We start from the raw sequence: 134,415 nt of genomic DNA, 5'->3' as shown, positions 1-134,415 counted from the left end.
CAGAGGGTTGGTGCAGACTCAATGGTTCTCCTTCGGTCCTGTGGCGATTCTATGATTCTTCGAGCCTAAACCTTTAGTTTCCCTTCATGTAAATAAAACCCCAAATCTCTCCCTCTCCCAAAAGTTAGTCAGGATCAGGGGTCACTTTCCTCGCTCGGATTTACGAACATGAAATAGGGGCAGGAGCAGGCCATTCAGCCCATCCAATCTGCTCCACCATTCAGTGAGATCACGGCTAATCTGCCATCTCCTTTTGGTCATTCTTCCTGTAGGAGGGAATGAATGAACTGAGTCTTCTGAGACATGTAAAGCTTCAATAAAAATGGCTTTATTCAACATCCATGAGGGGGAGCAGAACTCGTGCCTATAAATCCAGCTTGCTTCCAGCTACTCTACTGAGCATTAGCTCTTTTGGATTCTTATATCCCTTTCTTTACATTACAAACCATTACATTTATATCAGGTTATCATATTGTTACTTTGAATTGGTTACAGTTCTGTTCTTGATCACATTATACGGTTCCATTGTCTTGGGTGCTTCAGCTTTAATCCCTTTGTGGACATCTCCTCTCCACCTGTTTAAGTTAATTGTCCCATTTCCTGGATACTCTATTAAATCTTCAGAGGCACATTGGTTCCTCCAGACCTTTTGGAGCCTCGATAAGTGATATCAATTCTCATATGTTTATTGTAACCTTGGAATGATATCATTCCTCCGGGTGCTCCGGTTTCCTCCCATACTCCAAAGATGTCCTGGCTAGATACATTGACTCTGCTAAATTGACTGAAGTGTTGGGGGGACTAGCAGGGTAAATGTGTGACAGGGATAGGGCCTGGGTGGGATTGTTGTCGGTGCAGACCCGATGGGCCAAATGGCCTCCTTCTGCACGGTAGGGATTCTATGATTCTATTAAATTCTGCTCTGGCCAGTGATGCCCACATCCTGAGAAAGAATAACTCCTTGGAGGGAATTCTCCCAGCCTGCTGCGCTGCTCTAGAAAATAAATTGTTGGGGCCATTAAAGATTTCCAAACTGGGATTTCGTATTATGAATGAAAGAACCCAAGATTTGATTTGATTTTGATTTGATTTATTATTATTAACATACAGTGAAAAGTATTCTTTCCTGCGCGCTATACAGACAAAGCATACCGTCCATAGAGAAGGAAATGAGAGAGTGCAGAATGTAGTGTTACAGTCATAGCTAGGGTGTAGAGAAAGATCAACTTAATGCAAGGTAAGTCCATTCAAAAGTCTGACAGCTGCAGGGCAGAAGCTGTTCTTGAGTTGGTTGGTACGTGACCTCAGACTTTTTCAGATGGGTAGATGGAGTTCAGAGATCGACCGTGACTTGCTTATATCGGTCGTGGGTATAGAGTATAAGAGCAAGGAGGTATTGTAGGAATTGTACAGGGTGATGGTTAGGCCACAGTTGGAGTAGTGTGTGCAGTTCTGGTCACCTCATCATAGGAAGGATGTGACAGAGGGGATTTAGAGGAGATTCACCAGGATGTTGCCTGAGACGGAGCATTTCAGCTATAAGGAGAGACTGGATAGGCTTGGATTGTCTTCTCTAGAGCAGAGAAGGCTGAGGAGGGACATGATTGAGGTGTATAAGACTATGAGGGGTATGGACAGGGTGAGTAGGAAGAAGCTGTTCCCCTTGGTTGAGGGGTCAATCACGAGGGGGCAGAGTTTTAGGGTGAGGGGCTGGAGATTCAGAGGGGATTTGAGAAAACAGTGTTTCACTCAGAGGGTGGTGGGAATCTGGAATGCGCTGCCTGGGAAGGTAGTGGAGGCTGGAAACCTTACAACCTTTAAAAAATATTTGGATGAGCAACTGAAATATCATTCAAGAATATGGGACAAGTGCAGGAAAATGGGATTAGTGCGACTTTAGTGGTAGTTATTGTCGGTGCAGACTCGATGGGCCGAAGGGCCTTTTCTGCACTTTATGTCTCAATGTGATCTTGCTGAACACTCAAACAGGATGGAATTAGGAAATAATTTTGAATATGTTTAAATCACGGGTAGATAGTTTTCTGATCGATAAGGGAATTAGGGGATATGGGGAGCAGGCGGGTAAGTGGAACTGATTCGCTTCAGATCAGCCATGATCTTGTTGAATGGCGGGGCAGGCTCGAAGGGCCAGATGGCCTACTCCTGCTCCTATTTCTTATGTTCTAATGACATGTGATTCAGTGAGAAGGCAGGAGTTTCAGGTGCTGGGATCTGAAGATTAGTAAGCTAATCAGCACAACAAATGGATATGTGTGAACGAGGTTTGTGTTAGGTGAGCATGGATGGGTTTTAGAATACTTGAAAGATCTACTACTTTTTAAAATTCATTTGTGGGACATGGGCGTCGCTGGCTGGCCAGCATTTATTGTAAGGGGTCTAACAACACCAGGTTAAAGTCCAACAGGTTTATTTGGTAGCAAAATCCACTAGCTTTCGGAGCGCTGCTCCTTCGTCAGGTAAGTGGGAGTTCTGCTCCTTCGTCAGGTAAGAACTCCCACTTACCCGACGAAGGAGCAGCGCTCCGAAAGCTAGTGGATTTTGCTACCAAATAAACCTGTTGGACTTTAACCTGGTGTTGTTAGACTTCTTACTGTGTTCACCCCAGTCCAACGCCGGCATCTTCACATCAGCATTTATTGCCCATCCCTAATTGCCCGACGACAGTTGAGAGTCAACCACGTTGCTGTGGCTTTGGAGTCACATGTAGACCAGACAAGATAAGAATGGCAGATTTCCTTCCCTAAAGGACATTAATGAACCAGATGGGTTTTTCCAACAATTGTTTCATGATTATCAGTAGATTCTTAATTCCAGTTTTTTAAAAATTCAAATTCCACCATCTGCGGGATTCGAACCCGGGCCCCCAGGATATTAGCTGGGGATTAATAATCTCACAATAATACCACTAGGCCATCGCCTCTCTCAGTGGCTCTGTGTGATTGAGCCTTGTGCTGAGATTATCCAGATTTCCAGGAGCAGATACAGCAGCACCCTGACCGTTCTAGTCATTATCCAATGATGGGTAATCTCGCCCTCACTCCTGAGGGGAGGTACAACAAATAACATCTGAGGGCAGTTTAGAGAAGATTCGAGGAAATGAAGCAAGCCGCGGTGACTCGAGTTTTAGGATTCTCCAATGTACCCTCCTTTAATTCAATGCTACATCCCTCAAGAATGCACCGAACTTCCTTATCGAGGTCTTTGGGGAATTTAAACTGACCGCCTGCCTCGGTAATCTGGTGCAGAGGGTGAAGAATGTTTGTGAAAAGAAGCATTGTGCCCTGAGATCCAAACTAATACATCCTTTACAGATGTTCAACACATGTTCTTGGACACACATCACTATCCATCTCAAATGACTAATCCAACTGGTTAAAGTCAATATTGAGGCTCGGGTATATCTATTCTAACCCGACATTTCTTTAACCAAGGAAAAACCTCACCTCCTGTGAATTGAGCTTTTTGTTCTAAGTATTGTCTTCCTTCTCTGTATTTTTCAACAGTTTAAAGTTTATTTATTAGTGTCACAAGTAGGCTCACATTAACACTGCAATGAAGTTACTGTGAAAATCCCCTAGTCGCCACACTCCGGCGCCTGTTCAGGTACACTGAGGGAGAATTTAGCACGGCCAATGCACCCTAACCAGCACGTCTTTCAGACTGTGGGAAGAAACCAGAGCACCCGGAGGAAACCCACGCAGACACGGGGAGAACGTGCAGACTCCACACAGACAGTGACCCAAACCGGGAGTCGAACCCGGGTCCCTGGCTTTGTGAGACCACGGTGCTAACCATTGTGTCACCGTGCCGTCCATAATACAGCAATCTCATCTTAAATTGTGAAACCTTGGCATGTCAATCTTTCAACTAACAACTGGAAATTCAAATTTCTCTTCAATGGTTATCGGTCTCTATGAATCATAGAATCCCTACAGTTCAGAAGGAGGCCATTCGGCCCATCGAGTCTGCACCGACCACAATCCCACCCAGGCCCTACCCCCACATATTTTACCCGCTAATCCCTCTAACCTACGCATCTCAGGACTCTAAGGGGCAATTTTTTTTTTAACCTGGCCAATCAACCTAACCCGCACATCTTTGGACTGTGGGAGGAAACCGGAGCACCCGGAGGAAACCCACGCAGACACGAGGAGAATGTGCAAACTCCACACAGACAGTGACCCGAGCCGGGAATCGAACCCGGGACCCTGGAGCTGTGAAGCAGCAGTGCTAACCACTGTGCTACCGTGAAGGTTGTGACATTTTCTAAATTCCGTTCATAACATAAAACTAGAACCAGAGGGCACCACCTCAGGCTAAAGGGACGATCCTTTAAAACAGAGATGAGGAGGAATTTCTTCAGGCGGAGAGTGGTGAATCTGTGGAACTCTTTGCCACAGAAGGCTGTGGAGGCCAGGTCATTGAGTGTCTTTAAGACAGAGATAGATAGGTTCTTGATTAATAAGGGGATCAGGGGTTATGAGGAAAAGGCAGGAGAATGGGGATGAGAAAAATATCAGCCATGATTGAATGGCGGAGCAGACTCGATGGGCCGAGTGGCCTAATTCTGCTCCTATGTCTTATGGGCTTATGGTCTTATGACAGCACTGCAGCTGTACCTAAACCACATATTCTCCGATAGTTCAAGAAGGCAGCTCACCACCACCTTCTCAAGGGCAGTTAACAGGGAACAGAGAAAAGTACAACACAGGAACAGGCCCTTCAGCACTCCAAGCCTGCGCTGATCATAATGCCCTAACGAAACTAAGAACAAATCTTCTGCCCTTACTCGGACCGTATCCCTCTATTCCCTCCCTATTCATGGACTCATCCAGATGCCTCTTAAATGTTGTTAATGTGCCTGCTTCCACCACCTCCTCTGGCAGCGCGTTCCAGACACCCACCACCGCTCTGCGCATCTCGCTTAAACTTTCCCCCTCTCACCTTGAACCTGCGCTCTCTTGTAATTGACACTTCCATCTGGGGAAAAAGCCTCTGACTATCCATAGAATCCATAGAATCCCTACAGTGCAGAAGGAGGCCATTCGGCCCATCGAGTCTGCACTGACCACAATCCCACCCAGGCCCTATCCCCATAACCGCATGCATTTACTCTAGCTAGTCCCCCTGACACTAAGGGACAATTTAGCATGGACAATCCACCTAACCCACGCATCTTTGGACAGTGGGAGGAAACCGGAGCAGCCGGAGGAAACCCACACAAACATGTGCAGACTCCGCACAGACAGTGACCCAAGCCGGGAATCGAACCTGGGTCCCTGGCGCTGAGAGGCAGCGGTGCTGACCACTGTGCCACCGTGCCGCCCCTGTGCCTATCCAGTTAGGGATGGGCAATAAAATGCTGGCCTAGCCAACACTGCCTAGGACCCCCTGTTCAGCTGTACCACGAGTGTAACGGAGGGACTACATCGGGGAGTCATTTTAGCTCCTTAGCAGACTAGTGTTTTACCACAGCTGCCACCCCCACCCCCGTGCCCTCCACTCCGTTCCCCAACTGGTTCCTGACCCACCACCCAGGGATCAGTCAAAGCTTATCTCCTGCGTCAGACTCTGAGAAGCGGGGCTGACGGCAATGTTTGCTTAAACCCGATTTGATCGTTCAGTGTTATTGGAGCATCTCGTAAAATCCTCTTACCTGCGTTTCGGGAAAGCTGTTTGTTTGGCAAAATATAACACGAGCGATTAATTAGAATCTGCTGTCAATGGGGCCTGCCCCGTATAAACATTGGGCGGATATAATAACAGGGACTCATTATTTAGATAGCTGTTAAAATCTAATGCAGACTTCATAGGATAATGCTTCAATATATTAAAGGGAATTATGAGATTCTAATGGATTATTTTTGGAAAAAATAATTTGGAAGGAATAATTTGCTGTGTTACCGGCTGCCAAACCATAAGATATGCTGATGCATAAAATAATAGTTATTGAAGTCAGGTCTATTAACTGATTTAAAACATTTTTTAAAAATCAGGATGTATTTATACAACATCAAATCCATTCCACAAAAACACAGCTAAATTAAGACAAAATTGATCATATTTAATAATATAATTGACAAGTTGGTCCGAAGGGCCAGCTTCCATGCTGTAAACCTCTATGACTCTGACTCCATGTCAACCTCATTTTAAAATTCACCAATGCTTAAGAAATGAAGGAATGTAGGAAGGGGAGGAGGCCATTCTGCCCCTCTCGGTTCTGTTCTTCCATTCTATGAGATACAAGCATGGAAACAGGCCCTTCGGCCAAACTTGTCCATGCCGCCCAGATTTTACCATTAAGCTAGTCCCATTTGCCCCCGTTTGGCCCATATCCCTCTGTACCAATCTTACCCATGTAACTGTCTAAATGCTTTTAAAAAGATAAAATTGAACCCGTCTCTACTACTACCTCCGGTAGCTCATTCCAAGCACTCACCACCCTCTGTGTGAAAAAATTCCCCCTCTGGACCCTTTTGTATCTCTCCCCTCTCACCTTAAACTTATGCCCTCTAGTTTTAGACTCTGACAAAGGATCACCCAGACTCGAAATGTTGGCTCTATTCTCTCCCCACAGATGCTGTCAGACTTGCTGAAGTTTTCTAGCATTTTCTGTTTTTGTTCTAGATTCCAGCATCCCCCAATATTTTGCTTTTGTTCTTCCCCTGAATCCACTTTTGAAAGCCTCCCACTTACCAGTCGTTCCTTTGCCTTCCCACAGACTCCCCAAACTACTTTTGAAAGTTCCTGCCTAATACCATCAAACTTGGCCTTGCCCCAATTTAGAATTTTTAACTTTTGGACCAGACCTATCATTCTCCATAGCTATCTTAAAACTAATAGAATTATGGTCACTGGTCCCAAAGTGATCCCTCACTAACACTTTTGTCACCTGTCCTTCCTTATTTCCCAAGAGGAGGTCAGGTTTTGCCCCCTCTCTAGTCGGGTTATCCACATACTGAATGAGAAATTCCTCCTGAATACACTCAACAAATTTCTCTCCATCCAATCCTGGCTATCCCAGTCAATGATGGGAAAGTTAAAGTCCCCTACTATTATCACCCTATTGTTCTTGGAGCGATCTGTAATCTCCTTACATATTTGCTCCTCAATTTCCTGCTGACTATTTGGGGGCCTATAGTACAACCCTATCAAAGTGATTTCCCCCTTCTTACTTCTCAGTTCTACCCAAATAGACTCGGTGGCCGAACCCTCGGATATATCCCCTCTTAGCACTGCCGTGATATTCTCCCCAATCAAAAATGCAACTCCCCCTCCTCTCTTACCTCCAGTTTTATATTTCCTATAGCACCCGTACCCTGGAACTGATTAATAAGGGGGTCAGGGGTTATGGGGAAAAAGCAGGAGAATGGGGATGAGAAAAATATCAGCCATGATTGAATGGTGGAGCAGACTCGATGGGTCGAGTGGCCTAATTCTGCTCCTATGTCTTATGGTCTTATGGAATATTGAGCTGTCAGTCCTGTCTCTCCCGTAGCCATGTTTCAGTAATTGCTATAATATCCCAGTCCCATGTCCCCATCCATGCCCTGAGTTCATCTGCCTTGTCCGTCAGGCTTCTTGCATTGAAATAAATGCAGTTTAATCTGGACCTCCCTTGCTCTCTGCCCTCTCTTGCCTGACCTGTCTACCACTAGGATTACTGACACTGCCTCCCATCCATTGACTCTGTCTACACTTCCCGCTGCCTCGGCAAAGCAGCCAGCATAATTAAGGACCCCCACGCACCCCGGACATTCTCTCTTCCGCCTTCTTCCTTCGAGAAAAAGATACAAAAGTCTGAGGTCACGTACCAACCGACTCAAGAACAGCTTCTTCCCTGCTGCTGTCAGACTTTTGAATGGACCTGCCTTGCATTACGTTGATCTTTCTCTAGACCCTAGCTATGACTGTAACACTACATTCTGCACCCTCTCCTTTCCTTCTCTATGAACGGTATGCGTTGTCTGTATAGCGCGCAAGAAACAATACTTTTCACTGTATGTTAATACATGTGACAATGATAAATCAAATCAAACCAAATCAAGAATCAGAACCCTAACCTATCCAATCTCTCCTCATAGCTTAACTATTGGAATACTTTCATAACAAAGTTTAAAGTAAATTTGAGGATGTGCATCATCAACTGTTACCATGACAATTTCACATTTTAACTTGCTTGGTGAACCTTTGCCATCTTGTTTTTGTTGCCTCCAGATTTGCAAATGTGATGTGAGGAAAACCTTTTCCACGCAGCGAGTGGTTGGGGTCTGGAATGCGCTGCCTGGGAGTTGTGGTGGAGGGAGGTGGAATCGAGGCATTCGTGAGGGTATTATTTAAATAGAAGCGGGGGGAGGTTTCCTGTTCCGCCCTCCACGAGAACCGTAGCAGGTGGGGGAGGGCGGACCATGCAAATGTCTGTTCACCTCTGTGATGACTTCAGCCAGGTTAATGAGGTCGGCTTGCCAGAGTATGAACTGCCTGATGAGTCCTAATTGATGGTTAAATCAGGGAGCCTCATGCTCCCTATTTAAAGCAGGTGTGTCAGACTCCCAGCCTGCATTCAGCAGGGAGCAGCTGGCTGTGTACAGATGTATGGTGTAAATACTGTAACTTGGTGATGGGACTTTCGCCTCCGTGGAGCTATTACAACCTTGGGCGGGATTTTCCGGTTTTGGGGTGAGCGCGGCCGGAAAATCCCACCCACAGTGTGCAGGGTTATGGGGAAAAGATAGGAGAATGGCTCTATGTCAAAATGCTCATTTGGTGAGCTGGGTGCAGACATGATGGGCCAAATGGCCTCCTGGGCCATAAAAGCTCTGTGATTGTTGACAATGTCAATGCTCTCCTCTCTGTCTTCCCAACTTGCACCCTGATTTACTTATCTTTATCATCACAAAGTGCAAAGTACACAAGCACAGGATTAAAAGCAGAAACTTCAACAACAACATCAGACAATATATATACAGAAATCAGACTCTGTATCGCGCAACTCTTCTAAAAATCACATTCAGCATTCACAGCAAAGTCAGCTAAAGCATTCCAAGCATCAACAACTCTATGTGAAAAAAAATTGCAAATCATAGAATTTGTACTGTGCAGAAGGAGGCCATCCGGCCCATCGAGTCTGCACCAACTCTCTGACAGAGTGCTTTTCCCAAGTCCTCTCCCCTTCCCTATATTCATAAACCCACACATTTATCATTTACCAATCCACCTAACCGACACATCTTGGGACATTAATGGGCCATTTAGCAAGGCAGATCCACCTAACCGACACATCTTTAGAGTTTGGGAGGAAACCGGAGCACCCAGAGGAAACCTACGCAGACACAGGGAGAATGTGCAAACACGGAGAACGTGCAGACTCCACACAGACACACCCAAGGCCGGAATTGAATCCGGGTCCCTGGTGCATCCTAGCAATGCTTCAAGAGTAGCTTACCAAAGATTCCTTTTTAACATAGGAACAGGATTAGGCCATTCAGTATCCCTCAAGCCAGTCACGGTTGTATCTGTACGAAAAAACATTGGCCAGCAGGATTAAGGAAAATCCCAAGGCATTTTATACATATATAAAGAGTAAGAGGGCAGACAGGGAGAGGGTTGGCCCACTCAAGGACAAGGGAGGGAATCTATGCGTGGAGCCAGAGGAAATGGGCGAGGTATTAAATGAATACTTTGCGTCAGTATTCACCAAAGAGAAGGACTTGGTGGGTGATGAGTCTGGGAAAGGATGTGTAGATAGTTTGAGTCATGTTGAGATCAAAAAGGAGGAGGTATTGGGGGTCTTGAGAAACTTTAAGGTAGACAAGTCCCCAGGGCCTGATGGGATATACCCCAGAATACTGAGAGAGACAAGGGAGGAAATTGCTGGGGCTTTGAGAGAAATCTTTGTATCCTCACTGGCTACAGGGAGGTCCTGGACGATTGGAGAATAGCCAATGCTGTTCCTTTGTTTAAGAAGGGTAACAAGAATAATCCAGGTAATTACAGGTCAGTGATCCTTACATCGGTGGTAGGGAAATTATTGGAGAGGACGTTTCGAGACAGGATTTATTCCCATTTGGAAATAAGTGGACGTATTAGTGAGAGGCAACATGGTTTTGTGAAAGGGAGGTCCTGTCTCACGAATTTGATCGAGTTTTTCGAGGAAGTGACGAAGATGATTGATGAGGGTAGGACAATGGATGTTGTCTACATGGACTTCAGTAAGGCCTTTGACAAGGTCCCTCATGGCCGACTGGTGCAGAAGGTAAAGTCGCATGGGATCAGAGGTGAGCTGGCAAGGTGGATACAAAACTGGCTCGGTCAAAGAAGACAGAGGGTAGCAGTGGAAGGGTCCGTTTCTGAATGGAGGGCTGTGACAAGTGGCATTCCTCAGGGATCAGTGCTGGGACCGTTGCTGTTTGTGATATATATAAATGATTTGGAGGAAAATGTAACTGGTTTGATTAGTAAGTTTGTGGACGACACAAAGGTTGGTGGATGTGCGAATAGCGATGAGGACCATCAAAGGATACAACAGGATGTAGATAGGTTGGAGACTTGGGCGGAGAGTTGGCAGATGAAGTTTAATTCGGACAAATGTGAGGTAATGCATTTTGGAAGATATAATACAGATAGGAAATATACAGTAAATGGCAGAAGAGTATCGATAGGCAAAGGGATCTGGGTGTACAGGTACACAGGTCACTGAAAGTGGCAACGCAGGTGGAGAAGGTAGTCAAGAAGGCATACGGCATGCTTGCCTTCATCGGCCGGGGCATTGATTTTAAAAATTAGCAAGTCATGTTGCAGCTTTATAGAACCTTAGTTAGGCCGCACTTGGAATATAGTGTTCAATTCTGGTTGCCACAAGGATGTGGAGGCTTTGGAGAGGGTACAGAAAAGATTTATCAGGATGTTGCCTGGTATGGAGGACATTAGCTATGAGGAGAGGTTGGAGAAACTTGGTTTGTTCTCACTGGAACGACAGAGGTTGAGGGGCGACCTGATAGAAGTCTACAAGATTATGAGAGGCATGAACAGAGTGAATAGTCAGAAGCTTTTTCCCAGGGTGGAAAAGTCAATTACTAGGAGGCACAGGTTTAAGGTGCGAGGGGCAAGGTTTAAAGGAGATGTACGAGGCAGATTTTTTACACAGAGGGTGGTGGGTGCCTGGAACTAGTTGCTGGGGGAGGTAGTGGAAGCGGATACGGTAGTGACTCTTAAGGGGCATCTTGACAAATACATGAATAGGATGGGAATAGAGGGATACGGTCCCCGGGAGGGTAGGGAGTTTTAGTTAAGTCGGGCAGCACAGTCGGTGCAGGCTTGGAGGGCCGAAGGGCCTGTTCCTGTGCTGTAATTTTCTTTGTTCGTTGTGTGTTAACTGCATCGACCCACCTTGATGCTGTAGTTCTCAACACTCCCCCTACAGCAAAAACCTATCTGGGGTAACCCAGAACATAAATAAGGTAGTCAAATGCATTGTATAAAAGAAGGAACTTCTTCATATGAATAAATAACAAAGTTTAACAATAACAGTAATAACTATGAAAACAGGAGCACTAGTAAAACAGGTCTTGCTGGTGGAAGACTCTCAGAGACTGAAAAGCCCTCCAAAACCCACACATGCTCAGATCCCTCAATAGACTCAGGCAAAACAATAACACAGAAGAAAGGCTTATAAGAACATTCTGTACTCAAAATAACATTCTGTAAAGTTTACTTGTTTATTAGTGTCACAAGTAGGCTTACGTTAACACTGCAATGAAGTTACTGTGAAAATCCCCTAGTCGCCACACTCCGGTGCCTGTTCGGGTACACTGAGGGAGAATTTAGCATGGTCACTGTGTGCAGAGGAACAAAGAACAAATAGTGACAGATTTACACTGTATCCCCCATCTCAGTGCTGGATCGCCCGTACTAAATTCCAAAGTGAATGGGATAAACACTTTGATTTGATTTATTATTGTTACATGTATTGGGATGTAGTGAAAAGTATTGTTTCTTATGCGCTATACAGACAAAGCATACCGTTCATAGAGTACATGAGGGAGAAGGAAAGGAGTGGGTGCAGAATGTAGTGTTACAGTCATAATTAACGTGTAGAGACAGATCATAGAATCTTCATAGAATCACTACAATGCAGAAGGAGGCCATTCAGCCCATCGAGTCTGCATCGACCACAATCCCACCCTATCCCCATAACCCCTTAGCTAGGGTTCCCCTGACACTAAGGGGCAATTTAGCACAGCCATTCAACCTAACCCGAACATCTTTGGACTGTGGGAGCAAACCGGAGCACCCGGAGGAAACCCACGCAGACACGGGGAGAATGTGCAAACTCCACACAGACAGTGACCCGAAGCCAGAATTGAACCCGGGTCCCTGGCACTGTGAGGCAGCAGTGCTAACCACTGTGCCATTGTGCCCAGCGATCATCTTATCAATATTAAGATCAACTTAATATCAGGTAAGTCCATTCAAAGGTCTGATGGCAGCAGGGTAGAGGCTGTTCTTGAGTTGGTTAGTATGTGTCAGGAGTGTAATGGAATACTCCCCACTTGCCTGGATGAGTGCAGCTCCAACAACATCTCAAGAAGTTTCACACCATCTAGGACAAAATAGCCGGCTTGATTGGCACCACATCTACATTCACTCCCTCCACTACTGACACACGGTGGCAGCTCAGTGATCTACAAGATGCACTGCACCAAGCATCCTTCGACAGGATCGCCCAAACACATGATCTTTACCATCTAGAAGGACAAGGGCAGCAGATACCTGGGAACACCACCACCTGGAGGCTCCCCTCCAAGTCTCTCACCATCCTGACTTGGAAATGTATCGCTGTTCCTTTGCAGTTGCTGGTCAAAATTCTGGAACTCCCTCCCTAACAGCACGGTGGGTGTACCTACATCACTCGGACTGCAGCGGCTCAGGAAGGCAGCTCACCACCACCTTCTGAAGGGGCAATTAGGGATGGGTAATAAATGCTGGCCTAGATAGCGACTCCCACATCCTGTGAACAAATAAATTTAAAACCTCTCAGCTCCGAAGAATGGCATTTCATGAATGAACATGATAGACATTCTTTACACAAATGTACTTTAGGTGTCAGTGTTGGCTCAGTTATAGCAAATCCCTGAGTCAGAAGGTTGTAGGTTAATTGCACACTGCAGGGAAGGCAGCATTGTATTCCCGGCTGACATTCTGCAGCACTTTCGGAGGAACAGTTTACTGGCTAAGACATTGAGCTGAGACTGTCTGCCCTCACAGGTCAACATGAAGGGACGGCATGGTGACACAGTGGTTAGCACTGCTGCCTCGCAGCGCCGGGGACCCGGGTTCGAATCCTGGCTTGGGTCACTGTCTGTGTGGAATTTGTACATTCTCCCTGTGTCTGTGTGGGTTTCTTCTGGGTGCTCCGGTTTCCTTCCAAAGACGTGCGAGTTAGGTGGATTGGCCAGGCTAAATTACCCCTTAGTGTCAGGGGGACTAGCTAGGGCAAATGCATGGAGTTATGGGGATAGGACCTGGGCGGGATTTTGGTCGGTGTAGGCTCGATGGGCCAAATGGCCTCCTGCGCTGTAGGATTCTATGGATTCTACAAAAATCCTCACTGGCACCATTTTGAAGAATAGCAGTGGGATTCTTCCAGGCTAACTTTTATCCTTCAACCAATATCACTAAAAACAATGACTTAGATATTGTTCGTCGAATTCCTACGGTGCAGAAGGAGCCTGCACCGACGGCAATACCACCCAGACACTATCCCCATAACCCTGCTGACACATTTACCTTGCTAATCCCCCTAAGGGGCATTTTAGCATAGCTAATCCACCTAACCTGAACATCTATGGACTGCGGGAAGAAACCGGAACACCCGGAGGAAACCCACGCAGACACAGGGAGAACGTGCAAACTCCACACAGACAGTGACCCAAGGCTGGAATTGAACCCAGATCCCTGGTGCTGTGAGTCAGCAGTGCTAACCACTGTGCCACCGTGCCTTCCTTAAATAACAACGAACAACAACTGTTACGATCCCAACCGATGTTCCAATGGAACCCGGCTCGACAAATCCTAAGTTTTATTTTTTGCTTGAAGACATGGATGAATAGACTCACAGGACTGCTGATTCACTTTTAACAAAATAATAAAACTTTATTACTCAAGAAGAGATTAACTAAAATACAATACTCTTTACCCCCAGCTCTACATTCACAGATTCAATTGGCCTCACTGGAACTCTGGCTTCCACACCAGGATTTCCAATCACCACTCTCGAAGAACACGTTTTGAAATCTTCTCTGACATGAGGCTTTCTCTCGGATGTCTTTGCCAAGGATCCACAGCCAGGTTTTCAACCTCTCCTTTCAGATTTCCTCTTCATTTGCATTCAAGCTTCCACACAATTTCTCAGGTACCCAGACACGCCAATAGAATGCCACTGCCTCACACGATGCTTTAAGGTGTTACCAACCTTAGGATTACTTCAGATGTCTGGCTTTTCGCTAGTCCTGTCTTTCATGGACAGCCTCTTCTGCCCTGGTCACCAGAGGCTCCCTTGGTCAAATCCTGGGTATCGAAACCTTAAATTCAGAAGCTGGTACAGATGAAGCTGACACCTGCTTGTTTCTTGGAACTGCCTCTACCTCTTACGCAAGGGGTCAACATGCTTCTTCACTCAAGGGCCCTGTGCCCCCACCACATATGAGACCAGCCCCATCTTCTCCACAACCTTCTCTAGCACTGCGGCAGGTCCGCTACCAAAATTCCTCGCCGCCATGAGGTTGTCAACATTAAACGGTCTGTTCCCTTCCTGAGACTCTCAGTACTCTCAGGGCAGCACAGTGGTACAGTGGTCAGCACTGCTGCCTCACAGCGCCAGGGACCCGGGTTCGATTGCTGGCTTGGGTCACTGTCTGTGTGGAGTCTGCACGTTCTCCCCGTGTCTGCGCATGTTTCCTCCCATAGTCTGAAAGACGTGTTGGTTGGGTGCATTGGCTATGCTAAATTCTCCCTCAGTGTACCTGAACAGGTGCCGGAGTGTGGCGACTAGGGGATTTTCACAGTAACTTCATTGCAGTGTTAATGTAAGCCTACTTGTGACACTAATAAATAAACTTTAAAATTTTACTCTTTCTAAGATGCTTGCCTGGCCTCCACCTTCCCCAACAAATTTGGGAACACTAAGCATTTGCTTAAGATCTTTAAGAGAGGTGGAGAGGAATAGGAGCATGGAACTAAACTATATCGGATAAAGTTCATCATCGTGCCAATCAGCTTATCATCACGGATTTATACACAACTTGATTTCCATTGAAGTCAACTGAAATATCAAAGTGGACGGTTTGGAAAGCTGGATATTGATCTGCTCAGGCCTGAGGCGATCTCCAGCCCCTGATATCCACCCAGCTTGGACATGCTGGTGTAAAACATCCAACAATTAACTTCAAGCGAGGGAAGGATTTATACAATTACATATCTCAGACATTGTCATTACGTTCTTCCCTTTTTGACATGTCACCACACCCATACCCCTAGCTCACTTACAATTTAATCAAATAAGTACTCAAGACTCGAGATGTGTGACAACCACTCAAAGAGCAAAGAAAAGAACAGCACAGGAACAGGCCCTTCGGCCCTCCAAGTCCCTGCCGTTCATGGATACCCGAACTAAAGACAAAACCTTCTGCCTTTACTCGGTCCGTATCCCTCTATTCCGTCCCTATTCATGCACCCATTTAGATACCTCTTAAATGTTGTTAATGTGCCCACTTCCACCACCTCCTCTGGCAGCGCGTTCCAGGCACCCACCACTCTCTGCGTGAAAAACTTCCCCCTGAAAATCTCCCTTAAATTTCCCCCCTCCCACCTTGAACCTGTGCCCCCTTGTGATTGACACTTCCACCCTGGGAAAAAGCCTCTGACTACCCACCTTGTCTGTGCCTCTCATAATTTTGTAGACCTCTATCAGGTCTCCCCTCAGCCTCCGTCGTTCCAGTACTGGGGGAAGCACACACCAGAGTGGTCAGTCTCCGGGTTCCACTCCACATCGGGAACGGTGAATCAGGTCATTGAGGTTGCCACACGGAATGTGGGACTCGCTCCCATGGGGAGCAGGGAGAATTTGGAACTCGCTCCCACGGAGAGAATGTTGGACTTGGTCCCACAGGGAGCGGGGAAAACCCGTGAGACACATAAGACTTATTCCCATTGCTCTGTTCCAGTAGCATTCGTCTCCTGCTGGGATGGCTTCAGTGAATTGCACCTGACAGAAGCAACTGTGGCCAGTTATCAAAATCAAAACTCATTCACATCCTTTAAACAATGGAGACTCTAAGCTCAGCCGGTTTGGAAAATGTCTCTCTCTCTCCCACAGAGGAGAAAAAGAGGCTAACCGCCCCCAAAGCAGAGATACATTAACCAGAATACAGAGACAGCTACTAAACAACCCACATACCAAGCATGTTTCCATCCCAGCAATGCTTCGCCCCCACCCCACCCAGTAAATCTCCGTGCCCACTTCTCCCCAAATAAACAATATTTTGAACCCCGCAGGCCACATTTCCCATCTCAGCTCATGCCCCGGTTACCAGATACTCTGCCTCCACCCACTGGGTGCAGTTGCATCATTCAGACTAATATCTCCTCCACCTCCCCCCCCATGAATAAGGGCGGCGCAGTGCTTAGCACTGCTGCCTCGCAGCACCAGGGTCACAGGTTCAATTCCGGCCTCAGGTCACTGTCTGTGCGGAGTCTGCACATTCTCCCTGTGTCTACGTGGGTTTCCTCCCACATTCCAAAGATGTGTGGGTTAGGTGGATTGGCCATGGTAAATTGTCCATTAGCATCAGGGGAATTAGCAGGGTAAAATGCGTGGGGTTGTGGGAATAGGGCTGGGGTGAGATTGTGGTTGGGGCAGACTTGATGGGCCAAATAGCCTCCTTCTATACTGTCGGGATTCTATGATTTTCTATGAATATCCCCCACCCCATCCACTGAAGTGTTCTGCCTCTGAAATAATCTCCGTGAGTTATATTCTTTTCTCATTGGCTGGTGGTTCAATGCTCAAATCCCCGACACAACCCACCATATTGAATCAATTCCACTTCCCCTCTCCCAGCACTTCCCCTCTCCCAGTGTCCTCCTTTTCCTACTCACTCCTTCCCAAATCTCATTCGCCTCTTCCTTGCTTCTTCATATTGACACATCCTCTAATGCTGCGCAACATGGAATGGGTGGCACTGCCACCTCTCAGCGCCAGGGACCCAGGTTCGATTCCCGGCTTGGGTCACTGTCTGTGTGGACCTCGCATATTCTCATCGACTCAAGAACAGCATCTACCCTACTGCCATCAGACCTTTGAATGGACCTACCTTATATTAAGTTGACCTTAATATTGATAAGTTGATCACTGGGCACAGTGGTTAGCACTGCTGCCTCATAGCACCAGGGACCCAGGTTCGATTCCTAGTTTGGGTCACTGTCTGGGAGTCCACACGTTGTCCCCATGTGTGTGTGTGGGTTTTCTCTGGGTGCTCCGGTTTCCTCCCACAGTCCAAAAGGTGTGCTGGTCAGGTTCGTTGGCCATGCTAAATTCTCCATGTGTACTCGAACAGGCGCCAGAGTGTGGTGACTAGGGGATTTTAACAGTAACTTCACTGCGGTGTTAATGTAAGGCTACTTGTGACACTAATAAATAAACTTTAAGCTTAGAATAGTAATGCCACTGGACTGGTAATCTAGATGCTTGGAGCTCAAATCCCAATTTGGTGGACTTTTAATCAATTTTTAAGGAATTCTGGAATAGTTTCAGTAATGGTGACTGTGAAACTGTCATCAGTTGTTGGAAAAACCCATCTGCTTCACTAATGCCCTTCAGTGAAGGAAATCTACTGTCTTTACCCAGTCTGGCCTACATTATTAGATTCACAGCAACATGGTTAACTTAACCACACTCGAGGGCAATTAGGGATGGGCAAAAATGCCCACAAGCTACGAAACAATTGTTTCGACTGTCTGTGCAGTTTGCACATTCTCCCCGTGTCTGCATGGGTTTCCTCCAGATGCTCCAGCTTCCTCCCACAGTCCAAAGACGTGCAGGTTAGGTTGGACATGCTAAATTGCCCCCTAGTGTCCCGGGATGTATAGGTTAGAGGGATTAGCACGGTAAATATGTGGGGTTGCGAGGATGGGGGCCTGGGTGGGATTGTCGTCGACGAAGGACTTAATGGGCCGAATGGCCTCCTTCTGCACTGTAGGGATTCTATGATTCTAATTGCCGATTGTCGGAAAAACCCATCTGGTTCACTAATGTCCTTTAGGGAAGGAAATCTGCTGTCCTTACCCGGTTTGACCTACATGCGACTCCAGAGCCACAGCAATGCGGTTGACTCTGAACTGCCCTCTAAGGGCAACTAGGGATGGGCAATAAATGCTGGCCAGTCGCACAAATAAAAAAAGCAATGCATGCATATTAATTTGCTAAATTTATTTGAACAAATCAACTTAGAAATTCATTGCATTTTAACAAACTTTAGAACATGTAAACATACTTGCTATGTTTCTGAAACAGGTATAAATACATTTGTTTCACTTTAGTAATCAAGGTAATTACGAAAGCACAACAAATACCACGTCATAACCAATTAAGGCAGGTTACTGGGAGCATAATGACACTCATTATTGAAACTTTGCAAAAACCTTAGCAATCTGGTGTCACCAAACTAAGTAACAGTCATGACACAGTAGATTAGTGGACTAGGTACCATTAATATCTGCTCGCTTAAACTTTATGCTCCGTTTCCCTTCACTGTGCAGCATGAACATTTTACACCCATTCAAAAAACAATAATCATGGCTTACGATGATCAGGCTAACTCAAGTAGGTGGTGTAAAATACCATGGTCCTCATCAATAAGAATGTACATTTGGTAAAGTTATTAAACAATGCACATGGCATAGCATGCACCAGTCATTCCTAACAATACTCAGATGCCAACACCACAGAGTAGAAACTGGAATCGTTTACCTGCAGGGTTACGGTCGAGGTTCTGACCGGGCTATTTCAGTTTTAATGATTTATATTTTTTTCTTTTTAACATTTGTGCTTTAACTCTGACCGCTATTTATAAACCTTTTGCTTCAAGTATAATCCCATTTGTTCTCATCCAATTCAATTTCCTTCCCCCCGCCCCTCTGTTGTTAGCCTTCTTAACTGTGACGAGCTGTGTAAAAGCATACACAATGAGGCTGTCGCGCCAGCAGCAGTTCTGTTTGCTGCCAACTGATTGCTATCCATCAGGTTTTACGCTGCTTGGAAAAGTCTAGTGACTGACTATTGAGCAGTGTCAACTTCTACCCGAGTCTTTTTTTTTGGGGGGGGGGGGTGGTTTTCAGCAGAACCAAACTGCAGGTTAGACGAAACCCGCTTGAACCAGCAGAGGGATGGCATCTGGAGATTGACTTTTTTTTTAAAAAAAAGAAAACATCTGTCTACACAGCTGGATAGTTTGCAGCGTGCTTCCAATGTTAATTGGCGCTAAACATCTTCCCACCATACGTGACTGTTAATTTATCCCAACCGCCCACCCTCCTGATGTTATGAATCTGCATTTAATGATTCTGATCACTTCCCTTTGTTATCTAAACACCTTTCTCTCTATACACTAAAGGTTAAGGCAGTAAAATGTTATTCCTGATAGATATTGTAATTCTGTCCACAAATATTAAAGCTATCTAAATATTTTCTTCCCTCCCCCCTCCCCCCACTTTATGCTCAACTGTTTGAACTCCCATATGATCTACATTTTTAACTGTATATGATTCCGACGCGATGCGCTCGCTGCAGTTTGGAAACCCTCCCACTCTTTCCCAAGGACAATTGCAGCTTCTTAATTACTTTGAAATCAAACTGAAGCTTGGGTGTGGGTGAGGGGTGGGTGTGGGGAGTGGGAGGGTGGAAAACAGAAAAGCATAACGCGCTCCCTAGAAATTACCCTTCGTTTGGCCCAGCTTCCGAATTTAAAAGTCAACTGTGGTCGCAAATCTCTCGTGTGGAGCCAAATGGATATGATTTGGTTCTGCACAGATTTTTTCCCCAAACCCTTTTAAAAAAAAAATTAAAAGAAAAAAATAATCACACGTTTCCTAGTGTCAACAAACTTAGGCCCAGCATGAAACTGGCTGTAGACAGCATCAGTGTGTTTCACTTGAAGTTTGTTACATGGTATCAAATCAAGTTTGCTCATGCACATTGCAATAAGTTTTAATAAAAATTACAGTCAAATTTTCTTCTATAAAATTCTGTACATTTTCACAAATTATTGCATAAACAGATTTTTTTTTCTTCAAGATCATTTTGCATAACAACTGACCACTGAACACAAAAAAAAAGCTCATGTTTCCCTTCTAGCTTTCTTCTTCTTCTTGATCTGTTTCGGAGACTCCCAGTTCTCTTCAGATTTTGCTGGAACAGAGGAAACACAGGGTTGAGGTCTGGAGCACGGCGAGTCGCGATTATACGCGTGCTTGGTCATCAGAAGGGTGAACACATCCACAGAACCCACAGTGCAGGAGGCCATTTGGCCCACTGAGTCGGCACTGACTCTTCGCAAGAGCATCTTACCCACCCCACGACCCCACACATTTCCCATGGCTAGTCCATCCAACCCACACATCTTGGGACATGAAGGGGCAATTTAGCACGGCCAATCCACCCAACCTGCGCATCCTTGGAGTGTGGGAGGAAACCGGAGCACCCGGAGGAAACCCATGCAGACACAGGGAGAACGTGCAGTCACCCAAACCGGGAATCGAACCTGGGTCCCTGGGTTCTAAGGCAGCAATGCTAACCACTGTACTGCTCCATTATGCAGCTTTACCAATGAGAGGTAGAAGGCGAACTAATTTCTACCCTCTCCTCTGAGCTCAAGGACTCAACAGCTCCTCTCCACTCCCTCCACCCCACCCTGGGTTCTTGCTTTGGCCAAAATTAGAGAACTTGACTGTGATAACCCCACAAGGTCCATGGGGAAATCACTAATTGATCACCTTGTGGGGTTCATCGAATACAAGTTCCCCTGGTAACAGGCAGTGGCCTGCCAAGCCAGAAATCATTACCTGAGCCTTTTATCAGGCAGATGCAAGACTAGGCCTGCTGAATGGTAGTCCCAGGCAGGGACTGGTGAATGTACACCACGGGAGTGGCTTTGCTTTGCATTCTGTAAGAAACTATGTTCCTTTCCAGTCAGGCTTCATGAGTCATTACATTAACAAAGACAGCAACCAAAGCCGTAGCTTCCCTGGTGCCCGATTACAACATCACTGCTACAGCCCACCCCATCACCACAGTGGCTATATCCCATGGGCGATCATGTGGAGATTGGGTTGTCAGAAACAGCTGGTTACAATACTCCTGGGTGTTATGTTACACCCCACATTAAGACAAAATTAAAAAATACATCTTTAGACTGGCATGAACAACAGATTATGGAAACTACAGCAAACAAAAAGCTGCAGAACCTTCTAGATTGCCACAAGCGAAACAGTCATCAACTTGACGGTCTATTTCAGCCCCCCAATGCAGAAATAGATCAGCTGATGCACACCGAGGTGAAAGTAATGGCCCAACATTTAGAAAGCATTTCTACGACATTATATTCTGTTTTTAAAAATTCATTCACAAAGACTGCTTCAGTATCTGAGTCGCCGCAAATGGCGCTGAACATTGTGTAGTCGTCAGCGGACATCCCCACTTTTGACCTGATGGGTGGTAGGTCATTGGTGAAGTAGCTGAAGATGGTTGGGCTGAGGACACTCCCTTGAGGGACTCCTGCAGAGATAGATGTCCTGGAGCTGAAATAATTGACCTCCAAACACCACAACGAGGGCGGCACGGTAGCACAGTGGTTAGCACTGCTGCCTCACAGCGCCAGAGGCCTGGGTTCGATTCCCGGCTTGGGTCACTGTGCGTGTGGAGTCTGCATGTTCTCCCCGTGTCTGCGGAGTCTGCATGTTCCCCCCGTGTCTGCGTGGACTTCCTCCGGGTGCCTCCCACAGTCTGAAAGATGTGGGGGTTAGGTGGATTGACCATGCTAAGTTGCCCCTTAGTGTCAGGGACACTAGCTAGGGTAAATGCATGTGGTTATGGGGATAGGGCCTGGGTGGGATTGTTGTCGGTGCAGATTTGATGGGCTGAATGGCCTCCTTCTGCACTGTAGGGTTTCTATGATTCTATGAACTGTCAGGTGTGACTTCAACCAGTGAAGAGCTTCACTGATTTCCATTAACTTTAATTTTGCTAGGGTTCTGTGATGCCTCACGTGGTCAAATGTTGCCTTTGATAACAAGGGTAGTCAGATCCACCTCTGGCATTCATTGGAGCGAAGCTGCAATAGGTTCGCTATGTAGTTGGTGGGGCTATCAGAACCCTTCAGAGTTCAAACCATACCATATATATTTAAATTCCTACATTGCTGAAAGAACTTCGGCGTGGTGGCTTAATGTGCCTTGTGTGCTTTATAATTTGTTTGATCTTCATAAGATCATAAGCACAAACAACCCTGGCCACAATTAGATAGATTTAAAACACTGACCTTGTGAAGGAGGCAGGTTATTCTGTTTAGTGGCAGAGGCAGGTGACTCTGTCTCTGATAGTGTGTCTGGCACTTGGGAAGTGATATCCTGGGAAGAATTTTCCACAATTACAGCCGGCTCTTCAGTAATTTCTACCGGCTGTGCCTCTTCGACCTGCGAGGAAACAACAAAAAAAGATGAGAGATTTAAATCTCCCTTCCCAGTCAGGAAGTATGCGGCACAGGGTCCCAGGTTCAATTCCCGCCTTGGCTCACTGTCTGTATGGAATTTGCATGGGTCTGCGTGGGTTTCCTCCAGATGCTCCGGTTTCCTCCCACAGTCTAAAGATGTGTGGGTTAGGTTGATTGGCCATGCCAAATTGACCCTAGCGTCAGGCAGTTTTGTAGGTTAAATGTGTGCAGTTGCGGAAATAGGGCCTGGGTGGGGTTGTGGCTGGTACAGACTCGATGGGCCGAATGACCTCCTTTTGCACTGTAGGGATTCTATTTTTTTTCCAAGTACGGATGAAGGATCCCACCCAAAAAGTTTACAAAGAATACAGCACAGGAACAGGCCATTCACCCTCCAAGCCTGCGCCGATCATGTTTACCTATCTAAACCAACCGCCTGTATCCCTCTAAACCCCGCCTGTTCACATGCCTATCAAGCCAAGTCTTAAATGTCGCTAACGTATCTGCCACAACCACCTCACTTGGCCGTACATTCCAGGCCCCCACCACCCTCTGTGTAAAAAAACTTGCCCGCACATTTCCACTGAACCCTTACCTTGAACTTGTGCCCCCTTGTAATTGTCATTTCTCCCTGGGAAAAAACTGCCAACTGTTCACCCTATCTATACCCCTCATCATTTTATAAACTTCTATCAGGTCTTTACCCATCCTTCTCTTTCAACAACTTGCATCTGCATGGCAAATTTAATGTAGGGTAGTGTCCCCTGGCTCTTCAGAGGCTTAAAGATGCAGAGTCTAAGAAGAGCACAGATTGGTAAAGGTGGAGGTGCTGAAGCTTGGTGAAATTGATTTATCGTAAGTAGGACAGGGAACGACAGGACACAGGGCCTAGACTGCTGAAGGCATAGTTACAAACATCAGATAAAGGAATGTGGGAGAGGCCAAAGTTTGAATAACTTGCATTTTCAGAAAGTCTCCAACAGAAAAAGTTCTATAAATTTTGCTTGCCGGCAATGAGAGTGCCTGGCCTTTAAATAAAGCTACCACGAGGCACATCTCGCTGCTTTTTCAGGAGTGGACAATGTGAGGCCAATCAAGTTGGCTGCTTGGTGCTGGAACACGTTGAGCTTCTCGAGTTGGAGCTACACTCATCCAGGCAAGTGGAGAGTATATTCCATCACTCTCCTGCCTTGTGCTGTTTTGGTTCTGTGGCAACATATCAGTGATCTAACCAGGGTTTTGCATTGCCGAAACGTGACTTCTACCTCCTTGGAGCTCAGTCCCCCGGATATAAAGGCCAGCATTCCAGTAACCTTCCTGATCATTTTCATCACCTTACCCTTACTCGGTCCGTATCCCTCTATTCCCTCCCTATTCATCTACCCATCCAGATGCCTCTTAAATGTTGCTAATGTGCCTGCTTCCACCACCTCCTCTGGCAGCGCGTTCCAGGCACCCACCACTCTGCGTGAAAAAGTTCCCCCGCACATCTCCCTTAAACATTCCCCCTTTCACCTTGAACCTGTGCCCCCTTGTAATTGACACTTCCACCCTGGGAAAAAGCTTCTGACTATCCACCCTGTCTGTGCCTCTCATAATTTTGTAGATCTCTATCAGGTCTCCCCTCAGCCTCCGTCTTTCCAGCGAAAACAATCCTAGTTTATTCAACCTCTCCTCATAGCCAACACCCTCGAGACCGGGCAACATCCTGGTGAACCTTCTTTGCACTCGCTCCAAAGCTTCCACATCCTTCTGGTAGTGTGGTGACCAGAACTGCACGCAATACTCCAAATGCGGCCTAACCAAGGTTTTATATAGCTGCAACACGATTTCCCAACTCTTGTACTCAATGCTGATGAAGGTAAGCATGCCATTTGCTTTCTTAATCACCTTGGCCACCTGTGTTGCCACTTTTAGGGAACTGTGGACCTGCACGCCCAGATCCCTCTGTATGTTAATGTTCCTCAGGGTTCTGCCATTTACAGTATAATTCACACCGAAATTTGATCCTCCAAAATGCATTGCCTCGCATTTGTTCAGATTAAACTCCATCTGCTATTTCTGTGCCCAAGTCTCCAATCTACCCATATCCTGTTGTATCGTCTGACAATCCCCGACACTATCAACAACTCCGCCAATCGCTGTGTCATCTGCAAATTTACTAATCAGATCCTCACATTTTCCTCCAAATCATTTATATATACTACAAACAACAGAGGTCCCAGCGCTGATCCCTGCGGAACACCACGAGCTACAGATCTCTATTCTGAAAAACACCCTTCTACCGCCACTCTGTCTTCTATCACCAAGCTAGTTCTGTATCCATCTGGCCAGCCCACCCTGAATCTCATGTGATTTTAGTTTTTGCACCAGTTTGCCATGCGGGACCTTGTCAAACGCATTACTAAAGTCCATATAATCTACATCCACAGCCCTTCCCTCATCAATTATCTTTGTCACCTCTTCAAAAAACTCAATCAATTTGGTGAGACATGACCTCCCCCAAACAAAACCATGCTGCCCGTCACTAACCAGCCCATATCCTTCCAAATGTGCATGTATCCTGTCCCTTGGTATCTTTTCCAAAAGCTTCCCCACCCCTGATGCTGGCTCAATAACCTATAATTTCCTGGATTATCCTGGCTTCCTTTCTTAAACAAGAGAATCTATTAATATCTCATTAATAGTCAGCACAGTGGTTAGCACTGCTGCCTCACAGTGCCAGGGACCTGGGTTTAATTTGGCCTTGGGTGACTGTGGAGTTTGCATGTTCTCCCCATGTCTGCGTGGGTTTCCTCCCGGTGCTTTGGCTTCCTCCCACAGTCTAAAGCTATATAGGTTAGGTTGATTGGCCATGCTAAATTGCCCCTTAGGTTCAGGAGGACATGGGGGTAAGTACATGGGGTTACAGGGACAGGGTCTGTGTGGGACTGTCGTCAGTGCAGACTTGAATGGCTGAGGGGCCTCTTTCTGCCCTGTCAGGATTCTATGATCTTTATGCCTCCAATGTTTGTGTCTTCAGCAAATATGGATATGTGGCTTCCAATCCCATCATCCAAGTCCCAGTGAATAGAAGAACAGGTTTGAGGGGCTGATTCACAGAATCCCTACAGTGCAGGAGGCGGCCATTTGGCCCATCGAGTCTGCACTGACCACAATCCCACCCGGCCCTATCCACATAACCCCATGCATTTACCCTCGTTAGTCCCCCTGACACTAAAGGGCAATTTAGCATGGTCAATCCACCTAACCCGCACATCTTTGGAGTGTGGGAGGAAACCGCAGCACCCGGAGGAAACCCATGCAGACACGGGGAGAACGTGCAAACTCCACACAGACACCGACCCAAGCGAGGAATCAAAGCCGGGTCCCTGGCGCTGTGAGGCAGCTGTGCCAACCACTGTGCCACCCCAATGGCCTACCCCTCTTTCAATAATGGTCACTTTTGAGTCAGCCATTTATTAAACATTGACATACTAACTCTTACCTCAGTTGGTTCACTAGTGCATATTGTTTCAATAGGTGGAGCAGTCTCCTTTTCAGGCTGGTCTTGTACAGCAAGCTGCTCCTGGTCTCCACTAATGGATTCTCTCTCTTGCTCCTCAGTCTCCTTTTGTAAAAAGCAGAAAACATTTAAACTAAATGGAGAATTTTCCATCGCACTCCTGCCCTCTGCCTCACAGATGATGGACAGGCTTTGGGGAGTCAGGAGGCGAGTTACCCACCGCAGTGTTAGCTTAAATATGTGCTCAAGTTCTGGAGAAGGGTCTGGCTGCACATGAAGCTTCTGAGGGTTATAAGTGTTAACACAGCTACACTAACATGTATTCAGATAAACTCTCCCATTTAGAAACATCGAAACTAGAAGCAGGAGGATACCAGTCGGCCCTTTGAGTTTGCTCCGCCATTTATTTTGATCATGACTGATCATTGAATTCAATATCCTGATCCCCCCCTTCCTCCCATATCCCTTCATCCCTTTAGCCCCAGGAACTATATCGAATTTCTTCTTGAAATCAGACAACGTTTTGGCCTCAACTACTACTTTCTGTGGGAGTGAATTCCACACATTCACCACCCTCTGGGTGAAGAAATTTCTCCTCACCTCAGTTCTAAAAGGTCTACCCCTTATCCTCAAACTAGTTCTGGACTCGTCCACCATCAGGAACATTCTTTCTGGAAGGAGGAAAAGAGAGGCAAAGACGTTTAGCGAGGAAGTTCCAAAGATTAGAGGCTCAGCGTCCGAAGAGGCAGCCACCAGCAGTGGAGTAACTAAAATCAGGTGAGGGGATTAAGAGGCCAGAATTGGGGAAGCGCAGATGTAGGAGAGGTTATGGAGGAAATCCAACATTCTATTTGTACCAGGCATTTCAAAAGCATGTATAATTATCATATATACTCTTGCCAGAATGGTACAGAAACATTTAGACTATAAAATACAGGAGCAGAATTATACACGGTGGCATAGTGGTTAGCACTGCTGCCTCATAGCACCAGGGACCCAGGGTCGATTCCCGGTTTGGATCACTGTGCGGAGTCTGCACGTTCTTCCCGTGTCTGTGTGGGTTTCCTCCGGGTGCTCCGGTTTCCTCCCACACTCCAAAGACGTGCAGGTTACGGTGATTGGCCATGCTAAATTAACCCCAGTATCAGGGGGATTAGCAGGGTAAATATGTGGGGTTATGGGAGTAGGGCCTGGGTGGGATTGTGGTTGGTGGTGACCCGATGGGCCGAATGGCCTCATTCTGCACTGTAGGGATTCTATGATCTTCCGAGTGCACCCGCACCATATTGCGAAACCACCTCCATTTTCCGGTGTAGGTTAGGGAGCGTTTGTGGATGATCCTTCATCAGCTCGGGAAAATGTCAGAGGCAGCAGAGGCTTTAAGAATATTTAGAGGCAAGAAAAGAGGTCGAGTGGGAAAACGAACAAAACGGGAAGTCTGGGATTATATGGATGGTAGGAAAGGCGTGAATGTTACTCGTCGGCCCAAGCCTGGATACTGTCCAGGCCTTGCTGCATTTGAACATGGACTGCTTCAGTATCTGAGTCGTCGCGAATGGTGCTGAACATTGAGAATCATCAGTGAACATTCCCACTTCTGATGGAAGGAAGGTCATTGATGAAGCAGCTGAAGATTGTTGGGTCTAGGACACTCCCCCGAGGGACTCCTGCAGAGATGTCCTGGAGCTGAGATGACCGACCCCCAACCATCTTCCTTTTTCGTGATGTGGAGCTGCCGGCGTCGGACTGGAGTTGGACACAGCAAGAAGTCTTGCAACAGCAGGTTAAAGTCCAACACCCCCCGGCCCACCCCCCAGGGGAAACTCTTCTCCAACACTTTTAGAATTCTTTTTACACCTGTTTCTTTGCCTGTGTACTGCGTACCTCCCTCCCTGTCTCGATAATAGACGATAGCCCAGGTTTTACACTTGACCAAATAAAGCCGACGTGCTTACTTGTACAGGAGCAGTGGCATCTTCTCCTTTCTTCTTCTTCTTTTTTTTCTTCTTTGATTTGTTTGTAGAACCTTGCAAACCCGACTCCACTTTCTCTTTATCTTCATCCGATAGCTACAAGTGGAACACACCAGTTTTTAGTCTAAAAACATTCCACATCTTTTTTTTAAACCACTGCGACCCAGTCCTCTGCAAAACTGTTGCCTCAGCTCATGGAGGACTATTTTATTTCTAGGTCAGGACTGAAGATAGTGGGCTGCACGGTGGCACAGTAGTTAGCACTGCTGCCTCTCAGCGCCAGGGGACCTGGGTTTGAGCCCAGCCTTGGGTCACTGTCTGTGCGGAGTTTACACGTTCTCCCCATGTCTGCGTGGGTTTCCTCCGGGTGCTGCGGTTTCCTCCCACAGCCCCAAAGCTGTACGGGTTAGGTTGATTGGCCATGCTAAATTGCCTTTGTGTGTCAGAGGTTGGCAGGGTAAATATGTGGGGTTATGAGGTTAGGTCCTGGATGGTACTGTTGTTGGTGGAGGCTCAATGGGCCGAATGGCCTCTTTCTGCACTGTGGGGATTCTATGAAAATAGGAGTGTGAAGAGTCATATTACAGGCTGGAATTTTAAACTTTATTTATTAGTACCACAAGTGTGCTGACATAACACTGCAATGAAGTTACTGTGAAAATCCCCTAGTCGCCACACTCCGGCGTCTGTTCGGGTACACTGAGGGAGAATTTAGCACGGTCAATGCACCTAACCAGCACGTCTTTCAGACTGTGGGAGGAAACCAAAGCACCCGGAGGAAACCCACGCAGACACAGCGAGAATGTGCAGACTCCACACAGACAGTGACCCGAGCCGGGAATCGAACCCGGGTCCCTGGCGCTGTGAGGCAACAGTGCTAACCACTGTACCATCGTGCCAAATTGAAGTTTTCTTTACACTTACAACTTAATAAAATGATTCTAATTTTGCATGCACTCCTTCAAGTGGGTGAATTTGAAGTTATCAACTTATCTTGTATAAAATTATACATATAGGAGGCAGTTCGGCCCATTGTGCCCATGCTAGCTCTTTGAAGGATCAGTTGGTCACATTGCCTCTGATCTTTTCTCACAGCCTTGTAAATTTTTTTTACTTTTAAGTCAAGATTATTTTCCATTTAGAAAGTTACTTTTCAAAACTATGTTTACCATCCTTGGAAGCAACCAAATCACAGCAACAAAAACCTCTCCTTATCCCTGGCTTTTTTTTAAGGCCTAACTTTTTTTTGTAAAGTTAACGTCGATTTTACAGGAGATAGTTAACATTGTTATCTACTCGTGTGTTGAAGTCTGCTATTTTCATATTTCCAGAGTCAGGAGGGAGCTTCCCTCAGCACGTATCACTCAACATCCCAGTGGAAAACAGTGCCGACTGCTCTCCTTTTAGCCTCAGGTGTCTTCTGGGAGGTGGTCTCATAACCAAGGCCGCCACTTGAGAGTCAGGAGTTACTGGAGGTCTCCAAAAACTCAGGTGGCTCCCAAATGGCAGCTGGAACCATTAAGGACACCAGTCCCAAATACTCCTGTGGTGCCAGTCACCAGACGTTGCTGCTTATGACAGCTGAGCAACTCTCCCCTGAATACAAGAACCCAAAATAGCAAATCCCTGTGGCAAAGAGGGATCAAAATACAGTGAATAAATATCAAAACACCTCTATGGTAGTATTAACAGCAAGGTTCTTGGTGGTTGTGAAGAGATGTGCCCATTACTGAGAAAATTATCAATCCCCTTCCTCCATCTTGTTCGTTAATCCTATTTTTCAATCATTTGATTCGTGTTTAATAGCTTCTCATATTCAAGAGGAAGAATCCTGTTGCTAAGAATAATTTAAACACGATTTAATTCTTTTTAACTGCTTAGGGTGCTCGAGATTGCAAAATTTTCAGTTCCAAGATGTTCCTATCATCATAGAATTCCTACAGTACAGCAGGAGGCCATTCGGCCCTTCGAGCCTATACTGACAACAATCCCACCCGTAACCCCACGTATTTACCTCCTAATCCCCCTGACACTAAGGAGCAATTTAGCATGGCCGATCCACCTAACCTGCACGTTTGGAGTGCATAAGGAAACCGGAGCACCTGGAGGAAACCCACGCAGACACGGGGGGACATTCGAATCCGGGTTCCTGGCACTGTGAGGCAGCAGTACTAACCACTGTGCTACCATGCCGCCCTATACATGTTCCGAGCATAATTTGTTTGGTAAATATACTTACATTAGCGCAGATTGGACAAGTATATTCAAATGTCAGTATGTTAAGTATTGTACTCATCAGGATCTGTCACAAGTGTCAGTACATTAAGTATTGTACTCATCGTTATCTCTCAGCCGCCGTGAGTTTATTTCCTTCAGCTTATTTGTTCAAGTGTTCCAACAATTCATTTGAAAACTAAGCCAACTGGCTGGAGTGGCCGGCTCCCACTGCTGGTCACTAAAGTACCGAAAGATGCTGGGTGTGGTTTCTGGGCAGAAGTGATCCCTTGCCCCTCCCCACCCCTCCCGAAAAGTTCAAGTGCTCCAATACGTGACGCAGCTGGGAATTCCACAGTTAACACTTGGCACAGCTGCAAATATCACAGCCTTGCTACTTTGGCTCAACCCTGTGCAGAGAGTTCCTGGTGTTGAAAGGTGGAATGGTGTTATCGGGTTAAAATTCATACAGTAGTTTTCCAACGCGAGTGGAATTTTTCAGCTAAGATTGATTCTGGAGGGGCAGAGAAAGAAGCGGACACCATCAGATCCATCTAATTCAATCTGCCCCTTTTTACTCTCTCACCTTTTCCCTTCAATTTCATTATTTCTGCCTTAGAGCTTGGAATTTTCTGTTTGTTATTTGTCCCTTCACAACATTTCCCATCTGCTTCAAGGATTATTTTTAAACTCTTATCTTCCGCGAAGCAGAATAACTAAGGACTCCACATACCCCGGACATTCTCTCTTCTGCCTTCTTCCGTCAGGAAAAAGATACAAAAGTCGGAGGTCACAGACCAACCAACTCAAGAACAGCTTCTTCCCTGTTGCCATCAGACTTTTGAATGGATCTACCTTGTATTAGGGCAGTAAGGTGGCACAGCGGATAACACTACTGCCTCACAGTGCCAGGGATCCGGGTTCGATTCCCGACTTGGGTCACTGTCTGTGTGGAGTTTGCATGTTCTCCCCGTGTCTGCATGGGTTTCCTCCGGGTGCTCTGGTTTCCTCCCACAATCTGAAAGACGTGCTGGTTAGATGCATTGACCTGAACAGGTGCCGGAGTGTGGCGACTAGGGGAATTTCACAGTAACTTCATTGCAGTATTAATGTAAATCTTATTTGTGACTAATAAATATATAAACTTTTATATTACATTGATCTTTCTCTACACCCTAGCGATGGCTGTAACACTACATTCTGCACTCTCTCCTTTCCTTCTCCCCTATGTACTCGATGAACGGTACATTTTGTCTATATGGCATGCAAGAAACTGGGCCTTGGTGAGGCCATACCTTGAGTATTGTGGGCCGAATGGCCTACTCCTGCACCCATTTTCTATACTTTTCACTGTATCCCAATACATGTGACAATAATAAATCAAATCAAAATAGATTTAAAGCAAGTGGCAGAGGGACTATATGGGAACAGGAGAAAGTTTTAAGAGCATGGTAGTGATGTGGATCTCTGCCTGAGAAAACGGTAGAAACCATTGTTATTATTAAAAGTACTTGGGGTGCATAACTAAATTTAAAGCGGCATGGTAGTACAGTGGTTAACACTGCTGCCTCACAGCTCCAGGGACCCGGGTTCAATTCCGGCCTCGGGTCACTGTGTGGAATTTGCACATTCTCCCCGTGTCTGCGTCGGTTTCCTCCGGGTGCTCCGGTTTCCCCCCCACAGTCCAAAGACATGTGGGTTAGGTTGATTGGCCATGCTAAATTGACCCTAGCATCAGGGGATTAGCAGGGTAAATATGTGGGGTTACTGGAATAGGGCCTGGGTGGGATTGTGGTTGGTGCAGACTCAATGGGCCAAATGGCCTCCTTCTGCACTGTAGGGATTCTAACAAGGAGATGAACAAAGAGCTGGAAAAGGAGATTAGGCTGAACAGCTCATTTTTGGTGATAGAGATAATGGGCCAAGTGGTCACTTTGTGCTGTACATTTTCGAAGCTTCTATGAATTTATCTCCTGTTGCTTTACCGGCACTAAAGCCTCTCAAATTAAAAAATAAAACTTTCGACCAAAATCATTTTACTAAAATTACTCATGGAATTTAAAACCATATTCATGTGTAAATTAGGCACAATATTTTAAAACAAAAATATTCACTTTAACTTTGGTTACAAGGAGTCTCAAACCCAAGTGCAATCCCATTAGCTGGTTAAAAAATAGAAGCCAAGTACATGCAAGTCTTCCGACACTAACAATAGTGCATGCTTCACTGCAAAGTGGAAATGGATGAGAGTTCAAGAGTGATTGATTTCAGAACATGTCTGCAGGAATCACCATTGCAAAGTGCTAAAGGACACGGTTCCTCCTGTAGTCCACCAATGTTTGACCTCAAGTCAGGAGTTGTGCACACACCTGTGTACACAATTGAGTATTTGCCAACAGGCGTTGCCACTGCTGCCCCAAGTGTACAACCTCACGCAGTGTGAAGTGAAGGTCAATGAAGAACAATACTGCAACAACAGCTTGGGCTACTAACCTTCTGAGTTTCTGCAACAACATCTTCAGGCTGCTCAGTTGAAGTAGTTTCCTCCACCAGCCAATTTCCCCACTCTTCTGTCGGAGCGTTCCAGTCAGAGCTCGGGTCAGCTGTCGAGGTGCCATCTATAGAATGGTGGGAAAAGTGTGAAATCAAATCAGAGTAATCGCTAAAGCTTTTGACTTTACTTTTTTTTTTGTTTGTCTCAACTTCTGAGGCAGCATATATATATATATATATATAGAATCCCTACAGTGCAGCAAGATGCCAATCGGCCCATTGAGTCCGCACCGACAGAGCATTCCACTCAAGCCCTATCCCCATAACTGCCACATATTTACTCTAATCCTCCCAACCTACACATCTTTGGACACTAAGGGGCAATTTAGCATGGCCAATGCACCTAACCAGCATGTCTTTTGGACTGTGGGAGGAAACCGGAGCACCCGGAGGAAACCCACGCAGACATGGGGAGAATGTGCAGACTCCACACAGACAGTCACCCAAGGCCAGAATAGAACCCGGACCCCCGGCGCTGTGAGGCAGCAGTGCTAACCACTATGCCAAACGTGCCATGGATATAAATACACTGAAGACTTAAGCACCATAATTGTGAACCTAGGGACGAAGGCTCTCCAAATCAGCGATCACATACATTTAAACTGAGGTAAAATGTACTAGGTAGCAATTATGTTGACTTCAGATGTTCAACACTGAATATTTTAAACTTGGATCTTAAATTTAGCAAGGCAGGCACACAATTCTGGAGTTAACCACCAACTAAGAATCGAACAAATGAATGAGAGCGTTTCTATTTTTGTAGATAGCTATTTGTCTTTATTGCTTCCAGATAATTTGGGGGCCATAGCGAGTAGTAAAATTAGCAGAGTAAACAATAAAGCAACAGATAAGAATCAGATCAGATTAGATCAAGCCAACTGCAGAATAGACAGAAACTAAAAATTCAAGATCTTTGTTAAAGGCCAATTTGATAAACTTCTTATCCTTTCGTTTATGCAGAAGGAATCGGAACATAAAATATAAATTTCGAAAAGTTGGGGACATAAACAGGTGGAATGGAAAAACAAGATACTCGAGGAATACACGTTAAGACGTTTTTAAAACTGAGAGTTAATATTGGTGGAGCAACATAGAACATACCCTGAAAATAAACCCTCAAGGGAATTCCATTACTAGTAAACAACCATTTATAACCACACTGGGGAAAACAACAATTATAACTGCAACATGCCATGGCTGCATAACAGGGTACACTAGCATAAAGTATTTGGTTCTAGATGTTCCTCAGAACAACAGGCTTTAAATGTGCCATTGCCTTTCAACATCATCTACTGTCGAAAGACACCTCTGAAAAGGTAACCGCAGGTTATTCCACTTCAGGGGGTTGAATGCATGCATGCCACCAGGCTACAGGAACCCTAGTATAGCTTTGGATTCTGAAATATAAAGTTGTCAAGAGTGTCATTCGCTGGTGAAATCCCACGTTTGAATGAGTATCCATATTCAAAGATGTGCAGGTTAGGTGGGTTGGCCATGCTAAATTGCCCCTTAAGTGTCCAAAGATGTGTAGGTTAGGTGGATTCGACAGGATAAGCGTGCGGGTTACAGGGATAGGGCCTTGGTAAGATACTCTTTCAGAGTCGGTGTAGACTTGATGGGCCGAATGGCCTCTTCTACACCATAGGGAGTCGATGATTCGAGTATCTAGATATTGGGCACCTAACTTGGCTACGTTCCTGACATAACATCAAAGTTCAGTGCTAGTTGGAAACTCCAGGTTACAGCCAATAATAGAGTGGTGCAGCACAGAGGGTGGCCATTTGACCCATCGAGTCTGTGCCAGCTCTTTCAAAGAGCAAATTAGTTTGTCCCAGTCCCCTGCTCTTGCGCCATATTTCTGCAATATGTTTCCTCCAACAGCGAACTTATTTGAATGTGTTCTATCAGCAAACCACTTCAAGATCAAGGGATCAGCTTTGACGTGTTGGGCAGCCACTGCTTTTCCCAGACTTGTGTCAAGATAATTATTTAGACCAGAAATTTAATTTGCGCATGGCAACAAGAGCCAGCTGAAGGCATGCCCATTGGTTGAACATTTGTGACCTAGACCACAAGGTGCTCTTTTAAAAATAGGCACAAGTGGAACATTTCCATAAAGTTCGAGCTAGACCCATCCTGACATAGGAAGGAAAGGAGGCCATTCAGCCCCTCTGGCCTGTTTCACCATTAAATGAGATCATGGTTGATCTGTATCCCAAATCCATCAAACCACCTTGGCTCCAAATCACCAAATACCCAAGGCTAGCAAAAAATCTACAATCATAAATTTAAATTTATTAGCTTGCTTTTGTGTGGGAGGGTTCCACACCTCTATCACAAATACCGTTCAGTGAAGAACTGCTTCCAAACTTCTCTCCTGAATGACCTGCTCAGAACTGAACGCCATGACCCTTTCTGTTGGACCCTCCTACAAGCAGAATAAGTTTATCTCCATCTATCCTATCAATTCTTTTCAAAATTCTAAAAACGCCAATGAAATCACGGCCTGTGGTTAGCACTGCTGCCTCACAGCGACGGGGAAAGCGGTTCGTTTCCCGGTTTGGGCGACTGTGTGTGGAGTTTGCATGTTCTCCCCGTGTCTGCGTGGGTTTCCTCTGAGCACTCCGGTTTCCTCACACAGTCTGAAAGACGTGCTGGTTAGGTGCATTGGCTGTGCTAAATTCTCCCTCAGTGTACCCCACCAGGCACCAGAGTGTGGCGACTAGGGGATCTTCACAGTAACTTTATTTCAGTGTTGATGTACGCCTACTTGTGACACTGATAAATAAGTAGAAATGACCCCATAATCTTTGATACCCCAGAGAATACAAGCTGGCATTTGCTTTCAACAACTGTCTCTGTTGAGCGATTATGAATCCTGAAGAATTTCAAATGATTTATCTTTTAGATTCTGGGGAACATTTGACGATAGAAAAATTCCTTATAAAGAGAAATTTTGTTCAAACCACTAGCTACCAAGAATTTATAACTTTTTTTCTTCTCCTCCTGGGAATGGTCTACCTTCCTCCTCTTCAGAAGTTGAACTCCTTGAATGGACAATGTCCTCTGATACCTCGCCCAAGTGGTCACTTCTCATTTGGATCCAAGTAGGATGATGCAGCAAGTTATTTAATTGTGGCAAGAGATCACAAGGATGGTTCAGGCACCCACAAACATTTGTTTGTGACCGGGGTTAGTGACCGAAGCACCCAGCCAATTTTTACCATCCTAGACCAGGGGAACCACGTCAAGCTACTCATGTTGTTAGCTTGCTGAACTAATCGGGGAGGAGACAAACTGAAAGGAGTTTCATACAGCCGGAACCCAAGTCTCAGATAACATATCAAACCCAACCTCCAATTTAATGATTTGGCTTTTGAAACTGCACACAGAATCCCTACAGTGCAGGAGGTGGTCATTCGGCCCATTGAGTCTGTATCGACCACAATCCCACACAGGCCCTATTTCCATAACCCCTCATATTTACCCTGCTAATCCCCCTGACACTAAGGTGAATGTAGCATGACCAATCAGCCTAACCTGCTCATCTTTGGAGTATGGGAGGAAACCGGAGCACCCGGAGGAAACCCATGCTGACATGGGGAGAATGTACAAACTCCACACAGACAGTCACCTGAGGCTGGAACTGAACCCGGGTCCCCGGCGCTGTGAGGCAGCAGTGCTAACCATTGTGCCACCGTGCTGCCCAATTTTTGTGGCACAACTGCCAACATTTCTAACTACATGGATTTTGCTGCATTGGCAACAAAATGGGGTCATACGGCTGTTTCTTTGATCAGCTGCTGGCTATGATATAACGCAGGTTGTGAAGATTCATCAACTTCTGTTGGTCATCAACTACCCAGTTTACTTTGCCCAATTTTATCACGTGATTCACTCGCAATTAGAAACACACACGACAGGATCACATACTTATTCCAGACCAGGCATCGTCCACAGGATTGGGAGCGGGGTTGGCATCCCATTGAGGATCAGCGGTGCTCGACTGGGAGGCTGGCTCACTGGAGGTACCTGAAAAAGAGGGAGGGAGGAGGAAATTATACATGTCCAAACTGGCATGAAATTAGAGGTTTCAATCAAAGATAACTGCTCAAACCGGAAGGAAAGATCCATTTGGATTCTTAATTTTGATCGACTGATTGGGTTTCCTGTGAAATGAACCAACTTTGCTGCTTTCAGCATAGAGTCATAGAGGTTTACAGCACGGAAATAGGCCCTTTGGCCCAACTTGTCCATGCCGCTCTTTCTTCTTTAACCATCAAGTTCATCCCAATTGCCCACATTTGGCCCATATACCTCTATACCCATCTTACCCATGTAACTGTCTAAACGCTTTTTAAAAGACAAAATTGTACCCGCCTCTACTACTACCTCTGGCAGCTCGTTCCAGACACTCACCACCTGCTGTGCGAAAAAATTATCCCTCTGGACCCTTTTGTGTCTCTCCCCTCTCGTCTTAAACCTATGCCCTCTAGTTCTAGCCTCCCGTACCTTTGGGAAAGGATGTTGACTATCTAACTGATCTATGCCTCTCATTATTTTATAGACCTCTATAAGATCACCCCTAAGTCTCCTACGCTCCAGGGAAAAAAGTCCCAGCCTATCCAGCCTCTCCTTATAACATTCCTACTGTTTACTTTTTAATAAAATACGGTCACAAGACTAAACCGCAGAATGCTAAACAATAGCAAGTGCTGAGAACGATCTTAGTTAGAAGTGATGTGGAGATGCCGGTGTTGGACTGGGGTAAGCACAGTAAGATGTCTCACAACACCAGGTTAAAGTCCAGCAGGTTTATTTGGAATCACGAGCCTTCATCAGGTGCGTGAGAACAGCGCTCCGAAAGCTCGTGATTCCAAATAAACCTATTGGACTTTCACCTGGTGTTGTGAGACTTCTTCTTAGTTAGAAGTGGTTGTGATGGGGCCTTCTAATCCAACTGTTCCTCCAAAAAGATTAAAGATGGCGCCGGAGTGAGGCGGCTTCTTGCAAGCTCTCTCCAGCATACCCTCTAATTCCAGCTTTTACTCTTGTTCTATGCTTTTAAAACTGTATTCTAACTATTTTACACCCTAGCTATGACTGCAACAATATATATCCTGCACCCTCTCCTTTTCTTCTCCCCGATGTACTCTATGAACAGTATGCTTTGTCTGTATAGTGCGCACGAAACAATACTCTACACTGTATCCCAATGCATGCGACAATAAATCAAATATTTTTTTAAAAATGGGAAATGGAGAAAGATTTAGAAACTCTGACTAGTGACTTCAGATAATAACAGCTGATTACAATTGCAGAAATCAAATGTGGGGAGAAACTGACCTCCAAAATAACCATTTGGGATCAATAATTCTAAACTCAAAAGTATCTTCAACTTAACTATCAGGAATCCAGTGGAATTATCCATCCATTCAAACATAAACATATGGCTTAGAAAGAGGCCATTTGGCCGATCATGTCTTGGTCCATTGTTATGTAGGTTATAAGACCTCAATGAATATCCAAATATTTTAAAAATGTGATGCGTTTCTCTCTCTGCCCCTCTTCCAGCTAATGAGTTCCAGAGTTGCTCTTGGGGAAAGAAATACTGAATTCCCCACTGATCCATTACTGTAAACCTCTGCCCCTTATGCTTTTTTAATTCATTTATGGGATGTAGACATTGCCGGCTGGACCAATGTTTGTTGCCCATCTCTAATTGCCCCTGAACCAAGTGACCTGCTAGGATATTTCAGAGGGTAGTTCAGAGTCAACCATATTTCTGTGGGTCTGGAGTCACCTGTAGGCCAGACGGGGAAAGGACGGCAGATTTCCTTCCCTAAAGGACATTCGTGAACCAAATGGGTTTGTACGATAATTGACAATTGCCTCATGGTCATTATATGATTCAATTCAAATTCCACCATATACTGTAGTGGGATTGAAACCCGGATCCCCACAGTATTACACTGGGTCTCTGGATTACTAGCCCAGTGACAATACAATTACGTCATCACCTCCCCAGGTTATTGACCCCTCTGCTAATGAAAGTCAAGCCCTTCTCATTCACTTCATTTGGGAATGTTATCTCATTAATTTAATTAAGCAAATGAACAGTTGAAGGATTAATTGCTCGAGTCATTCTCAACTGGAGTTTTGTGTTTCTCTTTTTAATCGTAAATAAGAGATTTGTTGTGGACAAAATGTAAAGAGCCTCGGGCACTCAAAGTCACAGGTGTCAGTATTCAAGGGCTCAGCTGTTACTGAAGGGCTGGATGGCATTTTAAAAATATATATATACGCATCTGTAAAGAGCTGTTTGCCAAGATTGATTTGACCAAACTTAGCACTTTGGACTATTGGGAGTGTGAATCCATTTTACAAAAGGAACTAATCCTCAACATAAATATTAGTTTTACAAACTAGTAACTTATTTCAAAACAATATTTAACCTTTTCTCAATTCCTTCTCCATTCCAAAGGAGGTGAGGTACAGGAGTAGGCCATTCAAACCCTCAAGCCTGTGGTGACATTCAATTCAATGATGACTGATCCACGCCCTTCAATGGTATTTAAAGAGCTCTCAGCGCCCAGCCTAACATGAATGCTTCAACCAACACGGCTAACAGTTTATCTGGTTACTTCTCACATTGCTGATTATCAGATCTTGCTATGCACAACTTGGCTGCTGCATTTGCCTATAGTACAATAGTGACTGCAGCTCAAAAGTAATTCTTTGGCTTTGAAGCGCTTGGGACACCCACAAGGACTCAAAAGTTGCTTCATCAATTAAATGACTCCATTTCCTTGCACAGAAAACGGTTGAGAAAAGGAAGGGAAAAGAATAAAAGCAAATTACTGCGGGTGCTGGAATCTGAAACCAAAAGAGAAAATGTTGGAAGATCTCAGCAGGTCTGGCAGCATCTGTAAGGAGAGAAAAGAGCTGACGTTTCGAGTTCAGATGATCCTTTGTCAAAGGGTCGTCTGGACTCGAAATATCAGCTCTTTTCTCTCCTTCCAGATGCTGCCAGACCTGCAGAAATTTTCCAGCATTTTCTCCTCTGAAGGGAAAAGAATTTTGTACTTTAATATTCAAGCAAATTGTTCGGGTTTGGACACCTTCAAATCAATAAGATTTTCCCTGAGCAATTTCTGCAGTCACGATGAGTGAATTTGAAAAGGGAAAGGATCATTTATCCCATGATTCCAGAATTTCACATTCAGGACCTTCCAGAGCAGGTACAACAGAGGCCAGCCACAGAGAGAAAAGTTCCTTTTAGTCTGTCCCAGCAAATCGCATTACTTTCAACATTAGAACATCAATGTGGCAGTTGGGAAATTTTCAATTGGTTACGATAGCCATCGCCCAGCCTCAAAGACAGGTATGGCGGTATGATGGCTGTGCACCGGACTAGGTGGTCTGCAGGCCCAGACTAACCATCTGGAGATACGAATTCAAATCCCGCCACGGCAGCTGGTGGAATTTAAATTCAATTAATTAAATAAACCTTGAACTGAAAGCCAGCGTCCGTAACGTTGACCATGTAACTACAATGTCGTCTGGTTTACCAACACCCTATAGGGAAGGGAATCTGCTGTCCTTATACATTCTGGAGTAGCACAGCACTATGGTTGACTCTGAACTGCTCTCTGAAATGGCCCATCAAACCACACAGTTGCATTCAAGGCGGTGGTTCACCACCAACTTCTCAAGGGTAATAAGGGATGGCCAATAAATGCTGGCCTTGCCCACAACGCCCACAACCTGTGAATTAACTAAAATCGACTGGCAATTTAACTTTCATATGTACAAGTCACAGGGTACTACCAGCAACACACAGAATAAATACAAAGCAAAACCTTATCAGAGCAGTACAAAATGGTTCCCTAACATAACATCTGAACAATCAAGTGAGCAATGGCCAAAAATAACAGCGTACATGAACAGTTTGGTAAGTAATATCATGCAAGAGTCATTTCTGGTCCTATATTAACAAAACAGCTTTCAGGCTGTAAAATAAATATTTACTGGCCACTGCAGTCTTCGTCCCCACAGTAGAGAAAGGAGGTTTCTGCTCTGAGGTATTCATCCTGTCATTGACACCAGCCCAAGCCCCTGAAAGGAAGAACAAGAAATGTATTTACATCAACTGAGATTTTTTTTCCTGCAAAAGACAGAACAACTCGTATTTATGTAAAGCTCTTAACAAAGTAAAACACTCCAAGAGTCTGTTATAAGATCAGCAAAACTTTACACCAAGCAAGAGAGGGTGCCAAAAGTTGGTTAAGGAGGTAGGTTTTGAAGAGTGCCTTAAAAAGGAGGAAGCTGGTTAGGCACTTGAAACATTAGTGGGATAGAGCAGGGTTTTGGGACTGACTGGACTGATCATAGTGAGGTGGCATGGGGCTTGATAGGCTGAATGTGCTCTTTCTGGACCATAATGACTCAGAGAGGGAGGTACAAGTGACAAACAAGAACACAATTAGCTGAGCGCTCACATTCGTACGATAACGGGCAAGTAAAACCAGGATTTACACTCAGAGGTCAGAGCTTCAAGCTATAAAAGGGTGGCACGGGGGCTATCACTGCTGCCTCGCAGCCTGGAACCTGGGTTCAATTCTGGCCTTGAGTGATGGCGTGGAGTTTGCCTGTGTCTGCCTTGGTTTCCTCCGGGTGCTCCAGTTTCCTCCCACAGTCCAAAGGTGTGTAGCTTAGGTGGATTAGCCATGATAAATGTGTGAGGCTATAGGGATAAGGCGAGGGAGATCCTGGACGAGATACTCTGCCAGAGAGTCGGTGCAGACTCGATGGGCCGAATGGCCTCTTCCTGCAAAGAACAAAGAACAGTACAGCACAGGAAACAGGCCCTTCGGCCCTCCAAGCCTGTGCCGCTCCTTGGTCCAACTAGACCAATCGTTTGTATCCCTCCATTCCCAGGCTGCTCATGTGACTATCCAGGTAAGTCTTAAACGATGTCAGCGTGCCTGCCTCCACCACCCTACTTGGCAGCGCATTCCAGGCCCCCACCACCCTCTGTGTAAAAAACGTCCCTCTGATGTCTGAGTTATACTTCGCCCCTCTCAGCTTGAGCCCGTGACCCCTCGTGATCGTCACCTCCGACCTGGGAAAAAGCTTCCCACTGTTCACCCTATCTATACCCTTCATAATCTTGTATACCTCTATTAGATCTCCCCTCATCCTCCGTCTTTCCAAGGAGAACAACCCCAGTCTACCCAATCTCTCCTCATAGCTAAGACCCTCCATACCAGGCAACATCCTGGTAAACCTTCTCTGCACTCTCTCCAATGCCTCCACGTCCTTCTGGTAGTGCGGCGACCACAACTGGACGCAGTACTCCAAATGTGGTCTAACCAGCGTTCTATACAGCTGCATCATCAGACTCTAGCTTTTATACTCTATACCCTGTCCTATAAAGGCAAGCATACCATATGCCTTCTTCACCACCTTCTCCACCTGTGTTGCCACCTTCAAGGATTTGTGGACTTGCACACCTAGGTCCCTCTGTGTTTCTATACTTCTGATGACTCTGCCATTTATTGTATAACTCCTCCCTACATTATTTCTTCCAAAATGCATCACTTCGCATTTATCCGGATTAAACTCCATCTGCCACCTCTCCGCCCAATTTTCCAGCCTATCTATATCCTGCTGTATTGCCCGAGATTGCACTGCAGAGATTCTCTGTAAAATTGTACTGCCAGCCCTAGGAATTTTCTGCCTAGCCACAAAACGCTGAAGGAGTCAGTTTAATTCCACTCCCCACCCCAGTCAGCAAGTTCTCTCCTGGACAACAGAAAATCCTGGGCTATGCAAGCAGCCTGGTCTCTGCTGAAGCTTCTAAAATGGTCCAAATCTGAAGCGAAAGATGATCCAAGTCAATTTGGAGGCACCAAAATAGAAGCCAGACTTGCAAGCGCTACTTTTTTTCTTAAAATAGTTAAAATCTATTAAGCACTCAGTTTCTTTTTCCAACTCCCAAGTTTTTAAATAGCAGATTGCATATTTCCAATTTCAAACATAATAATATCTTTAAAGTCACGAAACGCAAAAATAATTCGTCTTTTAACCAGAAGAGTTTATTTTCTATACAAATAGAAAAATGTGGGATAGGAAACCTCGCCCACTATATGCTATATATCCAAAGTTTCTAACCTTAGCCTGCAGGATAGAACCCAAGTGCAGAGTGTTCTGATGAAAGGTCACAGGACTAACTAACTCTGCTTTTCTCTTCACCGATGCTGCCAGGCCTGCTGAGCATTTCCAACAGTTTCTAATTTATGCAGGGCTTCACTGTCCCTTTACAGAAAAGCAGGTAAAGGACACGTGCTGAAAGGGGAGATGGTGGTGCAGTGGTAATATTACTGGGCTTGTAATCTAAAGGCCCCGTTTAATGGTCTTGGGGCATGGTTCAAACCCCTCCATGTCAGCTGGTGGAATTTAAATTCATTAATAAGTCTAGAATATACAGCTCGTCCCAGTGACAGTGACCACTGATTGTCATTAAAGACCATCTTGTTCACCAGTGCCCTTTGAGAAAGAAGTCTGCCATCCTTCACCCAGTCTGGCCGTGTGATTTCAGACCCACAGCAATGTGATTCACTCTCAACTGCCCTCTGAAAGGGCAATTAAGGATGTACAACAAATTTTTCTGCTTTATTTATGATTTTGTACACATCTTGGGCGGTGAATCAATGGAATTAATTGCCACAGAAGGCTGTGGAGACCCGGTAATTGAGTGCACTTAACCCAGAGATAGATAGGTTCTTGATTGGTATGGGGGTCAAAAGTCACGGGGAAAAGGCAGGAGAATGGGGTTCAGAAACTTATAGTTATGATTGAATGGTGGAGCAGACTCAATGGGCCAAATGGCCTAATTCTGCTCCAATATCTTATGGAATTGGACAATGCACGGTTGCTCTTTAGAAGCATTGAATGGATCAAATGGGATGTTCTTGCAAGTTCCTCTGTTTCTATATTATTGGGCTAAAAATGTGATAGGAGAGTACAAGAATGAACAAACTGACTACAAACACAACTTCAAATAGTTCGCTGCATCTTGTATTTCCTTGGTGTTGACTGGGCTACTGTTATGTACGTGCCAACAGGAGCCAAGATATCTAGAAACAAAGTCAATGTTTAGCAGCCTACTTAAATATGATGGGGATGCTAATAAAATTAATTACTAGATTCACATATCCCAAATTGTACTGGAAGAACTTCAAAGTAATTCCCAAGCTATGTTCAAAAGGCTTGAACCGAAACAGGAACAAAGTTTGAGAGTTTTTGATTTTGAAATCTTCGACCCCCTACAGAGTAACTTGCTCATTCGCGACCCTCCATTCATTATTCAGTTTTTCATGTTTGGTTACATTAATAGTAAAGGATTTCTTTTGGTAATCTAAAGTTTATTTATTAGTCACAAGTGAGGCTTACACTGCACTGAAGTTACTGTGAAATTCCCCTAGTCGCCACACTCCGACGCCTGTTCGGGTAAATGCACCTAACCAGCACGTCTTTCGGACTGTGGGAGGAAACCAGAGCACCCGGAGGAAACCCACGCAGACATGGGGAGAATGTGCAAACTCTGCACAGATAAGCCAGGAATCAAACCCAGATCCCTGGCGCTGTGAGGCAGCAGTGCTAACCACTGTGCCACTGTGCTGCCCAATCTTTTACACAAAACACTAAATTTGTTTTAATCTATGCAGTCAGACTTAAAATTATAGCCAATTTGGGTTAGTCTTTAACATTGCAAACAAGAAGCAGAAATTGAATATTAATGCTTGCGTGTTTTCCAACGTGAGTGTGTAGGGCAGCTCCCAAGTGACTGAGAGCTGTGGCTCTTACTACATTAGGGTCCAAGATAACAAGACAGCCTCAGTGGAGAGCAGCACAGTAAACTTGACCCAATCTCCACATTTCTCAACATTAAACTGTGACTCACATTTCCTCTCTCTAACCCCAGGGTGCTCAATACTCTTCTGCTGCCCAAAGTACTATACTGGCTGAGCTCAAATGATGAGGAACCGAGTCCGGGAACCCTTTGTTCTTTATAACCAGTTGCAACATTTACTGACAAAGCCATCAAGAGGTTACTTTGAGAGACACACAGGCACACCAAAAATCTTCAACTGTATTAAAAGGAAATTATTTCAATTTCTCTCACGTTTAATTTCAGTACTTTCAATTAAGAGACACATGATTCAAGACTCACCAATGCTGGGGAAAAGTGCATGCTCACTCCAAGTCTTATCGACTAAGGGTACTGCCCATTCTTTTCCCCCTGCATTGGTTTCACTGCCATCCTGGCCCCAGGCAGGCTGGTCCGGGCTTCTTTTTGCATTTGCCAATACTGGGATTTGTCGCCATTTTTCATCTTTAGCTGCATTAATCTGAGTGGACAGTTTCGCTGGGACATCACACCAGCCTCCTCCATTCACTGTTAGCTGTTCACCCCACCCGGCAGCAACTTTGAAGAAAAAGGGAAAAAAAAGAATACACATCAACGAGCCTTATTCAGCGTCAGAGATTTGACCTGGTCTGAAGTAGTGGCTGTGTTTACCATCATTTGTTGCGCCAGAAGAGACATTTAAAATGCATTTTACAACTGAAACCAACATCAAGTTGATTGATACCAAAAAATAATTCCAAAATTAGTTGCACATATTAATAGTAAGAATCCAAGTAAATTAATCCTCTTCTGCAGAGGTTTTGAGTTATACGCTGATGGCAATTTTAGGTCTGAATAACAAGCGGTCTAATTGACCAAACTCCTTTTTATTGGCAATGGCTGACTGTTGGTTATGAATATTAAGATAAGTAAATTATCTTCATAAATGGAAACAATTTAAGCTCTTCTTCGCAAATAAGTGTCAGTTGTGGCTTCGTAGCACCCCTGCCCCCAGCTCCAAAGCCTTGAAAACAAAAATCTAAGCTGACTTGCCCAAGTACAGTACGGAGGGAGCCCTGCACTGTCGGAGACACCGTCTTTCAGATGTGATGTTCTACTGTCTCAGGTGCACATAAAATGGCAATATTACAAAGAATGAGCAAGGGAGTTATCCCCAGTGCTCTGGCCAGTGTCTATCCCTTGATCACTAAGCAGATCATCTGTTCTGACTCTTGTCATTTGTGGGGAGCTTGCTACACACAGATTGGCTGCCACATTCCCTACATTGCAAATAACTCGATTTCAAAAGTAATTGATAGGTTATAAAGTGCTGGGGTCATGAAAGGATCTGCAGAAAATCAAGTCTTTTGTCTTTTAAAACTAAATACAACTAGAAATGAAGATTCTCGAGACACTGTTTTCTGGGAGTGTGGCACAGGCTCATAAGAAAATGTTATTACAACACAATATGGCACTGAACTTTGTGCCCAATGCTATTAATTCATCACCAACTAGGAGTGCCGGATAATTTTCCTGCATTGTAGAATTTCCATCCATTGTATTTAAGTCCTCCCTTTACTGACCAACCTGCAGTTTCTGCTCCTTTGGTCTTCCGAGGGCCCAGCCCAGCTGAGGCTACCGTATGTTGCTGCGCAGAAACAGCTTCCGATCCAACTGCGGGCAGACTAGAATCCACAGAGGAAGTTTCATTGATGCCTTTATCGCGTCTGCGCTGTTGTCGTTTTTCCCGGCTACTGATTTTGGTTTCCCATGCCCCTGTAAAAGAACCAAAACGAAACTTTGGATAAATATTTGAGAAAAAAAAGTACTTAAAAAATATAAACAACTCTCTTTTTGATTGATTTATTATTGTCACATGTATTAACATAGAGTGAAAAGTATTGTTTCTTGCGCGTTATACAGACAAAACATACCGTTCATAGAGAAGGAAACGAGAGAGTGAAGAATGTAGTGCTGCAGTTATAGCTAGGAAAGATCAGCTTAATGTGAGGTAGGTCCATTCAAAAGTCTGACAGCAGCAGGGAAGAAGCTATTCTTGTGTCGGGTTGATACGTGACCTCAGACTTTTGTATCTTTTTCCCGACGGAAGGAGGTGGAAGAGAGAATGTCCGGGGTGCGTGGGGTCCTTAATTATGCCGGCTGCTTTTCCGAGGCAGCGGAAAGTGCAGACATATCTCAAAAGAGAATCAGATAAATACTTGAAAGGGAAAAATGGACTTGCCATGGGGAAAGGACAGGGAATGTGGGACTAACTGGACTGCTTATTCGCAGAGTCAACACATACAAAAGGGGCCAAATGATTTCCCTTTCATAGTGTCTCATTGCACGATTGTGTGGAGAAATGGGACTCGGTGAACCACACTGAGGCATTGGTTGCAATGGACCTCCTTACACGTTGTGCAACTCTAATGCTGCTATGATGATACTCTTTAAATTTACAATTTACCTAAAATTTCTCATGTAGTAAGCCTAAATCATTGAATCATAGAATCCCTACAGTGCAAAAGGAGGCCATTCGGCCCATTGGGGCTGCACCATCTTCCGAAAGAACATCCCACCCAGGCTCACTCCCCACACTCTCCCCGTAAACCTGCATATTTACCATAGCTAATCCACCTAACCTATATCTGACAGGATGCTAAGGGGCAATTTACCGTGGCTAGTCCACCTATCTTTGGACACTAAGAGCTAATTTAGCGTGGCCAATCTGTCTAACCTCAAGTTTCAGGTATCAGACTCAATTTCCAAAGCCAAGCTAGCTGAAAGCAGAAAAGTTCTTTTATCATGTGTTTGAATGCAATTATTTAACTGCATTGATCCAATCAGTTAATTCGCTGTCCAGTCTGAAATACTGGATTGAAAAATTGTCAGTTCTGCACTCCCTTGCAGAATATGCACCAAAATAAAAAGAATCAACACGTATTTTTAAACTGATTAATAACTGGTGAATTGATTAATAACTGGCGGACCTTGTGAATTGCTGCTTATGGCAAGGTGGTCAATACAGATTCTTTTTCCAAAGCTAGGGGAGTCTAAAACTGGAGGGCATAGGTTTAAGTTGAGGGGAGCGATACAAAACAGCATTCTTTTCATTCAGAGGGTGGTGAGTGTCTGGAACGAACTGCCAGAGATAATAGCAGAGGCGGGTACAATTTTGTCTTTTGAAAAGCATTTAGACAGTTACATGGGTAAGATCGGTATAGAGGGATATGGGCCAAAAGCGGGCAATTGGGACTGGCTTGATGGTTAAAAGCTAGGCTGTATGGACAAGTTGGGCTGAAGGGCCTGTTTCCATATTATAAAAATCTATGACTCTGTCGTTACTAGAACTTGGACAAGACTTTTGAATGGACCTTCCTCATATTAAGTTGATCTTTCTCTACATCCTAGTTATGACTGCAACACTACGTTCTGCACTCTCTCCTTCTCTATGAACGGTATGCTTCGTCTTTATAGCGTGCAAGAAACAATACTTTTCACTGTATACTAATACATGTGACAATAATAAATCAAATTAAACAACAGTAAGTTGTCAGAGTGTTGCGAAAAATCTTGTACCGGCAGGATGGAGGAAGTGATTGTGTGGTGGTAAGTTTTTAGAGAGATATGGAAGATAAAATGTAAGAACCACTGCCTAGGTTGAGTAATGATGTGGAGATGCCGGCGTTGGACTGGGGTAAACACAGTAAGAAGTTTAACAACACCAGGTTAAAGTCCAACAGGTTTATTTGGTAGCAAAAGCCACACAAGCTTTCGAGGCTCTAAGCCCCTTCTTCAGGTGAGTGGGAATTCTGTTCACAAACAGAACTTATAAAGACACAGACTCAATTTACATGAATAATGGTTGGAATGCGAATACTTACAACTAATCCAGTCTTTAAGAAACAAAACAATGGGAGTGGAGAGAGCATCAAGACAGGCTAAAAAGATGTGTATTGTCTCCAGACAAGACAGCCAGTGAAACTCTGCAGGTCCACGCAACTGTGGGAGTTACAAATAGTGTGACATAAACCCAATATCCCGGTTGAGGCCGTCCTTGTGTGTGCGGAACTTGGCTATCAGTTTCTGCTCAGCGACTCTGCGCTGTCGTGTGTCGCGAAGGCCGCCTTGGAGAACGCTTACCCGAATATCAGAGGCCGAATGCCCGTGACCGCTGAAGTGCTCCCCAACAGGAAGAGAACAGTCTTGCCTGGTGATTGTCGAGCGGTGTTCAGCGGTGATACGCTGCAAGAAAGGATGTCCCGAGGCATGGTACATTGGGGAAACTATGCAGACGCTGTGACAACGGATGAATGAACACCGCTCGACAATCACCAGGCAAGACTGTTCTCTTCCTGTTGGGGAGCACTTCAGCGGTCACGGGCATTCGGCCTCTGATATTCGGGTAAGCGTTCTCCAAGGCGGCCTTCGCGACACACGACAGCGCAGAGTCGCTGAGCAGAAACTGATAGCCAAGTTCCGCACACACAAGGACGGCCTCAACCGGGATATTGGGTTTATGTCACACTATTTGTAACTCCCACAGTTGCGTGGACCTGCAGAGTTTCACTGGCTGTCTTGTCTGGAGACAATACACATCTTTTTAGCCTGTCTTGATGCTCTCTCCACTCCCATTGTTTTGTTTCTTAAAGACTGGATTAGTTGTAAGTATTCGCATTCCAACCATTATTCATGTAAATTGAGTCTGTGTCTTTATAAGTTCTGTTTGTGAACAGAATTCCCACTCACCTGAAGAAGGGGCTTAGAGCCTCGAAAGCTTGTGTGGCTTTTGCTACCAAATAAACCTGTTGGACTTTAACCTGGTGTTGTTAAACTTCTTACTAGGTTGAGTAATACAGCCGAGGGCAAAAAGGAATTACTGAGCTGAACAGCTGACAGGCTTGGCTCAGTGGGTAGCACCATTGCCTCTGAGTCAGCAGGCTGTGAGGTTAAGTCTCATTCCTGAGAGGTGAATACACCATCCTGACTGACATTGCACTGGAATGTCAGAGAAATCACTGCACCCATTGGAGATGCTGAGTATTTTCCAGTCCGTGTACAGTACTATTTCCTCGGGTTCAGTGTTAAAACTAGTGCCTTTTTTGATATGCATTAGTGACCTGGACTGCAGCACTGGGGGTATAATTTCAAACCTGCAGATGATACAAATACCTGGAAATGTAGCGAGTACAGTCGCAGACTTTCGGAGGGCAGGGTCGGTGACAACAACTAACAGATGAAATGTAATGCAGGGACAGTTAAGGGGGGGTTTCAGAGTTACTCAAAATTATGAGGTATTTTGATAGGGAGAAAATCCCCTAATCGCCACACTCCAACGCCTGTTCGGGTCCACTGAGAGAGAAACTGTTTCTAATGCTAGGAGGGTCAATAACTGGAGGACAGAGATTCAAGATATTTTGCAAAAGAATGAGGACAAGTGGAGGGGGAGCAATGGTAATTTAATATATAAAGCTCATCGAGTTATGATGATCTGGAATGCGTTGCCTGAAAGGGTTCCAAAAGCAGATTCAATAGTAACTTTGAAAAGGAAATTAGATACATACCAGAAAAGGAAGGGGAAAGAACATGGGAGTCGGACTAATAGGATACTCTCAAGGAGCTGGCACAGCCACAATGGGCCGAATGGCTTCTATGATACATACAGATCAACCAGAGGGTGGTGAATCTCTGGAATTCTCTGCCCACTGAGGTGGTGGAGGCTACCTCGCTGAATATGTTTAAAGCGCGGATGGATTCCTGATCGGTAAGGGAATTAAGGGTTATGGGGATCAGGCGGGTAAGTGGTACTGATCCACGTCAGATCAGCCATGATCTTATTGAATGGCGGGGCAGGCTCGAGGGGCTAGATGGCCTACTCCTGCTCCTATTTCTTATGTTCTTATGAACCAACCACCCAGGGGCCCTGGGTGATAGATGGGAGGGCTAGTGCTGCCAAGGGCACAATTCTTTTGGAATAGCAAAAGGTGAAGGGAGAGATGTGTGCGCAGATACAGTGGGGTTAGCACTACTGCTTCACAGCGTCAGGGACCTTTGGGTCACTGTTTGTGTGGAGTCTGCACATTCTCCCCATGTCTGCGTGGGTTTCCTCCAGGTGCTCCGGCTTCCTCCCATAGTCCAAAGATGTGTAGGTCAGATGAATTGGCCATGTCCAAAGATGTACAAGTTAAATGGATTAGCCATGGGAAATACGTGGCACTATGGGAATAGGGCAGAGGGGAGGGCCGAGGTGGGATTTTTTTGGCCGAGTCGGTACAGAATCGATGGGCCGGATGGCCTCTTTCTGCACTGTAGGGATGCTACTCTATGGATTGTATCGGAGGGGAAAGAAATAGCGAAGGATGATCTGTTGAATGCAGACAATCTGAAGCAAACCTGTGTAAACGTTTTGAACAACAATCGACTCATACCAGAAAATGCCAACGCTGAGAGTTTTAACAATAGCCATTTCACTCAGATACGGGTTATCACATCTTAGCAAAGAAAGACTTACCTTCACAGGAATATAACTGAGAGCATTGGGAGTATCAAATCCCAAAATAACAAGTACACTTTGTCTTGGGAATTGCAAATTACTCAAATCACTTGTGCATGGATTGCATGAAAACCTTTCGCATCACATACTTAAACAAAATGTTTCTTGGTGTATGCGGCTTGTTCAAGACAGAAACGGATAGATTTCTGGATGTAACGACATCAAGGTAAAAGGGGATAGTGCAGGAAAGTGGCGCTGAGGTAGGTGGTCAGCCATGGTCTAGTTGAATGGCGGAGCAGGTGTGACGGGCTGAATGGCCTACTTCTGCTCTGATGCATAAATCAGAATCAAATTTCATAAACCCAGTAGCTCAAAGTTAACAAAGTTATTTTGACAAATTGTCAGATCTTAAGTTAGAAAGGCTGCTATTTATTTTCCATGCAACATCACCACTACAAGAGGTTTTTTTTTACAAAAAAAGGACTAAAAAACAGTCCACTTTTAAACTCGTCACATGAGTGAGGAAGGAATCCCTCACATTTGAAGCTGGATATCAAAATTAGACTTTTTCATTCATCTTAGTTCTACCACAACTGTGCTACTGAATATAGGATGGGAATCAGGGTTAAGTAGGGGTCAGCAGGCATGTGCAGGCAGAATCATATTGCCTTTCAGATGTCTTGGATATAACTAAGGGTCTTTTTTTTTTAAAAAAGAAAGTTTTTTAAAGAAAGTTTATTTATTGGTGTCACAAGTAGGCTTACATTAACACTGCAATGAAGTTACTGTGATAAACCCTTAGTCGCCACACTCCGGCACCCGTTCGGGTACACTGAGGGAGAATTTAGCACGGCCAATGCACCCTAACCAGCACATCTTTCGGACTGTGGGAGGAAACCGGAGCACCCGGAGGAAACCCACGCGGACACGGGGAGAACGTGCAGACTCCGCACAGTGACCCAAGCCGGGAATCGAACCCGGGTCCCTGGCGCTGTGAGGCAGCAGAGCCATTGTGCCACCCCGAAGGCTGAATTTTAAATTTAGCTTTCAACTGAAACTTCCTGGATGGAAGGGTTAAGCAAGAACCCAGTTGTTGCAGCCCACTGTGGAAGTAATGATGTTGGTTGGAGAAGGAAAGGCCTCTTACACAAAGAACATGAGCCCACAAAATGACTGCAGAGTTAGTTTTCTCAGGAACAATCTTATGCCACATGTTAAGCCTGATAGGCAGCAAAAGATAGAGCAACTTGAATTAGCAATTGGAAAAGTTTTGGTCAAATTTTCAGGTTAGCGGGGGCACCGGGATCATATTTGGAGCTGGCAGTGGAGAAAGACAATACCGGGGAATCTTGGAGGTGAAGTCAAAACTGGTTACCTCAGGTGGGGTGGGATGGAGAAGGCCTAACACAGCAGACTGGAGCGATATCAATAACAGATGAAAGCAGGTGAAAATAGAAGGGGAGATGTACCACAGAAGGGTTCGGGAGAAGGGAAAAGGGTCCTGGGGAAGATGAAAGGAGCAGGCCAACAGCCTTTACATTTAAATTATTAGAATTAAAACCAGGAATCTTGAAGCACCAAGTGGAATAGAGGATCATAGAATCCTACAGTGCGAAAGGAGGCCATCCGGCCCATCGAGTCTACACTGACCACAATCCCACCCAGACACTATACCCATAAACCCATGCATCTATCCTAGCTACTCCCCCTGACCCAAGGGGCAATTTAGCATGGCTAATCCTCCTAACCCTCACATCTTTGGACTGTGGGAGGAAACCGGAGCACCCGGAGGAAACCCACGCAGACACGGGGAGAACGCGCAAACTCCACACAGACAGTGACCCAAGCCGGGAAATTGAACCCTGGTTCCTGGCGCTGTGAGGCAACAGTGTTAACCACTAACAGGAGCTTGGGTGTAGTCAGGGTGGAACTGGAAACTAAATATTCCCGACTAGGAGGGAGGGAACAAAAGAGGAATGACATTAATTAATAACACAATTACTGCCATAATAGAAGGAACATTTCCAAGCTGATGGCAGTGAAGTATTCTATATGAGAATTGTTAAATGGAAGGTGGCTCCCATGAGGAGGAGAGTGCGCTGCATTTGAGACCAGCTGCTCAGCGAATTACTGCCATGGGGGAATGATGTTTCAACGTACACCTGGCTAACCAACCAGATCCTGCAGGCAGCAAATCAGTGGCAGCTCTCTGGGTTCAGACATTGTGCCACTCCTTCTGAATCTGTATATAAATAGTCTGCCGAAAACACCATTGGGAAATTCATCTATGGCAATGACATCGCACCCTCTCCTTTCCTTCTCCTTCTATGAACGGTATGCTTTGTCTCTGTAGCACACAAGAAACAATACTTTTCACTGTATCCTAATACATGCAACAATAATAAATCAGATCAAATGCCTTTGACATTCAAACTAGTGACATTTCCACTCTGGGGAAGGTTCAGTGGACAAGCCAGCCTTTCCCTGCCAGTTAATATTGTTTTCCTACAAACATATATTCACCTGCACAATGCTAATGCCTCTCATGAACACATTAGCAACCTAAATGGTCAACTTCTGAAACGTGGTGATCCCCCTGTTTACTAGGGCTCATGATGTGGAGATGCCGGCGTTGGACTGGGGTAAGCACAGTAAGAAGTCTCACAACACCAGGTTAAAGTCCAACAGGTTTATTTGGTAGCAAATACCATAAGCTTTCGGAGCAATGCTCCTTCGTCAGATGGAGTGGTCTCTGTTCTCAAACAGGGCAGACACAGAAATCAAATTACAGAATACTGATTAGAATGCAAATCTCTACAGCCAGCCAGGTCTTAAATGCACAGACAATGTGGGTGGAGGGAGCATTCAACACAGGTTAAAGAGATGTGTATTGTCTCCAGACAGTACAGCTTGTGAAATTGTGCAAGTCCAGGAGTCAAGCTGTGGGGGTTACTGATAATGTGACATAAATCCAACATCCCGGTTTAGACCGTCCTCATGTGTGCGAAACTTGGCTATCAGTTTCTGCTCAGTGACTCTGCGCTGTCGTGTGTCGTGAAGGCCGCCTTGGAGAACGCTTACCTGAAGATCCAAGGCTGAATGCCCGTGACTGCTGAAGTGCTCCCCCACAGGAAGAGAACAGTCTTGCCTGGTGATTGTCGAGCGGTGTTCATTCATCCGCTGTCGTAGCCAGCGGGATGTTGGATTTATGTCACATTATCAGTAACCCCCACAGCTTGACTCCTGGACTTGCACAATTTCACAAGCTGTACTGTCTGGAGACAATACACATCTCTTTAACCTGTGTTGAATGCTCCCTCCACCCACATTGTCTGTGCATTTAAGACCTGGCTGGCTGTAGAGATTTGCATTCTAATCAGTATTCTGTAATTTGATTTCTGTGTCTGTGCCCTGTTTGAGAACAGAGACCACTCCATCTGACGAAGGAGCATTGCTCCGAAAGCTTATGGTATTTGCTACCAAATAAACCTGTTGGACTTTAACCTGGTGTTGTGAGACTTCTTACTGTACTAGGGCTCAACCATCAACTGGCCGCTTACCGACAAAACGAACCATCTGAAAATGTCCGAGAAAGTCCAAGTAACCCAAACACCAAACTGCCCAGCTCCACCTGGAGAGGAGATACCTCAACTTCAAGCCTTCGTTTGGCTTCATGCACTGTGCATGTCGAAAGGCGCACAGTGGCAGTGGCACGATGTGCCCTTCCTCGATTGTCAGATGTCTGCAGTAGAGTTCTGCCACATAGTCTTTGAGACGCAGTAGCAAAATTGGTGAACTGACTTTCGGACAAAAATCTTGTCAATTCACTAATTTTTCTGCCCACTGATAGTGCAACTCCCCTTCAAGATACCCAAATGTGATCAACCTTTGCCACTTCCTCAGCAAATGGATTGAACATTCGACAACAGGTAGTGCTATAAATCATATTACCTCCCGTATTATTGTCAATCAGGATTTAACTAGCCACGTAAGGAAATTTGGCATGTCAGCTACGACTCTGACCAACTTTTACAGATGCACCATAGAAAGCATTCTTTCTGGTTGCATCACAGCTTGGTATGGCTCCTGCTCTGCCCAAGACCACAAGGAACTACAAAAGGTTATGAATGTAGCCCAATCCATCACGCAAACCAGCCTCCCGTCCATTGACTCTGTCTACACTTCCTGCTGCCTCGGCAAAGCAACCAGCATAATCAAGGACCCCATGTACCCCGGACATTCTCTCTTCCACCTTCTTCCGTCGGGAAAAGGATACAAAAGTCTGAGGTCACGTACCAACCGACTCAAGAACAGCTTCTTCCCTGCTGCTGTCAGACTTTTGAATGGACTTACCTCGCATTAAGTTGATCTTTCTCTCCATCCTAGCTATGACTGTAACATTACGTTCTGCACTGTCTCCTTTTCTATGAATGGTATGCTTTGTTTGCATAGTGTGCAAGAAACAATACTTTTCATGTATGTTTTCATTACATAAATCAAATCAAGTCTTAGCGGAACCATTCTCCACTGCTTTTGAACTGGATTGGGTAGTGTGCCTGGAATCTTCACATATGAAGATACATTTAAAACCTTCACCTTTGTGAAAATGATACCTCTCAATGGACAAATACCACGCTGGCCAATTCTAAACTGTTTGCTCAGAGTATATTTTCAATAAAAGTCAGTTATTTTGAAATGATCAGGAAAACTTTAAGAAATCTTCACAGAGTTCAATTTGAAAACATATTTTGGAAAATGCGGTAATGGGACAGCTAAATTTTCTTCTCAATTGAAAAGAGCTTTGTTTTCTTTCTTGAAAAAGAAAACTACTGTTTTGTATTCACTCTCACTGGGTTTTAATTGCTGCTGAGTTAGCCATGGCTGTGCTACAACTGGCTTCTGGACTGCATCGCAGCCGGTGGCACTCACGCCTCAGGGTCAGAAGATTGTGGGTTCAAGTCTCAGGACTTGAGCACAAACATCTCCGTTGACCCTCAGTGAGGGAGTGCTGCATGTCAGTGGAGCTGTCTTTTTGATGAGATGTTTAGCCAAGGCCCCAATGCCATCGCAGGTGGGGGTAAAAGATCCTGAGTCACTATTGTGAAGAATGGTTGAGAGAGGCGTTGCTTTGTGGGACACGACAGTGCAACAGTTAGCTGCAGAGTTTCCTACATTACAACAGTGATGACACTTACAGAGTAGCACAATGAGTAAAGTGTGCAGGGATGCCCCAAGGTCAGAAAAAGTCCTGCAAGCTTTAAATGCAAGCGATTTTTATACTATGGAGGGGATTAAGTCAGAGAGAGGATTCATGTACTTGATTGTGTGCACAGTGAGGTGAGGCCTTCTGGAATTGGATTCCAGCAGAGAGTCCAGAATTTCAAAAGTTGGGGGGAGGGTGAAAGGGAAGGGAAATTGGCAGAAAGTAAGAAAATATCAATGCAACAAGGACAGATAAAGATTTCCCTAGAGCAAACGTGGTTGTCTTCACTCTTTCAAAAAAAATTGCAACATTCTTTTCCTCTTTGCTAAACTAGTAACAGAAACCAGATGAGCAAATATTGCAGACAGGAAATGTCAGCTTGTGAACCAATTCTCCTCTTGCACTGGTTGCCAGAATACGGCTCAATTATTGTCAGTAGCAAACAGTCCCTTATTGAACAGGCTATCCTTCTCGCACAGTCCAAAACAGGGAGTGCAGGCAGACTCTGAACTGTTCAGTACAAACGGCTAGGAGTTAAATAAATTCTCTCTTTCAGCTTTCCCCTTGTTAAAAAAAAATGCTGAGTAACACTGGTCTTAAAATCGAAGGAAAACGATGATGTATGTACCAGAAAGATCTAAAGGTAAAGTTGCTGTAATCCCAGATGGCAATCATCAGTAACCTCAGAAAGATATGACTTAATAACAGCCTAATAAACCATGGCCGGGTAGGCAGCGGCGTAGCGATATTGCGCTGGACCAATAATCCAGAAACCCAGGGTAATGCCTGGGCACCCGTGTTCAAATCCCACCACAGCAGATGGTGAGATCTGAATTCAATAAAAACTTCTGGAATTAAAAGTCTAACGATGACTATGAAACCATTGTCGATTGTTGTAAAAGCCCATCTGGTTCACTGATGTCCTTTAGGGAAGGAAATCTGCTGTCCTGACCCGGTTTGGCCGACATGTGACTCCAGAGCCACAGCAATGTGGTTGACTCTCAACTGCCCTCAGAAATGGAGGGTCGTTAGGGATGGGACTGGGGCAGCATTTGAATAAATTGAAAAAAATTTGATAAGGGCCGTTGTGATTGCGATTGAATAGGATCCCTACTGGTTCGATTATGAATGCTGTGTTTGTTATTTTCAGTGACATTATTTTCCACCGACCAGTTGTTAGTTGCTTTACTGGAAGATTCCAGAATTTTCATTTATTTATTCGGTGTGGTACCTCAGTCAGAGTTTTAGTTTGTCCTAAGTTTTTGCACCGGTTCACTGGAGTGGAACCTGGCACTACAGTTGTTCAGAGATTCTTTCCACCCACAAGCAAGGAAGCAAAGTTTTTTGGAAAATAAATTCACAGCAAAGTTAACAAAGTTCACCTTCAGTGAATGATTACAAGCATTGGTGGGTTGGCCGTGCTAAATTGCCCCTTTGTGTCAGGGGATTAGCGGGGTAAATACGTGGGGTTGTAGGAATAGGGCCTGGGTGGGATTGCTGTCAGTGCAGGCTCGATGGGCCGAATGGCCTCTTTCTGCACTGTAGGGATTCTATGATGAAGCACGGTTGATTCACAATTCAAATTAACAGATGATTTGAATTAAAACTGTACAAAATAAAGGCTGTTATTTTTATTCAATGTGATCTTTCTACCATTTAGAACCATGCTGACATAAGAACATAAGAACATAAGAAATAGGAGCAGGAGTAGGCCATCTAGCCCCTCGAGCCTGCCCCGCCATTCAATAAGATCATGGCTGATCTGACGTGGATCAGTACCACTTACCCGCCTGATCCCCATAACCCTTAATTCCCTTACCGGTCAGGAATCCATCCATCCGCGCTTTAAACATATTCAGCGAGGTAGCCTCCACCACCTCAGTGGGCAGAGAATTCCAGAGATTCACCACCCTCTGGGAGAAGAAGTTCCTCCTCAACTCTGTCTTAAACCGACCCCCCTTTATTTTGAGGCTGTGTCCTCTAGTTTTAACTTCCTTACTAAGTGGAAAGAATCTCTCCGCCTCCACCCTATCCAGCCCCCGCATTATCTTATAAGTCTCCATAAGATCCCCCCTCATCCTTCTAAACTCCAACGAGTACAAACCCAATCTCCTCAGCCTCTCCTCATAATCCAAACCCCTCATCTCCGGTATCAACCTGGTGAACCTTCTCTGCACTCCCTCCAATGCCAATATATCCTTCCTCATATAAGGGGACCAATACTGCACACAGTATTCCAGCTGCGGCCTCACCAATGCCCTGTACAGGTGCATCAAGACATCCCTGCTTTTATATTCTATCCCCCTCGCAATATAGGCCAACATCCCATTTGCCTTCTTGATCACCTGTTGTACCTGCAGACTGGGCTTTTGCGTCTCATGCACAAGGACCCCCAGGTCCCTTTGCACGGTAGCATGTTTTAATTTGTTTCCATTGAGATAGTAATCCCATTTGTTATTATTTCCTCCAAAGTGTATAACCTCGCATTTATCAACGTTATACTCCATTTGCCATATCCTCGCCCACTCACTCAGCCTGTCCAAATCTCTCTGCAGATCTTCTCCGTCCTCCACACGATTCACTTTTCCACTTATCTTTGTGTCGTCTGCAAACTTCGTTACCCTACACTCCGTCCCCTCCTCCAGATCATCTATATAAATGGTAAACAGTTGCGGCCCGAGTACCGGTCCCTGCGGCACGCCACTAGTTACCTTCCTCCAACCGGAAAAACACCCATTTATTCCGACTCTTTGCTTCCTGTCGGATAGCCAGTCCCCAATCCACTTTAACACACTACCCCCAACTCCGTGTGCCCTAATCTTCTTCAGCAGCCTTTTATGGGGCACCTTATCAAACGCCTTTTGGAAATCCAAAAACACTGCATCCACCGGTTCTCCTCCATCAACCGCCCTAGTCACATCTTCATAAAAATCCAACATGTTCGTCAAGCACGACTTTCCCCTCATGAATCCATGCTGCGTCTGATTGATCAAACCATTTCTATCCAGATGCCCTGCTATCTCCTCTTTAATAATGGATTCCAGCATTTTCCCTACTACAGACGTTAAGCTGACCGGCCTATAGTTACCCGCCTTTTGTCTCCTTCCTTTTTTAAACAGCGGCGTAACATTAGCCGTTTTCCAATCAACCGGCACTACCCCAGAATGCAACGAGTTTTGATAAATAATCACTAACGCATCCACTATTACCTCTGACATTTCTTTCAATACCCTGGGATGCATTCCATCCGGACCCGGGGACTTGTCCACCTTCAGTCCCATTAGTCTACCCAGCACTGCCTCTCTGGTAACATTAATCGTATTAAGTATTTCTCCTGCTGCCAACCCTCTATCGTTAATATTTGGCAAACTATTTGTGTCCTCCACCGTGAAGACCGACACAAAAAACTTATTTAAAGACTCAGCCATATCCTCATTTCCCACTATTAACTCCCCCCTCTCGTCCTCCAAGGGTCCAACATTCACTCTAGCCACTCTATTCCTTTTTATATATTTATAAAAACTTTCACTATCATTTTTTATATTAATTGCTAGCCTAGCTTCATAGTCTATCCTTCCTTTCTTTATCGCTTTCTTAGTCTCTCTTTGTTGTTTCTTAAATTTTTCCCAATCACTTGTTTCTCCACTATTTTTGGCCACTCTGTACGCAGCTGTTTTTATTTTAATACTCTCCTTTATTTCCTTCGTTATCCACGGCTGGTTCTCCCTTTTCTTACAATCCTTGTTTTTTGCTGGAATATATTTTTGCTGAGAACTGAAAAGGATCTCCTTAAAAATCCTCCACTGTTCCTCAGCTATCCTACCTGCCAGCCTGCTCTCCCAGTCTACCTTAGCTCAGACATGGAACTATATCTCTGTTCCTCCACTGTCGCTGGTTCAAAAACCTGGAACTTCCTTCCCACAGCACTGTGGGTGCACCTACACCTTTTGGGCTGCAAATGTTTGAGACAATGGCTTTCACCATCATCTTAACCAGGGCTGGGAAACAAAGTTTAAAGTTTTAAAATTTATTTATTAAAGTTAAAAAGTTTATTTGTTAGTCACAAGTAGGCTTACACTCACACTGCAATGAAGTTACTGTGAAAATCCCCTAGTTGCCACACTCCGGCGCCTGTTCGGGTACACTGAGGGAGAATTTAGCATGGCCAATGCACCTAACCAGCACATCTTTTGGACTGGGAGGAAACCGGAGCACCCGGAGGAAACCCATGCAGACACGGGGAGAACGTGCAAACTCCACACAGACAGCGACTCAAGCTGGGAATCGAGCCCAGGTCTCTGGTGCTGTGAGGCAGCAGTGCTAACCACTGTGGGAATAAATGTTGGCCTAGCCACTGACAATCCCCAAGCAAATAACAAAACTGCTTAATAAGAAATTCAGAATACTTCGAATTCCATGCGTAAAAGCTTAATTTTGCTGAATAGAGGCATGTTGCCAAAGTTTTTCGTTTTGCACTCATCAGGATAAACACAAGAGTGCCAAATTTCAAACAATCACAGCAACTTATATTGCAGGAGAAAAGGGTGCCAGTAGGTTGGCAAGTCTGCTCTGATTGGCTGAGGTGTTACCATGGGGAATTATAAGGCTTCCTAACATCCTGGGCAATTCCAAAAAAGGGACAAAGCTTGACCATATGTTTTAGCATCACCCACCTTCATCAGGTTCTTTACCTTCAGCCCAGCTCTGTGGCTCGTCCTGCAGCTGTTTCAGTTCTGCCTTTGGCTTCTTCTTGGTTTTCTTTGTCTATTAAAAGGATCAAGGGTCAGTTTTTTTAAAAAAAACAGCCAACTCATTGCACAGAGCTGGTGAATATGGAAGGTCTGAATTATATTTATGTCTACAAAGCATAAATATTGAGTGGCCTTTTTAGAAATGTTGCATATTTGTTTGAGTAGCTGTGCTATTCGAAATAAAAAAATCCAGCCCATTGTATATTGAATTAACAGGACAGAAAGAGACCTATGCAGTGGTTACACTCCACACGAGTCTCCTTTAACTATTAACATTCCTTACTGTTCCTTTTGCCCACATATACCCACAGATATTGCGGCTCTATATTGAACCTGGGGAAAAATGTTTTCATGACATGAAATTATTGCAATAGTTTCAGTACTTTTGGTTCAGCAGTGCATCTGAAATAAACAAACAGAAGAAACACTTTAAAAGCTTGACTGCATCTTGTAAATGAAGCAAGTTAGTGAAAGACAACATTGGAGACAATGTGAAATACCCAAGAAAACACAGGGAGATCCCTTCAGTTCGTATCTGCCCACAATGTGCACCTGTAGCTTGGATACTGCAGTGTACTGGTTATGTTACTGGACTAATAATCCGGAGGACAAGGGTTCAAATTCCAACACGGGTGTTTCAGAATTTGAATCCTGGTGAAATGCTGCCCAAAGAAGCTGATATCAGTTCAAAAAAGGTAATACTATCAGGTTACTTTAAAAAGCCAACTGTCTGCTCGTCTGACTCTCAGACACGCAACAGTTACAATTAAACATCGGGAAGACAAAAAACAGCATCTTTGGTCCCCTCCCTACACTATCTGCAACTGAGTTTCTAACCCCACATCATCTTTATCATAGAGCACTTTCTTTAATCCTTTAATCTTCAATCTAGCCTTGCTTCAGATCATTGTGACTAATATCATAAAATCCCTACAGGTCGGAAGAGGCAATTCGGCCCATCAGGTTTGCACCAACTCCTTGACAGACTATCTTACCCAGGCCCTCCCTATCTATAACCCCACACATTTACCAGGGTTAATCTCATCTAACTGCACATCTTGGGACACTAATTGGCAATTTAGCACGGCCAATCCATCTAACCTGCATATCTTTGGACTGTGGAAGGAAACCAGAGCACCCGGAGGAAACCCACGCAGACATGGGGCGAATGTGCAAACTCCACACAGACGGTCACCCAAGGCCTGAAATCGAGCCCTGGTGCTGGGAGGCGCTAGATTGACTCAATTCTGACGCTGCCAGCTGATTGACTTTTAACTGCCCTATCAAATGGCCTCACAAGCCACAAGGTTGTCCAGAAGCCAGCTCCCCACCAATAAAATTCTGATTTTGCCAGTGATGCCCACAGCCTGAGAGCTAAGTAAAAAAAACCCAAAAGCATTGTGGGAGTGCTTTCTTCCCACACACAGCCGCAGTGCGAGAAAGTGACCACGCCCTCCCTCCACTGCCTCCTTGGGATAACCAGGGATGGGCCAGAAATGCTAGGGATAGCAGAGGCAATCAATGATTGCAAAAGGAGATTGGATTGGCAGTTGTATGAAATAAACGTGGAGGACTATGGGAATAGAGCAGGGAATGGGATTAACTGGATTGCTCCATGGGGAGGCAGCATGAACTCGATGGGACAAATGGCCTCCTCCTGTGCTGTAAATGGCTTTCCGACTTTAAGTTGCAACTGATCCCATGGCACATTCCTCCCTCAGCTACCAATGCCAAAACCAGAATAATTGGCCATTCCCTCTCATTTGCTGTTTGTGGGGCTGTTTGATGTATAGAAATTGTTTCCTGTGTTCACTTACATAATAATAGAGTTTACACTGCTGGCTGTGAAGAACGTTTAGAACCCAGAGGCCGCCATAAGGCGCTGTATAATCGGAACTAATTTCTTTCATCTGTTGCCTCACTGCCAAGCCTTAGCCCTCTGCTCTTCACTCACTGGTCCATTCCATTTCTCCGTGAGGCAGCAATTTGCTCCATATCTTCATTTTTGAGGGTGAACCAAGATATACATTTTGCCTCCATTCTCCTTGCTATATAATTAGGGGTGTAATTTTAGCTCTGCAACCTTTGGATACAGTCGTGTACCTCCCGTAACGAAAATTCATTGCAACGGTCAGGAAGGTGATAGATGTTTGATGAATTTGCCTTTATTTCTCATTTGCTTTCCCTTTTCTACATCCATCAGGCAGAATCCACAACACAAACACTGACCATTCAGCCCAAGTGATCTATGCTGGTATTTATACACGCCTTCCCCCACCCTGCCCTCAATTCCATTCTCCCTCATGTAAGCATGAAGCTTGTCCTTCAAAAAAAAAAGGGCAAAGCTTGCATTTCTATAGTGCCTGTCACAACTGCCGGATGTTCCTTAAAGCATCAATGCCATCGGTTTCAAGTATGTATTTTCTCTGTCGGTGCTGCACTAACCTTGAACCTTTCCATTTTTATTACGCTGTTTCTTTACATTTATCTCTGTCTCCCACACATCTCTGTGAGCCACTGATGGCGGGGAAGAGATGACACATAGTTGGGCACGGGCAGCAGCACAAGAAGAGGTAGCGTGTTTGGAGCTACTCCGTGGAGAGAGCTGGAACTATTGCCAGCCTGCAGGAACCACTGTAGCCCTGCCCTCCAAGACCTTTCCAATAAACATAACACACGTTTGCGCTATTTTACAGGGATTTATTTTTCGAAGAACTGCAGTCTTTTTCCAACTAATAGGTTTGTAATCCATTCGCAGTGCAAGGAAGTTCGGTGCATTGGATTCTTGCCCAGTGGCAATTAAAATCTCCCTAATGAGGTTGGGTTTGATATCAGGGAGACTACAGAAGGAAGCAAAGAAATCTGGCTGTCCTCCCAGAGTGCTTGCAGTCTGCTCGCTCCTTCCTTTGGAGGGGAATTTAGCACTCAGCTACAGAGTCCAATATTTCAGGAAGTTGTTCAAGGGAGAAAAAGAGTACCGTAAACTGGGAAAACAGTTAAACGAGCACTGGCTTAAGCTGTGGTAATGTTTGAGACCCAGTTCCTTTGGAAAGGACTGTTTGTTGTTGCAACTTCATTGGGGTAACTGCACAACTGGGTAAGAAATGGTGGTGGTGCAGGAGTAGCAGTTGTTTAGGCATTTGGCACTAGATAGAACTTGGGACTGCATCTTCAACATCTGAAGATGCACCCGAAAAATAGGCTTCCCATATTCCAAAAGCAACAAAAACATCAACAAGTTATCAGGTTTTCGGGGCCCCAACGAAATAAAGACTTACCTCTACACTGAGCAATCATATTAATACAACATATCACCTCAGGGCTTCAGCAATACCATACCACCAGGTTTTGAATAATACCGTTAAGTTTAATTATGCACTTAGAATCGTAAAGTCATTTACTGCACAAAAAGGGGGCCATTCGGCCTATCGAGTTTATGCCAGCTCTCCAAGGAGCAATCCAATCTGTCCCATTCCCCTACCCTGTAACTCTGCAAGTTTATTTCCCTCAATTGTCCATCCAATTTGTTTTGAAATCATTCCCCGTCTCCGCTTCACCACCCTCACAGGCAGCGAGCCCCAGTCCAGTCCAATTACCCATTCGCTGTGTAAAAAGGCTCTTCCTCACACATCCCTTGCCAAAATTGTGCTATCATCTAAAATGTATCTGTGATCTACTCCTGTTCCAATTGTGTCACTGTGAAGATTCGCTCTTGGGCATCAATGGCAAGGTCTGCATTATTGGCCATCCCTAGCTGCCCAAGAGTGTCATGTCCAGATCAATCCCAGCCATCCCATCCCATCCCGTACACCCACCCACACCCCTACCTTCTCCGTTCTCTTCTCAGTATCCAGTTGTTGTTTGACGATTAGTTTTTCAAACGGGTGAAGAATTTCCTCTTCTAATGGTTCAGTTCCTGCTCGCCCATTCGGCTGGGATTTCTGGAAATCAAAGACACACCATAAATATATTGCATTTAGATTCTGCGTGGAAGCTAACAGAAGCTCAGTAATTTTACAATGAGAGAACACACCCTCTAAATTCAAGAATGGCAAAACTAGAGTAACTCCCTGCCCAGGACACAAACTTGCTGTGATTATTCCTGCATTTAGTATTGCTCAACCAAATATTCAAATCAAAATCATTCCACAGAATAATCAGAAACCTTCTGGAAAGACAACAAACACCAATTGTGAAAATAGGTTCTGCAGCTACAACAAAAGATATTTTAAATTCTTTCTTCGGATACAAGTATCACCAACTAGACCAGGATGAGTTGTCTATTTGGAATTGTCCTCAAGGTGATGGTGAGCTGCCTTCTTGAACGACTGCATTCCATGTGGTGTAGGTACGCCCACTGTGCTGTTAGGGAGGGAGCTTTAGGAATTTGACCCGGTGACAATAAAGGAAGAGCCGATATATTTCCAAATCAGGATGGTGAGCAACTTGGAGGGAACTTGCAGATGGTGCTGTTCCGATGCATTTGTTGCCCTTGTCCCATGAGGTAGTAGAGGTCACGTGTTTGGAAAGTGCTATTGAAAGAGGTTTGGGGAGTTGCTGCATCTTATAGATAGTACACAGTGCTGCCACTATGGAGGGAGTGAATGTTTAAGGTGATGGATGGGGTGCCAATCGAGTGGGTTGCTTTCTCTTCGATGGTGTTGAGTTTGTTCGTTTGGATAAGTACAGATCTTTGGTAACCCCAAGATGTTGATGGTAGGGCACTGAGCAGTGGCAATGCCATTGAACGTCATGGGGAGATAAGTAGATATTTTTCAACTGTATCAAGACAAGATATAGCGAGAACAGATCTGGGCATGCCAACTTATTTTCTCATACCCGGTCTGAGGCAGAGAAGTGCTTGGCCAAAATGGGAAGGGCAACATGATCCATCCTATGGTCTGAGCTGTAATGGCAGAACTCAGTGTGGAGCTATCCTGAATGGGCCCGAAGCTCTCGAGTTCAATCCCTGGTCATTGCTAAGTTAGCCAATAAAGGAGCTGGGATGCCAAAACTGCCCTCATTGCTCCTTATCTAGAGAGGGCGTAAACCAAAACTTTTCTCCTCACCTAGAATATTGTGTGCAGCCTTGATCACCTTACTTGAGGGACATACTGTCAAGGTTACCCGCTGAGATTTTTCAGCATTTAGTGTTCTTGTTACTTACAAGGTTCATTCAGCTGATGCCTGGAATGAAGTTGTTGTTTCGTGAGGAAAGGACAAAAAGGCTGGGTCCATATTCAGTGGAGCTTAGAAGAATGGGAGGTGATCTGATTGAAACATAAGATTCTGGGAGGGTTTGGCAAGGTAGATGCTGAGAGGATGTTTCCCCTCATGGAGGAATCTCGGGTGGTGGGGGGCACAGTTTCAAAATAAAGGGTCTCCCATTGAAGACAAAGACGAAGAGGAATTTCTTCTCGAGAGGATTTTTAAAATTCATTTGTGGGACACGGACGTTGCTGGCTGGCCAGCATTATTGCCCATCCCTAGTTGCCCTTGAGAAGATGGTGGTGAGCTGCCTTCTTGAATCGCTGGGTTGACCCACAATGCCGTTAGGGAGGGAATTCCAGAATTTTGACCCAGCGACTGCGAAGGAACGGCGATATATTTCCAAGTCAGGACAGAGTGGCTTGGAGGGAAACTTGGAGGTGGTGGTGATCCCATGTATCTGCTACCTTGTCCTTCTAGATGGATGTGGTCGTGAGTTTGGAAAGCGCTAAGGATCTTTGGTGAGTTGCTACAGTGCATCTTGTAGATAGTACACACTGCTGCTACTAAATGTCGGTGGTGGAGGGAGTGGTTGTTTGTGGATGTCGTGCCAATCAAGCGGGATGCTTTGTCCTGGATGGTGTTGAGTTTCTTGAGTGTTGTTGGAGCTGCACCCATCCAGGCAAGTGGAAAGTATACCGTCACACCGTGTTTGGAATTCTCTTCCCCCAGAGAACATAGAACAGTATCATAGAACCATACAGTGCAGAAGGACACCATTCAGTTCATTGAGTCTGCATCGACCACAATCCCACCCAGACCCTATCCCCATAACCCCATGCATTTACCCTAGCTAGTCACCCTGACACTAAGGAGCAATTTAGCATGGCCAATCTACCTAACCCGTACATCTTTGGACTGTGGGAGGAAACTAGAGCATCCAGAGGAAATCCACACAGACACGGGAAGAACATGCAGACTCCACACAGTCACCCAAGCCGGGAATTGAACCTGGGTCCCTGGCACTGTGAGGCAGCAGTGCTAACCACTGTGCCACCGTGCCACTTGAGGCTGGGTCACTGAATTCAAGGCTGAGTTAGACAGATTTCTGATTAATAAGGGAGTTGAGGGTAAAAGGGGGCAGCAGGAAAGTGGAGGTAAGGCCACAATCAAATCAGCCATGGTCTTGTTGAATGGTGGAGCATGCTCGAGGGGCAGAATAGCCAACTCTTGCACTGATTTCTTATGTTGTCATGTGTATATGCAGAACTCAGATGTTGGCAACAACAGACTCAACCATAAGGTCATTCATGGTTGCATAGCCTGCTGTCCGTCACTGTGGAGTCACTGGGAGAAGCACTGAAGGGCTATTGCCCAAATCCAGCGGCATCAGACAGGCCCAATCAGAAATTACAGGGAATACAAAGAATATTAATGGCATTGATCTTCTGAATCTGTTTTTACAGATTATATTACACATACATTTCAGCTAGCCTGATTAGAACGCAACATCAAAACTCAAATATGGATTACCAAGAATTAGAAAATATCTCAAGTCAATGCAAAATGCCAGGTCGGAAAATGGCCACATCTACAGTGGTTGGCCCATTTTATGGCAAGCCTTACATTTTTAACCAAGTCTACTCAGTTGCCATAAATTTACATTTTCCCAACGTATAGAACTGCAATAAGTCATTATATGGAGCTAGAGAATGAGAGCATGAAGGAATGCTTGGGAAATATTAGGTTCCTTCAAAGGTCAGTTATAGCCAGAAAAGTAGAAAACCAAATCGCCAATAGGCTTATGTTGACTTGCGCAGAAGTTCTAACACACCCGTCCACCCACTTTAAAGTTTTTTTTAAGTTTATTAATTGTGGCGCAAGTAGGCTTACATTAACACTGCGATGAAGCTACTGTGAAAATCTCCTTGGCCGAAGCAAGACATGTTGGTATTTGCCCTCGAGTCATTTACTATACACCCCATAAAAAACGTGGATAAAATACACAAGATATAAGATGACAAGTTTTGGGTCAGAAGTCATAGAGCCAGAGGTTTACAGCATGGAAACAGGCCCTTCGGCCCAACTTGTCCATGCCAACCTTTCTTTTTAACCCCTAAGCTAGTCCCAATTGCCCGTGTTTGGCCCATATCCCCCTATACCCATCTTACCCATGTAACTGTCTAAATGCTTTTTAAAAGACAAAATTGTACCCGCCTCTACTATCATCTCTGGCAGCTTGTTCCAGACACTCACCGCCCTGTGTGTGAAACAATTGCCCCTCTGGACCCTTTTGTATCTCTCCCCTCTCACCTTAAACCAATGCCCTCTAGTTTTAGACTCCCCTACCTTTGGAAAAAGGTTGGGGAGTCTAAAACTAGACCGATGGTTGAAGAGTTTCCAACAGTATTATCCACCTTGGTCCCTGACCTTATTCTGCAGGAAATACACATTACAGGGCAGTTTACTTCAAAAGGATTAATTCATACCACAGCATTTATAGTCACGACTCGTTATCAACAAGGCCTAATCTTAATCTATTACAATGGGCAGTTGATTTAATTATCTAAATCAATAACGCAATACCTCAAAATTTAATGAAATATCAGTGCCCAGATTTCAGTCTGAAACTGCCAAGTAAAACAGTAACAGGAATTCCACCCACTGCCTGGTTACACCATCCATGGGATACACTGTTCTTATGGAATGCACAATTGATTTTTCTGTACAATTGATTTCTCATACAACTGAACAGCCCACCGTGCCTGCACTGACTCTTTGGAAGAGCTCCCAGATTAGCTCCACTCCACTGCTAGTTCCCCATAACCCTGCAATTTCTGTTCCTTTTCAAGCGTATTCTTGATTTCCGTTTGAAAGTTACTATTCTATCTGCTTTCACCACCGTTGCAGGCAACGCATTCCAGTTTATGAACAATCTCCTGATCCAGGGAAAGAGCAGGGGTCGTGGGACTAACTGGTCAGCACCTTACAAGAGTTTGTTCATACACAACGGACTGAGTGGCCTCTCCCTGCTGTGACCACTCCTCAATTATATCTACCCTCTTGTCGCTGGTGGCTGTCCCTCAATTCAAGGATGATGTACACGTGGGACCACGAATACGACACTGGTAAAAGCTTACGTGTGACTTTTCTTGAATGTGGGGATGTAGGTGCAGGTTAATGTACGATAGCAGTTGATTCCCTGTGGTTGCACAGAGGGGATTTAGTGCTGCCTTCAGCTGAAGTAGGGCTAGAGGCAGGGGAAACAAATGAATAAAAACATGCAGTCCCCCATTTTGAGGCAAACATACATTCATAGAATAGAATCACAGAATCTCAACAGTGCAGGCACATCGAGTCTACTCTCTGACAGAGCATCTTTTCCAGGCCCTATTCCCATAGCCCCACATTTACCCTGCTAATTCCCCTAACCTATACACCTTTGGACATAAAGGGACAATTTAGCATGGCCAATCCACCTAACCTGCACATCTTTAGATTCAATTCAATAGTTTTAGATTTTAATTACCAATTCCTACATCCACTTCCAGAATTGACATTCTGATGCTGTAGTGATACCCTCCTCCAACTTGCATGCCATTACTTTCTCATTATTTTCCCCTTTGCTTTGTTTGTATTCTTTCATGGAATGTGGGCAGCATTGGGCAACAAATGTTAGTCTTGCCATCGCTAATTGCCCTTAAACTGAACCTTCTTAGGTTATTTCCAAGGGCAGTGAAGAGTAAAGTACTTTGCTGTGGCTCTGGAGTCACATGTCGGCCAGACCAGGTAAGGACGGCAGATTTCCTTCCCTAAAGGACATTAGTGAACCAGATGGGCTTTTACAACAATCACTGATAATTTGGTGACCACCACTGCTGAGACTGGCTCTAGATTCCACATGTATGAATGGAATTTAAATGTCACCAGATTACGCGGTGGGATTTGAACCCGTGCTCCAAGAGCATTAGCCAGCCATTAGTACCAGCGATATTACCACGACTCCACCATCTCCACTTGTGCCATCATCGCTCTCATCATTCATTCAATCTCACCTGACTGCCACCCTATCACAAACCTGCCCTTCCCACCCGTTATATCTGCAAAAGCTGCTACATTTCACAGTTCTGACGAAAGGTTATCAACGTTAACTCTGTTTCTCTCTTCACAGATGCTGCCTGACCTGCTGAGTATTTCCAACATGTGCAGTATTTAGCTTTTGCAACAGAATTTATTTTTTGTTGGACAAGGGTGAAACTTAGCACGCACCGAACTAAGGCTGTGCACAAAGGTCTTTTGGATGGATCATCAGCCTGCAGAGAATGGGAAAGGTGGAACCAGCAATCCCATCCAACTTTGTACATCCGCAGATTGTCTCAAATCACCTCACAACCACATTCTTCTTTTAAATTATTCATTCCAGAGAGGTCACCAGCATCTGTTGCCCATCAAATTGCCCCTCGAGATGGTGGTGGGTGAGCCACCTTCTTGAACCGCTGCAGTCCATGAGGTGTAGGTGCACCCTCAGTGCTGGTAGCCACAGTGAAGGAACAACAATAGAGTTCCAAACTAGGATGGCACCTAACTTGGGAGGGAAACGTGCTGATGGCTGTAGTCCCATAGGTCAGCTACACATCAGCTTGGAACAGATGGTATGGGGGGAGGAGCAGCGCACAGGATAACGGATAGGGTGCAGATGAGAAAAGAAAAACGTGTACACAGAAAGTGCACCATAGACACAGAATTATTACCACACATGAAGAGGCGATTTTAAAAACAATGCGCTGGAAAACTCAGCAGGTCTCGCAGCGTCTGTGGAGACAGAAACAGAGTTAAATCTTTTGTCTTTATACATGACCCCTCTTCTTTGAGTTTTGAGGAAGAATCATATGGAACTCAAAACGTTAACTTGGTTTCGCTTCACAAATGCTGCCAGGCCCGTTGGGTTTTTGCGGCATTTGTAGATTTCCAGTATTCACAGTATTTTGCTATTATTTAAGAGTTGATTTCTCTGGTTATTTACTGCTGGGCAGCACAGTGGCACAGTGCTTAGCACTGCTGCCTCACAGCGTCAGGACCCGGATTCAATTCCAGCCTTGGGTCACTGTCTGTGTGAAGCTTGCACATTCTCCCCGTGTCTGCATGGGTTTCCTCTGGGTGCCCCGGTTTCCTCCCACAGTCCAAAGATGCACGGGTTGGACTGATTGGCCGTGCAAAGTTAATCCCAGTGTCAGGTGGATTAGCAGGGTAAATACGAGGGAACAGGACCTGGGTGGGATTGCGGTCAGTGCAGACTCGATGGGCCAAATGGCCATCTCCTGCACTGTGAGGATTCTATATTAACAAATTTATTGCTGATTTGAACAGGAAAATTTTTCCCCACGGTATAAATGTCAAGACTTATAAACTTAATTAATAAATCAAATGTGGACATTACTCATGTTTAACACAAAGGTGACAACATGCTTATTATATAAAATGTACACAGTCTGATCTTTATGGCCTAAGGACTAGAGAAGCAAACAGCTTCTAACTGATTTAAAGGAGGTAAACCAGACTTTACAATTTATAGAAACACTGGATTTTTAAAAAAAGTATCGACTAAAAGAAATCCAGTTCAACGTTTGATGATCTGAGAATCTCTGAACACCATCAGGATGCTGAGCAAACAACAATTACAATTTGGCCTTAAAAAGGCACATACTAAGTTACATACTGTTGCACTTCAACAAAATAGTGCATTGTGTCCTACAAGGCAGAAGGATGCTGACCTTATAAATCAGTTTATACGCCAGCCTTCTGAGTAGTTATTTTAAAATAAAAATATTTGAAATGAGAAGAATAGAACATTAAAACACCAGAACAGTAAAATTAATGCAGTTGAGGCAAATATTTCATTTTAACATTGCAATGTTGTCAATCTGTTGGAGAGATTAAAATTGAGGGTTCCCGTGATACATGTGCAGGAACAGCTATGTTTACGTGAGCTCTGGCATTACCCATCTTTTAATCAGTTTTTTTATCCTGACGCACAACCCATAATTATCCAGTCCTAATGTCTATAATCTGTGCTATGATCCTGGTTAAAGGAGAAGGGAAGCAGAGTTAAGAAAATCCTTGGAGACTGCTGGGGATGGGGCTCAGTTCACAGTGGCGGTGTCACTGGCGAGCAGGCCTATCCCGCGGTGATGCTGTTGGCATCGAGATGATGGCCACCATTATGAGTGTAGGCGCGGACGCCGGTTTCGTTTTGATGAACTGCGAGGTATCTGAAAGAGAATGGATGAAGCGGAGAATCTGGTCAATGGAGGGGACAGCTTCCTCTGTGGACGCTCACCTTCAGTTCTTGGAAATCCTGCTGCATGGAGTGTCCTACATTCTGGGTGACTTGGAGAAGGAACATCCGTGGGCCCGATTTCCCGAGGGCTGCCAAGGAAAACTTCTTGGCCGAATGAGAATTGGTGGCCATGCTTTCACAATCTCGATGTGGGGCTGGGTGCTCAATGAAGGACATTGTATCGGTCTTTGAGGCGTGGGGTCAGATGAAGACTCCGACCACTGGTCTTATGATGTCTTGTCCACGGTCTTGGTCGAGAAGGATTGGAGGCGGCCGGAAGTCTCAGGTCCTTGCCACCCGCCAGGGCCTAGACTTTTCTTTACTGGGGCTTTGTGACAAGAGGTGGCGGACGTGCAGAGCCTTTGGTGAAACTCTGGGTGGATCCTGGATGTTGCTCAATGATCCTGCCATGACTTTGGTTTTTCCAAGCTCCGTGGATGATTATATTATCCTGCAGTTCATCATTAATCCTGAACTTTGTTCCATTCAGATCATAATCTCAAAAGGAACACAGCACGGTGGCGCAGTGGTTAGTACTGGTGCCTCACAGCTCCAGGGACCCTGGTTCGATTCCCGGCTTGAGTCACTGTCTGCATGAAGTTTGCATGTTCTCCCCGTGTCTGCATGGGTTTCCTTCGGGTACTTCGGTTTCCTCCCACAGTCCAAAAGACGTGCTGGTTAGGGTGCATTGGCCATGTTAAATTCTCCCTCAGTGTACCCGAACAGGCACTGGAGTGTGGCGACTAGGGCATTTTCACAGTAACTTCATTGCTGTGTTAATGTAAGCCAATTTGTGACACTAATAAATAAACTTTAGTCCTGATTTTGCAATTGTGTCTCTTATCCTGAGCACAGTGGTTAGCACTGCTGCTTCACAGCTCCAGGGATCCGGGTTCGATTCCCGGCTCGGGTCACTGTCTGTGTGGAGTTTGCACATTCTCCTCGTGTCTGCGTGGGTTTCCTCCGGGTGCTCCGGTTTCCTCCCACAGTCCAAAGATGTGCGGGTTAGGTTGATTGGCCATGCTAAAAATTGCCCCTTAGTGTCCTGAGATGTGTAGGTTAGAGGGATTAGTGGGTAAATATATAGGGATATGGGGGTAGGGCCTGGGTGGGATTGTGGTCGGTGCAGACTCGATGGGCCAAATGGCCTCTTTCTGTACTGTAGGGTTTCTATGATTCACAAGAGCTGTTTGTTGCCTGCTATCCTGTTACATTCCGAAAATCAGGATGGTCTATTTTGATTTTGTCCATCAGTGTGCTCAGACAGTGGAACGAGGGAGGCCATAGTTTAATTGTATTACACTGAGGAAGTATTATATTTAGTACCTTCCACTTTACTTTTTAGATGAATACTGCCACAGCAGGGTTGTGGGTGGGTGGTTTGGTGTAGTGATAGTTGGTATGTCCTTATAAATCCTTGTTGTGGGTGAGGAAAGTCCCCCGTTGGAACTATTGAGGTCACATTTCCCTTTTGTATTTTTGTTATCTTGGGATTAGGGAATCCTTGCTTGCTTCCTGAGAAATTACTGACAGATCATATAACCTGGAAAAGGCTGGGCCACTTTTTTGTCGTTGGCGTCCTTGGTGTTGTTGGAGTGGGGGAATTATGTTCTGCACACACGGACATAGATGATTTATCCTTGGATGGCTAGCCTTGTTAGTCTGATCTTCTATTTTGGTTTGGCTGTGGGAGCAGTGGTTGTTTGATTGCTTGGTCCATGAAATAAGGGTGAGCATATTATCCAGTTGTTGGAGTTTCTCTGATGGGGGGGACATGGGTTGAATCTCATTGATAGCGGGGTCTAAGTGGTCCTTTTGGGGTACCTAGAGACAGGGATAGTTTCCTTTGTTCAATACATAGGAGTGATGAGAGTATTCGTGGCTTGTTGGTCCCTATTTTAGGGTGTCGTTAAGCATGCTAGGGCAGTAGTAGCTCCAGTAATTAACCAGGTCAGGTGGAGGGTATGTAGGGCGGGGAGTAGGTTACCATCCCCAAGAACGTTTGTTGCCTTTTAGGAGCTTCTGAACTGATCTCTCTTCGGAGACTTGGTTCTTCTGGGGATGTAGTGTCCTGTTGGTTGCGGGACCCGAGTGTGAGTGTGAGGGTTTCAGGTCAGCATTGGTGGAGTCTTTCTTTGGTTGGCGATCAGGCTGGTTGGAGGAGTAAGTTGTCTCCTATCAGTGTCTTATATGGAGACTTCTGTCCTCGAGGTTTGGGTTCCTCTGTGGGTTAGTGTCCTGTTCCTTGTGAGGTTGTGCTGTTCTGAATATCCTTCCCGCAAAAGTTATCATGGAAAAACGTCTGGCTTCTATTGGATAATCCGGATTCTCCTCCCTTCTGGGGCTTTCTTCCTTCATTCAGGTAGGTTGGCCGTTGATAAAGGCTCTGATCTGTTATGGCTAACCCTGAAGAGTTTCCCATACCTTGTCAGGAGGCGGAGGGTTGTATCTCTCCCCGAGATAATCTGTTGCTGGGTGTCTTGATGATGATTCTTCTTCTTATTCGTGGCGTTTCCTTGGTGGAAAATGGTTTAAGTTTTCCGGTGATTGGTGCCTCTAATATGGTTGGTGAGGAGGGAAGTTTGTTGTGAGCCTAGGTGAGGTGTATGAATCCGTGGCTTACTGATTCCTGTACACGACAGCGTAGATTCACATGCCACATTGTGTATCGAGAAGCTGAGGTTCCCCTTTTTCTGGGTTATCCTTTCATTGCTTGGAGGTCCTGGGATGTTAAAGTAGGCCTTGGTTGTTGTATATTATCTCACAAGGGATCCCGTATATTGTGTAGTTCTGTCTCTGTTATCCTGTGGAGGAGGGTGTGCATCACAGGGCCATGTGCTCATGGTTGCATCCTGTGATCCCCCACTCTGTATCCTTTCTTTATCTGTATGACGGGAGATGCCAATTGCAGTAATCATTGGAATTACTTGTATCAAATTGGGGATTTGTTGCATTTTGTGGAAAATGTAAAACTGAAAACATCTAATGGAAAAGGTTAAAAACAAGTGATAAAGTATTTCTGCTTTCTCTCATCCCTTGCCAGTTTGAGCAAGGGGAATAAAGACTGTTCCCAGACACTGCTGCCCACCTGCTAGATACTGGCCATTTCCCCCTCAGTGTGGGCAATGACAACAAAAGCCAACTGCCTTTTCTGTTGCTTTTATTCAACCTGGAAGCAGACTGGGATGAGATGGGACGAGGCAGATTACAGGATGCATTCAGACATAAACATGTCAAAGCACAATGCTCTCGCTTTGTCGCAGATTTTTGGACACTGAGGAAGCGGAGTGTGGCCATTGCATGCACAGTGCCAAGCGGGCAGGCCCTGTCACCAAGGAGGTGGGCACAGAGGACAACAAAGATCTTCAGGTATACCTGCGGTTATCAACGCTGATGCTAGGCCCCAGAGGAGTTCAGCCTTTTTCAAGGGATGGGAGTCTTTTAAATATTATGGGAAAGGGTTATCCAAATACAAGTTTACCCAGAATGCCTCCATATACATGCAACACTTTCATATTATGTAGGATTACAATTCAATGGGGCGGCATGGTGGCACAGTGGCTAGCACTGCTGCCTCACAGCGCCAGGGACCCGGGTTCAATTCCCGGCTTGGGTCACTGTCTGTGCGGAGTCTGCACATTCTCCTCATGTCTGCGTGGGTTTCCTCCGGGTGCTCTGGTTTCCTCCCACTGTCCGAAAGATGTGCTGGTTAGATGCATTGGCCATGCTAAATTCTTGCTCAGTGTATCCAGAGTGTGGCGTCTAGGGCATTTACACAGTAACTTCATTGCGGTGTTAATGTAAGCCTACTTATGACACTAATAAACTAAAAAACAGTGGGACGGTCCATTCAACCAACTGATTTAAAACCAACTGAGATACAGGGCCACCCATGATCTCATTATAGCCGTACTCCTATTTCTTAAGTTCCTATGCCTGCTGTTTTTTCTTAAATGTAAAATACACTCCTTCATAACTGCCTTATAATTCTCAGCCCTGGATATTCTCTCTTCCACCAGGAAAAAGATGCTAAAGTCTGAGGACACGTACCAACCAACTCAAGAACAGCTTCTCCCCCGCTACTGGCAGACTTTTGAATGGACCTACCTTGCATTAAGTTGATATTTCTCTACACCCTAGCTATGACTGTAACACTACATTCTGCACTCTCTCCTTTCCTTCTCTGTGAATGGTATGCTTTGTCTGTGTAATGCGCAAGAAACAATACTTTTCACTGTATACTAATACATTTGACAATAATAAATCAAATCAAACAACTGCACAGAGTGAAATACTTTCAATCAGACAAAGTTAGCAAAATAAAAAGCTCAGCCACATTTGCCACTTTGTGATGCCAGATCGGTGTTGGGGGGCTGGGGGTGACAAGGCTGCTCTCCTACCTACCTTCCTGCTGAGATTGGACCTGGGACATTTCTGGCGTGTAACACACCAAGATGTGAGTCTGCATAATAAGGCAAATAACCATGCAGCAGAGAGAACCCTAACTGAAGATATTTGATTCAAAATCCTTGCTTTATGAAAGGTGGTAAATTTAAACTTTTCTGCAGCAATGCAGAAAATCTTTAAGGTAATAAGTAGGAAGCAGAGGCCATGCAGCCCCTCAGTCCCGTTCCGCCTGCCATTCAGTAAGATCGTGGTTGATGTTCTGCATCAATTCCACTTTCCCATCTTAGCCCTCGAGGGTTCGTCAGTATCTATCAGTGTGACTGGGACAAAGCTTAACTTCCCTCATCTTTCTTGACCTGCCTGGAGTTTTTGACGGAGTCGCCCATGCCATCCCCCTCCAACACCTCTCCAAAGCTGAACAGGACTGGTCTCGCTTGGTTCCATCCTTAATTATCTAATTTTTTGAGACAGAGAATTACTTTGATTTGATTTATTGTCACATGTATTAACATACAATGAAAAGTATTGTTTCTTGCGCGCTATACAGACAAAGCATACCGTTCATAGAGAAGAAAATAAGAGAGTGCAGAATGTAGTGTTACAGTAATAGCTAGGGTATAGAGAAAGATCAACTTAATGCAGAGTAGGTCCATTCAAAATTGACAGCAGCAGGGAAGCAGCTGTTCTTGAGTCGGTTGGTACGTGACCTCAGACTTTTGTATCTTTTTCCTGAAGAAAGAGGGTGGAAGAGAGAATGTCCGGGCTGCTGGCTGCTTTGCCAAGGCAATGGGAAGTGTAGACGGAGTCAATGGATGGGAGGCTGGTTTGCGTGATGGATTGGGGTACATTCACGCCCTTTTACTTGCTTCTCTTACTGCTCCCCAACCATTATCACTGGTGTTCCCCAAGGATCTACCATTGCCCCCTCCTATTTCTCATCCACTGCCTCTTGGTGACATGATCTGAAAACATAGGATTATTTTTCACACGCAGCACTCAGCTCTACCTCACCACCACCTCTCTTGACTGTATATTAATGACGCAGACCTTGGCGTACAGGGCATAATTTCAAAGTTTGGAGATGATATGAAACTCAAAAGCACTGTAAACTGGGAGGAGTGCAGAACTTCATAAGGACAGGGGCAAGTTGATGGAATGGGAGGAGAGGTGCAAGATGGAGTTCAATTCGGAGAAACGTGAAGTGATAAATTTTGATTGGAAGAAAACTGTGCCACCCAATTTTGGGCAGCACGGTGGCACAGTGGTTAGCGCTGCTGCTTCTCAGCGCCAGGAACCTGGGTTCAATTCCCAGCTTGGGTCACTGTCTGAGCGGAGTCAGCACATTCTCCCCGTGTCTGTGTGGGTTTCCTCCACTTGCTCCAATTTCCTCCCACAATCCAAAGACGTGCACATTAGGTGGATTGGCCATGGTAAATTGCCCCTTTGATGTGTAGGTTAGGGCGATTAGGGGGTAAATGTGTGGGGTTATGGGGTTTGGTGGGATGCACCCACTCTCTCTGTCGGAGAGTGGGTGCAGACTCGATTGGCCTTCTTCTGCACTTTAGATGATTCTACGACTCAACATAGACGGTACAAAATAAAGGGTATAATTCTAAAATGGGTGTATGAGCAGAGGGACCTCATTGTACATGTACACAAGTCATTAAAGCTTGCAGGACAGATTGAGAGCAGTTAATAAATCACACGGTATCCTGAGCTTTATTCATAGGGACATAGAATACAAAAGCAAGGAGGTTATGTTGAACTTGTATAAGTCAATCGTTTGGGCTCAGCTGGAGTATTTTGTCCAGTTCTGGGTGCTGCACTTTAGGAAAGATGTGAAGACATTGGAGAGGGTGCAGAAACGATTCACGAGAACTGTTCCGGGAACTTCTGTTATGAAGGTAGACTGGGTAAGTTAGGACTGTTTTACTTGGAGAAGTGAAGGTTGAAAGGAGATTTGATAAGAGGTTTTCAAAATCACGATGGGTCTGAATAGATTAGATAGGAAGAAATTGTTCCAATTCATGAAAGGATCGAAAATGAGATTTAAAATTAACAAAAGAAGAAAAGGTGACTTGAGGAAAAACATTCTCACACAGCAAGTGATTATGGTTTGGAATGTACTGTCTGAGTTTGCAGGCGAGATTCAATCACCTAACTTCACCCATCTCAGCTCATCTGCTACTGAAACCCTTATTCAGCTCTTTGTTACCTCTGCTCCAATGCACGCCTGGCTGGTTTCCCACATTCCACCATCATTAAACTGGAGGTCATCTGAAACTCTCCTGTCCGTGTCTTAACTCATAGCGAGCCCCATTCCCCTATCACCTCTGCACTCACTGACCTCTACACTAGCTCCCAGTCAAACAATGTCATCTTGTTTTTAAATCCCTTCACAGCCTCACTCCTCCCTATCTCTAATCTCCTCCAGCCCCACAACCCTTGGAGATCTCTGCGCTCCTCTAATTCTGGCCTCCTCAGCAACCCCCCCACCCCCCCCATCTTTAATCGCTCCACCACCACTGGCGGCCGTGTCTTCAGTTGTCTGGGCCTCAGGCTCTGGAAGTCCTTCTCTGAGCCCCTCTACCTCGCTTTCCTTCTTTAAGACACCCCTCAAAACCAAGCACTTTGATCAAGCTTTTGGTCACCTGACCCGACATTGCCTCACCTGACTCCTGTCACACTTTCTTTAATAATGCTCCTTAGGATATTTTAATCAAGCAACTTAGGGTATTTTATGTTGAATATGGCAGAGAAAGTTGTTATCTATCTGTCTGGAACAGCACAAGACAAAGTGACATGTGGCACACAGCAAACATCATTTGCCAGGAATCCTTTCTGCTTTACCCTCAAAATGGTCTTTAGTTCCACTCTCGGAGGAGACTTACTAGTGAATCAACGTGACGGCACAGTGGTTAGCACTGCTGCCTAACAGCGCCAGGGACCCAGGCTCAATTCCGGCCTCGGGGGGGGGTCACTGTCTGTGTGAGGTTTGCACATTCTCCCCGTATCTGCATGGGTTTCCTCTGAGTGCTCCGGTTTCCTCCCATGGTCCAAAGATGTCCAGGTTAGGTGGATTGGCCATGCTAAATTGACCATAGTGTCAGGCAGCTGAGCAGGGTAAATGTGTGGGGTTACGGGAATAGGACCTGGGTGGGATTGTGGTCAATACAGTGTTGATGGGCCAAACATCATCCTCCTGTACTGTAGGGATTATATGATACTATGACAATTTCTAATAATTCTGTGTCGGAGTGAGGCCTCTAATTCAGCTCACTTCACCTTCATCCCCGTCCCTCCAGGAACTAACCATAGGTTGTAGAAATTCATTTCATTTTGGGTCAGCTGGGAATTGAAATAAAAGGCATGGCTGGCATTTCTGTCGTGGCTTCCATGACCTTAGGTGTCCAAAAGTGCTCTGCAGTTTATGAAATACTTTAGAAGTGCAGTCACTGTGGTAAAGTAGGAAATGCCATTCGTAATGAGAAGAGGAAAGAATGTTGTCCATGGGGCAGACTGGTTTTGTTTAAAAAGACGTGTCAAAAATGAGGAAAGCACATTTGGCAAGTCAGCGAGGGGGTCAGTTTACTGGGCCTTACTACAACTCATTAAATATTACTATACACAACTGTAATGGAGGTCTTTAAAATTATAAATGGGTTTGACAGAATAGGCAAAGAGGACTTTTCATTTCTGGGTCAAGCCTGGTAACAGACACCGATATATCACATGCAATTTAGGAGGAATTTCCCTACTTATGGAATGGTTAGAATGCGGAACTCGCTACCACAGGAAGTAGTTTAGGCAAACAGTTTAGATATATTTGTGGGAGGTTGGGCAAGTACAGCAGGGGCATGACATAGAAAGGGTTGGATTGAGATTGCAGGAGGCTCAAATGGAGCAATGGATATTGCTGAGCAGTCTGCTTCTGTGCTGAAACTCGATGGGAGACCTGACTCCAGTGCGGCAAAGCTCTCGAATACCATTAAGACACCCATCCAAAACAGTGCAGCACAAGTCTACAGTTATTACATTTAAACCCCACAGCATCCCAAACCTCTAGAGTACTTTGCTAAGTTATGGCAGTTAGGATGAAGTTTCCTTCAAAAGGATTCAGTCATGCTGGTTAGGCCACAACTGGAGCACTGTATGCAGTTCTGGTCACCACATTATAGGAAGGATGCGAATGCACTGGAGAGTGTGCAGTGATTTACCAAGATGCTGCCTGTGCTGGAAGGTCTAAGCTGGCAGAAGAGATCGGAGGCTGGGGCTGCATTCCTTGGAGGTTGAGAGGATACCCGATTCAGGTGCATAAGATTACGAGGGGCATAGATAGGGTGGACCTGAAGACACTTTTTCCATTAGTTGAGGAGTCAATAACCAGAGGGCATTGATCTAAGTTAAGAGGTTAGAAGGCTAAGAGGGGAATTGAGGAGAAATCTTTTTATCCAGACAGTGGTAGGAATCTGGAACTCACTGTCTGAAAGGGTGTTTGGATCAGAAATTCTCAAAACATTTAGATTCAAAGTTAGAGGCAATGTATAAACATGGATGGAGAATTGGTTAACAGACAGGAAGCAGAGAATTAGGTCATTTTTAGGTTGGCAGACTGTTAACTAGTGGAGTTCTGTAAAGATCTGTGCTCTGTCCCAGCCACTTAGTCTATTTTAATGGTATAGATTAAGACGCCAACTATAATGTACCCAAGCTTGCTGATGATATAAAGCTAGCTGGGGCAGCACGGTGGCACAGTGGTTAGCACTGCTACCTCACAGCGCCAGGGATCCAAATTTAATTCCTGGCTTGGGTCACTGTCTGTGTGGAGTCTGCATGTTCACCATGTGTCTGCGTGGGTTTCCTCCCACAATCTGAAAGATGTGCTGGTTAGGTACATTGGCCATAATGAATTCTCTCTGTGTACCTTAACAGGTGCCGGAGTGTGGCGACTAGGGGATTATCACAGTAACTTCACTGCAATGTTAATTTAAGCCTACCTGTCACAGTAATAAATAAACTTCTCTTACTTCTGGGGTATTATTCTTTTCTAGAAACTGAACTTTAATGGAATGGGAGGACAGCTGATCGCACCACCCTCTCACCACTGCTCAAACAGCATTCTCAGCCTTCCTGGTGGAGAGTCACCGTACGTTTTAACGATAACATTCTCCTTATAGACAGTAAAAGGCTGCGCTGAAGAAACAGGGTCAGTGAAGGAAACTGCAAAACAAAATCCAGCTCTATGTCACACCAGTGAAAAAGATTTCCTCAGTGCGCGCAGAGTGTGCTGGCAGTGTAGTTACAGTGGCCTTTTGTTCGGGTTGTGCAGGGTGAAGGAAAAGCAACAGGTCAGGTGCTGCAGAGTTACCAGCGAGATTCTGCTGCAGCTCAGCAGTATACAATAATGTGTTCGGGAAAGGACGGCATTTGCAAAAAAGAAGAAAAAAAATTGAACCGACCATCCTTCGAATTCTCAAACAGAAACCAGCAGAAGGACTGAACTGCAGATTCTCCCCACTATCATTTGATGAAGGACATAATTCCTCTCAAGGCTGCAGCGATACAATCCTTCAGCAAATCAAGGCATGGGGAGCTTCTGAGCAGCGAACCAAAAAAACAATTTTCTTCTTGAAAATCTTATAACGTGCAAAATGTTACTTTTAAAATTTAACAGTTGAGATACAATTTAACAATGATAAGCAAACGAGAGCGTCCACAATGTACCAGATTGTGGACACGATGTTACAATTTCTGAACTTTACTCTGGAGTATTCCTCTCTCTTCCCCAACCACCCCCCCCCCCCCTTCAAAAAGTACAAGAAAATCATTGTACGCCTGCCACCATCACACCTCTCATTTGATCTTGGTACTGACCGCATCACCAGCTATTGAATAAACATGCCTCGGGATAACAGATGTTTGAGTAAAGTACTTTTCAAAGGGTCTTAAAATATAACTACAATGGAATAACACACCAGGCATCTTAAACTGTCAGCAGTGACATTATCAAGTTATCAAACCCTCTGGGTCAAGTCTGTAACAGAAAACCCAGATAGAGCCATGTATTTTCCGTTGATAACAACGACATAGTATGCATTTTGTTTTAAAAAAGAAAGCAAATTTTTGGATATGTTCTGAAACCAAGGTCATTATTTTGGCTTCGTACCATTAATCCTGCTCCCTTGTTACCAATCTCACTTCCTTCTCCAGACAGATTAAGCCACTATTCAGACAAAGACACAGATGAGAGTTTCAGGAGTAGATGGGCTCCAGGCACGTTACAAAGATGGAAAAGGATAGTTTCAAACCCCTCAAAATTCGCCTCAGCATCACTGTCTACCTTCACTCTCAGCATCTCCATCATTGAACTCACATCTGTTTAAAACCGCCCTTATCCTGTGCTACACCAGGTTCTGTTTGTTCTGTCTCAGCTGAACTACACAGACACTCCAACATATCTCATTGCAGCCTCGTTGCCCAAATCCCTCATTCCCCCCACTTTATCCTACCACCTTTCCTTCGCCGCTGCCCCAGCCTCTGGCCTCTCGTATTCTCCTGACTCTTGGGTCAGTTGTCCTGATCACCCCAACCACCACCCTGGAAATATCCTGCAAAGCATTCTCCATCTTTCCCCCCTCAGCTCCCTGAACAGACTTTACAAAGCCTGTTGTTTCAACCAGGCCCTTGTTGCTAATTTGAGAATGACACCACAAAAATATTAAAGTAAATGTTATAACAGCGTTTTACATTTATATAGCACCTTTAATGTCAAATCCCAAGCTGTTTCGCAGGAACAAAATCAAACAAAATTTGACACCATGATACCTAAGGAGGTATTAGGTCAGATGACCAAAGAAGTAGGTTTTAAGAAGCAACTTAAAGGATGAGGGACAGAAGAAAGGTGTAGAGAGGAGATTGCAGAACTTTGGGCCTTAGCAACTGAAGGCATGACTATTAAAGACAGAGCAATTGAAGGGGGAAGGGGCTACACAAGAGACCAAGACTGCAAGGGCACAGACAGCAAAGGGTTCATAGAATCCTACAGTGCAGAAGGCGGCCATTCGGCCCATCGAGCCTGCACCGACAATGATCCCACCCAGGCCCTATCCCCGTAACCCCACATATTAATCCTGTTAATTCCCCCTGACACTAAGGGACAATTAAGCATGGCCAATCCATCTAAACACGCACATCTTTGGAGTGTGGGAGGAAACCAGAGCACCCAGAGAGAACGTGCAAACTCCACACGGAGTGACCCGAGCCGGGAATCGAACCCAGGTCCCTGGCGCTGTGAAGCTGGAGGGGACCACAGGGACAGGGATGGTGAAGTCACTGAGGAATTTGAACACAAGAGGCAATGTGGGTCAGCGAGCGCTGGACTGGGTGCAAGTGAGGACATGGGCAGCAGAGCTTTGGACGACCTCAAGGTTAAAGAGGGGAGAACGAGGGAGGCCAGCCAAATGTGTCTTGGAATATTCTAAAGCTGACTAAGACATGGATGAGAGTTTTAGGAAGAGATGGGCTCCAGGCAGGAGCAGGAGCCTGACCATGTTACGGAGATGGAAAGGGGCGGTTTCAGTGATGCCATGAGTGAACAAAGTTTATTTATTAGTCACAAGTAAGGCTTACATTAACACTGCAATGAAGTTACTGTGAAATTCCCCTAGTCACCACAGTCCGGCACCTGTTCAGGGCAATGCACCCTAACCAGCACGTCTTTCAGACTGTGGGAGGAAACCGGAGCACCCTGAGGAAACCCACGCAGACACAAGGAGAACATGTAGACTCCACACAGACAGTGACCCGAGCCAGGAATTGAACCCGGGTCCCTGGCGCTGCGAGACAGCAGTGCTAACCACTGTGCCGCCCTATCAGAAGCTCAGCTTGGGGTCAAACATGACAACAAGGTTGCGAACTGCCTCAGTCACCAGGCAGAGGAGTGAAAATCACTGTCAACATCTCAACCCTTCCCGATATCAAACCAAACTTTAAATGAGGAATTCAGATCAAAGCCTCACAGTACACCAAAAGCATCTTGCAGGAAAGAGAAATCTGGTTGACGTTTAAGAAAATACACGGTTTTTCAGTCTTTCACGGAGATCCTTCTGACATTTTAACAGATGACTAAACCTTGTCACAAAACAACTCTCAGTAGCAAAATACTAAGCAAACATTTTTGTTTGCTCAGTCAACACACACGGGTTTATGGCTAACCATTTGTAGCCAAGACACACGCTTTAGCTGTTCTTCAGCGAATCGCTTCAGCTAATCCACATCGAGACGGAAGTAACCATTTAATGTATCATTGCAATAAATTTGTCTATGAATGCACAATTTCATGAAATAACCACAGCATTTGTGTCACCATAAATGTAGCTATGCCACGATTTTTTTTTTTGCTGCCTCTCTCTCTGGGACTGCCACATCACACAGACTGCTCTTGGATCTTGTCCTAACCACACTGCTCTCATGCCTTGTCGAGAAGGCCTGACTGGGGCTGTACATGAAACAGGCTACGAAGATCGTCTACTTTAGATTCCTTACTAACATTTTAGCACACGTGGATAACAACAACCCCCCCGCCCCAAACTTTACCAGATGGCAAACATAACTTCCCAACGCACTCCTGTAACCGTGGAGTGTGTTGGGGGAGGGGGGACAAAAAGGAGGAATGACAAACAGAAAGGCTTCAGCCTGCTAAATTCAACAGTTAAAATACCCTTCAATGGGGGAGGGACGAACATGAAATTTAATATGCCAGCCTAATCTGGAATAAAATCAAGGGGGTGTGTAATCATAAGGGGTTCAGGGTAGACACAGAGGTTGATAAATATAAGGAAAAGGTTCAGGGATTAGTAACTGTAAGGGCTTCAGTAAGAACTAGATACAGGATAACTCATTTTGAGGTCTCAGGGTGGATACAGGCAGTTGTGAAATGTATGGTGTTTAGAGCGAATTATTAACTTAAAGGGTTCAGATAGAGACAAGGGATTTATTAAATATGACTTCAGAGGATGGGTTCCGGGGAATAAGAGGTACAGAGAGGTTATTAGGTTTAAAGGGCTCAGGGGTTAAGAGTGAGCTCGGGGAGTATTCCAAGGGGTTACGAGGATGTAGATTACAGGGGATTCAGGGTGACATGGGTACAGAGAGGTTATTCAGCTGAAAGCGGGGGTCAGTGTTGGCAGTTGTAAGTGATAACGGGTTCGGGATGGGCACAGAGGATATCAATGAAAAGAGTTACAGGAGAGTTGTGTGGGTTCATTGGAATTATTAAGCAAGGGGTTTCAGGGTTGTAAGTCTTAAGAAGTGCAGGAGATTATTTCACTTCAGAGGGCACAGGCTGTATTCTGTTTGGGGGGGTTAAGGGGCACAGGGCATATTCCGTTTAAACGGAATATGGGGGTAATCAGATTAAGGGGGTATTCTAATTCAGTTGGCACGGGGTATTTAGTTTTAATGGGTCATGGGCATATCCATGGACTGGGGGGGGGAGAGGGGATTTTGGGAGGCAGGGGGACCTAGGGATGGATAGAGGGGAGGGGGGCCCAGGGATGGATGGATGGGAGGGGAGGGGACCCAGGGATGGATGGATGGAGGGGAGGGGGACCCCAGGGATGGATGGATGGAGGGGAGGGGGGCCCCAGGGATGGATGGATGGAGGGGAGGGGGGCCCCAGGGATGGATGGATGGAGGTGGGCCCCAGGGATGGATGGATGGAGGGAGGGGGGCCCAGGGATGGATGGATGGAGGGGAGGGGGGCCCAGGGATGGATGGATGGAGGGGAGGGCGGCCCAGGGATGGATGGATGGAGGGGAGGGCGGCCCAGGGATGGATGGATAGAGAGGAGGGGGCCCAGGGATGGATGGATGGAGAGGGGGGCCCAGGGATGGATGGGAGGGGGCAAAAATGGAGGGAGGTTTTGGGGGGCAGGGATGGAGGGGGGTTTTCGGGGGAGGGGGGTTTTCGGGGGAGGGGGGGGATGGAGGGGGCATTTGGGTGGGGAGGGATGGAGGGGGGATTTGGGGGGGGGGATTTGGGGGGGGAGGGATGGAGGGGGGATTTGGGGGGGGAGGGATGGAGGGGGGATTTGGGGGGGGAGGAGGGATGGAGGGGGGATTTGGGGGGGGAGGGATGGAGGGGGGATTTGGGGGGGGAGGGATGGAGGGGGGATTTGGGGGGGGGGGAGGGATGGAGGGGGCATTTGGGGGGGGAGGGATGGAGGGGGGATTTGGGGGGGGGAGGGATGGAGGGGGGATTTGGGGGGGGGGAGGGATGGAGGGGGGATTTGGGGGGGGGAGGGATGGAGGGGGGATTTGGGGGGGGGGGGGAGGGATGGAGGGGGGATTTGGGGGGGGAGGGATGGAGGGGGGATTTGGGGGGGGGAGGGATGGAGGGGGGATTTGGGGAGGGGAGGGATGGAGGGGGGATTTGGGGGGGGGAGGGATGGAGGGGGGATTTGGGGGGGGGAGGGATGGAGGGGGATTTGGGGGGGGGAGGGATGGAGGGGGGATTTGGGGGGGAGGGATGGAGGGGGGATTTGGGGGGGGAGGGATGGAGGGGGCATTTGGGGGGGGAGGGATGGAGGGGGGATTTGGGGGGGGAGGGATGGAGGGGGGATTTGGGGGGGGGGGGAGGGATGGAGGGGGGATTTGGAGGGGGGGAGGGATGTAGGGGGGATTTGGGGGGGGGAGGGATGGAGGGGGGATTTGGGGGGGGAGGGATGGAGGGGGGATTTGGGGGGGGGAGGGATGGAGGGGGGATTTGGGGGGGGGGGGATGGAGGGGGGATTTGGGGGAGGGGGGATTTGGGGGGGGGAGGGATGGAGGGGGGATTTGGGGGGGGGAGGGATGGAGGGGGGATTTGGGGGGGGGAGGGATGGAGGGGGGATTTGGGGGGGGAGGGATGGAGGGGGGATTTGGGGGGGGGAGGGATGGAGGGGGGATTTGGGGGGGGGGAGGGATGGAGGGGGGATTTGGGGGGGGGGGGGAGGGATGGAGGGGGGATTTGGGGGGGGGAGGGATGGAGGGGGGATTTGGGGGGGGGGAGGGATGGAGGGGGGATTTGGGGGGAGGGATGGAGGGGGGATTTGGGGGGGGAGGGATGGAGGGGGGATTTGGGGGGAGGGATGGAGGGGGGATTTGGGGGGGGGGATGGAGGGGGGATTTGGGGGGGGGGATGGAGGGGGGATTTGGGGGGGGGGATGGAGGGGGGATTTGGGGGGGGAGGGATGGAGGGGGGATTTGGGGGGGGAGGGATGGAGGGGGGATTTGGGGGGGAGGGATGGAGGGGGGATTTGGGGGGGAGGGATGGAGGGGGGATTTGGGGGGGAGGGATGGAGGAGGAATTTGGGGGGAGGGATGGAGGGGGGATTTGGGGGGGAGGGATGGAGGGGGGATTGGGGGGGAGGGATGGAGGGGGGATTTGGGGGGGAGGGATGGAGGGGGGATTTGGGGGGGGGAGGGATGGAGGGGGGATTTGGGGGGAGGGATGGAGGGGGGGAGGGATGGAGGGATGGAGGGGGGGAGGGATGGAGGGATGGAGGGATGGAGGGATGGAGGGGGGGAGGGATGGAGGGGGGAGGGATGGAGGGGGGGAGGGATGGAGGGGGGGAGGGATGGAGGGGGGGAGGGATGGAGGGGGGGAGGGATGGAGGGGGGGAGGGATGGAGGGGGGAGGGATGGAGGGGGGGAGGGATGGAGGGGGGGGGGATGGAGGGGGGAGGGATGGAGGGGGGGAGGGATGGAGGGGGGATTTGGGGGGGCAGGGATGGAGGGGGGATTTGGGGGGGCAGGGATGGAGGGGGGATTTGGCGGGGCAGGGATGGAGGGGGGATTTGGCGGGGGCAGGGATTGAGGGGGGGGTTTGGGGGGCAGGGATTGAGGGGGGGGTTTGGGGGGCAGGGATTGAGGGGGGGTTTGGGGGGCAGGGATTGAGGGGGGGTTTGGGGGGCAGGGATTGAGGGGGGGTTTGGGGGGCAGGGATTGAGGGGGGGTTTGGGGGGCAGGGATTGAGGGGGGGTTTGGGGGGCAGGGATTGAGGGGGGGTTTGGGGGGCAGGGATTGAGGGGGGGTTTGGGGGGCAGGGATTGAGGGGGGGTTTGGGGGGCAGGGATTGAGGGGGGGTTTGGGGGGCAGGGATTGAGGGGGGGTTTGGGGGGCAGGGATTGAGGGGGGGTTTGGGGGGCAGGGATTGAGGGGGGGTTTGGGGGGCAGGGATTGAGGGGGGGTTTGGGGGGCAGGGATTGAGGGGGGGTTTGGGGGGCAGGGATTGAGGGGGGGTTTGGGGGGCAGGGATTGAGGGGGGGTTTGGGGGGCAGGGATTGAGGGGGGGTTTGGGGGGGGCAGGGATTGAGGGGGGGTTTGGGGGGCAGGGATTGGGGGGGTTTTGGGGGGTAATTCTCTCTCACCTTTGGCTTCTCCCTCCTCTTGCTCCTCCTGCGCTGCTCCTCCAGCCGCTGCTGGACATCCGCCGCCGGGGTTTTCTCCCGGCTCCTGGCTCCGCCGCTGCCGCTCCTGCGGCCCCCGGGCCCGGCCTGCTGCTGCTGGGGGAAGCCGGGCCGCTTGCCGGGGCAGAGCAGGCGGCGGCCCAGGGCCCACAGCACGGGCGGCAGCAACAGCAGCAGCAGCAGGGCGGCCAGGCCGGCCGATCCGGGGGGCTGCCGCTTCAGCCACGGCTCCAGGCCCAGGTCAGTGCCCAGGCCGCTCCGCAGGAGGCCCAGGCCGACCCACACTCCCTCCTCCAGCCGCCCCAGCAGCAGCTCGGCCTGCTCGGCCAGCGCGGCGCGCCAGCTCCCCGCCATCTCACTCGCTCAGTGTGTCTCTCCGCAGCCCCGGGCCCCGCTACACAGGCTTCAACATGGCCCAGCCAGGCCGGCCCACAGCGGCGACAGCTGCTGACTTCCACCGGCCCCCGGGCTCCTCCTCCACTCAGTTCATCCAACAACCGCTCCGGCACTGAACTCAACCCCGGCGCGACAAGCAGGGCCTCCACACCCGCCCCAGGATAACCCTCCTCCCGCCGCCCAGTCCTCCCACCGCGGGTGGCGCTGCGACAGGAGGCTGCCCGCTACTGAGACCCGCCTCCTCCTCCTCCTCCCGCCGCCCAGTCCTCCCACCGCGGGTGGCGCTGCGAGTAGATCCCGCCTCCTCCTCCTGCTGTCACCGGGCAATTCTCCCACCGCGGGTGGCGCTGCGACAGGAGGCTGCCCGCTACTGAGACCCGCCTCCTCCCGCCGGGCAGTCCTCCCATCCGCAGGTGGCGCTGCCAGTGCAGGCTGCCCAAAAGTGATCAGCCTCCTCCTCCCGCCGCAGGTGGCGCTGCGAGTGGATGCTGCCCGCTAGTGGATCTGCCTCCCCCTACCGCGGGTGGCACTAACACTGGAGGCTGCGCGCTGAGTGGATCCGCTTCCTCCTCATGCTGCCGCCGGGCAGTCCTCCCACCGCGGGTGGCGTTGCAAGTGGAGGCTGCCCGCTAGTGAGGCTGTCTCTTCCCTTCGGGCAGTCCTCCCATCGCTGGTGGCGCTGCACGTGGATGTTGCCGCTAATGGATTCGCCTCCTCGAACCGGGCAATCTTCCCGCCGCGCGTGGCGCTAACACTGGAGGCGGCCCGCCTCCTCCTCATCCTGCCGGGCATTCCTCTGCCGCCGGTGGCGCTGCACCTGGAGGTTGCTTGCTACAGAATCCACTGCCACCTCCCACCACCGTTGGCGCTGCCCGCGGAGTCTACCTAGGGCTGCACTCATCGCGCCGGGCATTCCTCCCACCGCGGGTGGCGCTGCGAGTGCAGACTGCCCGCTGGTGAACCCGCCACCTCCTCCTGCCGGACATTCCTCCGTCCGCGGGTGGCGCTGCCGCCGGAGTATATCTAGGGCCACGCGGCTTCTGTCGGGGATTCCTCCCACCGCAGGTGGCGCTGAAAGTGGAGGCCCCTCGCGGGAGAATAGTGCTGTTTGCGAGTCCTTTGCTCAAGGCGCTGCCACACGGAACGGGCAAACTTAAACCGTTATCCCACACCTTGCACTGCCAGGATCTCTGCCACTGGATTACCATTGATGATATTGTACTCCTCCAGCCGCTAGGGGAGCCATATGTGCCCTTCAGACCTGCAATAGACACCTCCGGACACTGTCGGCGCTCTTGTGTTCCCTTCGTTTGATCCCTTTTCGCGCCCACCACCAGGGGGAGCTTCATAGCTGCATAGCACGCACTCAGCACTAGGTGGGGCTAAGTGTGTCTTTCCACTGGGATGGATGGAGAAGTAGTTTATTTAAAGTCTTTTTAAGTTTATTAGTGTCACAAGTAGGCTTACTGATGCGCGACAATCAAGCACGTGGAACCAAGGCTTCGATATTGAAGGCTTTTATTGTGTAACAATGGAACTACTAACACGAATACACCAGTTCAGACTGAAGGGGTCCTGCCGGAGCAGAGGGTCTTATACCTCGCCACCGGAGGCGGGGTCCCACCGGGATGTGCCATGATAACACTTATAACAGGTAAACACCCTAACCCAACAACATTGTACAACCCCCACAGTAACAACACCCTAGCCCAACAGTAACATAATAACAACCCCCAGTGGTAACCAACGATGGTTCACCACATTCACCCCTCCTTTAAAAACAAAAGGCGGCGGGGTGCAAGAAAAACAGGTCATATATACAGAATTCACAAGTCCAGACGGTCTGGAGGACCGCACCGACGCTGTGATCTCCTCAACACCGGTTGCGAAACCGGAGCAGGTGCTTGTGGTGGCGTTCTCTCCAAAACAACGTCCGGCTGTCCCCTCAAGGACTCCCGGGCCGGTTGGCCCTGGTGAGGCGATGGTGCAGGGGATCCTGGAACCTTCGGTGGTGGCGCCGATCTCCGAGTCTCAGGCAAGCTGTACATGGGAGTAAAACTGTTATGCCCTGGTCCCGGTGCTGACCGCGCCACGTCTGGGGAAGCAATGAGGAGTAGTGGATTCGTGACTGGGGGAATAGGAGCGACAGGAGTTGCTACGTCCCCTGCGGGCGCCAGGTCTCTAATGGAGACAGTGTCCTCTCGCCCGTCAGGATATGCCACATAGGCATACTGAGGGTTGGCGTGGAGGAGTTGGACCGGTTCGACCAAGAGGTCGGACCTGCGAGCCCTCACATGTCGCCGCAGAAGGACGGGTCCTGGGTACGTCAACCAGGCTGGCAATGAGATCCCCGAGGACGACTTCCGAGGGAATGAGAACATCCTCTCGTGGGGAGTAGCATTGGTTGCCGTACACAGGAGGGAGCGGATAGAATGGAGCGCATTTGGAAGGACCTCCTGCCAATGGGAGACTGGAAGGCCCCTGGATTTCAGTGCCAGTAGGACAGCCTTCCAGACTGTAGTATTCTCCCTTTCCACCTGTCCGTTACCCCTAGGGTTGTAGCTCGTGGTTCTACTAGAGGCAATCCCGAATGAGAGCAGGAATTGCCTCAAGTCGTTGCTCATGAACGACGAGCCCCTGTCGCTATGAATGTAGCAGGGGTACCCAAACAGGGTAAAAAGCTCACCGAATGCCTTGATGACGGTGGCAGTCGACGTGTCCGCACAGGGGACAACAAACGGGAACCGGGAGTACTCGTCTATTATGTTGAGGAAATAGACGTTCCGGTCCGTTGAGGGAAGGGGGCCCTTAAAATCCACACTCAGCCTCTCAAAAGGGCGAGTGGCCTTGACCAATTGTGCCCGGTCTGGTCGATAAAAGTGTGGTTTGCATTCTGCGCAAATCCGACAGCTTCTCGTCACTGACCTGACATCCTCCACCAAGTAGGGCAGGTTGCGGGCTTTGACGAAATGGTAGAGTCTGGTGACTCCAGGATGACACAGATCATTGTGGAGGGCCCTCAAGCGGTCCTCCTGCATGATGGCGCATGTTCCGCGCGAGAGGGCATCCGAGGGCTCATTGAGCTTCCCTGGACGATACATAATATCGTAATTATAGGTGGAGAGCTCAATTCTCCACCGCAAGATCTTATCGTTCTTGATCTTGCCCCTCTGCGTGTTGCTGAACATAAACGCCACGGATCGTTGATCCGTGATCAGGGTGAACCGCTTCCCCGCCAGGTAATGGCGCCAGTGTCTGACTGCCTCCACAATGGCCTGAGCCTCCTTCTCCACCGCTGAGTGCCGAATTTCGGGGCCTTGAAGGGTGCGGGAAAAGAACGCGATGGGCCTGCCTGCCTGGTTTAGTGTGGCGGCTAGGGCGAAATCAGATGCATCACTCTCCACCTGGAAAGGGATGGATTAATCCACCGCGTGCATCGTGGCTTTCGAGATGTCGCTTTTCAAAGCCTTGAAGGCCAATTGGGCCTCCGGCGTAAGTGGGAAGGTCGTGGACTTGATGAGCGGACGAGCTTTGTCCGCGTAGTTGGGGACCCACTGCGCATAGTACGAAAAGAACCCGAGGCATCTCCTCAGTGCTTTCGTGCTAGCGGGCAAGGGAAGTTCAATAAGGGGGCGCATACGGTCTGGATCAGGGCCAATGACCCCGTTTTCCACCACGTATCCGAGGATGGCTAACCTGCGCGTACGGAATACGCACTTCTCCCTGTTATAGGTCAGGTTCAGGCGAGATGCGGTGCGCAGAAAGTGTGGTCCTGCTGGTCATGGCCGCAGATGGTGACGTTATCCAGGTACGGGAAGGTAGCCCGCAACCCGTTCTGGTCCACCATTCGGTCCATAGCACGCTGGAAGACCGAGACCCCATTGGTGACACCAAATGGAACCCTGAGGAATTGGTATAGACGACCATCCGCCTCAAAAGCCGTGTATTGTCGGTCCTCTGGGCGGATGGGGAGTTGATGGTAGGCGGACTTAAGGTCTATGGTAGAGAACACTCGGTACTGCGCAATCTGATTAACCATATCAGAAATGCGCGGGAGAGGATACGCATCCAGCTGCGTATAACGATTAATGGTCTGACTGTAGTCGATGACCATCCGAGGTTTGTTCCCGCTTTTGACTACCACGACCTGCGCTCTCCACGGACTAGCACTGGCCTGTATGATCCCTTCCTTGAGGAGCCGCTGAACCTCAGATCTAATAAAGATCCGGTCCTCAGCGCTGTAACGCCTACTTTTAGTAGCGATGGGCTTGCAGCCTGGTACCAGATTCTTAAAGAGGGATGGTGTAGTGATTTTCAGAGTGGAAAGATTGCATGCGGGGCGCTTTGGGCAATTTGGAGGCTGCGGCTGATTCCCTACTGCCAGTGAAGGGAGTGGCCCACCGTACTGTAGGATCACACTCTTCATGTGGACCATAAAATTTAGTCCGAGGAGAATTGGCGCACAAAGGTGAGGTAACACAAGGAGCCTGTATTGCTCGTAAATTGTGCCCTGTACCTCAAGAGTTACCATACATCGTCCTTGGATCGGTACAGACCGGGACCGTGATGCCATGGAAATTGTCTGCTTGGCAGGGAGAACCCGGAGTCCACACCTTTTAGCAGTTTCAGGGTGTATGAAACTTTCGGTGCTCCCACTGTCAAACAGACAATTCACAGTTCGACCATTTACCTTTATATCCATCATGGAATTCTCAAGCCTGTGGTGCTTAGTCTGGTCCAGGGAGATCGACGCCACCGTTGGCCCCTGGGCGTCACTGCATGCCGCCGATGTTGATGCTGAGGACCCCTGCTGGTCGCTCCTAGTCGTCGTGAACCATGATGGCCGCCCCCATGAATCGCACGTGGGCGAGGGCGCCAAACGCAGCGACTCCTGGTGGTCTTCCTCCTCCTCCGTCAGCCACGATGGCGCCGTCCTGGGTTCGCACGTGGTCGGACCTCGTGGGTACTGCAACGCCGAAGGAGATTGTCTCCGTTCTGGAGGGTTACAAACTGCACTGCCGTTTTTAGACTTCGACCTGCAGACTTTACCGTAGTGGCCTTTTTTACCGCACTGGCTGCAGGTTGCCGTTCTTGCCGGACACTGTTGCCGTGGATGCTTGGCCCCACCACAAAAATGGCATCGCTGGCCACCTGGAGCTGCCGCCGTCGTCGGATCGATCTGGGAGCGCGGGTTAGCGGGGCGAGGAGGGAGCTGAGCTTGCTCCTGCCACGTTGACTGCACGTGGTCCTCGGGGTACAGCGCCAAGCTTTTCGACGCCGCTTCCAGCATCTCAGCCATCTCCATCGCTTGGGTCAAGTCGAGGTTCCCCTTTTCCAGCAATTTAAGCCTGATGTACGAGGACCCTACCCCTGCTACGAACGCGTCTCGGGCGAGGTCGTACATATATTGTTCGGCTGATACGTCTTTACAATCGCAACCCCTGGCAAGCTGCAGGAGCTCATTGGCGTAGTCCTCCATGGTTTCGCCCGACTGCCGACGTCGTGTAGCGAGGAGGTAACGAGCGTGTATCTCGTTGGGTGGTTTCGTGTATCGTTTCTTCAGGAGCTCGACTGCCCTCGGGTAAGTGGGAGCCGCACGAATCGCGAGATAAATCGTGTCGCTTACCCTTGCGTGGAGGACTTGGAGTTTGTCACTGTCTGTAGTGATAGCTACAGAGGCAGCCAGGTAGTCTTCGAAACACTTCCACCAGTGGTCGAAGGTGTTAGCGGCACCGACCGCACGTGGGTCCAGCGCCAGACGATCTGGTTTTAAGATCTGTTCCATACTCTTTTTTTGTACAGCTGAGAGTTTTCTGTTACACAATAAAATTGATGCGCGACAATCAAGCACGTGGAACCAAGGCTTCGATATTGAAGGCTTTTATTGTGTAACAATGGAACTACTAACACGAATACACCAGTTCAGACTGAAGGGGTCCTGCCGGAGCAGAGGGTCTTATACCTCGCCACCGGAGGCGGGGCCCCACCGGGATGTGCCATGATAACACTTATAACAGGTAAACACCCTAACCCAACAACATTGTACAACCCCCACAGTAACAACACCCTAGCCCAACAGTAACATAATAACAACCCCCAGTGGTAACCAACGATGGTTCACCACACTTACATTAACACTGCAGTGAAGTTACTGTGAAAACCCCCTCGTTCCCACACTCCCGGCGCCTGTTCGGGTACACTGAGGGAGGATTTAGCATGGCCAATGCATCTAACCAGCACGTCTTTCAGACTGTGGAAGGAAACTGGAGCATCTGGAGGAAACCCACGCAGACACGGGGAGAATGTGCAGCCTCCAGACAGACAGTGACCCAATCTGGGAATCGAGCCTGGGTCCCTGGCGCTGTGAGACAGCAGTGCCAACCACTGTGCCACCGTGCCGCACTTGAACTCTGACCCACACTCAGCGGGAACTTGATTAGTTGAACTGTCAAAACCTACCATCAACATCAGAGATATGCACCGGAATTCTACCGCCCCGCCTGCCCTGGGAGTGGGCGAGGGGCGGACAGAGGCATGCGCCGGAATGTTACCACCCCACCCACCACAGGAATCTGAGCAGGTGAGGGGCAGATAATGGGAAGGTCCGCTGACCTCGGGCAGGATTTTACGGTTTTGGGACAAGCGAGGCCGGAAAATCCTGCCCATGGATTCCCTGGCGTCCTCCTTGCTGTGAGCTCATGTAAATGAATGATGGTCGACACATGACTTAATTTTGAGGGGATTGTTTGTTTAATTAAGTTTCAATGAAATGAGTTTACAGACAATGATAGTATTTCTACAGTAATTACATTCTTACTCAAAATTCATCATGTGTTGAGAATCACTAAATATTGTTGATGTTCTTAAATCTTCTTAAATCTTCAACGATGCCCTTTGGTCATGTAAAGGGGCGCCATCAGGTAATTTGACAAGGAAGTATCCTGTGAAAGGTCTGACACTGGGAAGTTCTGAAGAACAAAGGGACCTTGGCGTGTTTGTCCATAAGTCTCCGAGGGCGGAAAGGCAGGTTAATAGGGTGGTGAAAAAGGCATATGGCACACTCACCTTTATCAATCGGGGTATAGATTACAAAAGCAGGCGGGTCATGATGGAGTTGTATAGAACTTAGGTGAGGCCACAGCTGGAGTACTGGTCGCCACATTATAGGAAGGATGTGATTGCACTGGAGGGGATGCAGAGGAGATTCACCAGGATGCTGCCTGGGATGGAACATTTAAGCTATGAAGAGAGGTTGGGTAGGCTTGGGTTGTTTTCTCTGGAGCAGAGAAGACTGAGGGGCAACCTTTTGATTGGATTTGATGTATTATTGTCACATGTATTAACATACAGTGAAAAGTATTATTTCTTGCGCGCTATACAGACAAAGCGTACCATTCATAGAGAAGGAAATGAGAGAGTGCAGAATGTAGTGTTACAGTCATAGCTCGGGTGTAGAGAAAGATCAACGTAATGCAAGGTAAGTGCATTCAAAAATCTGATAGCAGCAGGGAAAATGCTGTTCTTGAGTCGGTTGGTACGTGACCTCAGACTTTTGTATCTTTTTCCCGACAGAAGAAGATGGAAGAGAGAATGTCTGGTGTGCGTGGGGTCCTTAATTATGCTGGCTGCTTTGCCGAGGCAGTGGAAAGTGTAGACTGAGACACAGGATGAGAGGCTGGTTTGAGTGATGGATTGGGCTACATTCATGACCTTTTGTAGTTCCTTGCGGTCTTGGGCAGAGCAGGAGCTGTGATACAACCAGAAAGAATGCTGATTGTGATCGAGGTGTTCAAGATTATGGGGCATGAACAGGGTGGATAGGGAGCAGCTGTTCCCCTTCGTTGAAGGGTCAGTTACGATGGGACACAAGTTAAAAGTGAGGGGTGGGAGGTTTAGGGGGAATTTGAGGAAAAGCTTTTTTACCCAGAGGGTGGTGAGGGTCTGGAATGCGCTGCCTGGGAGGGTGGTGGAGGCGGGATGCCTCACATCCTTTAAAAAGTACCTGGATGAGCACTTGGCACATCATAACATTCAAGGCTATGGGCCAAGTGCTGGCAAGTGGGATTAGGTGGACAGGTCAGGGCCTTTCATGCTTTGGTGTAGACTCGATGGGCCGAAGGGCCTCTTCTGCACTGGAGGATTCTGTGATTCAGTAAAACGCCTCGAACTGGAGTGTGAAATGTTTCGCTATCTTCTTGTCTAGTCCGAGCCTAAGAACTATTTAAAAATAAGGGGTCGCCCACTTAAGACGGAGATGAGAAATTTATCCTCTCCGAATCTCTGGAAGGGCGATGGAGGCAGAGTCTTTGCATATATTTAAAGCAGAGCGAGATAGATTCTTGATTAACGAGGGGGTAAAGGTTATTGGGGGGGGTAGGCAGGAATGTGGGATTGAGGTTATAATCAGATCAGCCATGATCTTATTGAATGGCGGAGCAGGCTCGAGGAGGCCGAGTGGCCTCCTCCTGCTGTGTGCCCGTGTGTTATTGTTACCTTAGTTTTATGATTCTTATTGCATTGGTGAATATTTGGTCGTCTCTCAAAGCCATCAAACGATAGAATTTACCTTCACACAATTTTCAAGAGAATGTTTTTCAGGCAAAATCACCGTTCACTAATTGATTACGAATTACTCTGTGCCGCTGTTCCGCCAGTTTTCCTGTGTCTTCCCAATGCCTTGAAATACTCACCAGCTCCTTCACAATGGAGTCTGTATAAAGACAGTTAGGTTAGAATCAGAAATAATCTCTGAGTAGACCTATTGGAAATGCAGCAATCACTTCATAGAATCATTGAATTTTACAGCATGGAAGGGGGCCACTCGGCCCATCGTGTCTGCAATACCTCCCCAAAGGGCTACCCAGCTAGTCCCATTCTCCAGTGCCCTCTCTGCAGCCCTCAGCACTTTCAAACATGTATCTAGCTCTCTTTAGAAACCTCTTATGGAATCCGCCTCCACTATTCTCCCAGGCAGCGCATTCCAAATCCCAACAACTCTCCGAGTGAAGAACTTTCTCCTCATCTCACTCCGAGCTGTCTTGCTGATCATCTTGAAATAGTGATCCATAGTCTCTGACATAGAATCCCTACAGTGCAGAAGGAGGCCATTCGGCCCATTGAGTCTGCACTGACCACAATCCCACCCAGGCCCTATCCCCATAACCCCATGCATATACCCCAGCTAGTCCCCCTGACACTGAGGGACAATTTAAAAGCATGGCCAATCCACCTAACCCGCATATCTTTGGACTGTGGGAAGAAACTGGAGCACCCGGAGGAAACCCACGCAGACACGGGGGAGAATGTGCAGACTCCGCACAGACAGTGACCTGAGCTGGGAATCGAAACCAGGTCCCTGGAGCTGTGAGGCAGCAGTGCTAACCACTGTGCCGCCCCAAGGGCACAGAGGGGCTGTAGAGGCTGGGTCATCAAGTATGTTCAAGGCTGAGATAGATTGCACACAATACTCCAAATGTGGTCTAACCAAGGTTTTATGTAGCTGCACTGTGATTTCAAACACTTACGTTGGATATCATGTGTTGCCCCAGATTGTCCTTGTCCATCTTCTTGTATTTTTGTTTTAAGCAGTATACACTGAGCAATGTGATGATCAGCATGGCCAGAAACACAGCGACTGATGAGGCCACTGCAATGACAACAGTGTCTTCCTGTTTGCTATGTGTCTCGCAGTATTTGCCCGAATACCACCAATCCTCGCCTGTTGAACACCTGTAAAATGATGGCGGACAATATCTCAGCTATTGAAGCACATAAACACTCTGATAGGCTGACGCATGCACTGGTGAGGAAGGAAGAAGTCTCTTCGCTTTGAGTAATGTGGAATGAATGCACCTGAAATCTCCTTCAGGATTCCATGGAACCTTCCAGCACAGACGCAGGCCATTAATGATGGCAGATGGCCTTACATAAGAACTAGGAGCAGGAGTAGGCCATCTGGCCCCTCGAGCCTGCTCCGCCATTCAATAAGATCATGGCTGATCTTTTCGTGAACTCAGCTCCACTTACCCGCCCGCTCACCATAACCCTTAATTCCTTTACTGTTCAAACATTTATCTATCCTTGCCTTAAAAACATTCAATGAGGTAGCCTCAACTGCTTCACTGGGCAGGGAATTCCACAGATTCACAACCCTCTGGGTGAAGAAGTCCCTCCTCAACTCAGTCCTAAATCTGCTCCCCCTTATTTTGAGGCCATGCCCCTGAGTCCTAGTTTCCCCCACCAGTGGAAACAACCTCTCTGCTTCTATCTTATCTATTCCCTTCTTATATGTTTCAATAAGATCTCCCCTCATTCTTCTGAATTCCAATGAGTATAGCCCCAGTCGACTCAGTCTCTCCTCATAAGCCAACCCTCTCAACTCTGCAATCAACATGGTGAATCTCCTCTGCACCCCCTCCAATGCCGGTATATCCTTTCTCAAGTAAGGAGACCTAAACTGCCTTCCGCTGCCACAGGTCTAATCAGAGGACTGGCAGCTCTGTAGCCCCAACGAGAGAGGTGGGGGCTGCTGGGGGAGGCTGAGAAGCACTAAGGCACCTCAGCCTGGGGACAGCCCCTCTGGTAGGTGAATGGGAGTGGAGGAAAAACCCGTCCACTGGTTCGGTCCAGGCCTCATGTAGGCCCCTCTTTGCACCATGGGACCTCTGTCTCTGCTGATCCCCCAGCTTGCTGGGAGCGGTTGGGGGGATCCACCTGTGCCAAAATGCTGTTAAATGCCCCAAAAGTGCCCCCAGTTGGGGCCTCAGCTACCAACAAAGCTGTCCGCCTTCATGGAGTGGGCATTCGAATGTCTTCCGATCCCATCTTTTGCAATCATCTCCAGCGGTGGGAATGTGTCTGGGAGCCTTCCCCTCACCAGCTTTCTGTTTGCCACCACAGTGATCGGGAAAATCCCGCCCCTTTGTGCAGCACTGAAGGAAGTGCAGTCTTCTGCATAAAACATCAAAGCAAGACCCTGTCTGGTCCCCTCAGGAGGACGAGAGGTCACCATTCGGAGAAGAGCAGAGGAGTTTACCTCTGGTGCCCTGGCCAATATTCTTCCCTCAATCAACACCGCAAAAAGCAGATTATCTGGTCATTGATCACATTGCTGCTTGTGGGAGCTTGCTGTGCACAAATAGACTGTTGCATTTCTTGCAGTGTATACACTTGGCCCATCACTGGCTGTTAAATGGCCTGAGGTTGTGAAAGGTTCTACATATGTATATAAAAGTTCTCTCTAGTCTAGAGGAACTTGCTAGCTTTTAATACTCAGTCTAGTGTGGAAACGATAACTGATGGCATTACCTGCATTCTGGTTCTCCCTTATCTACAATGCAGACACCATCATTTTGACATTGAAAGTTACTGCATGATGCTGGGGCATCAGTGACCGTGCTGACAGTGGCACCGCTGGCAGTGGTACCGCTGGCGGTGGGCGTAGAGGTGGGCGTGGGTCTTGATGGTGTAGGTTGAGGGCCAACGAGATGAGATACATCTGAAAGTACAACGCACAATATATGTGTCAAATCACAATGCTATGTTAAGCAAAAAGCAAAATAATATGGATGGTGGGAATCTGAAATTAGACCAAAAAGTTTGGGATACTTGTCTTTATTGGCCAAGACCTAGGCCGACATTTTCCAGCTGTACTCACCCCAAAACTGGAAAATCCCGCCCAAGGTCGATGGACCGTTACATGGTCCGACTCCCCGCCCGCTACAATTCCCATGGCGAGCGGGATGGAAAAATTCCCCCCATTGAGTTATGATGGAGGTTATAATGGAGTTGTATAAAACGCTCGTTAGGCCACAGCTAGAGCACTCTCTGCAGTTCTGGTTACCACACTATAGGAAGGATGTGATTGCGCTGGAGAGGGTGCAGAGGAGATTCACCAGGATGTTGCCTGGGCTGGGGTGTTTCAGCTAAGAAGAGAGGCTGGTTAGGCTGGGGTAGATTTCCTTGGAACAGAGAAGGCTGAGGGAGGGTGGTGGAGGTGGGATGCCTCACATCCTTTAAAAAGTATCTGGATGAGTATTTGGCACGTCATAACATTCAAGGCTGTGGGCCAAGTGCTGGCAAGTGGGATTAGGTGGGCAGGTCAGGGCCTTTCATGCTTCGGTGCAGGCTCGATGGGCCGAAAGGCCTCTTCTGCTCTGTAGGATTCTGCGATTCTGTGTGACCTGATTGAAGTGTGCAAAACTATGAGGGACATAAATTGGACAGATAGGAAGAAACTTTTCCTCTTAGCATAGGAGTTAATAACAAGGGGGAATAGATTTAAGGGAAGGGGCAGGAGATTTAGGGGGGATTTGAGGAAAAACCTTTTCACCCAGAGGATGGTGGGAATGTGGAACTCTCTGCCTGACAGGGTGGTAGAGGTGGGAACCCTCACAACATTTAAGAAGCATTTAGATGAGCACCTGAAATGCCCTAGCGTACAAGGCTACGGACAAAGTGCTGGAAAATGGGATTAGAATGGATAGGTGCTGGATAGCCAGCACAGACACGATGGGCTGAAGGGCCTCTTTCTGTGCTGTAAAGCTCTCGACACTCTGAAATGCTGCACGTGTTCAGCAGGTTACGGGAAGAGAAACAGAGTTAATGGGTTGGATTTTATGGGTCTCTTACGACTCCCTCTACATCTCCGACAAAAAGGTTGGGAGCGAGCCCACCCTTCCTTTGATGGGTTCGATCAGGCCATGTAGGGTTAAGGCGGTGGGGTGGTAACCAGACCAGTTTTGGAGTGGAACTGGGTTCAGGGGACTATCTTGAGATGGAGCTTTGCGATGATCCCAGAGAGTCCGATAAGGAGGCACCCCCCCCTCTTCTCCCCCCCCCCCCTCCCCCGGCAGTCACCCAGGTGCTGAACTAGATTCTTGGTGTGGGCCTCTCCCACCACTGGTTAAATCCCAGCAGGGTGAGGCCCTTAAGGCCATTAATTAGCTGCTTAAAGGCCTCAAGTGTGGGCGCCACGTGTGGGCGGGGCAGGCCACATACCGCCGCCCCCCCGCCCCCGGCCCCCACCATTGGTGACATTGTGGTGGGGGACGTGTCAGGAGGGTAAGCATGGCATTTTTACAGACTCTCTGCCTCCAAAGCTATCGCCCGCCCAACATTTCAGGCCCTTGGCCGTTGCCAGAACGGAGTTCTGCCAAACTACGCGCAGTCAGAACATTCAGGCGGGACCTCCCAGCCGCACTCGCCCAAAGGCCGGAAAATCCCACCCGAGGTCAATGGACCTTTGCATGTTCCACGGGCATTGTAGCGGGCGGGACAGGAAAATCCCACCCTTCACATCTGATCCAACACAATTTCACTTCAATGCCGTACGTTACTGATCCCTTCCAACATTTCACCTGAATTCTGTTGTAATTTACACCCTGCAGAGTTCAGCAATGTTTGACTTTAGCACCATGCACTTCAACATGATGGTTATTCATTAACCAGAGTCACAATAAATGTGTCTACTTAGTGGAAAACATTTTTAATGAGTTAAGCAAACCCGTTCATTAAAATGGACAAATTCCAACATGTCCTGACCTGGAGACTGATCCCAAAAGTGACGAAGGTGTTTATGTATTTACTTTAATTCTTGTTTCCTTTATAAATTAACTCTGTACAGTTCTGTGTGCTAAAAGCAGAAACTCACCAAGGCCCCATCAACAGCAACTTCCAAACCCGTGACCGTTACCATCTAGAAGGACAAGGGCAGCAGATAGATGGGAACACCACCACCTGCAAATTCCCCTCCAAGCCACTCACCATCCTGACTTAGAAATATATCGCCGTTCCTTCACTGTCGCTGGGTCGAAATCCTGGCACTTCCCTAACAGCACTGTGGGTGTACCTACACCACATGGACTGCAGTTGTCCAAGAAGGCAGCTCACTGCCACCTTCTCAAGGGGCAACTGGAGATGGGCGATAAATGCTGGCCAGCCAGCGACACCCACATATGCTGTGAAATATTTTTTTTTAAATTATGGCACTTGGGAATATTTAAGACAGAGATGAGGGGGAATTTCTTCTCTGAGGGTGGAGAACCTGTGGAATTCTTTCCCGCAGAGGGCTGTAGAGACTGGGTCATTAAGTACGTTCAAGGCTGGGATACACAGATTTTTAATCAATAAAGAAATTGCGGGTTATGGGGATAAGGTGGGAAAGTGGAGTTGAGGATTATCATCAGATCAGTCACGATCTCATTGAATGGCAGAGCAGATTCGATGGGCAGAAAGGCATCTTATGTGCCGGAAATCTACCACCTCGCCCGCCACGGAATTGGAGCAGGCGAGGGGCGGACAACGGAAACGTCCGTTGACATCAAGCGAGGCCATAAAATCCTGCCTCATACTCTTTGAAAAGGTGCATAACTAACCATACACTCAAACCAAGAGGTTATAACAATCGAGAAAGACTGAACACCCTGGGGTCCTTTTCTCTGGAAATGATGAGCTGACAGATAACCTAAGGGGTTTGAAGGGTAGATATAATGAAGATGCCTTCACTTGTGATGGGGGTCTATAAAAGTCAGATGGTTATTCCGCAGAAACCTATTTGCCAGAGAGTGATGACCACGCGGAACTGAATACCACAAGAAATATTTGAGGCAGAGAGCATGGATATAGTTCTGGATAAGTTAGACAAACACATGGAAAGGAGTAGAGAGACGTGCTAAAAGGATGAGAAGTATTTGGGTGGATGGAGGCCCATGTGAAACCTAAGCACCAGCACGGATCAGTTTAGTCTGTTTCTCATCTGCAAATGTTTTTTAATTTCATCTAATTTTATGTAGAGCAATTATAAAGACGCAGGTGACATCCTGTATTAGTGAGATTCTTCAGTGTTGCTGAAAACCCCCTTGGCTGTTCACAACAGGCTGAGTCTTGGCCACATTCAACCAGCTCCCGATGATGTCTGACATTAGGGAGGGCGATTCTCCCAAAAAAATTCTAAGTGTTGAATTCGAGTGAAAACTGGAGTGAATCACGCTGGTTTTTTCAGCGAGAGTTTCAAAATGAATCTCCCACACTCTGTGCATCTCAGAGAGCACAAGTGTGAATCTCGTGAAAATCCAGGGAGTGGGGCCTATTCCCACTGGAGAGGCCGGCAGCACAGCGCTGAGCGGGCACCACGCATGTGCCAATCTGTCATAGCAGAGATCAGCGCATGCGCAGTGGCTTCGCACAGCCGGCCTCCCGATCGCTGGCCAGCCCCGGAACCAACCCTCTGACTACCTCATGGCCCAATCGCTGGCCCCCTAAACATGTCCAGGCCCAGCCTCAATGCACCCCTGCCCATGGCCTGCCTCGATCGCCATCCCCTTCCCCCAGCAGCCCTGATCCCCCGCCCCCACCACCGGCAGCTCCGACCCCCCACCCCCACCCCAATGCCCAGCACCGATCACTGGCCTCCCCCCCTCTGCTCAAAATCCCAAGGTGCAGAGTGGCTTTTGCTACCAAATAAACCTGTTGGACTTTAACCTGGTGTTGTTAGACTTCTTACTGTGTTTGTGAAACCCAACTCTCCACTCACCTGATGAAGGAGCAGCGCTCCGAAAGCTCGTGATTCCAAATAAACCTGTTGGACTTTAACCTGGTGTTGTGAGACTTCTTACTGTACATTTTTAAAATTAAACAAAAGGTGAAAAGCTTTGGCAGCGTGCCTCTTTCTTCAGCAGTACTGAAGCTTGGTACTGCCGAGTGAATATTCGATGCTGTTTTACCATTTAATATGGATGGCTTTTTTAAAGTAAGTTTTCAAGTTTATTCATTCGTCAAAGTAGGCTTGCATTCACACAAAGAGAACAAAGAACAAAGAACAGTACAGCACAGGAAACAGGCCCTTCGGCCCTCCAAGCCTGTGCCGCTCCTTGGTCCAACTAGACCAATCGTTTGTATCCCTCCATTCCCAGGCTGCTCATGTGACTATCCAGGTAAGTCTTAAACGATGTCAGCGTGCCTGCCTCCACCACCCTACTTGGCAGCGCATTCCAGGCCCCCACCACCCTCTGTGTAAAAAACGTCCCTCTGATGTCTGAGTTATACTTCGCCCCTCTCAGCTTGAGCCCGTGACCCCTCGTGATCGTCACCTCCGACCTGGGAAAAAGCTTCCCACTGTTCACCCTATCTATACCCTTCATAATCTTGTATACCTCTATTAGATCTCCCCTCATTCTCCGTCTTTCCAAGGAGAACAACCCCAGTCTACCCAATCTCTCCTCATAGCTAAGACCCTCCATACCAGGCAACATCCTGGTAAACCTTCTCTGCACTCTCTCCAATGTCTCCACATCCTTCTGGTAGTGCGGCGACCAGAACTGGACGCAGTACTCCAAATGTGGCCTAACCAGCGTTCTATACAGCTGCATCATCAGACTCCAGCTTTTATACTCTATACCCCGTCCTATAAAGGCAAGCATACCATATGCCTTCTTCACCACCTTCTCCACCTGTGTCGCCACCTTCAAGGATTTGTGGACTTGCACACCTAGGTCCCTCTGTGTTTCTATACTCCTGATGACTCTGCCATTTATTGTATAATTCCTCCCGACATTATTTCTTCCAAAATGCATCACTTCGCATTTATCCGGATTAAATTCCATCTGCCACCTCTCCGCCCAATTTTCCAGCCTATCTATATCCTGCTGTATTGCCCGACAATGCTCTTCGCTATCCGCAATTCCAGCCATCTTCGTGTCATCCGCAAACTTGCTGATGACACCAGTTACACCTTCTTCCAAATCATTTATATATATCACAAATAGCAGAGGTCCCAGTACAGAGCCCTGCGGAACACCACTGGTCATAGACCTCCAGCCGGAAAAAGACCCTTCGACCACTACCCTCTGTCTCCTATGGCCAAGCCAGTTCTCCACCCATCTAGCCACTTCTCCTTGTATCCCATGAGCCTTAACCTTCTTAACCAACCTGCCATGTGGGACTTTGTCAAATGCCTTACTGAAATCCATATAGATGACATCCACGGCCCTTCCTTCATCAACCGTTTTTGTCACTTCCTCAAAAAACTCCACCAAATTTGTAAGGCACGACCTCCCTCTTACAAAACCATGCTGTCTATCACTAATGAGATTGTTCCGTTCTAAATGCACATACATCCTGTCTCTAAGAATCCTCTCCAACAACTTCCCTACCACGGACGTCAAGCTCACCGGCCTATAATTTCCTGGGTTATCCCTGCTACCCTTCTTAAACAACGGGACCACATTCGCTATCCTCCAATCCTCAGGGACCTCACCCGTGTCCAAAGAAGCGACAAAGATTTCCGTCAGAGGCCCAGCAATTTCACCTCTCGTCTCCCTGAGCAGTCGAGGATAGATGCTATCAGGCCCTGGGGCTTTGTCAGTTTTAATGTTCCCTAAAAAACCTAACACTTCCTCTCTTGTAATGGAGATTTTCTCTAACGGGTCAACACCTCCCTCCGAGACACTCCCGGTTAACACGCCCCTCTCCTTCGTGAATACCGATGCAAAGTATTCATTTAGGATCTCCCCTATTCCCTTGGGTTCTAAGCATAATTCCCCTCCTTTGTCCCTGAGAGGTCCGATTTTCTCCCTGACAACTCTTTTGTTCCTAACGTATGAATAGAATGCCTTAGGATTCTCCTTAATCCTGCCTGCCAAGAACATCTCGTGACCTCTTTTTGCCCTTCTAACTCCCCGTTAATGAAGTTACTGTGAAAATCCCCTCGTCACCACATTCCGGCACCTTTTCGGGTACAAGGAGGGAGAATTTAGCATGGCCAAAGCACCCAAACCAGAATGTCTTTCGGACTGTGGGAGGAAACCGGAGCACCCGGAGGAAACCCATGCAGACACAGGGAGAACATGCAGACTCCACACAGACAGTGACCCAAGCCGGGAATCGAACCCGGGTCCCTGGCACTGTGAGGCAGCAGCGCCAACCACTGTGCCACCGTGCTACTTTTCTCATTACCTACTTGAAAGTTCTTGAACCATAGGTTGTAACAATGTTTTGAACATCGAATCATACCTTCCATGGTTAATAGAAAATAGATGCCATCTCCCTTGATAAACTCTCTGCTTCTCAACCTCCCATGGGATAAAAATGCGCTGGTTCCTTCTCCTGGTCCCCGATAGTACTTGCTGCCATCGGACTCTGTCACTAAATGTCCCACTTTGTCAGGTCTGTCCCAAAATAAGAATGTTTGGTTCCCTGTAAAGAAAAGTGAGACCATAATTAGCACAGAGGGTCAAAATGGGGAAATGAATGCGGAGAGACTAATCCCAATGTTAATCCACCTTTATTAGGGTCCGTGGTCGCACTTCTTTGTTGGGACATGCGACGCCGAATGTCTGGATGCTGATCCATTAGCAACATGGTCCCTTGTTTCCATGGGCACGGCCATTGTAAGTTGTCATCATTATTCCCACTGACCAGGTGGAAGTATACGCCGAGGTAATGGGGCCTGCTGCTTGTCCCGTTTACGTACAACGCAATCTGAAAGCCGTATCCTTCACTCGAGTAGTATCTCGGGCTGTAAATCCTGCCGGCTGGCCCGGGAGGACTGGTGTTTAAAAGGTGGGTGAAGTTTCTGATATGCCACACGTGCGTGGGGCAATGCATTTCCGAGAAGTTAATATCGTCGATCGCGATCCCCCCAGTGGAACCGCCAGCCCTTTTCACTCCTTCAAACGCGACGCGGAACTTGTCGGAGATCCTCAGGCTCACGTGGTGAAGCTGCCAATAATTCAGACCTGCACCTGCAACGTGAAGGAAAAACAGATTTGAAGAAAATATCTTCCTGCGATCTCCATTTAATTTTATCTGCATTCTGACTACGGCAGGTACAAACTGTACAAGAACGGTGAATGTCATCGAGATATACCCTTGCACACTCTCTGCTGTTGTGGTGCATTTTTTTCCGTTCAAGGGACATGGGCGTCGCTGGTTGGCCAGCATTTATTGCCCATCCCTAGTTGCCCTTGTTCAGAAGCAGTTGAGAGTCAACCACATTGCTGTGGCTCTGGAGTCACATGTAGGCCAGGCCAGGTAAGGACGGCAGATTTCCTTCCCTAAAGGACATTAGTGAACCAGATGATGTTTTTCTGACAATCGACAATGGTTTCACGGTCATCAGTAGATTCTTAATTCCAGATTTGTTTTATTGAATTCAAATTCCACCATCTGCCGTGGCGGGATTCGAACCCGGGTCCCCAGAACATTAGCTGAGTTTCTGGATTAATAGTCCAGCGATTGTACCATTAGACCCATTGATTAGACTCATTGATAGAGATGGTGGCACAGTGGTGGCTCACAGCACAAGGGACCCATGTTCGATTTCGGCCTAGGGTGACCGCATAGAGTTTGCATGTTCTCCCCGTGCCTGCGTGAGTTTCCTCCGGGTGTTCTTGTTTCCTCCCACACTCCAAAGATGTGCGGGTTCTGTTGATTGGCCATGCTAAATTGCCCCTTAGTATAGGGGGCTACGGGGATTGGACCTGGGTGGGATTGTTCTTGGTGCAGGCTTGATGGGCTGAATGGCCTCCTTCTGCCCTGTGGGGATTCTGTTCTATGAGATTGGTTGCTATGATTGATCAATATCTCCATTATCCATGTGTCTCCCAGGATAGAAAATGGTCATCAAGATGGAACCTTGTCTTCTGTTGTTTATTTCAATGCACCCAAAATAAATGTTGACTCCTATTTGTTGGAAGGTGGTGTTTTTGGCATGTCTCCACCCAATAGAGAGGCTGGACTGACATGGAGACTCTTGGCTCTCTTCATCGCATTGCTGAATGGTTCTATCATCTGTCTCTGCACCCTAGCGATGGCTGTAACACTACATTCTGCACTCTCTCCTTTCCTTCTCCCCTGTGTACTCTATGAACGCTATGCTTTGTACAGCATGCAGGAAACAATACTTTTCACTGTATCCCAATACACGTGGCAATAACAAATCAAATCAAATCAAATCAGAAGTGTGGGCATAAAAAGTGAGGCAGACTAGCACACAGAAGTGGAAAGCATGCTAACTCTACCCATCAACCTGTGCTGGACATTCCAGGTACTAACAGAACTCTAAACGCTCTTCAGTAACACACTCTGCTGGCCCCCCCAAAAAACCATTACATTCAAATGAGCTTTCCTGGTAACTCATTGTCAGGGTTGATTGCACTTTGTATAAACGAATCGACCCAGCTTCCCTTTTCACTCCGATCTTTGGGATCTGAACGAGTTGCCGCATTTTTTAAAAAATCTGAACCGACCTTCCCAATCCATCATCGAATCATAGAATAATGCAGCACACCAGAATACCATTCAGCCCATCCCCGGGCTGCTGACGAAATCTTGCTGCTGTTTAGGCTGGCGGGATCTCATGGTCCCACCAACGGTGCACCCCACACTTCCCCCCCCCTCCCCCTCACACCCCTGCAGGTTTCCGGCAGCAAGGGGCACATTCAGCGGGAAACCCTGTTGACAGTGTTCATGCGATCCAGCCACCAGGGGGGGAGGGAGGGGGGAGGGGGAAGGGAGGTGGGAGGGAGGGGGGACGGGGAGGGAGGGGGGAGGGGGGAGGGAGGGGGGAGGGGGGAGGGAGTGGGGGAGGGAGTGGGGGAGGGGGGAGGGGGAGGGAGTGGGGGAGGGGGGAGGGGGAGGGGGGGGGAGGGAGGGGGAGGGGGGAGGGAGGGGCCTATTGGTATTATCGCTGGACTCTGAATCCAGAAACCCAGGGGACCCGGGCTCGAATCCCACCACGGCAGATGGTGGAAATTGAATTCAATTTTAAAAATCTGGAATTAAGAATCTACTGATGACCATGAAACCATTGTTGATTGTTGGAAAAACCCATCTGGCTCACTAATGTCCTTTAAGGACGGGAATCAGTGAACCAGATGTGTTTTTCCAACAATCAGCAATGTCATTGTTAGACTTTTAATTCCAGATTTTATTGAATTCAAATTTCACCATCTGCCGTGGTGGGATTCGAACCCGGGTCCCCAGATCTTGCCCAGGGTCTCTGGATTACTAATCCAGTGACAAATACCACGACGTCACCACCGCCCATCCCCTCAAAACATCCCCTCTTTGTGATTAGTGCAATAAGATATGCCCAGAAATGGTATTAGTACATGAAGGTGAAATCACCTTTCAGTTGCACATTCAGAATTGATGTTCAGTTCATTCTTTCTCCTTCAATGACATACCTTTTACTCCAGCCACATTTGTCAAAGTACCGTTTGGATTCTTTTCATTGTAAACTCTGACCCAAACGTTCAGCTCATCATTCTCGCTTCCACTGTTGAAAGAGTAGAACTGCAAACACTGGAAACTCCGCTTAGGATAATAGATTCGACTTTCCAAAAGGGCTTTCTTTCCCACAGTACCAGTACTGGTGCGGAAGTACATAAAGTAACCGATACCTGTCACGGTAACATCATTGAAACATTAAGTTAGTAAAGCACCCACATTTTTATTCACAGAGTATCGAACAGCTGAATCTTTCTAAAGCTCTGCTTGGACTCCATGTAGAGTACCGTGTCCGGTTCTGAAAGGATGTGAGAGACTCAGAGAGCGTACAGAGAGGCGCATTTACCAGACTGGTTCCAGGGCAGGGGGAGTTTAGCTACAAGAGGGAGAAGCTGGGGTTGTTCTCCTTGGAGCAAAGGAGATTGAGGGGGAGATTTGAGAGATGTGTACAAGATTAAAAAGGTAAAATTGCTATAGTCCCAGATGACCATTGGCAGATCTCCCCTTTGAGGGGGGGAACTGACTGGTGGTGATTTAACTGGCACAGTGGCACAGTGGTTAGCACTGCTGCCTCACAGCGCCAGGGACCCAGGTTCAATTCCCGGCTTGGCTCACTGTCTGTGGAGTTTGCACATTCTCACCGTGTCTGCGTGGGTTTCCTCTGGATGCTCCGGTTTCCTCCCACAGTCCAAAGATGTGCGGGTTAGGGGGATTGGCCATGCTAAATTCCGCTTTAGTGTAAGGGGGAATGAGCTAGGGTAAGTGCATGGGGTTATGGGGTTAGAGCCTGGGTGGGATTGTGGTAGGTGCAGACTCGATGGACTGAATGACCTCCTTCTGCACTGTAGAAATTCTATGGATTCTAACCTGAGGATCACCACACCTCAGGCAAGGGGCAAGGCTGAGAAGGTGGGGCCTCCATGAATAACCTCAACTGGTATGGAAATTGAACCCGCGCTGTTGGCATCGCTCTGCATCACTAACCAGATGGGACACAGATTTAAGAATTTGGGCAGGGGATGTGAGGGAGAATGTTTTAGTCAGTGAGTGGTAATGACTTTCAACTCTCTACCCATAAGGCTGAAGGAGGCAGAGAGAGCAAATGATTTCAAAAAGAAAATGGATGGGTACTTGAAGGAAATAAATTTCCATGGTTATGGGGACAGAGTGGGGGAAGGGTTGCTCTATAGAACCTTAAAGGTCTAGATGGGCCAAATGGCCCCATTTGTACTCTGATGATTCTAGGACAGTATTTATATAACCTGATCTATATTTAACATATCTACCTATCATCAAATATTTATCAAACTGTGTCAGTAAAGATCTTCAAAAGAGATTAGTATTGCAGTAATGATCAGGAAATCATCCCACCATCTGCCAATATTCTCCGGTGTTCAAAGGCTCAGTGAGAGGGAGTGATAGAATCCCTACAGTGCAGGAGGAGGCCATTTGGCCCATCAAGTCTGCACCGACCACAATTCCACACAGGCCCTATTCCCATAACCCCTCATATTTACCCTGCTAATCTCCCTGACACTGGGGTCAATTTATCACGGCCAATCCACCTAACCCGCACATCTTTGGACTGTGGGAGGAAACCGGAGCACCCGGAGGAAACCCACACAGACACGGGGAGAATGTGCAGCCTCCACACAGACAGTGACCCGAATGCTGGAATGGAACCCGGGTCGCTGACGCTGTGAGGCAGCAGTGCTAACCACTGTCCCCCTCCGTGCCGCGTTTCTCTCTGGGGTGTAATGCCAATGGCTGCTCACCTTGGAGGGGAAAGTTAAGCTCCCCTCCCCCCTTCTGTTACCTTATTCCCATTATGTATTTACCACTGTTCTGGGTGATAACAAAACTATACCCACAAACTTGTAACAATAGCTCAACGGCCTTTAACCGTACCCCTCCAATGGGCATAAATGGAGACGGGTGGGGGGGGGGGGGGGGGGGGGCGGTGGGTGGGAGGGGGGTGGCAGGGGGGGGGGGCAGGGGGGGTGTGGCGGGTGGGGGGGCGGTGGGTGGGAGGGGGTGGCGGGGGGGAGGGGGGGGTGGCGGGTGGGGGGGCGGTGGGTGGGAGGGTGGTGGCGGGTGGGGGGGCGGTGGGTGGGAGGGGGGTGGCGGGGGGGGGGGCCAAGGGGGGTGTGTGGCGGGTGGGGGGGCGGTGGGTGAGAGGGGGGTGGCGGGGGGGGCCAAGGGGGGGGTGTGGCGGGTGGGGGGGGGGGGCGGTGGGTGGGAGGGGGGTGGCGGGGGGGGCAGGGGGGTGTGTGGCGGGTGGGGGGGCGGTGGGTGGTAGGAGGGTGGCGGGTGGGGGGGGGGTGGGTGGGAGGGGAGTGGCGGGTGGGGGGGCGGTGTGTGGGAAGGGGGTGGCGGGCTGGCATCCTTGAAAATAGAGCGGCTCAATTTTCTTCTCAGATCCCGGAGATCTGTGATTTTAACTCCGTCGCTTTCAGTCGTGGAGGGGGCCCCGGCGGGGAGGGGGGTCCACGTTAACAAACATCAGTCAGGCTGCCATGAAACACACAGCTGGAGGGCTTGACTGCTGGGACTCACATCCGGCCGACGGTTAAAGTCTGCCATGCCTTCAGCTGTCACTGTGATGCAGGAAGGCTCTCTGCCCCCAGCGGGGAACCATTCTCCATAAACAACAACGGCCAGATGGGCCAAACGGCCAGCTTGTGTGCTGAAAATCCTGACAATTCCACACAATCCAGACAATAAATCCAATTGCAACGAGGCAGGTTATTGGGAAGATGGGGAAGGAAGTGGAACTGCTTTTTCCCAGGGTGAAAGAGTCAATTACTGGGGGGCATAGGTTTAAGATGCGAGGGGCAAGGTTTAAAGGAGATGTACGAGGCAAGTGTTTTACTCAGAGGGTGGTGGGTGCCTGGAACTCGCTGCCGGGAGAGGAAGTGGAAGCAGATACAAAAGTGAATTTTAAGGGGTGTCTTGTCAAATACGTGAATAGGATGGGAATAGAGGGATATGGTCCCTGGAAGGGTAGGGGTTTTAGTTCAATCGGGCAGCATGGTCGGTGCAGGATTGGAGGGCCAAAGGGCCTATTCCTGTGCTGTAATTTCTTTATTCTTCGTTCTTTGATTGGATCGGAGAGCCAGTACATCATCTAATGGGCTGAGTGGCCACTTTCTGTCCTTTAGAATTCCTTGATTCATTTTTGCTTCCTAACTCTGTGTGAGAATCAGCCTACTTCCGAATACCGCGGAGGAGTTGAACGAAGTTTTCTGTGATGGGTCCAACCTCACAGGGAGTAAGATTGGGGCAGCGCCAACACATATGCCAGTGATGAGAGTCTGTTACTTTACCTGCACAATTACCCATGTTGGTGTGATCTTGGTCAGGTCCACTCAGAGCCTGGGTAACCCATTCCCAAGTTGCTTGGTTTTTTGGGCTCTGAATCATGCCACAGATACTTTCCAGTTCAAAACTGCACCTGTCCAAAAAGCTAAGCGAGGAAGCTACCAAACAAACAGACAGAGAGAAAGACGAGAGTTTATCTTTCACTTCAACAACAATGACTTAGAGTCATAAAGTCACAGAGGTTTACAGCATGGAAACAGGCCCTTCGGCCCAACTTGTCCATGCTGACAGTTTTTACCATTAAGCGAATCCCAATTGCCCGCATTTGGTCCATATCCCTCGATACCCATCTTACCCATGTAACTTTCTAAATGCTTTTTAAAAGAGAAAATTGTACTCGCCTCTACTATTACCTCTAGCAGCTCGTTCCAGACACTCACCACCCTCTGTGTGAAAAAATTGCCCCTCTGGACCCTTTTGTATCTCTCCCCTCTCTCCTTAGGGTGGCACGGTAGCACAGTGGGTTAGCACTGCTGCTTCACAGCGCCAGGGACCCGGGTTCGATTCCTGGTTTGGATCACTGTCTGTGTAGAACTTGTACATTCTCCCCATGTCTGCGTGAGTTTCCTCCGGGTGTTCCAGTTTCCTCCCACAGTCTGAAAGATGTGCTGGTTAGGTGCATTGACCTGAACAGGTGCCGGACTGTGGCGAATAGGGGAATTTCGCACTAACTTCATTGCAGTGTTAATGTAAGCCTGACTTGTGACGGATAAATAAACTTTACTTTTTACTTACTTTTAAACCTGTGCCCTCTAGTTTTAGACTCCCCTTCCTTTGGGAAAAGATATTGACTATCTAGCTGATCTATGCCCCTCATTATTTTATGGACCTCTATAAGATCACCCCTTAGCCTCTTACGCTCCAGGGAAAAAGTCCCAGTCTATCCAACCTCTCCTTATAACTCAAACCATCAAATCCCAGTAGCATCCTTATAAATTTATTTGGCTCCTTTCACCAGTACACGACATCCCAAAGCGCTTCACAATCAATGATCTACTTTCAAAGGAGTGTAGGAAATAGTTCAGCCATATTGTACACAGCAAGCTCCCACAAATGGGAGGTAATGGGGTAATACCCAGATAATCCGTTTCCCTGATGCTTGATTGAGGATTAGATATCGACCAATGACCCAAGGCAACACCTCCACCTTTCATCACATTGCCATTGGATGTTTCACACCCGCCTGTGTGGGAAGATGGGAGACTTTTCAGCGGAAGGACAGCGGGCAGGATTTTCCAGCTTCGCTCGCCCCGAAACCGGAAAATCCCCCAAGGTCAACGGGTCTTTCCATGGTCCACCCCCTCACCCGCTCAAATCCTGTGGTTGGCGGGATGGTAAAATTTGCCCTGGCATCTCTGACGGTGCAGCGCTCCCTCAGAATCGTGCCAGAATGTCAGCCTGGAGCTTTGTGCTCAGGTCCTCGGATTGAGGCTCAGACTCACAACCTTGTGGACTCAGAAGGACCGCAAAGCAAAATGTCGCACAGCGCTTAACAAGAGAGTTCATCAACCAAACAAAAAAATGCCCAGACCACAAAAGGAGACATCAGAACTTGTGACCAAAAGGATGAGCAGCTCCAACACCACTCGGGAAGCCTCGCACCAACTGGGACAAAGCAGTCCGTTTGACCACCAACCCAGACACCACCTTCAACTCCCACTCCCCCCACCACCAACGCATACAGCCAGTAATGTCTACCATCTAGAAAATACATTATAGAAACCCCCCAAGGCTCCTTAGGCAGCACCTTCCAAACCTATGACCACTACATCTAGTATTATTTGATTTGATTTATTATTGTCACATGTATTAACATTCAGTGAAAAGTATTGTTTCTTGCGCACTATACAGACAAAGCATACCGTTCATAGAGAAGGAAATGAGAGAGTGAAGAATGTCGTGTTACAGTCATAGCTAGGGTGTAGAGAAAGATCAACTTAATGCGAGGTAGGTCCATTCAAAAGTCTGACAGCAGCAGGGAAGAAGCTGTTCTTGTGTCGGTTGGTACGTGACCTCAGACTTTTGTATCTTTTTCCCGAAGGAAGAAAGTGGAAGAGAGAATGTCCGGGGTGCGTGGGGTCCTTAATTATGCTGGCTGCTTTGCCGAGGCAGCGGCAAGTGTAGACAGAGTCAATGGATGGGAAGGGCAGCAGATACATGAGAACACCACCATCTGGAAGTCCCCCTCCAAGTCACTCACCATCCTGACTTGGAAATATATCGGCCATTCCTTCACTGTCACTGAGTCAAAATCCTGGAACTGCCTCCCTAACAGCACGGTGGGTGTACCTACACCACAGTGACCACAGAGAGGGCCGCTCACCACCACCTTCATGCGGATAACTCTTGATGGGCAACAAATGCTGGCCTTGCCAGCAATGCTCACATCTAGGGATGAGCATAAAATGGCTCACTGAGCCATTTCAGAGGCTGTTAATAGTCGACCACATTGCTGTGGCTCTGGGGTCACATGTGAGCCAGACCGGGTAAGGACAGCAGATTTTCTTCTCTAAGGACATTCACGGGCCAGATAAACTTTTATCACAATTGATGATAGTTTATTGGTCACCATTACCAAGATTAGCTTCATATTCCAGATTTATTAATTGAATTTAAATATTATCAGATACTGTGTGTGATTTGAACCCATGTCCCCATTAGCCTCTGGATCAGTGGTGGGCAATCTACAACCCGGGTGCTAAATGAGGCCCTTCGAGACATTTTGTTGACCTTTGGCCATACGCAGGGTTGCCACATTCCACTGATTTACGTCTACGTATTTTTTTTCCTACCAGTATGACTGAAGTGATTCACACGTCGAGCAAGGGCAAATGAAGTGAGGTGCGTGAAGATTGGTGAAGACAAATATAGATCCTAACAGTCAGAACCAGGAGAATTTATAATGGGGAACAAGTAGATGGCTGATCAACTGAATACATATTTTGGTTCTGTCTTCACAAAGGAGGACACAAATATGTCAGGGATCACAGGTAGATGAGGGCAGTGCAGTTGATGTTGTCTACATGGACTTTAGCAAGGCCTTTGACAAGGTACCGCATGGTAGGTTGTTGCACAAAGTTAAATCTCACGGGATCCAGGGTGAGGTATCTAAATGGATACAAAATTGGCTTCTTGACAGAAGCCAGAGGGTGGTTGTAGAAAGTTGTTTTTCAAACTGGAGGCCTGTGACCAGCGGTGTGCCTCAGGGGTCAGTGCTGGGTCCACTGTTATTTGTTATTTATATTAATGATTTGGATGTGAATATAGGGGGCATGGTTAGTAAGTTTGCAGATGACACCTAGATTGGTGGCATGGCGGACAGTGAAGAAAGTTATCTCCAATTGCAACGGGATCTTGATCAATTGGGCCAGGGGGCTTATGAATAGCAGATGGAGTTTAATTTAGACAAACGCGAGGTGATGCATTTTGGTAGATTGAACCAGGGCAGGGCTTACTCAGTTAATGGTAGGGCGTTGGGGAGAGATACAGAACAAAGAGATCTAGAGGTACATGTTCATAGCTCCTTGAAAGTGGAGTCACAGTGGAGTGGACAGAATGGTGAGGAAGGCATTCGGCATGCTTGGTTTCAACGGTCAGAACATTGAATACAGGAGTTTGGACGTCTTGTTGAAGTTGTACAATACATTGGTAAGGCCACACTTGGAATTCTGTGTGCAATTCTGGTCACCCTATTATAGAAAGGATATTATTAAACTAGAAAGAGTGCAGAAAAGATTTACTAGGATGCTACCGGGACTTGATGAATTGAGTTATAAGGAGAGGTTGAATAGACTGGGTCTTTTTTCTCTGGAGCGTAGGAGGCTGAGGGGTGACCTTATAGAGGTCTATAAAATAATGAGGGGCATAGACAAGGTAGATAGTCAATATCTTTTCCCAAAGGTAGGGGAGTCTAAAACTAGAGGGCATAGGTTTAAGGTGAGAGGGGAGAGATACAAGTGTCCAGAGGGGCAATTTTTTCACACAGAGGGTGGTGAGTGTCTGGAACAAGCTGACAGAGGTAGTAGTAGAGGCGGATACAATTTTATCTTTTAAAAAGCATTTAGATAGTTACTTGGGTACGATGGGATTAGAGGGATATGGGCCAAATGCGGGCAATTGGGATTAGCTTAGGGGTTTCAAAAAAAAAAGGGTGGTATGGACAAGTTGGGCCAAAGGGCCTGTTTCCATGCTGTAAACCTCTATGACTCTATGACATAGGGTTTAATGAGAGGGAGGAACTGAAGGAAATCAATATTAGTCGGGAAACAGTGTTGAGGAAATTGATGGGACTGAAGGCCAATAAATCCCCAGGGCCTGGTAGCTAACATCCCAGAGTACATAAGGTTCTATAGGTTCTAGAACAGTTCCTACAGGTTAACTAATGTAACACCACTATTTAAAAAGGGAGGTAGCGAGAAAACAGGGAGTTGCAGACCAGTCAGCCTGACGTCAGTCATGGGGAAACGCTAAAGCCCATTATAAAAGGTTTAATAGCAGAGCACTGGGAAAAGAGTGGCAGGATCGGACATAGTCAGCATAGATTATCTGAAGAAAAATCATGCTTAACTAATCCTGAATTCTTTGAGGATGTAGCTACTAGAGGGGGGAGCCTGTGGATGTGGTTTATTTGGACTTTCAGAAGGCTTTTGACACATAAGACAGTGTGTAAAATTAAACGCATGGGATTAGGGATAGCGTATTGAGATGGATAGAAAACTGGTTGGCAGACAGGAAACAAAGAGTAGGAATAAACAGGTCTTTTTCCATGTGGCAAGCAGCGACTGCTGTGGTACCACAGTGATCAGGGCTAGGACCCCAGCCATTCACAATATATATTAATGATTTAGATGAGGGAATTTGGGTGGCACAGTAGCACAGTGGTTAGCACTGTTGCTTCACAGCTCCAGGGACCTGGGTTCGAATCCCGGCTCGGGTCGCTGTCTGTGTGGAGTTTGCACGTTACCATAGAAGCCCTACAGTGCACAAAGAGGCCATTTGGCCCATCAAGTCTGCACCGACCACAATTCCACCCAGGCCCTACTCCCATATCCCTACATATTTACCCTCTAATCCCTCTAACCTACGCATCTCAGGACACTAAGGGGCAATTTTTTAGCATGGCCAATCAACCTAACCCGCACATCTTTGGACTTTGGACATGTTCTCCCCGTGTCTGTGTGGGTTTCCTCCGGGTGCTCCGGTTTCCTCCCACAGTCCAAAGATGTGCGGGCTAGGTTGATTGGCCATTCTAAATTGCCCCTTAGTGTCCCGGGATACATAGGTTAGAGGGATTAGTAGGTAAATATGTAGGGATATGGGGATAGGGCCTGGGTGGGATTGTGGTCGGTGCAGACTCGATGGGCTGAATGGCCTCTTTCTGCACTGTAGGATTCTATGACTATGACTAACTAAATGTAATATCTCCAAATTTGTAGATGACACAAAACTGGGTGGGAGGGTGAGCTGTGAGGAGGATGCAGAGATGCTTCAGTGTGATTGGACAGGTTGAGTGAGTGGGCATTGCATGGCAACTGGAATAGAATGTGGATAAATGTGAGGTTATCCAGTTTGGCAGCAAAAAAATGGAAGGTTGATTATTATCTGAATTGCTTCAGATTGAAAGAGGGGAGTGAGACCTGTGTGTCCTTGTTCTCATGTAGCCCACTCGCTAGCCTAGGTTGCCCATCGCTGTTCTGGATTACCAGTCTTATTTGTTTATTTATTAGTGTCACAAGTAGGTTTATGTTAACACTGCAATGAAGTTACTGTGAAAATCCCCTCGTCGCCACACTCCGGTGCCTGTTCTGGTACACTGAGGGAGAATTTATCACCTAAGCAGTATGTCTTTTGAACTGTGAGAGGAAACCGGAGCACCCGGAGGAAACCTACGCAGGCACGGGGAGAACGTGCAAACTCCACACAGACAGTGACCCAAGGCCGGGAATCGAACTCGGGTCCCTGGCACTGTGAGGCAGCAGTGCTAACCACTGCCACCATGCCGCAGTAAGAAGTCTAACAACACCAGGTTAAAGTCCAACAGGTTTATTTGGTAGCAAAAGCCACTTGTTGGACTTTAACCTTGTGATGTGAGACTTCTTACTGTGTTTACCCCAGTCCAACACCGGCATCTCCACATCATGACCACCATGCCGCCCCAGTCTAGAGACATTACCAGTATGTCATCACTTCCCCCCATTTAATTGTCTGAATCTACTCGTTGTTTAATTTATTTAGACATTGGTTTGACAGTCCATGGACTGGAGATAAGTGGTGAGTTCCTGTGCACAGAACTTGGGAAATCTCAGCCCCGATGATCAATGAACCAATGTCTTTCTCATCATTTTCTTCAGACATTGGTAACCCTTCGGAAAGTCCTAACCCGCGTGAATCCTGTTCGAACGGGAACTCACTGCAGTTGTAGAGTCGGCTGAGTCTCTGGACATCGTAGTCACTGAAATCTAACCGCTGTCCAATCACATTATGGAAGTCCGCAATCTTGGTGACGATTGTTGGTTCGGTACCGTTGTTAAACGCCGTGGAGCTGTAGTGCATCACGGAGGTGTAGTCGTAGGGGATGTTGAGGTCATCACTTTCCTTGTCATCATATTTTCTGAAATTGTGCTCTTTACCTGAATTCAAAGCAACAAAAGATCTTGTCAAGTGACAGGCCCACATCAGCAACGATTAACCTGTCTTCCCTGGGCTGAAATCACCACCATTTACCATGTTCAATCCTGTCCCAGACTATGGTGACATAATCATCGCGGTCAGACCTCGACTGCTCGTGCCAGAATCCCAGGGCATGCAGGAACTCATGTTCGATGGTTCCCATTCTCTCACACCTCTCACCAATGGAAAGATGTTGCTTCCCTTCGTGTTGGTTACCTACAGAGGACCAGCACCTAGAAAGGAAAGAATTCTTCATGTTCAACTTGGTCTTCCTGTTCGTTCTTTAACAAGTACAAAAGAATTGCAAAGTACCACAAGGTGATTTGGCACCTGGACTGGCCAATCTATAAAGTCTTGAAAAACAAAATTCCACATCTTCCTTTTTTTAATAAGTTTATTTATTAGTGTCACAAGTAGTCCTTAACACTACATTAACACTGCAATGAAGTTACTGTGAAAATCCCCTAATCGCCACACTCCAGCGCTTGTTAGGGTACACTGAGGGAGAATATAGCATGGCCAATGCACCTAACCAGCGCATCTGTGGGAGGAAACCAGAGCACCCGGAGGAAACCCACGCAGACACAGGGTGAATGTGCAGACTCCGCACAGACAGTGACCCAAGCTGGGAATTAAACCCGGGTCCCTGGCATTGTAAGGCAACAGTGCTAACCACTGTGCCACCGTGCCACCCCATGCTCTTCCCTTTCTAAACTTTGTGGCATTTAAATTGCTTCATGCCCTCGCCCCTCCTAATCTCTAACCTCCTCCCAACTCATAACCCACCCTAGTTCTCAATGCAGTGCTGATTGAACATGTCCTGATTTTAATTGCTCAACCATCGATGGCCATGCCTGCTGCTGCCTAGGCGCTAAGCTTCGGAATTCCCCACCTAAACCTCTCCACTTCTCTATCTGTCTCCTTCTGTTCTCCTTTAAGTCCCTTAAGCTACTTCTTGCAAGCTCTTGGCCAACTTTCCTAATATCTCCGAAAGTTGCTCATTGTCAAACTTCGTGCCTGGCCAGTGTTTAGGATGATGTGGAGATGCCGGCGTTGGACTGGGGTAAACACAGTAAGAAGTTTAACAACACCAGGTTAAAGTCCAACAGGTTTATGCTAGTGTTTATGAAGTGTTAAACTTCTTACAGTGTTTAGGATGACAGACAATGCTGGAAAAACTCAGCAACGTCTGTGAAGAGAGAAACCGAGTTAGCGTTTTGTGTCTATATGACTCTTCTTTGGAGTTCATTGCGGCCATGTAACTCTTCTTCAGCAGCTCTGGACTGAAACATCTTGTGGAGGTCTTATGGCGTGGTGGGTAGCATCCCTGCCTCTGAGCCAATAGCTCTGGGTTCGAGTCCCACCCCAGGAATTCATGGCCAAGGAAGGTGTGTTCATAACGCGGGCAAACAGCTTGAGTGTTGACCTGCAAAATCCTTCCTCACCGCCAATGGCTGGCAGTAAGAGCGGGAGAGACTCCTGGTCAGCCACACTTGATGTGGAGTGGCGCCCCCTCAAGCTATAAGACACTGGCGACAGACTAGCAACCTGTTCCTGAAATGACTCACTATGGAAACAGACGAAAGTCTACCTTAGTGCACTACTAGGTGCAGGAAGAGAATTGGAATTGGAATTCGAATGAAGATCTACCCCTGTTAACTAATCTTGCCACACCTGTGTTAAGTGGCTGCATAACTAGGGAAGGCGATGGCCTAGTGGAATTATTGCTGGACTATTAATTCAGAAACTGAGCTAATGTTCTGGGGACCCGGGTTCAAATCCCACCATGGCAGCTGGTGGAATTTGAATTCAATAAAAAATATCTGGAATTAAGAATCTAGTGGTGACCATGAAACCATTGTCGATTGTCGGAAAAACCCATCTGGTTCACTAATGTCCTTTAGGGAAGGAAATCTGCCGTCCTTACCTGGTCTGGTCTACATGTGACTCCCGAGTCACAGCAATGTGGTTGACACTCAACTGCCCTCCAAGGGCAACTAGGGATGGGCAATAAATGCTGGCCAGCCAGCGACGCCCAAATCCCATGAATGAATTTTTAAAAACTCCTAGGATTCTGTTCCTGAACTCCTAGTGTACTGTGTCATTCATAGAGATTCCAATTGTGTGTAGGATAGCGCAAATGTGCAAGCTAAGAACATTAGAAAATAAGAAGTAGGGGTAGACCACCTGCTCCATCTAACCTGATCCACCATTCCACATGATGATGGCTGACCTTCAGTTTTAATCCCGCTTTCCTGCTCGCTCCCCATAGTCCTTGATTCCCAAAACTATATCTACCTCAGTTATATGTGTTCCAATGATGGAGCATCCACACCTCCCTTGGGTGGAGAATTTCAAAGACTCTTGAGTGAAGAGGTTTCTCCTCATCTCGGTCCTTAGATGATTGGCCCTTCACCTTGAGACTTCCCCCCCCCACAGGAAAGATGCAGGGAGGATGTTCCAGATGTTGGGGGAGTCCAGAACCAGGGGTCACAGTCTGAGGATTCGGGGTAGACCATTTAGGACGGAGATGAGGAGAGATTTCTTCACCCAAAGAGTGGTGAGCCTGTGGAATTCATTACCACAGGAAGTAGTTGATGCCAAAACATTGAATGTATTCAAGAGGCGGCTGGATATAGCACTTGGGGTGAATGGGATCAAAGGTTATGGGGAGAAAGCAGGATTACGGTATTGAGTTGGATGATCAGCCATGATCGTGATGAATGGCGGAGCAGTCTCGAAGGGCCGAATGGTCTCCTCCTGCTCCTATCATCTATGTTTCTATGTATCTTCTAGATTCCCCTAACCTGGGGAACAACACTTGACAATGGCTTTGTGGCGACCATTACTGAGACCAGCTTTATATTCCTCCAGCTGTGTGGTGGGATTTGACCCGATGTCAGAAGGGTTACTAGTCCAGTGACATTGCCACGGCGTACCATCACCTCAGGGAATGCTACGAAAGTAGATTCTTAAACTCAAATCTCGACACCAGCAAGCTGAAGTGTGAAGAATAATGATGGCACAGAGAGGGTGCACAATGTCATGGGGAAAGTGCTCTTACCCACTGCCTTTGAACACTGAGATGTAGTTTGCTTCACCTGTCCAAGGCTTGAAATCAATGCAGGATTTAAGGCGATACTGTTCAAACGCTTTGAGGATCATACCTTTAGCATTGATATCTACAGGAGAAATGGAATGTTATTGTCAGAGTGGAATGCTCACAACTTGCTCACAAATATTTATACGTCCATGTCTAAATCCTGAATCATAGAGTCCCTACAGTGCAAAAGGAGGCCATTCAGCCCATCGAGTCTGCACCAACTTTCTGGCAGAGCATCTTAGCCAGGCCCTCCCCCCTGCCCTATCCCCATAACCCCATGTATTCACCCCGCTAATCCTCCTAACCCATACACCTTGGAACACTAAGGGGCATTTTAGCATGGCCAATCCACCTAACCTGAACATATTTGGACTGTGGGAGGAAACCGGAGCACCCGGAGAAAACCCACGCAGACGCAGGGAAAACATGCAAGCTCCACACAGTCACCCAAGGCCGGAATTGAATTCAGATCCCAGGTGTTGTGAGGCAGCAGCATTAACCACTGTGCCACCGTGCCGCCCTGATTTGGTATATCATTGCAATGTTTGTTCTGTGAATATCTTGGTGTATCATTGCAAAGGTACAATGTTACACTCTATGTTGCATCGTATTACAAGAGTCAGGGTCATTATGGAATGGGGGTTGGAGCTGGAGACAGTTGCTGAGGAAAGCCTGTGCCGGTGAGTCCTGATAAATACACGGGGCGGACGTTTACGGGCCCACTCACTAGTGGGGTCTTCTAGCCCTTCTGAAGTCAACGGACTTTTGTTCAGCCCACCCCTAAACATCCTGCCCATGAGTCAATGAGGAGAAGGGAAACAGGGAAGAGTGAATGGGAACAGGATAAACGGGGCAGACAAAAATCCTGTCGGAAGCGTAGACCGTTTGCAAGGTGGGCGTTCCTCAAAGAGGAGTCAGCGGTGAATTAAACGCGAAGTAAATTACTCTGGGTGCAGGAAATCAGAAACAGATCAGTGAAGAATGAACAGCCATTGATCCAAGACACTGGGTGGAATTTTCTGCCCCTGAGTCTAAGGCCGGAATTTTCCAGTCCGTTCGTGCCGGCAGGATCTTCCAGTCCTTCCAGTCCAATGGCACATGGGTTTCCCAGCGATGAGGGATGCATTCAGCGGGAAACCCCACTGACAATGGCGGGACCAGAAGATCCCACCGCTGGCCTCCTCCGATGCTGCGGGAAAACGCAGAGGGATGCAGGGAAAATCCCACCGGAAGTCCGCATGAGAGCGTGGTAGCTGAACACGTGAGACCGTTGGGGGGGAGGGGGTGGTCGCAGTGAAGAAAAGGCCATTTGTCAAAAGTTTACAGCGGATCTAAATAAAGACCAAAGGCTGGAATTTCCCAGTGAGTTTCTGGTTCCCAACCATCATCCCAGAATGTGGACAAACCCCTGGGGGAAGCAGTCCCTCAGTGTTAGTCTCCTCAGAGCAGCCAATTGATGGCGGGAGGCAGATTCATCGTCCAATTCGCGGCAGTACTGGTGGAATGTCGTAGCTGGAGGGCCAATTAGAAGCCTTCTGAGTTGAAAAGAGCAGCAGGGTCCGAGGAAATGTTAGCGAGCGAGGGAGAGGGTGCTTTAAAATGGATTGTTGCTGCACCTTCATGGTGACATAGTGGTTAGCACTACTGCCTCACAGCGCCAGGGACCTGGGTTCAATTCCAGCCTCGGGTCACTGTCTGTGTGGAATTTGCACATTCTCCCTGTGTCTGCGTGGGTTTCCTCCGGGTGCTCCGGTTTCCTCCCACAGTCCGATTAACATGCTGGTTAGGTGCATTGACCATGCTAAATTCTCCCTCAGTGTACCCGAACAGGTGCCGGAGTGTGGCAACTAGGGGATTTTCACAGTAACTTCATTGCAGTGTTAATGGAAGCCTACTTGTGACACTAATAAATAAACTTTAAACTTATACTTTAAACATTGCTGGGGAATGTGGGGGGAAACACCTTTACAAAGGGGCCTGTGGCTGTTCCTGCAGCCAGACAGGCATGGAGGACATCTGGGCCTCACTGGAGTGCGTCTGCCACCAGGAGGATGCCCCCAGGCACCAGGGGTCACAGTCCAAGGATAATGGGTAAACCTTTTAGGACTGAGATGAGGAGAAATTTCTTCACCCAGAGGGTGGTAAATGTGTGGAATTCACTTCCACAGAAAGTAGTTGAGGCCAAAACATTGTGTGATTCCAAGAAGGAGTTAGTTGGAGCAAAGGGATCAAAGGATATGGAGGGCAGGCGGGATTAGGCTATTGAGTTGGATAATGAATGGTGGAGCAGGCTTGGTTTGGTCGGTTTAGCTCAGATGGCTGGACAGCTGGTTAGCGATGCAGAGCAACGCCAACAGCATGGGTTCAATTCCCGTACTGGCTGAGGTTATTCATGAAGGCCCCGCCTTCCCAACCTTGTCCCCCCGCCTGAGGTGTGGTGACTCTCAGGTTAAATCACCACCACTCAGTTCTTCCCTTCAAAGTGGAGGGCAGCCTTTGGTCATAGAATCATAGAAACCCTACAGTGCAGAAAGAGGCCATTCGGCCCATCGAGTCTGCACCGACCACAATCCCACCCAGGCCCTATCCCCATATCCCGATATATTTACCCGCTAATCCCTCTAACCTACGCATCTCAGGACACTAAGGGGCAATTTTAGCACGGCCAATCAACCTAACCCGCACATCTTTGGACCGTGGGAGGAAACCGGAGCACCCAGAGACACGAGGAGAATGTGCAAACTCCACACAGACAGTGACCCAAGCCGGGAATCGAACCCAGGTCCCTGGAGCTGTGAAACAGTAGTGCTAACCACTGTGCTACCGTGCCACCTATAGTCATCTGGGATAATGGCGACTTTACCTTTTACCCTCCATCCACCCCTAGCCTCAACACAAAATCCTGCCTAACCCCTCAGAGGAATACACATTAGGAAGGCAAAGGATTGAGGTTGCGATTAGAATTAATACCTACTTAAACTTTCTTCCAGGTAGTATGGGATTGTTTTGGGCCATCTGTATTTGTCACCCATGATCGAGCTTCTGTCAATTGTCTGGTGTTCAAAAGAGATGGAAAGCAAATTAGTCAGGCTGCCCCTTACCGTCGATACAGGACGGAACATGCTTCAGAAAACGCCAACACGCTTACTCCAACTCTCTGCTCAAAACTTACCTTGTCAAGCCTGATGTCTCCTTCAAGTAGGTTCAATCCTAATTCTGCAGAAAGGAGAAATACAAAATGTGAGGCACTGGAGAAGGTATAAAATTCACTCTCTGGAATGAATCAAGAGCTGAGAGGGTGGTGGGTTCTTTTTCTCTGAGTTTGGGGGGTGGGAGACATGGTGGGGGGGGTGGGAGGGGGTGAGTAGGTGCAGTGGGATGCAACCTGATAGAAGTGTGAAAGTGAGGACGGAGTTTTAGTGGGTGGACATCGATATGGTATTTCTGGTTGTAGGGCGGTTCAAAAGTGAATTAAACCATAAGACTATAAGGTATAGGAGCAGAATTAGTCCATTCGGCCCATCGAGTCTGCCCCGCCATTCAATCATGGCTGATATGATTCTCATTCCCTTTCTCCTGCCTTCTCCCCGTAACCCTTGATCCCCTTATTGATCAAGAACCTATCTATCTCTGTCTTAAAGACACTCAATGACCTGGCCTCCACAACCCTCTGCGGCAAAGAGTTCCACAGATTCACCCCTCTCTGGCTGAAGAAATTCCTCCTCATCTCAGTTTTAAAGGATCATCCCTTCACTCTGAGGTTGTACCCTCGAGTTCTAGTCTCTCCCACTAGTGGAAGCATCCTCTCCACGTCCACTCTATCTAGGCCTCTCAATATTCTGTAAGTTTCAATTAGATTCCTCCTCATCCTTCTAAACTCCATCGAAAATTCCAGGATTTGGATGCAGCAACTGTGAAGGAACGGCGATATATTTCCAAGTCAGGATGGTGAGTGGCTTGGAGGGGAACTTGCAGGTGGTGGTGTTCCCATGTATCTGCTGCCCTTGTCTTTCTAGATGGAAGTGGTCGTGGGTTTGGAAGGTGCTGTCTAAGGATCTTTGGTGAATTGCTGCAGTGCATCTTGTAGATGGTACATACTGCTGCTACTGAGCGTCGGTGATGGAGGGAGTGAATGTTTGTGGATGTGGTGCCAGTCAAGCGGGGCAGCTCCGTCCTGGATGGTGTCAAGCTTCTTGAGTGTTGTTGGAGTTGCACCCATCCAATAGGGAATTCCCAATGCCCATCCCCAATGGGATCCAATGAAAGTGGGGAGAATGTGGAGCTCACACCCATAGGGAATGGTTGTGGTGATAGTACAGACATAGTTTAGGGGAAAGCTGGATAAACACGGAAGTAAGGAATAGGAATACATGGTGTTGGGGTGAGAGGACATTGGGAGGAGGGGGTGGGGGTGGGGGAAGTGCGGGGGGGGTGTGGGGTGAGACCCATGCAACGTTGGGACGACTGGCCTGTTTCTCTGATGTAGATTGCATGTAATTCTGGATAAAATTCGGGTGATCGTCAGAGTATGTTTATTGAAAATAAAAAGCGACTGAATACCCAAATAGAGAAGTTATCACAAGTCAAGCTTTCTTCACTTCCCTGCAATTAGTCTGGAATCTCTCTGGATTATAAATGTAGTGGAGTCTGGGAACCAAAACACTCCCCGCGGTCAAGGTCTATAATTTAACCGCGGACTGTCCTGCACACGGCTCACTGACTCTGCAGATGAAGAGGAAGAAGCTTTGATCCAAGCGGTGAGGAAAATGAAGATTAATTAAACGTCCCCATTGAAAATAAATAAGATCAATCTCAACCGATGCCAAATAAATCCAAGTTACCTTCATTGATTTCAAATAGATCTTGATCTAAACCATTGTCAACATCCACTTCTGAAAGATAAATGAAAAAGGACTTTATTCGGTGATTATCTTCAAACAAGTTCAGGTTATTACATTAGAATCATGGAATGATACAACACGGGGAGAGGCCATTCGGTCTGTTGTTCCTGGTCTAGCTCTTGGACAGGGCAATGCAATTAGTCTCATGATCCTGCTCTTTCCCCATTACCCTTTCAGTTTTATATCTTGCTCCCAGTGCTTATCCAATTCCCTTTTGAAAATTGTTGATATACCAGCTTCCATCTGCCTTTCACACAGTTCAATACACAACAAAAAGAATATTCGATTCCCAAGCCTCAGTGCTAATTATTTGAACGCAAATTGATTTTTCTTTCTCTGTGAAGATTTTTGATTTGTTCCGTTGTTGCTACCTGTGGTGTGTACCTCTTGGCCAGCATTAAATTCTTGTTGACGTTACAGAGAAGTCTTTATTAACGGCACTGAACGACCGTTTGTATGGAACATGAACATTGCTGAAAAAAAGAGACATTTTGTCAAAGTGTTTCATCTTGCACTCATCAGGACAATTCACAAGAATTGCCAACCAATCAGCCTCTCTCCTCATGCAGTATAAATCACCGTTCCCTTTGCAATTTGGTATTCTTGTCCTGATGAGTGCAAGTGAAAAACTTTGACAAAATGGCTCTTCTGCAATTCTCAAGTACTGAACAATGTAAATATTCACAGCAGAGGGTAAATGTATGGAGAGGACCCCATACTGGGTCCTTACGTGTTGTTATCTATCTCGAGACTGGCCCCTAGCTCAAGGTCATGTGTCTTCTTACATCACCATATGGGCGGGACTGTGCTCAGTCCTGTGTTAACCCTTTAAGCACAACATCCTTCTACTACAATTTTCAGTATATCTTTCTCTGTGATAGACAGGTTTTTATTGATAACACAGGTTTTTATCAGGGCTTTTGTTAGACTGAGATCAGCCGCCCATGAATCTTCATGACGATCCCTGGTGAAGTTGCAAAGAACATGGGACTGATTGTGGTGCAGACTGTGGGGCCAAGAGTTTTGCTGTCCTCCCTGTTGGCACTACTCACCTGATTACCTTGGGAAACATGCTCGGTAAGTGTTTGTTTTTGCATTCAAAGGAGGCTTTTCCATGTTAAAGGCACTATCTAAATGCAACTTCTTGCATCACCAAGTCGCTGCAATAAAACTGTTATGGTCTAGAAATTCAACCACACTTTGCTTATTTCACTGGCAGAAGGTTTATTTATTAGTGTCACAAGTAGGCTTACATTAACACCAACAGACAGCAAACCGGTGGACATTTTTGATGATCCTTTGAACGCCTTTGATCATTCAATGTGGCTCTTTAATACTCCCAACACAGGCCAATATAATACAATGAACCCAATGCAATATGGCAGACAACACACTACCCCTGCAGGAAGATTGCACGCACATCACCATTTTTGGTCTTTCTGATATTTGCCTGTGGGCAGCACAATGGATTAGCACTGCTGCCTCATAGCGCTAAAGACCTGGATCCTGGGTTCGATTCCTAGCTTGGGTTACTGTCTGTGTGGAGTCTGCACGTTCTCCCTGTGTCTGCGTGGGTTTCCTCCTGGTGCTCCAGTTTCCTCCCACAGTATGAAAGACGTGCGGGTTAGGTGCATTGGCTGTGCTAAATTCTCCCTCAGTGTACCCGAACAGGCACCGGAGTGTGGCGACTAGGAGAATTTCATAGTAACTTCATTGCAGTGTTAATGTAAGCCTACTTGTGACTAATAAATAAACTTTAAACTTTTAGAATATCAGGTCCTTTTTATGAACAATTGAATAAAGAACAAAGAACAATACAGCACAGGAACAGGCCCTACAGCGCTTCAAGCCCGCGCCGCTCCCTGGTCCAAACTAGACCATTCTTTTGTATCCCTCCATTTGAATATCAAACTTACCGATCACAGCTGGCGTTGCCTAGTGAAAACAGAAAGGAAAACACAAGTTAGAAAATGTCCTTTTCTGCCAACATCAAGATGTCAGTCACAGTTTTAGAATTATTACAACACAAAGAAGGCCATTCAGCCCATTGACTCCATGCTAGCAACATTAGATCAACATTTTTCACTGTACCAATCCAGTCGATGGAATCACTTATTTTGTAACAAGAATGATGAAGTTGAATGAAGTACAGTTGCTGTATATTCTGTTATTCTCTTTTGATTTCTAATTTATGGGGAAGGATTTTTTTTGTTTTGGAACTGATTTTTTTCTTATTTTCCCAGTGGCAAGTTCACTTTACACACTCGCTCATTTCTACATTGGAAAATCACAAGTCCAAAAGACGGAGAAGAAGAAGGAGGCCGCTCGGTCCATTGAGTCTGCTCTCCCATTCAATTAGACCATTAGCTCTACATCCCCCTGCTTATACTGTCTGTGTGCATGTTCTCCCCGTGTCTGCGTGGGTTTCCTCCGGGTGCTCTGGTTTCCTCCCACAGTCCAAAGTTGTGTTGGTTAGGTTGTCATGCTAAATTGCCCCTTAGTGCCACAAGAGATGTAGGATAGGGGCATTGGCCATGCTAAATTGCACGCTAGTGTCCCAAGAGGTGGAGGTTAGAGGGATTAGCCATGCTAAATGCACAGGGTTATAGGGATAGCTGGGGTGTATGCCTGTTTAAGATGCTCTTTCAGTGAGTCGGTGGAGACTCCTGCACTGTTGGGATTCTATGGTTCTAAGATATTATTCAGATCCACCTGGTGTTCCCAAACTACTCTCTCATCAATTCTGCCTCCCAAATATCTCTACATTTTGTGATTTAACTATAATAGAGATTCATAGCGTTATGCAAAAAACAAGGTCAGAAGGTGTGATATTGAAATGGGGGTGCCCTTTCTATAACGTGGTCTTCTTCATTTTTTTCATTCCTTCAGGGGATGTGGGCGTCGCTGGCTGGGCCAGCATTTATTGCCCATCCCTAATTGCCCTTGAACTGAGTTTTTTGCTACGGCATTTAAGTGTCAACACCCCATACCCCTAGAACCATAGAATCCTTACAGTGCAAGTCTGCACTGACTCTCTGACAGAGCATCTAACCAAAACTCTCTCCCCGGCCCAATCCCTGTAACCCCACATTGTGGCTAATCCATCTAACCCGCACATCTTTGGACATCAAGGGGCAATTTAGCACGGCCAATCCATCTAACCTGCGCATCTTTGGAGTGTGGGAGGAAACTGGAGCACCCTGAGGAAACTGTCCTAGTGCAAACATGCAAATTCCACAAGACAGCGACCCGAGACTGGAATTGAATCCGGGTCCCTGGCACTGTGAGGCAGCAGTGCTAACCACTGTGCCACCGTGCTGCCCAAACTAACAAAATCCGATCTATCAAAAATCCATCAATCTCATTTTTGAAATTTTGAATTGATTCCTGTCCCCAAGAACTCTCTGAGGAGGACAGAGTTCCAGATTTCCAATCCCCTGTGGGTGAAGAATTGCATTGTCCCTGAATGATCCAGCTTGAATTTTAAGGACTTTTCCCCCTTGTTCTGGACTTCCCATCACCTTCCCCCCGACTCCCCGCCCCCCCACACACACTTCCCCTCACCATCCAGAGGGAATAGTTTCTCTCTGTCAATTCTATCAATTCCTTTAACCCTTGTAAACATCTCAGTCAGGTACCCGTTAGTCGTCCGTACTCAAGGCAACACAAGTCTAATTGTTGCAACCGCTCCTTATAGTTTAACCCTTTCAGCCCCAGGTGCAGTGCCAACTGTTCACATGAAAAATCAAGAATTACATAGACAAAGCATTGCTGACCCGTACAAAGATATGAAAATTAGTAACCACTGATTAGTCATTGCAAACCGCCGTCTGTTAGGAAAGAGAGGTCATTATTTTTAAACCATTGACTCACCAAAGCAAATGTAACTGTGAGAGAATACAAGAAAATGTACAAAAAGCTGGAGTCCATGCTGCTCGATGTGCATCTATATGTATTGGGGGACTTTGGTACTCAGGTTCATGAGGGCTTTGGCACTCAGATTGCTTTGACAGCAATAAACGCAGAGCTAGAGGAAAATTGCTGGTCTTCACTTCGGAGAGGGAATGTCTGCACCTGTCTCACCCAAATATATCACAAAAAATCTTTCATTTGATTTTTTTTATTTGATTTGATTTGATTTATTATTGTCACATGTATCAGTATACAGTGAAAAGTATTGTTTCTTGCGCACTATACAGGCAATGCATACCGTTCATAGAGAAGGAAAGGAGAGAGTGCACAATATAGTGTTGCAGTCATAGCTAGGGGGAAGAGAAAGATCAACTGAGTGTGAGGTAGGTCCATTCAAAAGTCTGACAGCAGCAGGGAAGAAGCTGTTCTTGAGTCGGTTGGTACGTGACCTCAGACATTTGTATGTTTTTCCCGACGGAAGGTGGAAGAGAGGTGCGTGGGGGTCCTTGATTATGCTGGCTGCTTTTCCGAGGCAGCGGGAAGTGTAGACAGAGTCAATGGATGGGAGGCTGGTTTGAGTGATGGATTGGGCTACATTCACGACCCTTTGTAGTTCCTTGCGGTCTGGGGCAGAGCAGGAGCCCATACCAAGCTGTGATACAACCAGAAAGAATGCTTCCTATGGCACATCTGTAAAAGTTGGTGAGAGTTGGAGCTGGCATGCCAAATTTCCTTAATCTTCTGAGAAAGTAGAGGTGTTGGGGTTCACACATATAACTTGCGGGCAATGAGAATCAGTTATTTGGGACATGAATTAAATGTGTGGATTTCACAAGTTCATGACAGTCTCTGATAACATCCTTACCTATCAAGCTGGCTTTTAAAATGCATTCTTTTAAATTTACGCTCTCTTCCATCATTGCCAGGTTTGGGGTTATCAACTGGGGCTCTGTGGAGATAATGGAATCAGTGTGGGGGAAGAGGTCTTCACAGTATGTTACAAAAGTGGAAGAGTCTGGAAAAGGGAAGAAAGAA

The 134,415-nt window shown here is 47.1% G+C and overlaps 2 protein-coding genes across 2 annotated transcripts; both read right to left on the bottom strand.

Annotated features, from left to right (window-relative positions):
• Positions 1-20,132: 20,132 nt before the first annotated feature.
• Positions 20,133-90,984, bottom strand: LOC144495554 (protein LYRIC-like). Its single transcript, XM_078215646.1, has 12 exons — positions 89,752-90,984; positions 65,218-65,331; positions 61,313-61,403; positions 46,531-46,719; positions 45,268-45,522; positions 41,061-41,147; positions 36,963-37,061; positions 32,970-33,094; positions 28,245-28,358; positions 26,272-26,394; positions 22,614-22,767; positions 20,133-20,485 (listed from the first exon to the last, which is right to left on the bottom strand). Exons 1-12 carry the CDS (start codon positions 90,142-90,144, stop codon positions 20,415-20,417), a joined length of 1,815 nt encoding a protein of 604 aa, XP_078071772.1. The 5' UTR covers positions 90,145-90,984; the 3' UTR covers positions 20,133-20,414.
• A 363-nt stretch (positions 90,985-91,347) lies between these two features.
• On the bottom strand, positions 91,348-133,529 carry mep1ba (meprin A subunit beta a). The gene is made up of 15 exons (XM_078216986.1): positions 133,342-133,529; positions 131,385-131,403; positions 129,409-129,459; positions 127,740-127,783; positions 127,542-127,620; positions 124,529-124,646; positions 121,519-121,697; positions 121,206-121,424; positions 114,741-114,893; positions 111,372-111,587; positions 108,465-108,926; positions 108,196-108,378; positions 101,494-101,683; positions 99,711-99,915; positions 91,348-91,419 (listed from the first exon to the last, which is right to left on the bottom strand). The coding sequence occupies exons 1-15, from the start codon at positions 133,396-133,398 to the stop codon at positions 91,348-91,350; spliced, it is 2,247 nt and encodes a 748-aa protein (XP_078073112.1). The 5' UTR covers positions 133,399-133,529.
• Between the last annotated feature and the right edge of the window lie 886 nt (positions 133,530-134,415).

Source organism: Mustelus asterias, chromosome 7 (genome assembly GCF_964213995.1).
Source record: "Mustelus asterias chromosome 7, sMusAst1.hap1.1, whole genome shotgun sequence".
NCBI lineage: Eukaryota > Metazoa > Chordata > Chondrichthyes > Carcharhiniformes > Triakidae > Mustelus > Mustelus asterias.
The sequence above is the reverse complement of the archived record's forward strand: the minus strand, read 5'-3'. Positions and strand labels throughout refer to the sequence as shown.

What these genes read in the sequence shown, in the direction of transcription:
- LOC144495554 (XM_078215646.1), bottom strand. Translation starts at nt 90,144, where the DNA reads ATGGCGGGGAGCTGGCGCGCCGCGCTGGCCGAGCAGGCCGAGCTGCTG. An exon ending in CAAAGGAGCAGAAACTGCAG is followed by an intron (nt 45,523 to 46,530) that starts GTTGGTCAGTAA and finishes TTTTCTTCAAAG; the next exon opens with TTGCTGCCGGGTGGGGTGAA. An exon ending in ATGCCACTGCTCCTGTACAA is followed by an intron (nt 26,395 to 28,244) that starts GTAAGCACGTCG and finishes TTTTTACAAAAG; the next exon opens with GAGACTGAGGAGCAAGAGAG.
- mep1ba (XM_078216986.1), bottom strand. Translation starts at nt 133,398, where the DNA reads ATGGACTCCAGCTTTTTGTACATTTTCTTGTATTCTCTCACAGTTACA. An exon ending in TCAGTGTTCAAAGGCAGTGG is followed by an intron (nt 121,698 to 124,528) that starts GTAAGAGCACTT and finishes TTTCCTTTCTAG; the next exon opens with GTGCTGGTCCTCTGTAGGTA. An exon ending in CTGGGACAGGATTGAACATG is followed by an intron (nt 121,425 to 121,518) that starts GTAAATGGTGGT and finishes CTTTGAATTCAG; the next exon opens with GTAAAGAGCACAATTTCAGA.